This window comes from Cricetulus griseus, chromosome 8 (genome assembly GCF_003668045.3).
Source record: "Cricetulus griseus strain 17A/GY chromosome 8, alternate assembly CriGri-PICRH-1.0, whole genome shotgun sequence".
Lineage (NCBI taxonomy): Eukaryota > Metazoa > Chordata > Mammalia > Rodentia > Cricetidae > Cricetulus > Cricetulus griseus.
The window spans coordinates 55,744,631-55,888,809 of NC_048601.1; the positions used below are offsets into that span (position 1 = coordinate 55,744,631).

General features: G+C 44.9%; 2 protein-coding genes across 6 annotated transcripts in view; one reads left to right on the top strand and one right to left on the bottom strand.

Moving 5' to 3' along the window:
• The first annotated feature begins 18,335 nt into the window (after nucleotides 1-18,335).
• Nucleotides 18,336-116,184, top strand: Arhgap25 (Rho GTPase activating protein 25). 5 transcript variants are annotated; one of them, XM_027428725.2, is made up of 12 exons: nucleotides 36,314-39,278; nucleotides 39,868-42,663; nucleotides 73,245-73,444; nucleotides 79,206-79,293; nucleotides 83,207-83,323; nucleotides 98,778-98,985; nucleotides 104,575-104,707; nucleotides 106,678-106,751; nucleotides 108,069-108,190; nucleotides 108,932-109,128; nucleotides 111,989-112,521; nucleotides 115,460-116,184. In XM_027428725.2, the coding sequence occupies exons 2-12, from the start codon at nucleotides 42,603-42,605 to the stop codon at nucleotides 115,671-115,673; spliced, it is 1,947 nt and encodes a 648-aa protein (XP_027284526.1). In that variant the 5' UTR covers nucleotides 36,314-39,278; nucleotides 39,868-42,602; the 3' UTR covers nucleotides 115,674-116,184. The 5 variants fall into 5 exon arrangements, with proteins under 5 accessions (XP_027284528.1, XP_027284527.1, XP_027284526.1 ...); XM_027428727.2 differs by lacking the exons at nucleotides 36,314-39,278; nucleotides 39,868-42,663 and adding an exon at nucleotides 18,336-18,905; XM_027428726.2 differs by lacking the exons at nucleotides 36,314-39,278; nucleotides 39,868-42,663 and adding an exon at nucleotides 19,540-22,626.
• Nucleotides 116,185-144,063: 27,879 nt separating this feature from the next.
• The window catches only part of Bmp10 (bone morphogenetic protein 10), a 5,508-nt gene continuing 5,392 nt past the window's right edge, over nucleotides 144,064-144,179 (bottom strand). The window contains exon 2 of the mRNA XM_027428733.2: nucleotides 144,064-144,179. This exon is cut by the window's right edge and continues 822 nt beyond it. Within this exon, the coding sequence (XP_027284534.1) occupies nucleotides 144,064-144,179 (116 nt within the window).

Sequence of the window (144,179 nt, forward strand, 5' to 3'; positions counted from 1 at the left end):
TGATCACTCACTGTTCTGTGCCTGTCATTTCTCCCCAACCTCCCATCCTTTTCCAAGCTCTAGTATGATGGTCTTTGAGATAACATTGAGTAGCTTCTATGATCACAGGAACTGTGAGAGCAGTGCTGTCTCATGCTGCTCTTGCCAAGAGCTTCCCATCTCCATCAAGAGTTATGGCTGATTGATGTGCCTTCTTTGAGTCTGGGCTGATGGTGCCAAGAATGGTTTTCAGCATCTTGGGCCCATTTGATGTCTATGGGCCCATTTATGCCAGCCCTAGGAGTAAGCCCATGAGCAGGCCCAGTGTCTACATGTGCAGGGAAAATGAGGGACAGACTGAAGACTTGGTGCTGCATACAGATTCCCAGGGCTAACAGCTCAGACAGTGGGATTCTCAAAAACAAAACCAACCAACCAACCAAACAAAAAAATCAACTAGTGGTAAGCCCCCAAAGATGACACTCGTGACAGATATTTCTCTTATGTTCTCTAAATATTTTCAGTGTTCAAAGAGATATGCAGATGTCCTATGCAGAAAGGTATAGATGTGAATTTGCAAAATCATACCATTTCCATAACTAAGAGAAAAAAAAACACATGAATTCTTAAATCAAAGTCATTAAAACAGGTGATGTGGTGGGTACCACAGTGTACCCTGAAGCGTGAAACAAGGTCTATGTTCTCTGTGGACAAAGATGCTGTTGCACTCATGAGATGAGCCAATTTTAAATCTAACTTCTGTTCTTGAAAAACATGACTTTTTTTTTTTTTTGTTTTCGAGTCAGGGTTTCTCTGTGTAGCTTTGGAGCCTATCCTGGCACTCGCTCTGGAGACCAGGTTGGCCTCGAACTCACAGAGATCCACCTGCCTCTGCCTCCTGAGTGCTGGGATTAAAGGTGTGTGCCACCAACACCCGGCTAAAGCATGACCTTTTGTAGCCTGGTTGCAGAGAACAGTCCGGGTCTCCTTCCTAGAGTGTGAGAGTATCAGGTTCAAAAGTTGGATTCTACAGTTGTAGAAACTGATGTGCAGCAGGCAGATGAGATGGGGAAGCAGGGGGTGGGGTGGGGGAAGATGGGGCGCGAAGGATGGACACGATGGAGTTCAATGTCGTACAGTTGGACACTGTGAGAGCCTCAAGTTCCTGAAGCTGAGCCCAGCATTTTTCTATCACACAATTCCTTGGTTCAGGGTGTATAACATCTTAGAGAGGTGGGATTCTGTCCAAAAATCCTTGAGATGTCTATTCAACCTGCCTGGCTTTCTCTGGAGACCCTTAAGGAGTTTAACAGAGACATTCCTGGCTCCTCTGCAAGCCAAGTTTTAGCTCATTCAACTTCCTGGACCTCACAGCCAGCCACAGCGGCTCCAAGGCTCAGGGAGAATAGCTCAGAGCTGTTCCTGATGGCTCTATTTACCTAGCCTACCCTGAGGCCTCTAGGAATGCAACAGAACAGAACTTGGCTTCCCTTCCTTAAGATGCAGAATGAGCAGGATGCTATGCTTGCCTGAATGTCCGTACTGTCAGGATGCCAAAGTTTAGAAACTTCACAGAGCCAGCTCATGTCCTTCCCTGGGAGGCCAGGATGGATAACGTTTGTGAATGAGGCAGAATTTGAACTTGAAGATTAAAGCACAGAGAAACAAAGGAGAACACTGTGCCACAGGCCTAGGAACATTTTCTGCTCCCTGTGAGCAAAGGTTTTCCTCACAGCTTTGAAACTGTGGTCCCTTCAAGAAAGAAAATAGAACCTGAAAAACTTGTAAATATAGTTAAGGGCTATCACAGTCTCCTGCTTTCCCCCGATGGTGCTTTCAAAGGCTCGAGTGAGAGCCACTTCAGAATATGTTCAGGAGATGCCGTTGTTTCTGGAGTTTGTGTGACAGTCAATTTAAATTATGAATTGATTGTATTAATAAACACTGAGAAGACACACTGTGGTTTTTCTGTGACAGCTTCCTAGAGAGGATTAATTAAATAAAGAAGACTGTCTGGAATGTGGTTGCATCTTGGGGGCCTGGACTCAATGAGAAGGGGAAGCAGAGAGCCAGGTAAGCGCCAGCGCCCACCTCTTCCTGTCTTTCTGCCCACTGAGACTCAGTTTCATTTTCTAACTGCCACACACCTCTAGCTGCCCTACCTTCTTGACTACAGTGGGTTTCTACTCCCAGACTGTGAGGCAGAATAAAACCTTTCATTCTGAAACTGTGTTTGCTGTGTATTTAGTCACAGCACAAGCCAGGGGATGGACAGAGCCTAAAAACAGCTTATATTTTCATCATCTATCACATCTGTGTCCACTTCTATCTTATCGTTGTTTATCTAGTTACATTTGATGATTTGTCTTCTTTTCCATTCTCCCTAATAGAAATGTCAGTGCTCATGTGTTCATTATCTTGGAAGGTGTCTTAATTAGTGTTCTATTGCTGTGAAGAGACACCCCAGCCAAGGCAACTCTTAAAAAAGAAAGCATTTAATTGAGGCTTGCTTACAGTTTCAGAGTTAGTCCATTGTCATCACGGTGGGCATCACGGTGGGCATCACGGTGGCACACAGACAGCACACCAGCAACACAGCGCTGGAGAAGTAGCTGAGTTTTATATCTGGATCCAAAAGCAGCAGGAAGAGAAAGAGACACTGGGCCTGGCTTGGGCCTTTGAAACTTCAAAGCTCACCCTCCGGTGACATACTTCTTTCAACAAGACCACACTTCCTAATCTTTCTCAAGTAGTGCCACTCTCTGATGACCAAGCATTCAAGTATAGGAGCCTATCGGGGTCATTCTTATTCAAACCACCACAGAAGGATGAGTGGCCACGACAGGAAGCAGAGAGACTGGTTTGGAAGCACAATAACAAAAGAGATAGATGGAGTGGCTCTTGTGGAGTCTAACTTTTTGACATGGCTGCAGGATGGTACCACCCACAAATGTGTGGGCTCATTATATGCTATCCTGGGGTAAACATGAACCGTGAGCCTCAAGCAAGCCTAAGCAGGGAAGAAGGAAAGGGCTGTGGCTTTAAGTCTGGGTAACTGGAACTTCTGGGATGAGAGCTGATTTAGGAGGCATACAAAACATTATTTGATATATTGATTTGAGCTATTGATAAAATATTTAGACTGCAGTTACACCAAGTAGCTAGAAAGAACAGTTAGAACTCAGAGTAAATTGTAAGTTAGAGAGTTTTCATGAAGTTTTCACATTGTCAAATTAGACTCCTGGGTTAGAACATTCACAAATCATCAAGCTGATAATGTCTAATCTCAAGAAACCCAAAAGTGTTGATAAAGCAGGAGTCAGCTGGTACAATCCAAAGGCTCCCAGGTCTTCTCATATAAGACACAATCTTTGCTCAAAAAAAAAAAAAAAAAAAAAAAGCTGAGTAAATGTAAAAACATATGTAAGGTGGGAAACATCAGGTTTTTGAAATCTTTTAAAAAGTAGATTGTAGGGGAAGCTGTAGCCACGCCTCTTAGGGGCTGGCTACAAGAGTACCTGAGGGCTTGTGAGGGCGTGGTCAGAGTGAGTAGGGGGACTGCGTTTTCGGTTTCGGTTTCTCTTTGCTTCTTGCTGTACAGACTACCACCGGCTGGCTGGTTCGCTCTGTAAGTAAGGCTTTTCCCTATTAAATACCCTTATATTTCTACCTGACTCCATATTGGTAATTTCTTACTATAGTAGATCACCTTAGGAATTTACCTAAGATCTCAGTAACTTTTCTGCAAGAAGCAACTGAAGGGAGAGTGTTTTCTTTGTCTCAGGCTTTGAGGGGGTGGAGTCCATCATGGCAGGAAAGGCACAGTGACTGTGTGAAGCAGCTGGCCATACACACCGGAACTCAGGAAGCAGAGAGGTAAAAGCACACATTGGGATGGCTTTCTTCTTTTCCCCATTCCATTCAGTCTGAGACCCCAGTTCATGGTATGGTGCTTCCCACATTCAAGGCCTTCAGGGACACGACCAAAGGTGAGACTCACTAATGCTGGGGAGATCCGGGTCCTTAATCCAGTCAAATTGGCAACAGAAATCGACATCACAGTAAGTTATCCTGAGAGGGGCTATCTTGCTAAGAAAATTCCATAAGAGTCCTCTCTTATGTCGAACTATTAGAAAATTCCAGAAGACCCAGGGTCCCACAAGTTTCCAAGGAATTAAGACTGAACCACCTGCCTTTCCACCCAAACAGACTCCCTCTGACCATATCCATCCATCCCTGGATACACTTCTGTAGTGGTCCATTGTCTTGTTGTGATGAAACACCATGACCAAAGCCACTTGGGGAGGAAACGGCTTACTTGGCTTACACTTCCACATCTCTGTTCATCATCTACAGAAGTCAGGGCAGGAACTCAAACAGGGAAGAACCTGGAGTCAGGAGCTGGTGCAGAGGCCATGGAAGGGTGCTGCTTACTGGCTTGCTCCTCACGGCTTGCTTTGTTTTGTTTTGGTTTTTCAAGATAGGGTGTCTCTGTGTAGCCTTGGTTGTCCTAGAACTCACTCTTGTAGACCAGACTGGCCTTGAACTCACAGAGATCTGCCTGCCTCTGCTTCCCAAGTGCTGGGATTAAAGGTGTGAGCCACCAAAACCCAGAACCACACACAATGGGCTGGACCCTCTTCCATGAATCATGAATTAAAAAAATGCCCCATAGCAGATCTTGTGGAGGCATTTTCTCAATTGAGGCTCCCTCCTTTCAGATGACTGTAGCTTGTGTCGAGTTGACACAAAACTAGCTAGGAGAGCAACACAGTAGCTGCCTTAATACCTTCCTCCCTGTGTAATTAGAAAGAGTAGAAAGTTGTACAAATGCTTAATAACTGAGAAACCAAAGGAGATAGGGGAAACAGGAATGGGAAAGAATACTTTTTAAAAAAGTTTAGAATGACTGGGAAGTTAAGCTTCCTTCTACTATCCAGTGTTCTATTTTTCCTAGGTAAAAATAAATCAACTTTTATCTCATAGTAGACATAGGTTCCCTTGCTGTAAGGGTGATTACAAGTTATCTACCAGCAAAATCTAGGAGGAAACTTAGTAAAGTATTCCTTTCTTCCTTAAGAAGAAAGGAAACTGTTTAATCTTTTCTTTCCAGAGCTCTAGCAGCCTTCTCTGATAATTGAAATAAGGCTTGTCTTAGACTGTGAGGAGAAAATGAGCCAATTGTAATTCTGAGGCATCCATACCAACTCTGACCTGACGTCCTCAGACAGAAATTAACTTCCCTTTAGTTTAAGGTACTTTTGAAGGAGTTCTTTTTCCTAGTGGCTTCCCCTGGGGGAATTCTTTGACTGCCACCCAGAATAGCTGTTTCTGCTAGTTAGAGTGACATTTTGTCTTCCATGGGACCTTCCATTTGTATTCAACAAAAGTTATGTGGGCAAACCAGATGACTGGGATATCAGTATTCCCCAGGATGTGAGTGCCTCAATGAAAAACCAATCAGAAAATCTAATTTTACCAAGCCCATGAAGAAGACTTAAAAATAAAAATCCAAACCTGACTTCAAAGTGCATCTTATCATAGGCAAGTTCTTCTTTTCTCTATTTTTTGTGTGTGTGGTTTCATTTTATGTTTGCTTGTTTGCTTTAGTTTTGATTCAGTGTGGGTGCCATATTTACTGAGGTTTCCCTCCACCTGTAAGGTAGCAAGCAGGGAAGATGGATGCAACTGTGTTGTAAGTTTCCACACATCAATAATTAGAAAGGACACAAGCTGGCCGCTAAGATGGGGGCTCTGGATTCCAGATACCATTTCCACAGCTGCTTTTTGAGAGCTCACACCACTAAACTACAAACAGTGTGCTGAGCACAGGCTTGCAGAACCCAGGGTTAGGATTAGAACCGCTTCCTGTATGAGAGCTGTGCTTATGGTTCTCTGACTTTTTAATTTAGGAAGTAGCCAAGAACAGTCTCCCATGGATTTCTAACAAGAACAGTTTGGACATCAATAAATCTAAAATGGCCCAAAAAGTACATTTTATTTATGAATAGCAAAGGAGAAATAAGAAACAATAAAGGCTGTCTCATGCGGACATACACAGAAACTTCCAGAACCCTTGAATGAGAACAACCATTTGGGTTTCAGTGACATTCAGTACTTTTGAAATCATCAAGAGAAAAAAAGGTATCTAAAGACCTTCAAAATGGAGGCTTGCAAAACTAACCTCACTTCAGGTTAAAAGAGGCTACAAGAATGGTATATATTCAGATAAATGGCTTAAGGAATCAATCATTGTATACATGATAGTGTAAGACCCCAGGAAACTCAGGTCTCCAGAATCTTTTCCCAGGACCTCGGCCACCCCAATCACCATGCGGAGGCGGAAACTTGATGCAAACAGCAAGAGGCTTTAATGAAAGGTGGACGTTTGTACAAATGGGCTCTCTCAGCATGCAGGCTAGAGAGCAGCCCCGTCCCCCAGGCACAGGCGTTTTTAAAGGCAAAAACCACAAGCTTAGGGAGGGGCCTCGACTCTCTGTCAGTTGAGTTGAGTACACGTGACCAGAGTCATGGGTTCCTAGGAGGCCCTTTGTCTTGAGGAGAGGACTGGGAATCAGATGGCCTCCTGACCACCAGTTGTAAAACCTGCAGACCTCAGGATATGCTTATCTTGCCTGAGCAAATGGTAGCTATCTCTTTGTTTCATAGGGACCCTTAATTGTTAATTATTGACACATTGGCCAGTGGGGCAATCTGTGTCCTCCATGAGCCCCGCGGGGAGGGCGGCCATCTGGGAATTCTTGGTACCCAGTTATCTTATGGCCTTGTAAGCTGGTAAATTCCAGGCACTAAGTCATAGTAGTGGCCTTAATTTCTGGGTTAGGCTGCCCTACATTCAGTTTGGAGAGTTTCCTTATCTGGGCTATATTTCTTTGCTAATTTTTAAGTCTTTCAATAGCAAATCACAAAACCATGGAGGCCTACACTGTCTTCCTGCTTCACTTCCACGGTGAGCAGGCACTGCTACCCCAGGGGCAGAACTCTCACAGCTCCCTAAACCCATTCACATTCCATGAGTTATGGAGGCTTTCCAGAAAGGTCTAGGTTTCAAAGGTTTATTAACTGCCTCTGACCAGCAGCCCCGGTCTTCAGGCTACGTCAGCTGTGGGTTGTGACACTCCATGGGAGGCTCTTCCTCTAGAACCCCCTGACATCCTCCTTCCTCTAGGACCAGGTCACATACACTGGGCTTGGCAGGACCCCCACTTTCTTCCTCATCATCAGTAATTTAGTAGAGTCTCTTCAATCTGAGTATTGTCTGTCCTTTACCAGTGGAGCACATACAACCCCTCAGGGGATCTTGTGCCCAGGAAGCCCAAGGTCTCATGGAGCGTGAAATAGGAGGAGCTGACTCTAGTGCGTGACCTTGATAATGTGACCTTCAGTTAATGCTTGAGCAAATGTATATATAAATAATATATTACTAAATAGTAATATACTACTAAAAATCAGCGTCTGTTGTCTAGTATTTCTCACAGTCCATATGTGGGGTGGGGCACACAGTCTGACTAAGAAGTGAGGATTGCCTTGGGAAAACCACTCTCACTTGGTTTGAAGAATCAGCAGTCAGGTATTAGTGTCTTCTCCATGTGGGCATTCTATTCATGAACACACACACACACACACACACACACACACACACACACACACACACACTCACACACACACGTAAGTTACTCTTTACCTTGTGATGGATAAAACACTGGCCCTGGGATATGTAGTTCTTAAATCCAGGAACTGGTGAATGCTGTCTCATGTGGTCAGTATGCATTGGCGATCATGGAGTCTAGATATGGAAGTTTACCTAGTGAGCCCCTAACAGCATCAGAACTGTCCTGGCAAATGGAGGGTGAGTTATGTGTGATTTTAGGTGGCTGTGATGTGACTGTGCTGTCAGAGGCTGGAGGGATGTGTTTTGACGTTAGGGAAGGCACCACAAACAAGGCACCAGGTGCTCGAGGCCTCAGGCAAGCAGCTCCCCCTGCATAGCCTTCAGGGGGAGTCAGCTCTCTCTCCAGGGCACTGCAGAGTGGTGGCTTTGGACTTCGGACCTCCTACTAAGGACATTAAGCTCCCTCAGGCCTGTGGCTTTGGGAATCACTCTAAAAGGTCAAGTTTCTGAAGCCTCAGTTCTGCTTCTAGATTCGACTGATAGTTTGCTGCTCGATTTAGTCCCTCTCTGCTTTAGGCTAACAGTTGGACTCCAGTGGCTGGTCTTGCTCTGTTGTGCTGAGGAACCAGGGCCCTTCCTTGGGGCAAAGCATTTTTGGGGAGTGAGATGATTATTTGTGATGAGATGAGTTATTTGGATCACCACTGGATTTCCCCTTGTTCTTTTTACATCCCTCATTGTAGTGGAGATATTCCATAAGAGCCACAGTCTAATTGCTTTTCTCAGAAAACCCTCGTACATGGCATAAAAACACTCCTGTCCCCAGCTGTGGTCCCCAGGACTCAGACAGGCAGATCAGCTCTGGGACTTTTCTTCCTCAGAAGTGTTTTCCCTAAGCCCCTGGTCAGGAATCACTTTGCTGTGGGTGGTGGGTGTGTGGGGCTCATTTGTTGGCGAGCAGGCCTCTCCCTCCCTGTTGTCCTGGTGGGAGCATTGTGTTCAAGCAGACTTGGACTTGTTTACACACTCAGCTAAGATCAGTGCTCTCCTCCTGTGCTTGAGGATCTGCCAGGAGGGAGGGATCTGTGGGGCTCAGAGGGCTGTTAGCACACACTGCTCAGTCCAGACCTTATGCATGCCACTCTCCCCAGGGCTCAAGGGAGGAGCAAACAACATGAAACCCATTTCCTTCACTTTGCACAAACTGCTACTTTATTATCTTGTAGATTAAAACATTTAGAAGTTCTAGCCAAATGTTCAGTGCTCTTTGTATCATTATTGTTACCACCCAGTATTTCTCAATCATCAGTTCACAAACGTCTGTTTGGTGTTTGCTGTGTATTAGGGCATGCTGGGAATTCTGCAACCAACAAGGCAAAGCTGTTGTCTTCATGTAGTTCCATAAATCCAACCACCCACGGAAGAGAATGAGGTGAAGGGCTCCTAGCATGTGGCAATTGGAGAGAAGAGACTGAAAGGAACTGGGGGGTGGTTTGGAGTCCTGGACAACTTAGCTTCTTGGAGATGACAATGAAGAAACCAATCCTGCCAAGACCCTGGCAGTCTTTTCCAGTGTTGGAGCTTGCAAGAGCAAAGGCACAGAGGACCAAGGAGTCGAGGTAAGAAAGAACAAGGAGCTATGTGGTTAGAGCAAGGAAGGGATGGGTTGAGAATGTACTTACTGACCCACAGGCCTCAGGAAAGAGAATGGCTTCTCAAAATTTGAGGGTTGCTGTGGCTCTGAATTAGGGTTGGGCATTTGTGTTCAGTCCCTGCATTGACACTATGTGTTAGTTTAGGACAGCTCGCCAAGTGTATCAACCCCTGTGTCAACCATGGGGTGAGCTATGAAGCTCACACTCTGTTTCTGGAAAACTTCCATTCCTTTGAGCTTTTTACTGATGTTCCCAGAGCTGTGGTTTCTGTGTTTCATTAAGCATTCCACTTAATAACATTTCCTTGTCTTTTTTGATAAGTCACCTTTTAGCTTACACAGGAGAGTATTATACTTCTAGAAGTTTTCTTCTTTCTTAATGGTCATTATAGCTAACTAGTATGCTTTATTTAATTTATTGGCCACTATATTTTAGACTGTGTGCTGAATTATTTTATGTCAACCTGACACAAGCTAGAGTTATTTGAGGGGAGGAAACCATACTCTGGAGAACTGACAAGATTGGGCTGCAGTCAAACCTATAGAGAATTTTCTTAACTAGTGATTGATGGGGGAGGGCCCAGCCCATTGTGCATGGTGCCATCTCTGTGCTGATGGTCCTGTGTTCTATAAGAAAGCAGGCTGAACAAGCCATAAGAAGCAAGCCAGTAAGCAGCACCTCTCCACGGTCTCTGCATCAGCTCCTGCTTCCAGCTTCCCTCACTGTTTGAGTTCCTGTCCTAACTTCCTTCAGTGATAAATCACAGATGAGGAAGAATAAGCCAAATAAGCCCTTTCCTCCCCATCTTAGCTTTGGTCATGGTATTCATCCCAGTAATAGTAACCTAAACAGGGGCAGTTGAATGGTTACAAGCCAGATGGCCTACTTAGAAAAATAGCTTCTTTGCCTACAATTTGACTTTAGGAAAGTTCCTTTATAGCTGTGTGACAACTGCGTTCTCCGTCTTCATGGGAATGATAAAAGCATTAATTTCTGCAGACATGTGGCCCAGTCTTGTTATCCCGGCACAATGAAGGCTAAGGCAGGAGGACTGTGAATTAGAAGCCAACCTGTGCTACACAGTGAGATCTTGTCTCCAGCAAGCCAGTCAGCAAACAATACCTGCCTACCTCATTTTTGTTGTTGTTGTTGTTGTTTGTTTCCTAGGCAGGGTTTCTCTGTGTAGCCCTGGCTGTCCTAGAACTCACTCTGTATACCACGCTGACCTCAAACTCACAGAGATCCACATGCCTCTGCCTCCCTGAGTGCTGGGATTAAAGGCATGTGTCATCACCTCCCAGCTCTACCTTAGTCCTTTAACCTAAATGGTGTTTGTGAGGACTGGTTGTATAAACACACGCACAGTCCTCAGCACAGTGTCTGGTCCCAGGTATGCATAGTGAATGCAATTTTGCTCATCTTTTCTGTTTTCTTTGTCTTCTGTGGCAGTACATGCTTTTCTCAAATGCTGGGACTTCTTGAGGCAGCTGTGCTGTGGGTATGACTCTAGGGACCTTAGCTGGGCCAAATGCATTCTTCATGACATTCTCCATTAGTGCTCTCACCTGTGCTGGTCAGATGCCCAGAGAAGGTGTCCTCCTACCCTCTGCTCTCTCAGCCTTTAGTTCAAGAGCTTTTGTGTACCCGAACCCCCCCCCCCCCGTTTTACAGAGATGCTTCCTCCATCAAATATGTTTTATGTCCCAGATGGAGAATCCTTCAGCTTAATCCTTTCCACAAACCAGTCTTCTAGTTTTCTCCCAAAGTTAGAACAGGCATCTGGCTCATTAGAGATGGGGGATCTAGAGTCAATAATTTTTTAATAGGCTTTTCCATCTTCCAGTGTCTAGCCTCTTCTCTAGTGTTACTTCCAGGGATCCAGGACTTGACAGATGCTGGGAGCTTTGAGGTTTCCATGGTGCAAACACAACTTTTCATCTCTCTACACGGAGTGTTGAGATGTGGCTTTCCTGGACAGTTAAGCCTGTTTGGATTCCAAGTTGCAAACTTTTATTGCCAACTTAACTCTTTTGATTCCTTTGTTAAAAAGTCCCAGAACAGTGATTCTCATGAGTTTAGAAAGGATCAGAGACATATGTACCAACATGTCATGTCTATCTGGGGGATAGCCCTTTATTACATATTGGAGGTCTGGAGTCCACACCGATGGTGGGAGACAACACAGAGAAAAATAAGTTCCTCTGATTTGCGGCCAAATGTCTTCTCAAAACCTTTTCCTTAGCACAGGAGCCCTGGTGTAATAACCGTGGACATATTTTCTTCATTACCTCACTCTTGCCTCCAGAAGGGCCCCAGGGTCCCAGAAACTCATGAGATTGTGGCTCTGCCTTTCTCCCAGTCCTCACCTGTGAAGCTGCTGGCTGTACCTGCAAAACAACAAAACGTCTCATAGCAGCTAATCCCTGACGGGGGCTCCTCATTTTAATAAGTTAGTTTTCATAAATAGAGACAATTTCTCGTGATGCTTGGGTAACGTGATAGAAATTTCTACTCAAGAAAAGCATGAGCCACTGCTGGTATGTGGCTAACTGCAAGGGATTGGTTCTTCAAAGGTTATAAACTTCTCTTCAGCAACTGTTGCTGAGACACCTTGAGACCACATTCCACCCTTGCTCACTGGGGTATGTGAATACTCTTATTTACTTAACATTTCACTTAAAACACATTTCTACTGCTATCCATGGGGCTGGGACTTGAGCAGGCTAGGGGTGACAGGGGATGAAGAAAAGACAGACACACATACAGAAAAGCTGGGGTCAGGGGTCACGTGCTCTGATCCAGCTGCACCAACAACCTAGAACCTCAGTGCATTAATAATGTCAGTACAGTGGGGAGGAGTTGGCTACTCTCAGTAGGAGGATTTTAGGTGAGCAGTGTCAGGCTGTAAGCATAAGGAGGAGGAAGCTGTGGTTGCTAGATTTTGCACACATTATCAGCATTTGCACTTGGACCACACAAAGGCTTTGCCATCCCTCTGAGCCTGATCTGAGGGAAAGGCTTTGCCAATCGCTTATGGCTTCCAGGTCTTGGTCCTTGACTTGACAGTGCCTGTTTCAAACAATACATATTCACTCAGGGCTTCATTGACCACTTACACATCAGGGCTTCCTGGATTCCTACACATTTCCCTGAAAACTTCCAGGCCCACACACATATGACATGACCAGAAAGAGGTCTTAACTATTTCTTAATCTAAAGGCTCTATTTTCTAGGTAAAGGTGGTTTGAACCTAGAAATTTGCTTAAGGTTGCACAAATAATTATTAGGTTTTTTGTTTGTTTTGTTTTTTAGAAAAAAATTATCACCTTTCATGCCAGATTTTTAGGGTTCAAAGACACCAAGCCACACGTTCATTCCAAACACATTTGCCCCATGTCTACTCATCGGCAGATAGTGCTCTAAGCGCTGGAGACCCTGGGATGAATAATCACACAATCTTTGTCTTCATAGAGTTCATATTCTGGTTGAGATAGGAAGCTTTCTATCTTAAATAAAAGAATGAGTGTTTATATATGACTTCCAATGTACCTAAAGTAAACGAGAAAGCAGGTGGAATGCATAGGTACATGCTCATGCGTGTAAATACACACACATACATGCTCTAGAACATGAAGAAAAGGAACAAGGACTGGATGACATGGGATGACGGCTTTTTAAATGATTAGTTGAGAAAGTTGTCTCTGAAGAGGCGACATGTGAACAGACATCTTAATTTGAAGGTGAAACTGCTGATAATCTGGACTAGAGAAAATTTCATGTTGAAGAAACAGCAAAGAAGAGAGAGAGAGAGGAAGGGCCAGGGAAGTGGTGGAGGCTGAACAGAAAGGAACAACCAAATGATGGGGCAGAGACCAAAAGTCACAGAACCTTGATGGCCACTGAGGGATTGCAAGTGTTATTCTCAGTGTTTTAGAAGTGAGTGGGACATTTTTGAGTAAAAGAGTGACCAAAGCAAGCTGCCTTTAAAAATGTTCCCTCCTCCATAGTGTACAGAATGGACTGCAATAGGCAAGGATAAAGAGAGACCTATTATGAGAGGAGGTAATTATGTGAAGATAATAAGTATTTTAACAATATGAGGACACTATTATGAACAAGTGTGAGCCAATGTTCTAAAACGTTAAAATGTCCACCAACTGCAAAATACACATTCAAGTGACTTACCCAAGGAGACTACGTGCTAGCCCACAAAACAAGTTTTAATACATTTTAAAGATCTGAAATGATCTGGAATATATTCTCTGGAAAGTAATTACAAATGAATATCAATGTTAAAGTAATTCTCTGAAGTTTGGAGATTGAACAAGACATTTAAAAATGCCCTAAAGAGAACACCATGGAGAAAAGGACAGAAAGACTGGTTGGAGGACACAGAAGAGTCATAGGAAATTCTGTCTTTGGGATGTGACATTGTCAACATAATCATAAACACACAGCAGCTGTGACTACCCACACAGGACAGGAAAGCAAGAGGGGGGATAGCTTGGAAGAAGAAAGGGGTCTTTAGGAGTTGAGAAGGGTTACAAGGGTTAACAGAATGACTAAGTTCACGGTATATGGCATACATGTATGGGATCATCAAAATTAAATATAAAAAATTATAAAAATAAATAAAAATTACCAGTAAGTAAAATTACAACAGAAAATTTAAAATATTTTGAATTGGATGATAGTATATTGTGGAGTATGACAGAAGCATTTCTTAGAGGGAACTTATAGTCTTAAATTATTAATTTGTTTTCTACAAGGATGCTTGGAACCAGAGAGAAAATTAAATCTAATAACACAAACAAAAGGAAGCAAAGATGAGAATGGAAGTAAAAGAAATAAAAATAGATAAGAATGAGAAAAAATCAAATTAAAAGACTGATTTTTTAAAGGATTAAAAATTTTAGATGCTAAAAATTTCTTAGCAAGACAAATCAGTAAAAAGTGGGAAACAAAACAACCACAACCCTATAACTATGCATTTCCAGGGTGAGATAGGAGACTTCAGGAAAGACTCTACATAGAGTCTATACATTAAAAAAACACAAAGGGTGCTAATATAAACATTTTTTGCTAACTGAATTTGGAATTCAGATAAATGGACAAATTTCTGGGTATGTACAATTTATCAAGAATCACCCAAAAGAAAATGGAAAAAAATTTTAATAACTTCAGATCATTTAAAATTCAATTTTGCAATAAAAATTTCTGTCCTCTCTTAATACTTTTCCACCAAAAACAACAGCAGCAGCAGCTGTGGCAGTCCCCAAACTCTAGTCTGGTACTTTATAAGACACCAGTCTGGCAGAAATTGTACAGTTGAAGGAAATTACAGGCCAGTGCCCCTTGTTAATCCAGATGGAAAATGTAATAAAATGACAACCTGTAATTTATCTCAGGATTGCAAGGCTGGCACAGCACTCACAGATCAACCAACTCAGCTCAATGCATTAACAGAATAAATTATCAAACCTTATGATCAGCTAAATAAAACATCAATTATCGATTCAAATGTGGAGAAATTGCTGACAGAAGGAAGCATCCCCGACCTGAGGAAGGACATCTACATGAACACCCTTTCTCCTTACACCAGAGTCATGACCTGGTCATCTGTTCTGAGTTGTTTTATTCAATTTGCTAACAACCCCACTGGCTTCACTGAATCAGAACATTTTACAGAAGGCATCAAGAATGGGGGAAAAACCTATCATTTATATGGTGAAGTGAGTTTTGTGTGTAGAAATCTCAAGTAACCTATAAGCAACCTGTTAACAGTTAGCAATTCAATTTAGTGAGTTTGCAGATTATTAGTCAATCTGAACATAAAGCCAATTACTTAGGTACATCAAGAAGCAAGCAACTGGAAAGTATATATTTAAGTACTACTGTCTACAATAGCATTGAATTTCATTAAACACTTAGGAAGAAAAGTTGTGTGTCTGGCCACTCTTAGTAATTACAAAATTTTATAATCATTAAAGGGGGGGGTGAAATCTAACTAACTAACAACAATTTAAATAGGCCCAATCAATGAACTAGTCAACGTTCATGGGATTAGAAGACTTGCTTTTGTTAAGTATTACTCTTTCCACTTTTGTAAATTCAATTGTCACTTAAAATCCCAACAACTCTTTTCTATAGAAATTTTCATGTTTAGTCTCAAGATTTACTTCTATTGTGATTTTTACTTGTGTGTGTCTCCGTGTGGGTATGTCTACCTGAGCACAGGTGCCCGTGGCGCCCAGACCAGGGCATAGAAGTCCTTGGAGCTGGAGTTAGAAGGCAGTTGTGGGTTGTCTGATGTGGATGCGGGAAACTGAACCCAAGTCCTCTGCAAGAGCAGAACAAACTCTTAACCACTAAGCTGTCTCTCCAGCCCCTGCAGGCCCATTCTAAGATCCATGTGAATTGCTAAGGCTCTAGATATTGGGAGGATTAAAAAGGAAAAAGGGTTAAAACAAAGTTAGAAGACTCATGCCATGCTACTCCACTTCAAGCAGCACACCACCACACTAACGAATGCATGCTGGTGTTTGATGGAGAATGTACTGTGTATGTTTATCTTATTGATTGTTGAATAAAATACTGTTTGTCCAATGGCAGCAAGTTAGGAGTCAAAGAGGATTCTGGGAAATGTAGTAGAGAAGTGGTGTTCCAGGCAGGAAGTGACATAGCAAGGAGAAACAGGAAATGTACCTCCTTCCCCTGTGCCTCCTCCCGCTGCAGGATGTGAGCCATCGGCAAGGAGGGATGCCAGTAAGGCGTCTGATAAGATAAGTCTTATAAAATATATAGATTTATGATATTTAAGACTGAGCTAGCAGATGAGAAGTCCTAGCCATTGGTCAAGCAGCTTTGAACCTAATACAAGTTTCTGTGTATTCATTTGGGCCTAACTCAGGCGGGCGGCTGGCGTAAAGCACACACGTGGCGGCAGCTTTTGGCAGAAAAATTTATCATAACAGATGTTGGCATAGGATAGGCAACATAATTAAGGGAAGGGGTCTAGAATACACCTACTCAGGTCCATGTAGCCATTTCATTTTCAAAAAGGTATCAAAACAACTTAAAGTGTAAAAAGAGCTTTTTGTTTGTTTGCTCTTCAGCAAATGTTGCTGAAACAGCTGCATAGTCAACCAGCAAGAAGTGAATTTCAAATCTTCTCTCTATAGATTCAACAAAAATTATTGTAGATGAATCAAAGATTTAAAACATAGGCAAGAACTGCAAAGAAAATATCAGGGACTGTCTTCAGAACCTTGGGCACAAGAATCAAATCATCAGACAGAACATAAAAAAAAAAATACCAGTAAACATAATTTTGATATATTAGAACTCCCTGAAATTAAAGTTTTCTGCTCATAAGAGATACTGAGACAACAAAGAGAAAAGCCACAAATCAGGAGAAAATGTTTGTAAAATGTACTTCTGACAGGAATTTAAATCCAAATATTTTAATGATAATTAAAAATTAAAACCAAACAACAAGAAAACAAATAATCAAAGGAAAAACAACAAAAGACTTAGACATATCACAAGTGAAAAAATGGTACAGTCGAGCAGTGGTGACTCCCAGCACTCAGGAGGCAGAGGATCTCCGAGCTTCCTGGTCTACAGAGCGGGTTCCTAGGCAGCCAGGGTCACAACAGGGAAACCATGTCTGGAAAAAAAGAAAATATAGTATAAATAACTAATTTCATGGTGCATCTCAAGATCTTGGAGAAACAGAGTAAGCCAAACACAAAACAAGTGTAAGGTAAGAATAATAATAATACAGATCAAAACTAATGTAAGAGTCTAAAAGGACAATACATACAAAGTACAAAGGACTGCTGAGCTAATAAGTTGGGTTTTTGGAAAAGATTAACAAGATTGACATGCCCAGAAACAAGTTAGGAAAGAAAAGATCCAATAGAGTTAGAGTTGAAAAAGCTGGTATGATAGCAGATACCACTTAAATCAATGGATCATTAGGATATTTGGAAATCTTATACTTCAATAAATCAGAAACTCTAGAACTGTATAAAAATCTTAGACTCAGGTTTACCTTTAAAAATTGAACCAAGGAATATTTCTTAAACAGGTCAATGGAATAATAACAATTCCCCCAACAAAGAAAACTACAGGAATAGCTCCAGAAACCCGTCCATAAAATGAAAACAAAGAAATGCTCTCAAACCCATTCTCCAAAGCCAGTATTGCCCAAACCAGATGAGAATTGAATATGATCAGAACATACAGACCCATTTTTTTTATTTTTTTGCGATGCAAATTTTCTCTACAAAAACATTGCAAACTAAATTTAACAACACATTTAAAAAATCGAACCCCATGAACAGGTTGGTTTCATTCCAGGATGAATGACTGTTTCAATAAGTGCAAATCAATACATATAATACAGCAATGAGTCAAACCAAGGATGAAAATTACAGGGTCTGCTTAACAGAAGGAGAAAAAGTCATTTGAAGAAACAACAAACTTGTGCCAACCCCTGAAGAAACTGGCCCTGTAGGCTTGTATCTCAACATAATAAAAGCTCTATTCAACTCTTGAACCAGCAACGGGCTGAGGATACAGCCCTTGTGGTACTGACTACAGTGGGTTGAACTGAAGGACTTGCTCCAAAATCTGGAATGAGACCCAGAAAGACAAAAGTCAGCTTATCCCCATTAGAAGGTGCAATGATCTAGAGGAGACCAAAAGTGATGGGGGAAATACTTCTGTGTATGTTTATAAATAAAGTACTTGCTTGGCCAATGAGACAGCAGGTTAGGCTGGACTAGGAGTCAAAGAGGATTCTGGGAAATGTAGTAGAGACATGGTGTTCCAGACAGGAAGTGACATAGCAAGGAGACTCATATTTAAGAAGAGGAAAAAGGAAGTGTCGCTCTCTTTTCCCCTCGGCTCCTGTTCCAGCTGCACGATATGATTCACCAGCAAGGAGGGACGCCAAATAGGCGTCCGATAAGATAAGTCCCATAAAATATATAGATGTATGGTAATTGAGACTGAGCTAACAAATGAGAATCCTAGTCATTGGCCAAGCAGCTTTGTAACTAATACAAGTCTCTCTGTGTATTCATTTGGGCCTAACTCGGGCGGGCGGGCGGCTGGCATAAAGCTCGCACGTGGTGGTGGGGCTCAGGCGGCTTTTGGCAAAAAGATTTATCGTAACACAAAAGATGCCAGCAGACTTGAAAAATTCAGCAAAACAGGAGAACACAAAATCAACATAAAAAATAACAGAATAAGATGGCCAGATGGCCAGGAGTAACCCCTAAGGAAGGAAATGGAGACATTTATAGTAAAACATACACTAGATAAAAGACAGCGCCTTTAAAAAGGGTGCTGAGGATATTGGGAGTCCACATGTAAAAGAATGAAGCTAGATCCATATTTTTCAGCTTGCACAAAAATGCATTAAAAGTGGATCAAAGTCCTAATCACAACATCGGAAGTTAAAGCTGCAAGGGCAAACACTTCTAGGCAGAAGCTGAGACAATGGCTTTCTGAATAAGATTCCAACAGCGAAGGAAGTGACCTTCAGGGCTGACTAATTCGATTGTATTAAATTAAAAGGCAGGTCCAAAGAAACAATTACTGGAGTGGAGAGACAATCTTCAGAACAGGTGAAAATCTCATTCAGCTATTCAACTAGTATGGGATTGATACACTAAATACATAAAGAACTTTTCAAAAAAGTACACACACAAAACCCCACAAATAACCCAATCAATAAATCGAGAACTGAACTGAACAGACAGTTCTCACAAGAATAGAAATTACCAGAAGGTATAGGAATGATAAATATATGAAAGTCCTAATGGCTGTCATCAGGGAAACAAAACAGCAAATGCTGAGAAGAATGTGGGGAAAGAGGAATCATTAATACTGCTTGAGTGAATGTAAATTGGTGCAGTCATGATTAAAATTAGTATGGAGGCCTCAAAACAACTAACAATATTACTACCATATGGATCTGCTTTACCTTTGTTACCACAGTCCCAATGGAATCAAAGTTGGCAGATAACAGAGGTACTTGCCTATCCATGTCTTTCTGCACACTGTTCACTGGATGGAACCAGCCTACAGGCCCATCAGCATATGGCCAGACACAGAGAATGTGGACCAGATACTCAATGAGTGTCATCCAACCACAAAGAAGAACAAAATGTTTGCAGGAAAATGCATGGAACTGACTCAGAAAGATAGCTATCAAGTGTTTTCCCTCATATGTGGAATCCAGGCATCTATGGGTAGGGTCTGGGAGGAGGGGTGGGGAAAGTGGACTGACTATGATCGAAGTAAGTTGAATATAATATGAAAATGTCTCAGTGAAACAGTAAATATGTGCAAATACAGTGCTTACAAAGGGGAAAACATGAACAGCTAAGCTAGTATAACAAAAAGTTCTCAGCAAAGAAATGAAATGTAAAATATCAAGGAGATTCCAGTTCTCACAAATAGGAATGGTTAAGATTTAATGAAAACATTACCAAGACTGCTGGTTAAAAACACAAAATGTTGGGCTGACTCCACAAGATGAAGTCTTCTGCCATCCTTCTCTGTGTCTTTCTGTAGTTGTGATCTCCCAGAAGACATGCAGCATCTCACGTGACGCTTGCTGTGTCCTTTCCTTTCATCTTAGATCATCAACCCTTCTTGTGTTTCTGGAGCCCTAATCAATGCTATGTTGCATTGAGGCAGAGGAAGTTTGGTCACTTTCATGTGACACCCATATAAATGGCAAAAAATGAATTGGTTAGAAAATATTACATTGCTCATATATCCCAAAACAATTAAATTTTTAAATATTTGTGTGTGTGCATGCACACATGTGTGCATGTGTATATACATGTGAACTCTTGCCATTGCTTGTGTGTGGAGGTCAGACTATAGCTTGCTGGTGTCCTCATTTTCTACCTTGTGGGTCCTGGGGATTGAACTTAGATCATCAGGCTTGGTGGCAAGGCCCTCTTTCCCCTTTGCTGAACCATTGCGCTGGCCTGTCAAGCTGATTTTGAGCTGTTTTTTTCTTTTTAAACTTATTAATGGAGTGAGAAGAAATATCACAAATCCATTTACTGCTTAGCTACATGGCATAATGGAGATCAGAAACTCGAAGTGTGTTTTATGTGAAAGTTTATAGTCAAACCGCTGTTGTAGCTGCAGTTGAAATAGCATCAAGTTCTAAATAAGGGGAGGGGGAGTTCTTGTAAGGAAATATGTCTGCCATGAAAATAAAGAGCTTATCAATGACATTCACAGGAAGCCATTTCTAGCCAACAAGCTGTTTGCTTTGCATGCTGGGTTGCTACTGGGTGCAAATCTTGGGAATGTCAGATCATGAAAATTCTCTTATTCCATGTAACTCATGCTGTCCAGGAAGGCAAGGCATCTTGGAGAGCAGCCTCCTTCCTTTTCAGTTAAGGAGCACATTGGGGAGATTTGCCATTGAGGAAAGGCTCACACAGCTAGTTAAGATTTGGAAGACCCTGGTCTTGCAACTCATTGGTCTTTCTGTTTCTATAAGAGGAGAAATCGTGGTGTGCCTTATTGCCAAGGTCTGGGGTGGGGCAAAGTGTCAGTTTCAGGGAGAGTTGGTTCATTACAAAACCACCATCCCTCAGGAACCGTCCCTGTGCTCTCCTCCCTCCTGCACCAGCCATGGCCCCTTGTGCTGCTTTGGGTCAGGGAGGTGGAAAGGGGACTGGCTGAAATTCAGTTCAGCCAGGAGTCCACAGAAGCTGAAAGGAGATGCCAAAGGAGACACTCACAGCCGTAACCTTCTTAGTCAAGGGGTCTACACTCTTTGAAAACCTATGTGAGAGCTTGGGTCTGCAGCAGCTGATTTGGAATATTGCATTTAACGGTCTCTGGGCTGTTCCCCTGACTGCCATGGGACTATCATTTTACTGATTGATGAGTCAGGCAAACAGAAAGTGGTTTGGGCAATGAACAAATTCGGACAGGAAATAAGGTCACTACTCATGGCTCATGAGTTTCTCTCTAGTATGGCTTTTTTGGAAGTCCTTCATTGGATGATATTTTCACTTTGAGTGATGTAGCAGGGTTTCATGTAAACTGTATGACTGTGATGAGCTTTCAGCATGAGACATACATTCCAGCCAGATGAGAACAAAGCCTCAGTGGCTTTGTAATTTCTTCTGAGTCTCTATTTCCAGGTTGGAACCTGTCCTTAGTACTGAGAGTCTGGGGTAGTGCTGATTGCTGGTCAAGTGACATAATGTAACAGCTGGCAGGGCCTGTGGATGGGCTCCCAGGACTATGGCACTACCCTTAGGAAGCAAAATATAGTATACCTTCTGTGAACATATCATGACACACACACACACACACACACACACACACACACACACACACACACACTTCTGTTTCTTTCCACAGCATCAGAATTTAATAAATAACAATAAATCCACATGCTACATTGGTTTCATTGGCTGCAATTTTCTAAGTAGTCATGATTTCTTTTGGTGGGTAGCTGTTTATGGGTTCTGTCATTCCAATCTTAAATACTAATATTAACTCTAAGATCAAGTATTGCATGTAACACACTAGTCACATCTACATATGTGTGTATGTGTAGGTCACAGAATGGTTACAAAAGCTCAAAAAGGTCACAGCATTACATTGGGAGTTGAGGGTGGGAGAGGGATTGCTCCCAGAAAATAACTTCCAACTACATGGAATATACTGAGAGGATGTTTTGGATATTTCATGAAGGGTTAGAATGTAGATCCTTAAAAGATGAAACTTGAATTACTTTGAACTGCTTCTAGGAAATCAGGAGGCGTTATGTAGGGTGTGGGCCATGGAGTAGAGGTGTTCCCTAAGGGGTAGAAGCCTCGCCTCCAGAGAGAAGTGGTGCTTCTTCCAGCCAGCAGCCATACTGCTGTGGACTCCTGACTTCACCTCTCTCCATAGGAATGTCTAAGTACCTGCTTTCTTTTTAAAGATTTATTCAGATCTATTTTTGGGTGTTTTGGCTACACATATGTCTGTGCCCATGGAGATCAGAAGAGGGTGTTGGGTCCCTTGGAACTGGAGTTAGAGGTGGTTGTGAGTCCTCGTGTTGTTACTGGGAATCAATCCCTCCTGGTTGTGTTCCAGCAGCCTGTCAAACTGCTCCTCAGACAGAAGGAGAAAGTGTGAGAGAGGATATGAAATGACAGACGTGCTGTGGAGTGAATCTCCACACCTTCTGCTCAGCATACCAAACCCAGAAGGCAGTGCCGAGGCTGAATCCACCTCAACAGGACACAGTGTGCACCCTAAAAAAGAGTGATAGAGACTCACAGAAATGGTCAGGAGGCGACTTGGATTTCAAGGGTATGGAACTGAGGGTTGTAGATTAGTTTGCCTGTGTCCCCTGACAGTTAGTGTTGGGGTTCCATTAAAAAGCAGGTTTTTTGTTTTTGTTTTTTTTGTTTTTGTTTTTGTTTTTAAGTACACAGCTGCGAACAGAGATTAGAGTCCAATTAAGGACATGACTCAAGGAGATGACACCAGCACACAGGAGTACACCAAGGGATAAGGAACTGATGGCATCTGAAAGGCTTGTGAGGGGGACACCAGGAGGGCAGGAGGAGAGGCTAGTGAGGACAGGCAGTAGGAGAAGGTTGAATACCCACAGCCAGGGTCCTCACAGCATGGCTGTGTGGGAAGCCCTGGCACAGCCAATCGGCAAGTAAGCGACAATCTCTCTACTGTGAAGTCACACATTCAATAAGAACAACAACAATAAACTGAGATGATCAAATTCCATTCCTAAATTCCAATGACATGAATTAATAGGCACGCCCCTACGCCCCTTTAAAAAAGACTTAAAGGGCTAGAGAAATGGCTCGTGGTTAAGATCACTGACTGTTTTCCTAGAGGATCCAGATTAAATTTCCAGCACCCACATGGTGACTCCCAACTATCTGTGACTCCAGTTCCTGGAGATCCGATGTCATCTTCTGGCTTCCACAGGCACCAGACATACACATAGTGTGTACACACCCCTGCAGTAAAAAATACACATGAAGTAAAAAAAAATACAGATATATTTAGAAACTAGATATGAGAACCTGAGATTTTGTGATTGGTTACAGCATCCTAAAGTTAACTCTCATTTTCACCTTCTTAGTTTTAACTATTATCATCACTTAAAAGCGAAATTAGTTTTTCTTGTAAAAATTTCAAATTTTCTTTCTAGTTCCCCTAAATTACTTCCAAAAATAATTCCCTGGTTAAATCATTTGGCTTTACCTGTACTTGATATCGGACACGCATGCCTCCAGCATTTCAACTCTGGTGAGGAAGCCATATAAAATGAATTTAAATGTAGTGATTTCAACTGCACTTGAAGCATCTTGTACTGCTTAGCATTTTCTAAGATGCTTTGGGGAAAAGCATGGTTTTGATGTAAACTGTTATCAGAACAGGGAAAATGGGGTGGTGGTGGGGAGCGGTGCGGCCTTCTGAAAAGAGTTCAGATACATCTGGCCAGCTAGTGACCAGACCTGCTGGATGTGTGAGTTTAGGAGAGGGGTCTTCCTATTGGTGCTCAGTGCCCTGCAGGAGCAGGGGTGGGGGGATTTGTGGGGGTCAATGGGGGTTCCGACACATTTGGGTATTTCTAGTGAACTGGGGGGACTGTCTGAGACGAGCCTGCTGTAGGAAGGAATCATGGGAGGCTCAGCCTGTAAAAGGGTGTGCTTCCCCAGGGAAGTAGGAACAGAAAAAAACCACAATTGCTGTTGAAGAGCTCTCCCCTAGCTTAGATGCCCACATGACTGCAGAAAGGACAGCAGGACATTCTGTAGCCTCCAGTAATCCAGCTTGAGATCCCTCAGCTAGGAAGGCCCCATTCTTCGCTCTTCTGTGGAACACTGGCAGGCTCCCTTGTGTGTTGGAAGAGACCATGCCCTTGGTTTGCATTCACCCCCGGGAAAACATGTCTCCATTTCATCAGCTGGAGCTCTGGGGTCCCTGAGACTTTCCTATTTGCTGTGGGCCTGATTCTGGTGAGGCACCAAACCTGGAATCCCACAGAGAGCTCAGGTGGCTGGAAGTCCAGCAGAGGGAGCTAAGAAGCAAGAGTTTTCCTTCTGCCAAATAGTCTCAGCAGTTATGGATACAAACACAAAACAAAACAAAACAAAAACAAAACACAACACTTTTCTCTGCAGGGTTATAATTAGGAACAGATTTAAGTCAAGCTCAGAAGTACTGTGATTTGGTTAGTGCTCCTAAGATTCCTGTTATTTGATCGGTGCTCCTAAGAAGTCCTGTAATTTGGTTGGTGCTCCTGTGGCATGTCTGTCTCGCTTTGCCAGGTTCTCTTCCCTGTGGGTCAGGAAGACAAATTTGCGTCTGCCAGGTGATGGGGGACATTTGCCCTGCCTCATGTGCCTCCTTGGAGCAAAAAAATAGAATTCAATTGAACTTTGGATTATGAGGCTAAACTGCCAATGCATTTTTCACCATGCCCTCTCCCTAGTAAGTTAAAAAAATGGCTTTCTTTAAGATAATAGCTTTATGATTTCTGAGAGATGCTTCAGTATAAGCCCTGTGACAAGCTCGGCCATCAGATCTGTAGAGGAGGCAGATAATTACCCAGAATGCATTGAATGAGCTTGAGTTTATGTTTGTGCACAAATGGTCAAGCCAGTAATTGAGAAATGAAAAAAGAGAATTGGCCACAGAAAAGATGGAAAAATATTAATGTAACCAAGTATTGTGGCTGCAAAGAGAAAAATACTCTTTAAAAAGACATGGGCTTGAATTATTGTTTTTTAACGTTAGAAAAAAAGAAATCGAACAGAATACATTCAATTCCTGGCCGAATGGAATAATAATGATAGTTTTGTACTAATGGAGGGTCTACAGATCCATTTTGGGTATTAAGTGGATGATAACCAGAGCCTAATGGACCTAAGTAGCCTATGAATCAGTTGCTGTTCCTCAGATGGTAGGCAAATAATAACTATGGGGCAAATCTGCCTGAAAACAGCTATATAGTTTCTATTTGCTTATTGAGAACTCTTTCAATGGGTTACATTTAGCTTCCCTGGCTAGTTCTATTGGTGAACTCCAGCCCAGGAGCCCTCAGAGTTGTTCCCTCTGAGTACAAACTGAACTGTTGACCATCAGTGACTTCTAGGCCAGGTGAATTAGGACACAGAGGTGCATGCCCAACCCTGCAGGCTTCCAGACAGGGGCCTCTGCAGCAGATAGATGACAGGGCATTTCAGATCAGACTTTTCCTCAGTCGATGTGCGACCTCACCAGGCACACTTATATAAGATGCCACTTATATATCTTGCCATAGCTTGTCCCCTCTGCTACAGATGTATTAGATAACTAAGTCAACTAAGAAGGAAATTTCTTTCACTCTCTAGTAACTGGCGCATAAAAACCCAGACTTCTGCTATGTGTCCCATAGCATAGGGCCAGCCCAGTGTAGGCAGGGTTTCCTATGCCTCCTTGGTCTCCTGCTTCCTCTTGGGCTGTCTGGATCATGTCATACTTGAAACTTTGCTTCTTAGTTTCAACCACAACAAAATGACTAGAAACAGGCTGCAGCCTTTCTTGTTCCCCTCGAAGACACCCATGTTTCCCCCTTTGCCTCTCCACTCTTGGGGTAACAAGGGGGTCCAATGTCACTCTCTGCAGGTTATTCAGATCCTTCTCTATGCCTGGTATTGGCCTTCATGGTGGTTTTGGTGGCTTGGGGAGGAGTAGAGGTGAACTTTTCCCCTACACCTTCTTCAGATATTTTTCTAGTGGGGACAGGTGCCTTCCTAAAATAAATTTTGGTGCAAGTCTTAAGTCAATATTTTTTTCAATTGTTAGGAGTTTAACTATATTATTAGTGTCTTTGTAAGACACCCTGGCCTATAAAAGCTCCATTCATATCCTTGGTATTGATGTAAAGAAAAGAAGAAAGTAGAGAAAGTTCCTTAATAGGAAAACATGCTTCACAGAAGTATTTCTAATCAAGCAGATCAAAAACATCTCATCGGCTCGGATGGGCATTGCACGGTAGCAAGCAAAGCGTTTCTCTGCTTTCCTTCCTTTCCCACAGGGGGCCTTTTTTGAGCACTTCAGCTGTTCTGATAGTTAAACAACTTCCCTGACTGAGAGCAATGACTAAGCTCTGAGCACGAGAGCCGGAAGTGTATACCGCAGAGCATAACCTAAAGTCGGCCTCAGGAAGTCCAGGCTTTGAAACGAAGAGGGCGGGGCCTTTCACTGCTGGTCCTTCCCTCCTCAGATAGCCTCCTCAAACCAACACTGTCGGCACCACCTAAACTCTCTGGAGAATTGCCAATCCTCTTCCATGCCCCAGACGTAGCAGACCCAGTGGGTTGAAACCAGTAGAGCCAGGCTTTTGTTTTGGGTGCTGGGGATTACGCCAAGGGCCTTGGGCATGCTAGGTGAGAGTAGAGTGATTTCCCCGGGGGGGGGGGGGTTATGAGGTGTTCTCCAGTTTGAGAAGGACTGCTTTAAGACAGTCCCCTTCATCTTGCGAACCGCTCATTTCTCTTGCCAACACTTGGTTTCTGGGTGGGTAGGTGACCTTATTCTGGTCATTGAGGCTCTGTAGGATTGTTGTGGGGGCTTCTGGACAAATAGTTCTTGCTGTTGGAAGGGGTGGGTGGGGGGGAATAAGGCAAGGACTGCTCTGCCTCAGTCTAGCTGGTTTCCTGGGTGAGGACAGAACTGTTGTCTTCCTGCATCATGGGGGTTGTGGCTGGCTAGCATATTGAATCAGTCCAGCTGAAACGGCATCTGGGAGCCCCTAAAATTGGTGATGCTGTAGCCAAACCACTTGGGGGATTTCTTGTATTATATCTGTATGGTTAAGATAGTTGAGTTGGATTCATCACAAAGCTCTATGATAAAATTCTCTTCTGTAGCTCCATTGCCTCTGGGTATATAAGTAAGTGGCTGCTAAGACCTGAACTCTAACTCATTTACTAAACTTCATATTTTTACAGCCCAGGGCTCCTGCAGAACAGGACTGGGCTTCCACAAGTCCATATGATGTATCTCCACATAGACTCTTAGCAACTGAACAAGGCCACAGAATTTTTTGTTGTTGCAGAATTAGTTGTGTAGGATGGCTGTTGAGGTGTGGCAGACATACTTGCCCAGTCTAGATTGGTTTAACAGTAAATATATTCATATATTCACATAAATGAGTTGGGAGAGGCAGCTAGGAGAAAGAACACCCTCAGGTTCAGTCACTCATACCTCTCATTTCTGAGGCTAGGGCCATTTCCAACTCTTTCCATGCTGAAGACTTTTCTGAGCCATGTTTTGACCATTCTCCTTCGGCTGCCTTTCAACCCTCAGTGCAATTCCACCCCACTCCCCAATCACATACTCATCCTTTAAAAAAATGGTAGTAAAGCTTTTATCTCTTTAAAAAAACATATTAATCCCAGTGCCCCCTCCTCTCATCCCACTCCCCCTCTCAGCTTCCCCTAACCCCACTCCACATTTGCTCCTCAGAGAGGGTAAGGCCTCCCTCCCATGGGGAGTCAATCAAGTCTGTCCCATCACCACGTTGAGGCAGGACCAAGGCACCTCCCTCCTGAGTCTAGGCTGAGCAATGTCTCTCTCCATAGAACATGGGCTCCCAAAAGCCAGTTCATACATTAGGGATAGATCTTGATCCCACTGCCAGTGGCCCCACAAACTGCCCAAGGCACCCACTGTCATCTGCATTCAGGGCATCTAGTTTGGTTTCATGCAGGTTCTCCAGCTGTCAGTCCAGAGTCAGTGAGCGCCCACTAGCTCAGGTCAGCTGTTTCTGTGGGTTTCCCTATCCTGGTCTTGACCGCTTTGCTCTTATTATTGCTCCTCCCTCTCTTTGACTGGACACAGGGAACTTGGCTCAATGGTTAGTTGTGGATCTGTGCATCTGCTCCCATCGGTGACTGGATGAAGGTTCTATGATGACAATTATAGCAGTCCTCAATCTGATTACAAGGAAGGCCAGTTCAGGCACCCTCTCCACTGTTGCTTAGAGTTTTATCTGGGGTCATCCTTGTATATTCCTGGGAATTTCCCTAGCACCAGATTTCTTGATAAGCCCATAATGGCTCCCTCTACCAAGATATTTTTTTTTCCTTTCTCTCGCTCTCAGTCCTTCCCCCAGCTCGACCATCCTGTTCCCTCATGTTCACCTCCCCATCCCCTGAAGATGGAGGTTTCTGTCCACCTGGTCCTGCAGCCGTTTAGCCCCAAATAAATACACAAAGACCTATATTAATTTGTAAACTGTTTGGCCAATGGCTTAGGCTTCTATTAGCTAGCTATCTCTTAATCTATGTATTGCCACGAGACTGTGGCTTACTCTTAATCCAGCATGTTACTCCTTCAGCAGCATGGTGTCTCCTGGCTGCATCTCTCCTCTCCCCTGCCTTCTAGTCTGGTAGCCCCACCTATATTTCCTACCTTTCTCCTGGCCAATCGGTGTTGTATTCATCAACCAATAAGAGAGACATATATACAGAAGGACATTACCCATCAATCCCCCTTCCTTCCTCCCTTTGCCCTGTCACCCTCCCCTCCCTCTCATGTTCCTGATTTACTCAGGAGGTTTTGTCTGTTTCCCCTTCCTATGGGGATCCATGCATATCTCTCTTACGGTCCTCTTTGTTACCTTGCTTCTCTGGGGTTATGGGCTGTAGGCTGGTTATCCTTTGCTTTATGCCTAATATCCACTTATGAGTGAGTGCATACCATATTTGTCTTTCTGGGGCTGGGTTACGTCACTCAGAATGGGTTTTTCTAGTTCCATTCATTTGCTTGCAAATTTCAAGATGTCACTGTTTACTACCACTGAGTAGTACTCCATTGTGTAAATGTACCACATTTTCTTTATCCACTCTTTGGTTGAGGGGAATCTAGGTTGTTTCCAGGTTCTGGCTATTATGAATAGTGCTACTTTGACCATAGTTGAGCAAATGTCTTTGTGGTATCAATGTGCACATCCTTTGGGTATATGCCCAAAAATGGTTTTGCTGACCCTTGAGGTAGATTTATTCCTAATTTTCTGAGAAACCACCATACTGATTTCCAAAATGGTTGTACAAGTTTGCACTCCCACCAGCAATGGAGGAGTGTTCTTCTTACTCCACATCCTTTCCAGCATCAGTGTTTTTGATCTTATCTTAGCCATTCTGACAGATGTGAGATGGTATCTCAGAGTTGTTTTGGCTTGCATTTCCCTGATGGCTAAGGATGTTGAGCAATTCCTTAAATGTTTTTCAGCCATTTGAGTTTCTTCTGTTGAGAATTCTCTGTTTAGATCTGAACCCCATTTTTTAATTGGATTATTTGGTATTTTGGTGTTCAGTTTCTTGGGTTCTTTGTATATTTTGGAGATCAGACCTCTGTCAGATGTGGAGTTGGTGAAAATCTTTTCCCATTCTATAAGGAACCTTTTTGTTTTGTTGACTATGTCCTTTGCATCACCGAGGCTTCTCAGTTTTAGGAGGTCCCATTTATTATTTGTTGCTCTGAGTGTCTGTGCTACTGGTGTTATATTTAGGAAGTGGTTTCATTTGCCAATGCATTTAAGGCTACTTCCCACTTTCTCTTCTATGAGGTTCAGTGTGGTAGATTTATGTTGAAGTGCTTGGCTATAGGTATGGATCTATTTGCATTTTTCTGCATGTCTGCCTCCAGTTATGCCAGCATTGTTTGCTGAAGACGCTTTCTTTTTTCCATTGTACATACTAACCCTTTAAAGCCTTTGGTTCCTCTTTGCCTTTCTTTATCCCCATTTTGATGGGAACTGGGGAAATTAGAGACTGGAGTATGGTTTGCTAGCCAAGTTGCCCTAGTTTTTGCTTTTATTGAGATCCACAGCATTTCCTGCCCCTGGTGGCTCAGTTCAGAGGAAGGAAAGATGCCATCATGGACAAAGAACAGAGCCTCATTGAGTATACATGTTCTGTGAACAGATAATTATTAAAAATAATTGTTCTTAACTCTTGTATACCATTAAGAAACTTCAAGATAGACAAGGACACTTCAATGGGTCATGTGGATAAGGGAAGGATCCCAGACTCCCCTGTCTATAATGAGTGTCTTTCACCCCCTCCTTTGGAACTTGAGTGAATAATCTTCTCTCTTACACAACTCAGAAGGTGTGGAATGTGGATCTCTTTACTTTCACAATTTTATTTTAAAATTGAAGTTTTAGTTATCTGAAGTTTTAGACCGAGGAAGAACATATATGCAAGACATGTGAGTGGAGCATCAGACAAACCCTCACCATCTGATGGTATCTTTAGGTGGCACTTACACTGCTGAAACTGCCAAAGTCTCCAGGGCCATGCCAAATAGGCACATGCATTTTACCTTATAGCATCTTGGACCCAAACTTCCTTTAACCCAGTAAGATTTTGCCCCAGCCTCCTTTTCTCTTTGGTCATAGCTAAACAACACATGCACATCCTGCCCTCCCTCTACTCTATGGCATTCTGTGTGTTCAGCTGCATTTCTCTATGTATAACCCTCAGCGCTTCTATTGTAGTTCGATGTATGTTAATTTAAGTTCTCATGCTATGTGTAACCAAGGCCACCTCTATAATATAGACTCTATAGACTCATGATTTGGCCCAGAGCCAAAACATGGAGGATTTTATTAGTTCTACAACTGAGCTAATTCACTGCTTGCTTTTTGTGCTTCAGCCTCTTTCCCTGCAAAAGACCAGAGATTAATCACATCCTGAAAGACTTTGCATGTACACAGATCACATCACTGCCCCAGGGTGACAGCAATCACTTGGTCTTTCACAGTTTAACTTAAGAATCAGATATGCATTCTTATCATTTTCCACATACAAACTGCATCCAACAGGCATTGGCAGGAAAGATTTGGTTTTTTAAAAGTGTGAGTGAAAACTGAGACAGGTCTTTAAGTTCCTCCACATGTGGAGATTTTTTCTGACTTGTGTGTGGACCAACTTATTTTATAGTGATCTGCATTTCCTTGCTCTTTCTAGAGCCATTACCTTAGACTTCATTGAAAGAGTCCCATTTTCTTCTTTGCATTCGTGTTCACTGGCTTAAGAGATCTGGTTAATCATATAATTAGAATGCTGAGTAATTTATTTCACCCAGGGAAGCATTAGCTGGGGACCAGATACTACTAAGTTCATTTAGGTAATCCATGCAGTTCATCTGATGGGAATAGAAGCGAATAGCAAGCTACTAGCTGTGAGTACAGCCTGACATCTGTCTAAAAGCTCTACAGAGGAGAGCTGTGAACTTAAAGGAAAGATCTGATAGATGGAATCTCTTCAGTGCAGTTGGGGGGTCCCTCTGGAGCCTGGTTACTAATGTCTGGGCACCTAACACCATGCCATTTGGGACATAATGATTCATGGGTTGTACTCAGTTTTCTTGAAATGGAATTTTCATTATTAAACAAGAAGCCTCGTGGTTCAGATGCACAGAGAAGCATTGGCATAGGGTCTGGGCATCAGTTACTTTTCTGATGCTATGATAAAATGCCATGACCAACAGCAACTTAAGGAAGGTTTATTTTGGCTTATGGTTCTAGGAGGGTCAGAGTCCACAATGGCAAGGAAGGCCTGACAGCAGGTAGGAGTGGGAACAAGTTATATTTCATCTGCACACAGGAAACAGAGAGAACAAACTAGAAGTAGGTGGGTGGGGTGAAGTATGCATTCTCAAAGCCCTCTTCTCCCCACTTCCTCTAGTAAAACATCAAGTTCTAAAAATTCATAGCTGCATCCAACAGCGCCAAGAACTGGGGACCGAGTGAGTCTATAGAGGATGTTTCTTGTTCAAACATAGCTGAGAATTTCACTTCTCACTCTGTGGCTTCCTCCTTGATAGACTCACCAACTTTTGAGTTTGGCACAAGGCAAATATGTCATAAATAGAGGAAAAGAGTTTTGTTGGGAATTGCCATAGGACCCTTGAAGCAAGTCAGTCTTATAACATTGTATGAGCCTCTTCCTGCTGCTACAACAAAAATCACAAAAATTGAATGTCTCAGGCCACAGCTTTATTCTCTGGTAGGTTTGGAATTTGGATGTTCAAAATTAGTCTCACTAGGCTAAAGTGAGGTGTCACTGGGGGCTGATTTCCTCTGGAGAGCACGAGGGGAGATGTACTTCCTTACCATTGTCAGGGCTAGAGTCTGTACACTCCTTGCCTTCTTGCTCCTTCTTGGCATCAAGGGGACCTCTGCTCTGTCTCACGCCTCGTGCTTCCACAGTCAGACATCCCGCTTCCCTTTGGGATACTTAAAATTACAATCAGCACGCAGAGCATAATCCAGGGGAGTGTTGCCATCACAGGATCCTTGGATTACTCATGTCTGCAAGGCCCCCACCATGCTGTGAACTCATCATCATTATCAGTGTGTGTGTGTGTGTGTGTGTGTGTGTGTGTGTGTGTGTGTGATGTGTGTCTTTTCCTGGTTCCCGACAAACTCCTAAAATTCTCTGTGGAAGGTTATTTTGACCAGGTTAATTGAGATGAGAAGCTCTCCCCTGTGTGGACCGCACTATTTCCTGGGCTGGGAACATGAACTACATAAAAATGAAGAGGGCAGCATGGGAGTTGTTCCTAAGAGCTGTTTTGGTTTTTGAGACAGTGTCTTTTACTAGCCTGCAGCTCTTCAGGCAGGATTGACTGGCTGACCACTGAGCCCCAGAGATCTATCTGTCTCTGCCTCCCCAGGGCTGGGTCTGTAAGTGTACACCACTTCTCCTAGCTTTGCACATGGTTCTGGAGGGTTGGACTCCGGTTCTCATGCCTGTGTGGCAAGCACTGTATCAAATGACTTATCCTTGCAGCCCCTTCAAATTCTTTTGTGGATTAACAGCCTCACTGCTATTTTCCCCCTCTTGCTCAAGCACAACTATCTAGACCCACTCATGAAACTTCTTGGGAGCAATTTTAGCTAATGCAACTCAGGGTTCACAGAGGAAATAGTTGTGTTTCAAATGAAGATGAGCATGAGTTTCAATTTTATGGTTACTTCAAATTTCATAAGCAAAGCCTTTTGCATAATGGATAAACTGTGGTGGGATTCTTTTATCAAAATGACAAAAAAGCATTTTCTCTTTTTACCATCAAAGCTAACAATCACAAACTAATTCCTTTCCTTTCAGATTGTATTGCATATTGTATGTTTCAGGGATCAGGTTATTTATTTTTAGGGGTCCCTAAAACTTTCCAACAAATTACAGATTTCTGACCTGACCTATAAACAAATTGCACCTCTGTCCCACGTGGTTCTGCAAAGCAGGAGGAACAGTATCTGTAAGAGGGGAAAGGCAGCTGAGTGTCTGTGAAGCCAGTGCACTGTCCCTGCCAGCATGTGAAATTCCCTGCTCCTGCTCTCCCTCCCTCCCCCAGCAGGTCTGTCCTGTGTGTAGTTACTCAACTGGAACCTCAGAGTTTCATATCGGCTCTGGAATCAGCTGCTGCCACTTCCTGTTCTTCCAGCAGAGCTTGGCTGTGAATCTCATGACCTCAGGACAGCGAAGTTGGTGCTGAACAGTCCAGATTTGTCTCTGTAACATAGTTTTTGGGTTGGAGACATGGTTCATGAGCTGAGAGCATCTGCTGTTCTTGCAGAAGGCTAGGGTGCTGTTCCCAGAACCTACATGGTGACTTGCAACTGTCTGTAACTCTGGTTCTAGGGGCTCTCATTACCCTCTTCTGGCGTTTAAGGGCAGTGGACATGTGTGTGTAGGCAAAACACATACACACACACACAGACACAGACACAGACACACACAGACACAGACACACACACACACACACACACACACACACACACACACACACACACACGAACAAAATCTTAAACAAACAAAAACAACAACAAAAGCCAAAAACAAAAAGCAAAAACAAAACCCACAAAACATAGCTCTCCAGAGACTGAGGAGATAGCTTAGTTGGTCCACTGCTCATGTAGCAGCACAAGGCTCTGGGTTCAAGACTCAGCCCCACCTAAACTGGAACTGGTGCTGCACACCCGCAATCCCAGCACTTGTGAGGGTGAGGCAGGAGGATCAGAATTTCAGCATCACCTTCAACTACATAGGAAGTTCAAAGCCAACTTAGGCCACATGAGACCCTTCGTTAAAACAGAATTTCAGTTCTCCAAACATTGCACTGGATCTCCCCACCATGGAGCCCGAGGGAGACAGGGTTTCAGGCTTGCATTTCTGAAGCTCAGGTCTCTTTCCCGTCTCTGCCAGGGTTTGACTTTCACTTTCCTGACATTCCATATCCTCTTACCCTATAACTAAATCAAGTTGGGTATGTCATTGTCTGCACATGAGCTAGACCATTGGGCAGGCAAAGAGGGGAGCCTTAAACCACACCAGTGGTTTGTGGTCTAGAAGTAGCCACCGCCTGAGCACCTCAGCACTACAGCGCTTTGTGAACAGCCAGCGCCCTTCCTCTTTCCTATATATGTCCTTCTGCAGCTGGTTCAGGGTGGCTTTGGTGGGAAAAAGGAAGGGCAGACTGTATTCCTCCAGTTGGAGCAGAGATGGTACACTGTAGCTTGCTAGAGAGGAAGTCACATACAAGGGAGCTTGAAGGGATCTTCGTGATTCATAATTTTACCAATGGGTATTGTTTTCTTATCTACATTTAGAACCTGTTAATATGCCAGAGACTGTATTTAGTACTTTGCACTGAATATCTCACGTGACCCAAGGAGCACTAAGCCAGTGGTTCTCAACCTTCCTAATGCAATGACCCTTTAATACAGTTCCTCATGGTGTGGTGACCCCAACCATAAAATTACTTTTGTTGCTACTCATGACTGTAATTTTGCTATTGTTATGAATTATAAGGCAAATATCTGTGTTTTTGGATGGTCTTACATTACCCCCGTGAAAAGGCTGTTTGAGCCCCAAGAGGGTCATGACCCACGGGTTGAGAACCGCATGCAGTTCTATGAGCCAATCAATTCACTGTTGCACAAGAAAATAGTAAAGCTTAGAAAGGTTAGCCAGCATTCCTGTGCCATGAGGGACAGAAGCTGAGGGAAAAGGGTTGGAGTCCTAGAAGTCTGTTCTTGGACTCCTGGTCTCTGATTTCTCATTCTAGCTCAGGTTTCTAAACTCCCAACCTTTCCAGATCACCCGTGGGGTCAAGGGTGCTCAAGTACAACTTTGCAAAGCACTGTGCAAACATTATGAGGGCAGACATAACTCAGTGCAGACACCCTCAGCAGGCTAGCAGACAGAGAGGCCTTACTCTCCAAGCCAGGGAACGGAATTTTTGGTCTGGGCTTCACCAGAGGGACTCCAGCCATGATAGTTGTGTATTTCTTCTTGAGGGGGCAATGTCAATGCATGTTTACAAGCATTGTTGATGTCCCAGAAGGGATGAAGAATAAGTAGAAGATGCCCCGTGGAACCAATCACAATCCACAACTCTGCCAATCAGACTCCTTGTGGCTCTTGCAGTCATTTTATTGTGTTGATCTCAGCAGGGACTCTGCAGGTCTTTGTAGTCTGTGGTTTGGGTGTTCTATGATGGCTGATGCATCTAAAGCCTCCTTAGGTTTTTGTGATTCCAAATGCTTTTCTAATCCTTTGCTTCTCTTGGAACATAGCCTTGAATTCATAGATGAAAGGCAAGAATCCACAGATACAGGCTGGTTCTCTACCCCCCATGGTCCCAGCCCATTTAATGACTGGTACTATTTGTTGTACCAAGGTGTGCCACTGTGAAATGGATGTTGCCTGTCATGGTTTGAATGAAAATGGGTCCCACAGACTCATAGGGGGTATATAGCCTTGTTGGAGTAGGTGCTACCTTGTTGGAGAAAGTGTGTCACTGAGGACTGGCTTTGAGGTTTCAGATGCTCAAGCCAGGCACAATGTCACTCTGTCTTCCTGTTGCCTGATGATCTAGATGTAGAACTCTCAGCTACCTCTCCAGCATCATGTCTACCTGCATGCTACCATGCTTCCTCCCACGGCAATAATAGACTAAACCTCTGAAACTGTAAGCCAGCCCCAATTAAATATCTTCTCTCTATAAGATTTGTCATGGTCATGGTGTCTCTTCAGAACAATAGAAATCCTAACTAAGACATTGCCCAGCCAAGCACAGAGAAGGCAATGGTAGACCCACCAGAGTGAAAGATGACTGATAACAAGTCTTCCCATTTCTCTTTTCCAGACACATGGCTGGTTTCCCTATTGCCCTGGAATACAACAGTTCATACCCACCTCTTTAGAATACTCACTCCTTTGTTTGCCCTTTGCTGTGCCAGAAGGCTCATCCGAGTATGTACCTGTCTCATTTTCATTTTCTTCAGGTCTTTCCTGCAATGCTGTCGTATCAATGTAGACTTCATCACCCAGCTACTTAAAAATACCATCTTGCTTCCTTTCCCACCAATCTGACAAGACTCTCCTCCTCACCAGCACGTCTGCTCTCCTGCAGCACTCCCCACTGGCTAATACACCATACTCAGTTATTTGATTCATTACCTGTTACCTCTCACTACAACAAGCCTCCCGGAAGCATGAGGCTTTGATCCTCTTGCTGTTGGCTGTGTTCTCAGCACCCGGTGGGCACCTGTGGAACCACATGGGAAACATCACTTCATATTTGTGGTATGAATGAATCGCAGACAGCCCAATCCCATTGAGCCATTCCAAATTTTGAGGAAAAAAATTGCAGGTCAAAAGCTGTTGAATATTGGCAGTTTTGTGTAGCTTGGCCTAATACAATGAACCCATAAAAATTGGTTCAAGAGAGCTGTGCAGCAGGGGCATTTTCGTCATGTCAGAATGTCAAGATCTGTTTTTAATCTGGTATCAAATTATTCATTTAAATAGGCATGTCTTTCCCTAACCCTGTGGTCCACAGAGCAACCTTCTTCTAGAAGACTATCATATCAGAGGCAGAAATGCTAGTGTTGCCCTTCAGACCTCCACATATAGTTTTTCTTGGCTAAGAATTAGTTAGATAAACTAGAGTTTAATAGGCCACAAAACTGATCAGCCATTAGACCCAAAGCCAGGGAAATAGTGGCAATCAGTGATGAGACAGAAGATGGGTGGGGGGGGCAGGCTCTGTGGTAGAGCCGAGGAGTCTAATCCTGGTGGTCAGTGTTCAGAAGGCAGAGGTCTCCCTCTGCAACATGGTGAGTTTTTGTTCTTGTTTTCTGTTTTTTTTTTTTTTTCATATAGCCAAGGGAAAGGGAATAAAAACCTAGAACCTCCTACCTTAGAATCATAGCTTTCTTAAAGCCAGTCTGTTAAAATCCAAATGGAAAAAGCCTTGGTTTTGATGTTTCCAACGCAGTTCAGAAGACAAATGCTGTGCAGTCTGTAATTCAAGGTGGCCAGATCAGCTGTTAGCCCCCAACACACAGCCTTGGCTCTATAGTTATGACCCTCGATGTTCAAAGTCCCCACAACACAGGGGCTGCCTCTAGTCTCTGCAGGAGCTAGGAGTGAAATACAAACAAGCTGGGGCAATGCGTTGACATGTATGTGATCCTACTTTATTTGCCTCAGGCTACATTTGCTCACTTTTGGGGTGAGATGCAGACATGGAGCGTTCACCTTTTTCACATGTATCTTAAAGAAAACAGCAGTGCAGCGTGTTTACAGGGGCCCTTGGCCCCGCCTCCCAGGAGTGTGAGGGTTTGGCTACATTAGTGACCCACCAGGTCAGCTTGGCTGTTTCCGTCAGCTGTGGCTCTCCATGCAGTGTTCAAGTTGCTGTCAATCGTTAATAATGCGCCTGAACATAGGAGTGGTGATGCCTCTGTCATGATTGCCCTATCCTAATAGCTAGGGGTGGTTGCTAACTTTCATCATGCCTCATTCATAAACTAGACCTTACTGTAAGCTTGCATGTAGAGAATTAAAACACACCATATGAAGGAATTAATACTATCTGAAGTTTCAGGACTATGCAGGGGCATTATATTCTGTCAAGAGGAACCGCTATACTCACGAAACTTAAACAGCCATTTTTGTTATACTTCTTTAAAATGTCGTGGGAATCTGTAACCATAGTGAAAGGCATGGCATGTTTGAAGGTTTTGTTACCTTGTTGGGCATGGTGACCACTGCCTTTAATCCTGACACTTGGGAGACAGAGGAAGGTGGATCTCTGTGAGCTGGAAGCAGGCCTGGTCTATACAGTGAGCTCTAGGTCAGCCAAAGTTGCACAGTGAGGCCTTTCTACCCCTGCCTCTAAAAAAAAAAAAAGTAGTCTAGTTCCTCAGCAAATGCCTGAGGTCTCCCTGTGTGCTCTGGCTACCCGTTCCTCTCACCATTCGTGATTCTTCCCTGACTGCACATGGTGGGAGACACATTTTAATGGACACTGCGGTTCCTTTTGTAGACAATGTCATCCTTCCTGCCCCATTGCTTCCTTACTACTTTTGTGGTCTAATTTCCAGGGAAAGCTACCTTGGTCCCCAAGGAGACCTGGCCACCCCCGTCTCCACCGTCCCCTATGAGAGTACCACGTCTGTGCCTATAACGGCACCAGGTCGACAGTTCCTGACCCCTGACCCCACATCAAGCTTCATTCTTTTTGTGCACATCCCCTCTCTGTGGCAGTAACTGCCACCACCCCAGTCACCTCCAGTCACCCCCAGTCACTCCCAATCACCTGAGTCAGGGTCAGGACGTCTCCTCTTCTTGTGTAACAATCTCCAGGGTTCTCATTTCCATCATAGGCTCCCTGTGTTTTCCCTTCTTTCCTTGAGTGGACCTCTCTCCCTCACTCTTTCCCGTACTTGGGATGTTGAGTTCGATCTCCTCACTCTGCTGAGCTGAAGAAGACTCCTTGCTGATTCTCGGTTACCTGGAAGAAGTCAAAACTTCACCAAAGCCTTCTGGTCCTGCCTACAGCAGCCCCTCTAGCTCACTCCTTTCAGACTTCACAGACCCTCAGGAGCAAGCAGAGGGGAAGGAGTTCTTTCTCTACAGGTGCATTTGCTGTTCTAGAGTGCTTTTTAAAACGCTCAGTCCCTCTCCCCTCCACCTCCCTCCTTTTCTTTTCTTTCTTTCTTTTTTTTGTTTGTGAAGAAATCTATCTCCGTAGTGCAGGCTGCTCTTAAATTCAGGGCAGTCTGCCTACCTCAGCCTCAGTGCTCAGAATACAGGCGCGAACCGCCACAGCTGGTCCTTTTTGAAAGTTTCTCATCTCCCTTACACATTTGCCAAGTCAGAGTGAGAAAGATGCTTCAGGAAGCCTTCCCCCATTCTGTGGGTCCCACTCATGCCCCTCCCACATGAACTTTCTCAGTCCCTTGTACTTCCCCATCATATCCCTTCTCGTGTTATATTTAGCTGTTCACTCAACTGGCCTTCTCCTTCCTGTTAGCTGCATCTGGGATGTGGGAGAAGAGAGATGGAGGAGAGAGGCAGAGACCAAGCTGCTTGTTCATGATTTCCTCCAGCAAATGCTTAAGTTCTTAAGGAATGGTTAGGGCTAATGAACAAATGCACGGATGTTTGCTCTCACTATTGCTGGTGCTACTATTAACCAAGACATCTGGCTCTTCATCTTCTAAAGGTCAGAGAAGGTGCAGCAGCAGAGGCTATCCCCACTCAGAAGAAGCTGACACAGGCGTCTGCTTCTGTGGCTGCCATGAGCAGTGTCTCTGTGGCGGCTGCTTTTGCTGATTGACTTTCTGAGTGTGTACAGCGACTTCCCCATGGGTCATATGTTTTTCCAAGACTCACAGGAACTCACACCGAAGAGTCCAGGAAGTTCCCCATGTGCCTCGAAAATGCCTCCTCCAGAATTCCTAAGTTAAAGGTCCCAGGATTGAAACTTCAGATGTGAAGTTCCCTTTGGAGCTGCCTGGAATGGTGCTCAGGAGGACTGCCAGCTTTTTTAGGGCTGCATAAGGAACGGTGTGTGTTGGGTCAGGCAGGAAGCAGTGTAGATCTGGGACTCCAAAGTCCTCAAGAGCCAGAAGCAAAGTTAGGGAGCCCAGCACCCCTGTGGTCCTGGGTGGCCGCCAGGTAAGTGGGGTAGTCCCTTTCCTCCAAGTGCTATGTGTACTTCCTGTCCCAATGACTTTGCGCTTGTTCATGTGACTTGGGTAGGCCAGTGGAACATAAGCAGACAAGATGAGCACAGAGGCCTGAAATACATTTATTGGCTCATATACTCCTTTAGTTCCCAGTGAGAAGGACACACTCTGGGTCACCATTGTCAGTCCTTGGATATTGACTTTGGACTAGTCTGTGTTGCCTCTTGGAGATCTAAGCAAAGATGTACATAATTTGGAATTCAAAAGTGGCCTATTCTGAAAACACACAGAGGGGTTGTTATACATGTGGGGTAGCTAAAGTCTTAGGGTTGCCACGCTTGTCAAGATGATAAAGACGGAGAAGGAGTCCGATGATGGAATCATGATTTACAGACTAGAGACACAAGAAGGAATTAGAGAGGTGCCAGAAACAGAGCAAAAGGAAAGGAGACAGAAAAGCCAGCAACCACTGAAGGGCGGATAGAGAGGGCGTTCAGAGCTGTCCAAAGTATCAGCGGCCACTCATGTCCAGCTGGCTGGTAGGCCAGCAAGGTGAGGTAGAGACCTGGCCTGCCAGTTTAGTGACAGAAAAGCCATTGGTGTTCCTGAGAAGCCATTCTCTGGGGTCCCGGGGGCAAGAGCTTCAAAGGAGGAATCCAGGAAACAGGAAGAGGAGAGATAACAGCAAGTTCAACAGTCCTTATTAAAAAACAAATTCTCAAAATCAGGCTATGGCCAAAGGAGGACGGGCGTCAAGAGAGTTTCTTGAAGATGTAAAAAAAAGATGTTGTAAGGTTAATATTGATGAGAAGATCCAAGAGAAAGAAGGAAGAGGTGATGAAGTTGAGCTGGGGGAGAGGGGAGGTGGTTCATGTAACAGGGAGCCGGAAGCTGGCTCATCAGGAGAATCCATGTAAGAGATGAGGAAAATGCACTCAGCATTGTCCGGGGGACATGAAGTGAATGGGCCTGGATGTGTGGTGTGCATGCAGAGAGGCCCGTGTCGGCAGAAACCTGCACCGTAGCCCTGTGAAGTCCCTCTGTTAATTGCTGCATGTACAGAGGAAGGCCCTGAAACAGGAAACAGTCAAGGAACAGACCCGAAGTCGCACAGCAAGAAAATGGTAAAGCTAGGATTTGAACATAGCAGTTTGTTTCTTGGGCCTGGAAGCTTAGCTGCTATGTTAAGCTGACCCAGTTAGAGATGTAAAGGCCCACCACAAGCTGAGCTAGGCAGAATGAAGGTTGAATTTGTGTTTGTGGGGTGACTACTGTGTGCCAAAAATCTGAACCAGAGGCCTCTGCAACACCTCTACACCCACAGTCGTCAAGGGGCCCATTTTTCTGAAGAAGGAGGCCCAGGAAGATTCTTTCAGAGGGAAAGGAAATCCTGGGTTTTTAACTGTTGGTCTGCTTGTAAATACCACACCGTGTGCACAAAGTGGAAGAAGCAATGACCCTTTTTGTGGCCCTGCCTAGCTGGAACCAACTTACCAGCAGAGTGCATCCAAACTCTCCATGCATCAGGTGGAGGTCACTAGGAACCTTTATCCCAAGCAGGTAAGAGTTATGTGACCCTTACAACAACAAGAATTGGAAAGAAGGTAACCTGGGCAGAAAGCTGGCTGCCTGCCTGACCTATTTTAGAAGCTGATTGTTTGAGGCAAGGAAGAGGAGAGCACAGGAGTCAAGGCACATGGTAAGAGCCCTGGGATTCTCTTTCTTTTTAAATTAAAACCACAGCCTTATGTCACAAACATGCTCTAGCTTTGCAAAAAAAATATTTTCTAAAAGTCTTGTGAAGAAAGTGTGCTCATAACGCCACAATGCTGAACAGTCACCCACTTCCTCAAAACGCAAGGAAGCAGACAGTTAAAAAAAAAAAAAAAAAAAAAAGCAGTGGCTGTTGTTTATCACAACTTCGCTTCAGTGAGGCCTGAGATTCTTCCGAGCAGGGGCTCTGCTTCCCACAAGGCCAAGTGTCAACTGGGATATTTCTGGTAGAAATTGAACGCAAAGCAGGGTGCCAACCCCCGGGGGACTGTGGGTGGGATTAGGGGAGCTTGGGTGCCATCCTCAAGTGACAGATGGGTGGACCTTTCGTCTGAGGGAAAGGAAGAGGCACGTGGGCAGATCAGCCTGGCACGTAAGAGTGCCCCTGAAGCAATCACCCAGCAGAGAAGACAGACGAACCGAAGGGAAGATCAGAACAGCAAGAAGGGCACAGACTGTTACACACTGGCCGCTACTCACCCAAATCGAAAGCAACATGTCCCTCAAGTTGCCAAGGACCTGGGATTTCAACTTGAAAGCAGAGGCTGCAAAAATAGGTAAGGTCAGGGTCCAGGTCTTTTCCTCCGGGGGTGCTTTTGCTTGAGCACCCACTATTTGCATGCCGGGCTGTGGGAGCTCAGTTAATAAAAGCATAATACTGAGCTGGGCAGAAATTTGCATCCAGACTGATGTGCTGACTAAAGTTTAAATGTGCTGGGAGGGGGCTTTCCTGTCGGGAGATGGCGTTCGTGGATCAAGGGAACTTTGGTTTCTGGAGAGTTGTTTCTGGCTTGGAAAGTCATCTATCTGTTGAATGGCTTTCAGTAAGAGCACAGAGATTGGAGTATTTTGAAGTGATTCATCCATGTGTGAATTTAAGTGAGTGTCACGTTTGCGAGCCAAGGGGCCAACTAGGGGTTACTGTTAGTAAAAAGCAGACAGGAAGAACTAGGTGAGAGCATATAGACTTCTGAAGTATAAGGACAGTATTCTAGAAGAACAGAACGTGGGAGAGCTCAGGAGAGTTGAAAAAGACAGACTTTAGTTAGTTAGCAAGGATAATTCTGATTTGTTCTGCCCCTCAAATTCATACCATTTTCCTCTAATGAAAATGACAACACATTGGTTCGAATCTATTGCTTGTTATTATCTTTTTTGTTGTTCGTTTTTTGAGACAGGGTCTTGCTATGTAGTTCTAGTTGGCTGAAATTTGTTATAGAAATTCAAATTCACAGAGATCCCATCTGTTTTGCCTCAGTGCTGGGATTATTGACATGTTTTGTGTAACCTGATATTTCCTTTATTATTAAATTTTATTCTTAAATTGATGAAGAAATTGGTCTAAAAGTGATCAACTATGTTTTACACACACACACACACACACACACACACACACACACACACCATCTACATAGTGAGATAACTTCTTGATTCTAGACATTAGTGTTGAGGTCTTGCAACAGCTTGGAAGGATTTTGCTTGGAGGAAAGTTTAAGCTGAACGGTTCATGGTTGTTGGTGTATTAAAATAAGTGGTCCATTGAAAACTCACAGATGGGAAACAGGTCAGAAAAAGGCTTTGAACTTAAACTGAAAGTAACCAGAGGAGCCGTTTATCTTGGTGGAGACCACATCAACAAACAAAACTGGCATTGTGTGCTGAGGTCCATTTTGAGGAGCAGGCAAGAGCTCTGTCTTCTGTCCACATAAACATCTGTGTCTAATGTTCATTCTAAGTTACCCAAATCCAATTTTAAGGTAAAATGTCCATGACTCGGTCCCTGTGTAAATGTCCTACCTCTCTTGTGTAAAGGTATCCTGTTCCCTCACCATCCATGTTTCAGCTAAAAGTGGGAAGCCTGAGAGAATAATGCTAGATTTTTTTTTTTTCAGAGATACAGAAAATCACCACAAGGTTAGGCTGAGAGTGTTTTGTGATTTCTACCAGTGGTTCTTACAGGTCCCTGGATAGCTTGTGGTAGAGCAGCCTCTATTGCTGGCTAAAAACACAGACTCTCAGGGTCCACCGTGACTGTGCAGTCAGAGGGGACCTCAAGAAGGGATGCCAGGATCCTGCATTTTTGTGAACATCCACCTGGTGAGCTTTAGATTCCAGGTCTAAGTGCACAGGCTCAGGGTCACTGTGCAGGCAGCACTGAGCCTGCACCTGCAAGGCAAATAGGGTTTGTGACTGAGTGAAATCTGATCACCAGAAGACAATATTATTTAGTATTACTTAATACAAATAATAATAAGTACATAGTGTTTACAAGAGTCTTTGTTATTATCCATAGCATCCATGGTTTGTCACCATGTTGCAGATTGTCACATGAACTGGCATTCAGATCATAAATAGAGCCCTCTGAAGACAAAGTGCTTGACTCAGTTGCAAGATCTTCAGCCTCTTCTCCTATGAGCAGAGAGATTGTCAATGTTTATCTGTTTATCAATATGTCAGAGAAGCCACCTCCATAGGAAGGGCCGTGCCATTGGGAGTCCCCAAAGGGAAGTCAGGGACTGTGATTTTCTCTCCTGACTAGTATGATGGAGAAGGATTGGGGTTTGTCTGTCTGACCACTGCTGACATTTGTGCCTGGGTGATTCTCCTGCACATTGTAAGATGTTTAGCAACATCTCTGGCCAACAACCCTCTACAACCATCGACTGTACAACCAAAAATGTCTCCAGATGTTGCTAAATGTCCCCTGGGGAGAGGTGGCTGTAATATTTTCTCTAGACCAGTGTACCAAAGGGTTACAGTTATAAGGTCATGGGGATTTGCGCCCACACATCACACAGATCAATTTTTGGGAGGCTTTTTATTAAGATGTGACTTGAAGGGGATGGGAGAAAGTTTGAGAGCTCCAAGAAAGGCTCTCCATGGGAAAATACAAGAGGCAACCACTGTGGAGCCCGGCAGGGAGGCTGCTTTTCATTTTGGTTCCTCTAATCTTGAGTGCTGAACCAGGGTTGGAGGGAAAGTCAACACCTTTGAAACTGGGGCAGGATTCTGCAGCTATGCTGGTTCTCAGAGAATGGAGGGTACCCTCAGAGTAAGCAGCAGGACTGCAGGACAGCCCCATGATGGCCTGGCTGCTCCTGGTGCAGTGATGAGAGAACAAGAATGAGGCCACCTTATCTCCGACCCATCAGTTCTAATGGGGAAATGGAATTAGAAATAGAAGGGAAAGGCAGTGATCTGGACTCAGGGTGGGGCCAGGAGCACAATCTTCTTCCTGAGACATAGCGTCACCTACCATTGTAGTCCAGCCGTTGGAACCATGACACCTGTCACTGTGTTCACGTTCACACCTGTCCTTCTAATACATGTTTGGACCACCTCCTTTCTCCCTCCCTGTGTGTGCACATTAACGTATGTGCGTGTGGAGGTAAGAGAGCAACCTCAGCCATCATGCCTCTCGCCGGCCTGGAGTCTAAGCAGGCTCAGCTGACAGGTTAGTGAACCCCAGAGATGTGCCTGTCTCTGCTTCTCCAGTTCTGGGATTTCAAGCGCCAAACACAGATGGATACATAGATACACGGAAGTGTGTGGATAATAAAGACATTTATGAATTACCGGAAAGTAGGTGGACAGCACAAATAGTAACGCTTGGTCCATAATCATATGAAAATATATAATCTTATCAGTCAGGTGGTGCAAATGAGAAGCACTGTGGCACACTCATTTTCATTCACCAAATCAAATAAAAAAGATCTGGTAACTCCAAGTGTTGTCCATGGCATGGTGCAGGGAGGGCTCACAAGGCAAGCATACTGCCGTTGTGGAGAAGCTCCTCACCCGAGACCACATCCCAGAGAATCCCTGTGCACGTCAGCAGATTAAATGTGCAGGGGAGATCTACGTGTTCATCTGCAAGGGCATCCTTTAATGCTTGGTAGCATCTTTATAAGATAGACATGGCACAAGTGCGAATAATTACAGGCATGCACAAATGAAACTCAACAGCAACAACTTATTTTGGAATACCCAGAAGAGAGTGAAATCACATTAAGTTTAAAAAGGACATAGCAAAACTATCAAGGAAAACAGAATTGCATGATGTAAAATCCAGGGTTATTGCTCTTTTGGGAGAGAAAGGTACCAAATGTGTAGGTACCAAAGTTCCTATCTCAACAGTGTGCACATGTGTGGTTCTATGTCAAATGAACAACACATCCAGATTCACAGCAAACCATCAAATCATGCAGGGTTTGTTAATAATGGCTAACTATGGGAAAAGACTTTCTCAGTGAGATCCAGATAATAACATGTATAATAACATGGATGTTATTATCTGGTTGTTGTTTGTTGTTGTTGTTGTTGTTTTTTTTGGTTTTTCCACATAGGGTTTCTTTGTGTAGCTTTGGAGCCTATCCTGGCAATCGAACTGTAGACCAGGCTGGCCTCGAACTCCCAAAAATCCGCCTGCCTCTGCCTCCCAAGTGCTGGGATTAAAGGCGTGCGCCACCAACGCCCGGCTGGATGTGTTATTATCTTAAGGCTTAGACTAAACACTTAAATTAAGTGTTCTGCGTTAGGAACAGGTATCACTGTGTCATTAAAAATGCCCAAAGCTAGCACCCCTTCCCAAGTGCTTGACCAAGTGAATTGACCAAGGTCTTCACACAACACACGACCCTTTAACAGCTGGCTCCGAAGCTCTATGTTAGCTGAAGAGGCTTCACTAAGCCAAGACCTCACTTGCGCCTCCACAGATGTCTCTCCACACATCACAGATACCACAGGGTACACAGTATTTCTTGAACAAGCTCTGTCAGTCTGCAATTGCCAGGCCAGCCTGCTTGAGTTCACCTGGACACTGGAATGCTGCTACTTCCCAGTAAGGCCCACTGACGCCACACAGGTGACCCAAGATAGGCATGTTTGTGAACTCAGCGTTAGAGTTTTCTTTCCACTTAATTGTCAAGCTTAACAGATGTTGATCCAGACAGACCAGGCTGGATCTGGACCACAGCAGTCTATTTTCTGTGACTGATGCCACTGTGCTCCAGGTGCAGCTCCTTGTCCCCCAAAGCCAAAGATTACCATAGAGTCAGCAGAGCCATGGCTAGAAACATACCTTCCTTCACTGTCACCAAGAGGGTGCTCATTCCAAGTACTGTACCTGTCTTTCTGCAGAGGTTACATCATTGTCCCTTAGACCATTGTTGACTTTTTAGTTGTTAATGTTAAAAGGGAGACAGAGCCTTTGGGCCAACTGGGGAATGAAGGCTGGGTCTCCTGCAGTGGCAGCTGGGAGGGGATCAACTTTAGTGGTCAAGGGAAGAAACACCTATTTGCTGCCCACTCACACAGAGCACTCTCTGCAGACATTGGACAGTCTGCACTTCCTGCTAGATTAGGAGCTGAGTGGCAAGCTCAGTGGTTCTCAGAATCCAAGTCTCTTCAAATGAGTCGAGAGGCTCCGGCCTGGGCGTAACAACCCTCAGTAGCTCATAGAAGTGCTGCTGCTTTGTGTCCGTCTCACAGCGCCATTTACGAAACATCTTCAGAGTCCTGTGGGAGAATGCTATAGGGAATTCCAGGCAGCAGCACTTGGGAGGATTCAAGGATCTTCCAGGAAGGATAAGTTGGTGACAACAGTCCTTCCACACACAGGATGGCTTGAAAGAGAAAACTTTGCATGAGCTAACACCATTTGGGGCTATATAGGTAACACGAGATATGACATGGGAGGGCACAAAAATCCCCAGCTGTCGCCATAGCAACTGAGACCAACTGGCTCCAGGGGGGAGCAGGGAAATCATGGGCACCCCAGTAAAAATCAGGCTATTTAGGAGGGTCCCATCACAAAGGACAGCAGCAAAGCTTTGCACGAGCCCAGGAAGAACTTAGATAAGAAAGTCACACAAAGAAAAGAGAATTTGCCTGTCCGCCTTTCTTCATCAACATTTTGGTCTTTGAAAGAAAGGACTGTCATAGGATTAGCAGCCTGGTCTAAGCAGCTGGCCTATTTCTCAGGAACTCACTGGTAAGTAGAGGCAGACAGGGAAACAATTACAAGACTCTGCTGAGTATAGCAACACCGCTCACAGGGGACATCGCTGAGCCAGAAATCTGCTGCCACCATCTTCCTGTCCCACCATATCCTTCCATAAGAAACTGACGTTATTTCTTGAAGTTTCTCTGATCATGAACTTTTTTAGCTCAGGAATTTTTTTTGAAACTCCAGATGCACAGATATTTTAAATTGGTGGTATACAAACCAATATTTATTGGTAATGATTCATAAACAAATTTTCAAATAAGTCTGTGGCATGCATATAGTTTTACCACTTACTGAAAATGAGCACATTTACACACTAGTGAGAAGGATGCATTTGTTTATTTTTTGCACAGGGAGTTCAGTCTTGGCTGAATATTTGATATGGCAGAACACAGAGGATCGTCAAGGTTTTTCAGAGCGGATTAATATTTTGGTTTATAATTGCCAATGCTGAGAACACTACTTTACATAAGCATATAATATGAAATGTCATGGGGCTGGGAAGATGGCTAAGTGGTTAACCAAATTCTCTGCTCTTGCAGAAGACCCAGGTTCTGTTCCCAGCACCCACAAACAATTCATAACCATCTATAAGTGTAGTTCCAGGAGACCAGGTGCCTCTTCCGGCCTCTGCAGGCACTGCCCTAAAAAAGAGAAACCAAATCTTTATAAAAATAAAAGCAAGATGGCAAAAGTATGTTAGGGCCATTTCAGAAACAACTAGAAATTCTGTCCCAATTATGAGCCGACATTCACTAAATGATTTCTTTTAAATGCAACTCAAGTAAGCGGCTCAAACAATTTTTAAAACCAAACATTCTAACACAGTTCCACCCCAAAATATACTAACTTGATACTAACATGCTGAGGACGGAGAGTAGGAAAGTGGTTTTTAAATTGAAGCATTTTGCTACTATGAAATTGTTTTTGTATGTGTTGTAAAATCTCTGCAGTAATTCTGTGGTAATCTCGAGTCTGAGGCGGGGGCTCAGCAGTGTGTATCGCCTCTGTGTAATGGCAGGCACAGTGCGAAGTGTGCATGTATTCATGTGTGTTCAGCACCAAGACCGCAGTAAGATGCTGTGACATCGAGCAGGTGACAAACACCTCGCACTCATCGTTTGTTTGAGTCTGAATTCACTTTCTGGTCCTTGTAAATTCAGAAACCTTTTACTGCTGCCACATTTTCTACAGATTCTACATCAGTTACATGAACCTCCATAGGCCTTCAGCCCATAGTTTAAGAAGCTCCGACCATAGAGGTTTATAGTCTTCTGTGAGTCTCAGACTTCCCTTCAGTCCTATTTTAATTTTACCGTGTGGTCTCTCCCACATATTTTATATCGTTCCTCTTCGAGAACGGAACCAAACTAGAAGGGCTTGTGATCTAGCCCCATTACCCACCCTTCCTCCTACACGTCCCAAGCATATCACACCCACTGCAGACCAGCCGACTTCTTCACTCGCTCACTCTCTCTCCACTTGGGCCTCATCACCCTGTCCACTGGAAGTCAGCTAATCCCCGGAAAGAAGATATAATGGTCCTTTATGAACAATTTCAACAGAGAAGTTGACTCCTTTGAGATGAAATCTGTGGATGCTTCTGAACTTGAGTGACATAACTCAGGCCTGTCTGCTAACTGGTTGCTTTTACTGAAACAGTTTGTTCTTTCCTCTGTGGACCTACTAGTGAGGATGACCCCAGTTGCCTGGGATGACCCCAATTGTCTGGAAGAATTGGCATGGGCGTGGGATTGGCATAGGGTTGGACTGTCCGTTGAGGATTGATAGGCAGGGAGGAGGCCAGCAAGGCATGAGGTGTGGAAAGAGCATGGCCTGGACGATGCTGACAGTTGACGGCACATATCTAGGACACATATGCGTTATGAGAGAGGAATGAAGCCTTTCCTACACATCCATATGTAAAGTGCTCAGCAAACATCACATGCTTTGTGTATAGACAACCTCGTCTTTAACCTTGGATCAGACCAGCAGCCAGGCAGCAACTTGCAGAAGAAAGCCTGATGAGTGTGTTCTGGTGTTACACTCTCGGGCTTTATTTTTTACTACAAAACTTGGTGAAAGTTTCCCGGTTTGGAAGTAAGGACTCCGATATATCACGTCGTGTGAGAAAGCTGTCTGAGTCTCCAATGCCCAGAGATCACCCTGTGCACTCCCTCTGTCTGATAAGGCACCCACCAGGACCTACCATGTTCCCCCTTTCATCCTGGCTTCCAGGAAGCTGAGTCACACCAACTCCTACCCATGGATTAGCATATTTGCCTTGTTGGGCCTCAATGAGAAGTTGTGTTCTTTGAAAAGGATTGTCTGTGTGAACACGAATATCTCATAAACCCCTTTCTCTGAAGACAGCATATAAGCACCTGCAATGTGTCAGTACCCCTGCTCATATGTCCTGTAGGCAGAGCTCACATTTTTCAGTAGCAACTGAACATTGTCATCTATCTATGAGGAGTTCAAAGAGTATGTTCGTGGCGAGGACTATTTCTTGCAGTTTTGAGTGAAAGCACAGCTCCCGGGGAACACTCCTTCTGTCTTTACAATTCCACGAATCAGTGGCATCTTCCTTCATCCAGGCCAGTGATTTCATTCATTCACCTGCCCATTCATTCACTCACACCCATCTGGTCACTGCTGTGTGACAGGTGCTCTTCCAGGAGTGTTCTTGCCTCTCTCCGTGCATCTCCTGTGTGGAAAGCATGTCTCCCCCCCCCCCCCACCTTACTAAAGAAAGCCTTCCTTTAGCTCTGAGCCCATCTCAGTCTCCATAAGCTGAGTCCCATAAGCTCAGTCCCATAAGTGTCTGTGGGACTGACTGCTCTCCTCAGCCACTCCCAAGCATGCCTAGCCAGAGCTTGTTTCTAGATGAGTCCAGGTGTCTGGCTGCTGGATTCTGGCCCTGGTAACCAGTCATTTCTGCACTTCCTTACACAGTAATTGCAAGTTACCGTGATGTCATAAATTCCTGTCACTTCCAGTCTGTCACCTCCACCTGTCACCTCGGCCTGAGTGCCCTGTGTTCCCCTGAAATCCACTTTTCTTTTCTTTTCTTTTCTTTTCTTTTCTTTTCTTTTCTTTTCTTTTCTTTCTCTTCTTCTTCTTCTTCTTCTTCTTCTTCTTCTTCTTCTTCTTCTTCTTCTTCTCCTCCTCCTCCTCCTCCTCCTCCTCCTCTCCTCCTCCTCCTCCTCCTCCTCCTCCTCCTCCTTCCCCTTCACCCTGAGCAAGTCCCCTCTTCTATCAGCTATCTCAGTTTCCCTGGACTCCGGGGTGGGGAGTGGGAGTTCAAGGTGAATTTCCCACAAGGTCATGGCATATGGGGGTGAAATGGAAGTGGGAAGACATTTTAAATCAGGAATAATTCCTCTGTTTAGGATCCGGGAGTCCCTCCAGATTCTTTGCTCAGCCCATCTGAAACTGTTCCTCTAGCCTCTTCCATTTGCTTTTAAGAAACCTTTCCGTCTGCTCGAGTGTTGGAAGCTACTTCTGTCACCGTGTTGCAGACTCTTCCAGAATCACACAAAATCCCCACCCTTATGAATCCTACATCCAGCTCCTAAGTTTGTCGTTCTGGTTTGGGTGTCCTTCCAACTCTGCCTCTCCATTCCCATTGCCATGGCTACCGCCACCCTCCTCCTGCTGGGAAGTCTAATCAAATTGCCCTGGTGGGATCAGTTCCCCAGGAAGTTGCTCCAGTTTGACTATTTTTCTTTATCTTGGGTGATACTTATTTTTGGGTGTCTGTTATGTGCTGGGCACTCCACTCAGCTCAGGACTCTTGGAGATAAAAAGATTAAGATTCTGACACTTTCTAGAAGATGGCTGCTGTAAAGAGTGGTTTCTGGTCGTGACAGGGATGCTACACATACGAACTTACGGTGGTGTGACTGCATAGGCAAGATCCCATCAGCCACAGTCCCAGCCTCGATTGGGGTGGGACTCATGAGGTCCCACCGCTGCCTGAGGGGCTGATGGCTGCTGAGGGAAGGAAAGCCGTTTACTTCATGTCTCTATGTGCCAATAGGACAGTCTGACACTCGTGCACACTCTGGCAGCACTAAGTGGACTCAATGGATTTAAAAAACAAAACATGAATCTGGAAGTAAAAGTGGTGTTAAGAGAGAGTACGGGAAAGGAGGGGAGGGTGGGCTTGATCAGAGCATACTAAATTTCCCAAAGAATTCATTTTGCTCAAAATACTCCAACAGTATCTTTTATCCGAGGGAAGAGTCCAACCCCGCCAGAAAGCATCAGACATAGCATGGAAGCGTGATTGTCATTCATTACAACATTTAAAGAGCCAGCACAGTTAGTTTTTAAGGCCCTAGTGTTGATGCATTCTTATTTACAGCCAGTAGAGGGCGCCCACAGACAATGTTCTGTCCATTGTTACAGAGACACGTCATCTGTTTTCCGTATACTTCCACAGAAAGCCTTGGATTTCTCCGAACAGCATAAAGCTCCCTCAAGCTTCACCCTTCTATGACCTGAAATGCTCAGCATGATTGAATGGAAAACATAACTGTCCGTCTTCTCAAGTTAGAAGTAGGCTTCCAGATTAAAATATTTCTTGAATGGGAAGAAAAAGGTCTTGATTTGGGAAGCTATTCCTAGCATAGAGAGGGGGTTGGGATTGGATTTGAGATTAGAGTCCTTGAAGACACATTCACGTGGGTTGGATTACAGTATCAACCCTTTGCCGCTCCTGACTTCTGACATCATTCATCGGTGTCTGAAGGGAGACACTCTGCAGCTTTGGCTATTAGGCAAAGCCTCCTCTAGCAGGGACATCTCTGCCATCTCTGACCTCACCTCAGTGACCTCCACATCCTGTACACTGCTTACCTCTTCTACCCACCCTCTGATGTCACCCCTTGCCACTCTGAACATCCTGGAGAAAATCTAACCATTGGGCTATCTGGCTCTACTTCAGGCTTATGACCATCACCCTAGGTGGGTACTCACAGAACCGCTGAGACCCTGACTGAACTCTTTGCTACGGTTGCAAAATATCTGTGACCAGTAGTGATAAACTGTTGAGATTTGCATCTCACAGCACCGGAGGCCAGGGAGTCCAATGCCACGGTTTTAGCGTGGTTGGTGCTGGTGAAAAGGTATTGCCTGGAGACAGCACTACCACTGGTGTGATGGGACATGGCTGAAGGAAGCCACACACTGTGACTTACGGGGCAGAGGTGCAGAAGAGGGCAAGCCCACTTCCTCAAAACATTTTGTAAGGGCTCTGGGTCAGTCAGCTGTTTGCGGAAGAGTCAAAATGTCCAAGAAGGTATTTGAAGGAAAAAAAATACTTATTTCACCTGCTGTCCTTAACATCACCTAGACTGTGCCCTGCCTACCTCTGGGTCCCACAAGACTGTGCTTGACAGATGCCCAGGAACAAAGACGGGTTTTCATGGGTCTTGCAGTGTTGTTCTGTGTTTCTTAGAATATGGGGAAGCATTGGCAGTTTGGACTTCTGGGCCGAAGAGTCCATGCATGTGTGTGATCCTCACCGTGAGAAATGGAGCGGGGGTCAGAAGAGGAGGGACGTGGGCTTTAATGCAGGGGCCTCCATTTACATTCTTGTATCCACAGCCTCTTGAATGTCAGCCATGGAAGTGTTCACTTCTCAAGCAGCCTAATTAAACATTGGCTCATGCCACCCCACTAGAAGGTTCTCTCACCGTCACTCCCAGTCCATACCTTTGCTTAGCCACCATACCTCTGTCCTCATCTCACTCCACTGATGCCGCCAGATGTTCACCTTGAAATGGGCTTTTCAATACTCAGGTGTTTCAAGCAGCACTGGCTGTGTCATTCATGGGGAAACGTTGGGGTTCTTGTCCAGAAACCATTAAGAGCTACAAGATGGCAGCTGAGCATCAAGCCAAGTGCAGGACCTTCATCAGGGCAGGACCCACGTGACCTCACAGGCTGTGTGTCTGTGAAGCTGGCCTTGACCAGGATGTAGTGCATCAGGCTTGCTACTCATCCAGCACCACTAGCTAGGTGGCGTCGGTCCTCCCTGTGGCTTTAGCCTCCGGCTGCCTTCTATCGTTTGCTGCATCTCTCTTGTGGACTCTGCACAGCTCAGTCCTCTGCTCGGATGCCCCAGCCGCTTCTCTCCCCCAGCTTGGCTACCACAGGGTTCTGAATTCTCTTCCCATCCACTTTACTTGGCTTTAGTGACAAAAGTTTAGTCTGAGGCTCTACTATCACACAGGTGCTGTAGCCAAACACCTGGAGTCAGCTTCCTTCTTCTTCTCTCCCACCTCACACAGAATCCATCAGGTGAAGGGCTGGGCTCACCAACCTGTGTCTCTGGTCTGACCCCCTCCATTGTCCTTGACACTGGGAACCCTAGCATTTCTCACCTCTTCTGCCACAGCAGTTTGCTCATCATTCTCCCTCCTCCCACCCTCTCCAGCCTCCCTCCTCCCACTCTCTTCAGTCTCCCTCCTCCCACTTTCACCAATCTCCCTCCTTCCACTCTCTAGTCTCTCTCCTCCTACTCTCTTCCTTCTCCCCCCTCCTACTCTCTTCAGTCATCTCCCTCCTCCCACTCTCTTCAGTCTCCCTCCTCCCACTCTCTCTAGTCTCTCTCCTCCTACTCTCTTCCTTCTCCCCCCTCCTACTCTCTTCAGTCATCTCCCTCCTCCCACTCTCTTCAGTCTCCCTCCTCCCACTCTTGTTCCATGCCACATTTTCCACACCGGGTATAACTCAGCAGTTCTTAAGAAGAATCAAATCATGCCATTTGTTCCTTCAATACTTAGAATTAAATTAAAAATCAGGGTCTCCATCTGTAGGCTAGGCTTGCCCCTACCAATCCAGCAGTGAGGGCTCTGGTGTTGTTGTCTGTGCCCAGACACAGACTTCCAGTTCTGGAAGAGTTCTGCTTGGGGGTAATATCAAGGTTGAGCCTCTGTTCTCCTTGAAATGCCCTTTCTGAGATTTTACTGTGGCCTCTCCACTACTCGTTCTGCTTTAGTGAAAGCACATCTTTACAAAGAGCCTTTGCACACTGTCTGATGAGCTCCAGCGTCTCAGCATGCCACTATCTCAGTGTCTTCCTCACAATGTGACTTCGAGTCTGAAATCATCTCACTTGTTTGCACAACTGCACTGTAAGTTCCCCAAAGTCAGGGCTTTGTCTATTTCATTTACTCTCAGATCCCCCAGGAATCAGGATACCCCATCCCATGGTGGCTTCCACGGAAAATGCTGTGGGATAGCTAGGCTTTTTCTGACTTCTTTCCTCATGGGACATTAAAATAAAATGAGACCAAAGCACATTTATTTTTTGTTATCTTGAATTGCTGTTCTTATTGGAAACAGAACAGTGGCTTGATGTAGAGCTTTCTCTGACATTTTTAGAGAAAGAGGCAGACTTGTAGTTTTGGGAGATAATTTGGACACTTCGAGGGGGTGGTGACCGAGCCTGTAGATATTTGCAGTCCTAGTGTCTCCACGGCTGGCTAAGATTGCAAGGAATACTTCCTGCTCCATCATCAGAACAGAGTGTGAGCAAGAATTCCTCCACTTGAGACCCCGGGGTTGGGTCCATGGGTGTTCTTTTCACCTGCCTTCCCTCCCCTGCTCATCTGTAACTGGGCATTGATTTTCTTCTTTACTATCTAGGATGCAGCCAACTCAGGAACTGAAGAACAATTTTAAACTGAAGGCTAGGGGTAAGATGAACAATGTAGCTTAGTTTTCCTCAGAGAAAAATCAGTCCACACTCACTACTGAGGATGAGAAAAGTGACTCCTGGGAACTACAAACACGGATGCTGTAGAGCAGTACTGCAATAGTTAGGGCTAGTTAGTATAAGTGAGCAGCTGAGAGGGGGAGCAAGGGCGAGCCAGGGAGAGGAAGATGGGGGGCAGTGAGCAGAGCAGGGAGAGAAACTCAGTATGTGGAGGGGTGAAAAAGCAGACCAAGAGGGAAGGAAGAGGGAAAGGGAAGGCTGTGATGTGGGCAGAGGGAGGTGTCTCTGTGTGGTTTTTCTATTTTTTTTTGAGGACCCCACTTAAAACCCTGCAAATTTCAGCTTGAAAAGACCAGTATCCAGGTGGAGTCTATCAACTACATATCTAAAATAATTTCATTGCCTGTCCATTATGGATAGCATGGCTGCTACTCTAGATACTACACTAGGACTTCATTCCACCTTCTTGTGGAGAGGCTGGGAAACTAACCGGGGACTCCCTTGCAGCTCAGATTTACTTGTACTGATTAAACTAGCTAGATAAGCTCAGTTAAGGGAAGGTGTCTTCCTGTGGTTCCACCATCGCTGCTGTGGATACTGCTGGTGAGCCAAGCAAGATGTCTCGAAATTTCCTAGCAGCTAAGCTTCAGTTCCAGCATAGCTTTCAAAGGCCTGCCTCTTGGGACTTCTTTGTGCTCATCAAGCCCTACTTACTAAAGGCTCCACAGCCTTCCAAATGGCAGCATATCTTGGGACTGCGCATTCAAACATCAGCCTGTCAGGACATCTTCCATCCTTGGTTGTTCCAGGTACTGCCTCTGTGGAGGTCTCCTTCTTGTCCCATTAGTAACGAAGATCGCTTCGCACAGTGCCAGCTTCGCAGTGTGGGACCCACGAAGGGTCTCATATTCTCTTGCACTGTCTTGTAGCCGCCCATCATTTCCAAACAAGGGGCTCTGTGTTTTCATTTTATAGCAAATCCTCCTGATATTCTTCCATGTTCTTCTGGAAGCCAGGTCGTCTTTGAGCCTGCTCTTGACCTTACGGTCTCTTCCTAGTCCAGTTAGTGCACTATGGCTCTTATGAATTCTGAGTCCTACTTGTGTCTTTCTCTGCTCCCTTCTCTCAACCTTATGACAGGTGGACCACACTGCTAGCCTCCTGGCCACCTCTAGTCTATAGTGTTTACCCAATCCCCTCCCCTGTGAGAGCCTGTTATGTATTAACACTTTCATGGTTCAGTGCAATCACCCCAGGCACCAGCAAATCAAACAGCAGTGACAGCTTTAGGCTTGAGGGATGAACACCCCCCTGGTTAGCTGCTTTGCAAATTGGGCTGCACTGGGAGTCTCTGGTAAATTTCCACACCAGAGGTGCCAAACGAAGTGACCCTGGGTAGGAGCTAGAAACTTGAGATTTTAGGTTTTTAAATTAATTGTGTGTGTGTGTGTGTGTTGTGTGTGTGTGTGTGTGTGTGTGTGTGTGTGTGTGTGTGTAAATTGTGCCACCATGTGAGGCAAGCCAGCGCAGAGCTTTCAGGAGTCAGATCTCTCTAGTCTAGGGACTGAAGTCTGGTGGTCAGACTCTTACAGTAAGCATTTTTATCTACTGGGCCATCTCACCAGACCTGGAAACTCAGACTTTCCTCAGCTCAAGGGATCAAACATGCAGCGAAGCTTGAGGTTTGCTGCTGTTGGTGAGGCACAGGCAGCCTCAGCACCACGTAGTGTTTATGCTGACTGGAGGGGGACCTGGAGCAGGAACTGAAATCACCTTACTTCATTGTAGCGATTTTGACTTTTGAAATCTCTTCTTTTCTATCAATGGATATTCCACTAATGGGTTGCTTGTATTCTAGAATAAAGTTTGAGTGATATGCACTGCTCATGAGGTAACAATAACAGAGTTCTGTTAAAACCAAAGGTGATGGGTTCTTTCTCTGTGTGTGGAAGGGTATGAAGGGATAATAGAGACTGAGCCATGTGTCAACAGGTCCAGGGAAAGGAGGAGGCTGCACCCCCTTTCCCTCCCTGGCACTTGGGTCACCTGTCATAGGGCCTCTAAGAACTGTAATGCAGACTCCAGACCATGTGTCTCATTTGCAACTCTTTTGTTGTTTCTCACTTGTACTGGGAGGGGGCTGCACCATGACCATGGGGATTAAGACATGTTTGTCCTCAGTTTTCCAGAGATGCCAGAGGGTTTGCTCAGACACTGGGTGGTCAGGGCCGCTAGCTTTTTTTTTTTTTTTTTTTTTTTTTTTTTTTTTCTGAGTTTGTCTGGTTTTCTCACTCCTAACACAAGCTTCAGGGTCAAGGACACTGGATGGAGATGAACAGGGTGGGAGGGACCAGGGACCTCCAGTGTATAAAGCTGGAAAGTGGCACTCAGGGCAAAACGGAAAGGCAGAGGGTAGTCAGTGTGAATAAACACAGCTAAGAGCCACACTGGCATTCAGTACTGCCTAAGAAGGCAAGTACTGCCCCCTAGTGGGCAACAGTTTTCCCTTCCTTTTCTTACATAGGACCTGCTAGCTTCCCCTCAAGTTCCAAATGATGTCAGAGTAGCTTAGATGATCACTATATAACATTGATATCAAAGCCAACAATCAAGATTTTTCCCTTTGTGCCCATGGGCTGGTTTCAGCTAATGGCGCCCCCCAGAGGTTGTATAACAAATGCATGTGAACACGCATACTCCCAATGAGGTCTGTAACCTCACATAGGCTAAAAACACTGCCATACGTTACTACGTGCAAAGAAAGTCCTTCCCTTTAAGAACTCTTGTGACAGTTGGTCCAGATATTACAAGATAGACAAGTGGCTCCTACCTCTCATCTAGGATGTTTTCTGGATGTTGTACGTAAAGGGATGCAGAAGAAACGACCAGGCTGGCAGGAAAGCACGACACAGGTTGGCTAGCTTGGTCTTGTTTTCTAAGCCCAAACCACATGGGCTGGACCAATGCAAGTGACAACTGTTCGAAGCTCCTAGGGCTGCTTTTGCTGCTCCAGTGCAGGTTTCTGCAAAGCCACTGCTGGTGGCCATGATGAACTGATGCTGACAGGGGGGCCACCAGGTGGCAGCAAAGCCCAGAGTGATGTGACTGTTGTTGATAGACTTACTCTCTAGCCTGTGCAGGTGGCCAGCGGCCTCTTCTTTAGTTAAGACACTATGGTAATATAGATTTCATTTTTCATTTGTTGTTGTTTTTCTCTTTCTCACAGTTGACGGGGAGGGCGTGTACGGCTCTTGCGGTCACATATTTGCTCCTTATAAAAGGTGGCAGAAAAAAAATCACTCTCTATACCCTCAGGCCTAGAAGAGAGACACTGGGGTTGTTCCTGACTGACAGAGATTAATGCATAAAGTACTATAAATACCCACCTGGAGACTTTCTGTGAGCATGATGCTTCATTTCTTAGGTAAACGTTGGCGAGGGCGACGACTGATGATTCTGAGTTTAACTCCATAAGACACTTGTGAGCTGTTTGCCAAAGTGGCAGGGTCAGGTCCTGTCTGACCAGTCTCCTAAGGAGAGTGCCTGCTGCTCCTTGCTTGCCAGTCTGTCTTTAAACGTTACCGTATCCATCCTATGTTGCCATCCCGCTGTGGTTTTATTTTACATTCTCCTAATGACAAAGACATATAGCAGCTTTTCATCTGACAAAGTATCACCTCAAATAGTGACACTTTTTAAAATTGGCCTGTTTTCTCAGTGATGAGTTTTGAGAACTCCTCCCTCCCCGTTCTCCCCCTCCTCTCTCTCCTCTCCCCTTCCTACTCCCTTCTCTTCTTCCTCCCCTGCTTTTTTTTGAAGAATATTTTATTGATTGTGCTCTAAGAAGGCAGCAGAACAGGAAGTAAGTGTAATATCATCAGCAGTCAAGAGTCTGCAAAGTACATATTCTAGATTCAAGTCTTTAGTCAGCTGTGTGACTGGAGGTGCTTCCTCCCACTCTGTTACCTGCTTTTCAATCTCAGTGCTTATCAAAGAATGAAGAGTGTTGATTCTGGTGGAATATAATGTCAACTTCTTCCTATGTGGACTATGGTTTTGATGTTGGGCGTTGGTCTTGATCATCTCAGCCTAGGATACTCCGGGAGTAACAAATACATTCCATAAATATGAGGGACTCTGAGTCCTTCCTGCGGTGGCTTATAAACAGTTTTTCCATGTTTTCTTCCCTAGTACTGCCCACAAGAACACACCACAATTAGACACAACAAATATGGGTTTCCTGTGTCTGAACGCAAAGCCCTCCTTTCCCAGGCCTCCCAAAGATCATAAAGGCAGCATTTTCCAAACTATCTTTATCACTCAGATGAACTTGATGGAAGATTGGGATAACTGATGCAAATTTTGTGGCAGAACACTCTGTATAGCGCCCTGCATCCTCTGGAAGCTCATGCCTCAAATGCTTCTACTCAAATGACGGAACTCAGTCACATATCCACTGGCATTTCCCACCGAAGGCAGTGCACTGCCTGTTTGTATTTGTGTTGTGGGAATAAAGGTGCAGCTACCCTTGGAGGCTTTTCCTGAATCTAAGTGCAACTCCCTCTTACTTCCCTTGGATCTGATTTTAAGTCAGTCCCTTTCACAGCTGGTGTGAGAAGGGAATGCTAAGGAATAGAAGCAGAGAGGATGCTGGCTGAGCTAAGATGTCAAAGGAAGAAAAGATTGATTCATTCAGAAGCACACGAAACAGTTGCTTTTTCCTTCATTTTATTTTCAATTCATGTTTATTTACTGGAGCCATCAAGATGGCTCCTTAGTACAAGCACTTACCACGTAAGCCTGATGGCTTGAGTTTGGTCCCCACCCAGAATCCACAGTGGAAGGAGAGAGCGGTTGTCCTCTGCCCTCCAGTTATATGCATATGCACCGTGACCTGCGCACACATGCTCACACTTATGTATGTGCACAAACACAGAAGCCAGACGCCCAATAATAGTAAATAAAAATGAAACATTTGCTGTTTTTAAAAATATATTCCAAGTTAGTTTGTTATAAATTATACCTAAACTATTTTATTTTTGAAAAATCTCTATTTCTTGGCTAGATTTAGTTAAATGAAACTATTCCCTAAAACATAGCCCAAGAAGGATTTTGGGACAATGATGGAAGCACTAGAAATCTGTATTCTTGCTGTGGCATCAACCTTGCAGAATCCACCTAGTGCTATTGTTTTGGAACTCCGAGTCTCATGGAGGCTTCAGTTTTCCAGGAGGTTTGGGTGCTGACTTGTGTTTACATAAGTAGTCACCCGTGTCTCATTACCAGCCTGTGCCAGCAACTCTGAATGCATTCCCTGAGCAGCTTGCTGGATCCAGGGTAGACAAAGAGATTAAGTCACTAGATGTAGGGATCATAAATGTACAGACGGAAAACCCTGGAGAGGGGGACAATCTAATTTCCACAGTCACGTTATTGTTTCCTTCCTTCCTTCCTTCCTTCCTTCCTTCCTTCCTTCTTTCCTTCCTTCCTTCTCTCTCTATTTCTTCCTCCTCTCTCCCTTCCCTTTTCTCTCTCCCTTCATTGATTTCTTTCCTCCCTCCCTGTCTCCCTCCCATCTTTATTTTTACCGGAAAAGAAATCACAAATTATATAAAAGAAACATGAAAGTATGTTTCATTTAAAGGGGAAAAATAGATCAGCAGGAATTGTCTGTGAAATGAGATAGAAAGTGTAAAAGAAAATTAAAAGAAATGCTGAAGCTGAAAATGATTATAAATGAAATGAAAATCCTACTAGAGGGTTTCAAAACCAGACACGAGGAGGAAGAAAACAGCATCTACAAACTCAAGGGTGGGCAGTGGAAAATAGCAAGTTTGAGCAACATGGACCAGATGAAAGAAAAGTACTCAGAACCTAAGGGATCTGTAGGACATGAGGCAACAGAGCAACTACTCATCATGAAAGTCCCAGGGGAAGAGAGAAAGGGGAAGAGGGGATGTCTGAAGAAATAATAACCAAAAACTTCCCACACTTGATGAAAGACATGAATAGAAAGATCCAAGAAGCTGAGTTAATTACAAGTGTGAGGAACTTGGAGCCCTGAAAGAGGCATTACAGCCAAATTTTCAGAAAAGAATGATAGAGAGAAATTTAAAAGCAGATGGGAGAAGTGACTGATAACCTACAAAGGATTCTCAATAAGACTGTGAGAAATTCCTCATCAGAAGTTTTACAAACCAAGAAGCAGTGATCTGATATATCCAACCTTTTAGAAGAAGTCCTCTAGACTTCTGTTGACCAAAAATGTAAGTATTCAGCAAAATTACCCTTCAGTGATGCTCATTCAACTCAGATAAAGGTGCCTTCTACCGGATGACTAGAGTTCAATCCTTCTACCTACATGGTAGAAATAAAGACCTGACCCCTTGTGGTGATTTGAAAGAAAATGACCCCCAAAGTGAGGTGCCATCTTGTTGGAGGAAGTGTGTCACTGAGGGGGTGAGCTTTTGAGATCTTTTTCTTAAGCTCCACTCAGTGTGACAGTTTGGGCCATTAAATGCAATTCCAATTGTAATCAACATAAAATTGCTAAATAACACATGCAAGAGAATATGAGAAATTTAAATCTTTTGCTGTAAGAATTTAATTAGATAGTAATACAGAAAATGAGGAACCAAATGCTATAAGCAATGTGAAGAATGAATAGCAAATGTACATAATTAAGCCCATAATCATCAATGATTACTCTGAATTTAAATGACAAAATAGAGATTTTTCTGAATGGAGAAGAAAACATGACCCAACTATATGCTGTCTACAAGATGTTCACTGTGTATACAAAAACATAGTAGACTAAAAGTGAAAACTTTAGGATACCTTCCCTGCAAATGCTAACTGAAAGAAAGAAAGGAAAACTACACTCCCAGCAACCAAAATGCACTGGACCTGTAGCAGGGGCTGTAGAAAATACTTAAGTTACTGAAATAAAAAAAAATGGAATTGGAGACATTGTTACCTATTCCACAGACACAGAAATAATATAAGTTAGTACATTGGACAGTTACATACCAGCAACTTGATAACTAGAACCAATGGAAGAAAACCCCAGATATGCCACACTACCAAGAGTCAACCAGGAAGAACTAAGGAATTGGAATAAACCTCCTATTATGATTGAGACTGAATCAGTGATCACAATCCCGAAAAAGCAAAGACTTGGTAATTCACCAGAGACCTCATCAAATCTTTATGTTTTAGAATTTATTTTATTTTATATTTTATGTGAAAATAAATACATTTATTTTGCCTGCATACATGTCTGTGCACCTGGTAACCTTGGAAGTCAGAAGAGGACATCAAATCCACTGGAACTGGAGTAATACATAGTTGTGAGCCACCAGGTGGCTGCTGGGAAGAGTAGCCAGTGCTTTTAACCACTGAGGCATTTTCCAGTCCCTCCATCCAAATTTTAAAAATGACTGACACTAACTGTTCTCTTTTCCAAAATATTTAAGAGAAAGGAAAACTTCCCAGATTGGTTTACAAGCTAGCATCACTCTGAAGTCAAAGCCAGCCAAAAATACTACAAGAAAACAACAAACTATTATCTTTTCTAGTATTGTTGTAAAAGTTCCCAGCAAAGCACAATCACACTGCACCCCACAATATCAAAGGCCATGCATTGTCACCACGATCGAATTCATTACTGTAACTCCAGGATGACTCAGCCTTAAAATGTCAATTAATATGACAGAAGGAAGGAAAAATACAATTAAAATGCTGTGACTGTAGGAGTGCCCCAACACACCAGGACACATGTTCTGCAACACCCAAGAACAGAGTCTTCCATCCTTGATTTTGACTCTCAGTCAGGCTGCTGTTGACTATATCCCAGACAAGTTCAGTCTTTTGAGAACACTGAGCTCTTTGAAAGTTGTCTTACCTTTGATGAAATAAACCAGTTATTTAAGCATCCCTGCATTCATAGGATATTTTACACATTTGGCACAGACAAATGACAAAATAGGCAAAGCTGTCTAACTTGGTGGACTTTATTAAAGTATTTAACTCTAGAAACTGCGTGGGAATCACTCTTCCTTACTCGTAGGACTATTTTTGTTCTTCCCTGTTTCCATTGTATTTTGTGTGCAGTAGCTTCCCTCCCTCCCTCCCTTCCTCTCTCTCTCTCTCTCTCTCTCTCTCTCTCTCTCTCTCTCTCCTTTCCCCCTCCTTTCTCCCTCTTTCTCCCTTTCTTCCCACCTGCAACTTCAGATTTTGTTTCACTCTTTCCAGATTTTCTTTTGATTGCTGCTGAGACAGCCTTGGGCATTTCAATGGCAGTTTGCAAAGGAGAGCTGTCCTTGGAGGTCAGAGACTTCAATGCCAGCACTAGGGATGTTGTCCCTTCTTGATTTCCCCCTTGGGCCATCTGTGCTTGAGCATAGTGACTGTGCAGGAGGTGCTCTTCATACCAGCAGCCCCAGCAGCTCAGTGCTCCCACTCATTACAGAAGCTCCAGTAGCTCAGTGCTCCCACTCATTACAGAAGCTCCAGCAGCTCAGTGCTCCCACTCATTACAGAAGCTCCAGCAGCTCAGTGCTCCCACTCATTACAGAAGCTCCAGCCCCTCAGTGCTCCCACTCATTACCAGCAGCTCCAGCAGCTCAGTGCTCTGGTTCATTATCCGACAGAGCTGTTGGTGGGCAGATCCATGTGAAGGAAAAGTGACCTGTTTAATGTGACGTCTGGGTAGCCTTGCTGATTCAAGGATGAGTAGTAACGATCAGGCCTGGAAATGCTGACTTGGAGAAATAGCCACGATGAAGCTCACAGCAATATGGCTGATTGCTGTGGGAGGAGGAGAGCAGAGTGTGCCCCCCATACACTCCTGTATATACCATCTCTGAAATTCAGTGTTTATTGAGGTTGTCACCTTTGAATCTATCACTTTGTTTCGTCTTTGCTGAGGTGTTTTAAAGCAAGTTCCACACACAATATAAGCATTTGCTTAATGCTAAAGTAAACATCTTTAAACAAATGGATATTTTATTTCCTAACCACATTGTTTTGACCATGCATAACAACGCTAATCAATATCTTAGGCCATCAGCCTTCTGGTCATACATAAGTTAGTTTAATTTCTAATGAGGTATGGGATCCTCTCATCAGGCTGTGTCATTGGCCATCAAACCAAGGGTTGTTCACGCACTGGGGAGGGTTCAAGGTAGAAATTATTCTTCCCCAAGTCCAGTGGTAGCCCCAGGAGCCAACTAGAGCAATGTCTGAGGAAGGGCAAATGCCTGTGGCCCCCAAGACTCAGGTCTTGATAGGTCTGGAATATTGTTTTCCTGGAAAGACTCTGCCTGTGGAAAGATTGGGCCCTCCTATGTAAAAAGTGCAGAGACTTCAAGCACCCTAACACACTATTTATTTATGAATGTTAGTGGATAATAAAGTAAAAAAACAAAACAAAACAAAACAAAAAAACCCCTTACCTAAAATGGCTGGTTGTGGTGCTGGGGGAAGGGGATAACTCTTAACTCTTGTCACTGGGTAGCTCATGGTTCTACTTATCCCGCAGTCCCACAGATGTGCAGCATTCTTCCTCACATCCACACCCAGGGAAGCAGGAAACTTCTAGACAGCCAGAGCCATAGCTGCCTTGTCTTCGAGGGTTCACTTGTCACCCATTACCAAATCTCCCCTTGTGTCTGCACAGAGGAAGAGGCAGTGCTCAGTAGGAAGTGCTCATGACTCTGCAAGGCTTCTTGTTATTACACTTGGTTTCCTGTTATGCAGAGAGAGATACAGAAAGAGAGAGAGAGAGAGAGAGAGAGAGAGAGAGAGAGAGAGAGAGAGAGAGCTGTAGCAACTAATGGAGGCACACAGACACCAGGAGAAGTAATGGCACTCTACAGTCTTAAGAAACACAAAAGCCCCAAAATGTAGGCACCACAAGGATGTCCTGAAAGATACCCTAGACTAGGAGAATTGTCCTGAAGGCAGGAAAACTTTTGAGGCTGACACTGGTTCCTAGCTTGGGTATACACACACACACACTCACACACACACACACACACACACACACACACACACACACACACACTCTCACACACACACTCTCACACACACACACACTCACACACACTCTCTCTCTCTCCCTCTCTCTCTCTCTCTCTCTCTCTCTCTCTCTCACACACACACACACACACACACACACTCACATCTTCTCTCTGTCAGTACCCCTCTTGTTACTCCTGAGGCAATATCCCTGCCTTTTCTGTCAGAGATCATCGTTGTCTCTACCATAATCCTTTCCAAGGAGGGCTCTGCTCTTTGCAGTTGTCATGGTCACCCAACTAACATGAAAGACATCATCACAGGTAGAAAGCGAAATGCCCTCCAGAACCGGACAGCAAAAGCAAGCATTCAAGGAAGAATTCTGGGCGTTCATGGCCTGGGGTGGAGCTGGGCTATCTCAGCACTCTCCTTCCCACTGCACACCCACACGAGGCTTCAATTAGCATAAGGCTTTTCCCATGAGCTTGGGCAGTGAGCTGGTGAGACCAGCGGGATTGCCTAATATGTCCATCTTCCTGTTGATGTCAACAAAGCCTGGGTGGCTTTGAGGTTTCAGTGCCATTTCTCTGTGTTTTTTCAAGGCCCGTTGAGTGTCACATATGACACACTGGGCAGAAGCAGAAACTGTTTATATGCAATGCTTGAGGCAGCTTGGGTGGGGGCCAGGGGGTGTCCTTGGCTTGAGTCTGTCACCCAAAGTTCACATATTGGGAATTTAGTCTACAGTGCAGCAGTGTTTAAAGGTGGAGCCTCACAAGAAGTGATTATGTCACATAGACTCTCCTTCTGAATGGAGAGATGCCATTATCTGGGGAATAGGCTGTTGCAGAAGGACTCCAACCAGCTCTTCCACGCCTGTTCCTTCCTCTAGCCCTCTCACCATGGGACATTGTAGCTCAAAGGCTGGCGCCATGTGTGGCCTTCAGAATTGGAAGGAAATTACTCAGCTCCCAGTGTTCTGTTAAGTAGCAGAGACTAACCAAGACCAGGAGCTTCCTGTGGTTGGTCCTCATGCTTTGCTCCTGCCCAGTCATGGTTGTCTCTGTCCTCAGCACACTTTCTTTTTTTTTTTTTTTTTTTTTTTTTTTTTTGGTTTTTCAAGACAGGGTTTCTCTGTGTAGCTTTGGAGCCTATCCTGGCACTTGCTCTGGAGACCAAGCTGGCCTCGAACTCACAGAGATCTGCCTGCCTCTGTCTCTCGAGTGCTGGGATTAAAGGTGTGCGTCACCAATGCCCGGCCCTCAGCACACTTTCTTACTTTGATTTGTAATGTGGGCAGTTTTCTTCACCACAGGATGCCACTCCTTTCTGGTCTTGTTGCCTGAGCATGGTTAGTTGGCTTTAAAATCAGGTTTCCAGAAGCCAGAGGTAATTACTTCAGCTCTCTGATCTTCAGACCCTTGTCTTGAAAATGGAGGTCGTGTTTAGGTACTGCCTAAGGAAGAGCGGGTGTGGGAATGGCAATTATGGAGACTATGGAGGACTGCGCCAGAGCAGGTGCTTGGGAGGACGTGGTACGTGTTAAGTAACTGGCAGTTCATTATTACTGGAGTAAGCATCAGTCCTTGTACTGGGGCAGTGAACATACCTAGATGTCCCACAAATAGGAAGATTTGCCATTGTTTGTTACAAATATGAATTCCCTTGATGACAATCAAGGGATGTCAGCGCAGCCTCTTCTAGGCTATATGTCTCTCTCACCATGTAACACTCTCACTGCGTGGCACTCTTACCGCGTGGCACTCACGCGTGACCTGAGGGAAGCTGTGCATTCTCCTCTCGTATGACAGATTGTATCCATAGCCTCCAGTGATGGCTGGTCCCCTTTGTGCCAGCTGCTGCTGTGTGCAGCCCTGTTGACTTGTGAAGATCCACCACTTCATTTTTCTGATGTGAGGTTTTCATGTTGGTTAACTTTTTCCTTCTAGCTTCTCTTGACCCAGACCCTTAACTGCCAAAACCCAGAACTCTGTGGTGGTTGGAAGCTAAGCATTCTTGTTGTCTAACTCCACCCCCACCCCACACACAGATTGCTCCTGTAAATGGGTCTTGAGGCTCTGAGGGCTTCTTGATGCAGGGAGGAACATGGTCTAGGATCTGACACTGACCTGCTGCCTGTCAAGGGCTCAACAGTGTGGGCTGTATGAGCAGAGGGAAGGCTAGCTTTCCTGAGCCTCACAGACACTCCTGGCTCCTCCTTGTTCATTCTGTACTTGGCCTGTCCATCCACTCTTCAGTTGCATCTCAGTGTGTCCTTTCCTACTAGCATCATCCTAATCCAGACCCACCTGTCACATCCGGGATACTGTGCGGTGTCCTGGTAGCCTTCTACTTCCACCTCTCTGCCTCTCTTATCCCTTACTCGTCTGAGTCTGTCGTCTCATTTGACATTAAATCAACTACGTATTTACAATAATCATGTTCACAACTCTAGCCTCTTTTCAATTCTTGGTTTGTTATTTTGTTTGTTTGTTTGGGTTTCTCAAAGTCACAGAGATCTGCCTCTCAAGTGCTGGTCAATTCTTGTGTTTTAAAGGTAGGAGCTAGCTGAGATACGCCCATTCTCATTGTGGGTTAATCACCCACAGAGTGCCCCTGACACTTACAGTCTCACAAGAAACATGCCATTGAGTAGACTGAGACTCGGCCATGGCCACTGTTACAGAAGCTGTGTACCCCTCTCCCTCCTCCTGCCTGTTCTCCACTGGGATCCAGGATCCAGGATGGGCAAGGACAAGCACAGAAGCAGCATCCTTGTCCTCTTACACTGCTAGCAGAGAGGGAGACAGGGCAAGAAAACTACCAGGCGAGGTAACAAATGCTGCACTACGTATGTGCCCCTGGTGAAGAGGGGGCAGGGTTAAAAAACTGCCAAGTTTAGCTGTTGGGTCATGGAGGCATGGCCTGATGTGAGTCTCAAAGGGTGAGCAAGAACTTCTTTTTCTTTTCTTTTCTTTTCTTTTCTTTTTTTGTATTTGATGTACCAACTCTTTATTTTATTTTGTTAGTTCAAATTAGGAACAAGCTTGCTTCAGATGTCAATCCCTTCTCCCTCTCCCTCCCCCCCCAACATCCCACCTGCCCCTAGCCATCCCCCCTCCACTCCCCAGGCAGGGTAAGGCCCTCAAAAGGGGCAAGAACTTCTTAAGAGGAAATTCATGCAATGATGACACTACCCTGACCTTGGATGTGTAGGAAGAACAGAAAATGTGTAGAAAGCCACAAAGACCCCAGGTTCATGGGCAGGGTGTTTACATTTGATCCTCTAGGAGAGGTGTTGAGGCTCCTGGGAGATTTGTGGTCAGGAGACAAACATAGTCTGTGCCTAAGAAGGGTCACAGCATCAGCAATCTCGTCTGTACTGACTGCAGGAGCCGTAGCCTATTAGGTCAGTCATAGAGACAGTCATAGAATGCCAGTTATCAAGGCCAGTGAAAGTGGGCAGGCTGGGGTATTTTGTGAATACAAGACAGGAATGGTAGATGGTGTGAAGTGGGGTGGGGTAAGTTTGACTACCAGTGAGTGAACTTAAGAATTTCCCTGGTGCCTGTAAGCAGCCGGGTGATGGGTCTGCAACTCAATAGAGCAGAATGGAGGGGCATGGAAGGAATTCTCCTCCCCTTTCTAGTCCATTCAGACCGGTTTTCATGGTGATGCAAGATCACTGTGAGAAAACGACTGTTTCTCCCAGCTTTCCATCCTGGTGAACCTCCTCCCCACACCCACAGGCCCCTAAAGCAGAGCCTTGACCCCTAAAGCAGGGCGACAGGAGAGCACATAGTAGAGATACTTAGAAGGTGGGCCCTAGGAAAGTTTGTGGTTATTTTTCAGGTCAGTGGGTCAGCAGATGGGAGACGAAGAGGAAGTGACAGTGTTTCCGAGGCAACTTCTCTGCTCATACTTCCTTCTTTAATTTTCTCTTGTTCCAACTGGGGGCAAAAATAAGCTAACTTCTGTGCAGAAATAAAACCCTGGGTACGCCGTGCATCTTCTATATCTCATCTCTCACTGCAGATGAAAATTCAGCATGGACAATCAAATTGCAGAACATACTTATTTTTTTTATGGTCCCTCCCATGCCCCCGGCCTCATTCAGTAACATGAAATGGGTCCCTTTTCCCTTTCAGAAGAAAGTTGTAGCCTCACTTTACACCTAAGGTCACTTCTCTGGGCCTACTAGTCCATTGGCTACTGTGTACTTGAAATATGGCTGATGAAAATGTATTTTTACTTAATCCTATTTATTAATGCATTTAACTGCCTGCAGCCACTTACACTGATTGCTGTATCGTCTAGCACAGTGCAAGCTGGGGACTTGGTCTTCTTCTCTCTACTAGAATGAGGGTGGCCTCATTGAAACTGTCACCCTGCTCTTTCAGGGAATTCTACAAACACCGAGTATCTGTGTTCTCACTCTCCTTCCCTTGTCCCCTGGAGCCTGCTCTGAAGCCCATGCCTACCTCGTTCATACCTCCTCCCTGAGGGGCACACTTGCCATGGGTGTGAAGACCAGCTAACAGCAAAGCTTGTCACCATGGCCATGTTCACTACAAGGAATTAACCATTGACAATAGCAGATCACCTCCAAAGAGGGGCTGTTCAAAGAAGTAATGAAGAATTTTAGTCAGAGCCAAGGCCCACCAGGCTGCTTCCTCATACTGGTACCATCCATAAGAGGCCTGCCTGATGACCAGGACTGGGGGCTAAGACAGGGCAGGGAGCTCCTCTGCTCAGTTGCTGGCTCACCATGCCCCAAGCTGTCACTGTCTCCCAGTACTGGGATTGACTTCCGGCTTGTCACACATCCTCCCTGCCTTTCCTAGGCCATTCTTCAGGGCACAGATGTTTTTAAGGGTGATCATTTGGGGCTTGGTTATTGTTTTTCACCCTAAAGAATCATGAAATTCCTCCAGAACTAAGTATACAAGAATGCACTAGCACTGGGTTTCATGTTAATCAAACCCTCCAATCTACAGCACCTTCACCTTTTTGGGTTCTCCTGATTCCTGTCTCATTTCTGGATGCTTCTGAGATCTTCCACGTCTTTTGCCTCTAGAAGTGATCCTAATAAGGTCTGTGGGGTTCTGGGAGTGGCTCAAGAGAGCTAAGTCCTCACAGACACCGTATGGCCTTTGCCTGATTTTTTCTCTTTCCATGTTGGTTCCATTTGGTCCTATGGAGGCTCCTCATTACTCTGCTGCAAGAAAGGGATCCTCTTCCATATCTGATGTTACTTTAGATGGGCAGCCACGAGTTGCACTGGAACGGCCTTACACTGAGGCCATTACAGCAGGAGAGAATGCCCATCGCTGCCCTCTTCCATCCTCTTCAAAACGTTTGTGTGTGAATGACTTTCACTTTGGTCCATGTGTGCCTTCTTCCTGGTATAGATGAGTCTTTTCAAGATACACTCCTACATAGATAGACACAATGCTGCACAGAGTCTCCAGTCTTTCACCCAGGTCCACTCCTTCTCATTACTCCATGACCAGAACCTGTTCATCATCTGTACCACCCAGGTGGTTCTTTTGATCAGCTCCAGAGAAAGACTCTGGGAATGAGCAGATAGCTGGGAAGAAAGATTGGAAGGAAAGTTTTTTGTTGTTGTTAGGGTGTCAAGACACACTGATACAAAGCAATCTCTTTACAAACCAAATGGGCATCGAGCTGAAAAGTTATCTTCCACAGCCACTGACTGTATGCTCTCCTGTGTTGATGACTTTCCAGTGGAAGGCTCAATCAAACATGTGTTGCAACTCCTCCAGTTCCCTAGTGGGAGTAAAGGGATGAAGCTGTAGCGCAAGTGTCTTCTAGGAGCTCAGAGTGATCGCAGGGTTGAAGGGGGCAGAGTCCTGTGCACTCTGCACTGTAGCACTCTGCTTTATTCAGGTGATACAGTCAGCGGAGCAAAGACTGCCGTTCTGTGTAAAGTTCTGGTGTTTAGAAGGATGCTGAGAATGTGAATAAAGGCCGAGAGCCATGGGACCAGGGGAGATAGGTGAGCAGGAATCAAATGCAACAGGGAGAAGCCAGCAGTTAAATGCACTAAAGACAGGAATGGGTGAAATCAGGAGGGCTGAGCCTGAAGTGAGAGAGAAGCCGAGGATGCTCTTAAAGATATTCTCCGTCCGTATAGTTAGATGTAGTCACCATTGACAAAAAATAAGAGTGACATATACTTAACTAAAGGCATGCTAAAGGGTTTCTGGGTGTTGTTTGTTTAATTTTCACAATTCCACATCCAAAGGACTATCAACAACCCAGTTTAGCTAGTACAGACACCGGGGCTTGGAGAAATCTCAGCTAAAAACTAGGAAAGGACAGTTCTCTAGTCAGGTAAGGAAAAATGATGAGAATAGACTTGATAACTCGGCCATACTGTTGATGTCTCAATGCTAACTAAAGGGGAAATGAGCTAGAGACGTGCTTCAGCAGTAGTGCCCAGCACAGACACGGGTGTGGGCAAGTCTAGAACAGCAGCATAAGGACAGGCTCCAAGGAGCAGAGGCTGACTGTAAGGTCACTGCGGGTTGGCTAGAGAAGAAAAGAGGCAGGTGTTAGAAGAAAGGGTTGGCTGGAAGCCCGCAGGGTGGGTGGGTCACTTTGGTGGTACAGGAAGGAAGGAAGGAGATAGTTGTTCTGGGTGGGAGTCACCATGGAGGCACAGATGAAGACCCGATCAAATGACAGGCAGAACTCTGTAGGAAGCCAAAAGCCAATGGTAGCCTGCAGTGGGTGGAGGGGTCTGGCTTCATGTCCCACTTCTGCTTCTGTTAGTGGTGACATTCTGACCAGAAGCTTAAGACCAAGGTATCAACCAAAGCCCCCGGCCCAGCAAAGTGATGTAAACACAGTGGGCAGATGACCAGAGGGCACATGATGACACTTGGCCAGAAACTTGAGGAGATGCCAAGTCCTTGGGTGCTGGCGTGGGGATACAGTCTGTTGGAGAGACTGTGAGGGGCTGTGGGGTCCAAGCTACAGGCTGGCTCCTCAGAGGGTCCATGGAGGAAAAGCAGGCAGCTTCTGGTGGTCTGTGCAGCCGTGTGGACACAGAGCAGGGCATTATTTTGTCCTCTGTCAGACACTACTCCCACGCAGGAAAAGGAAGCACCTTCTGTCAGATGCTGTGGCCACTTCCTCTTCAGAGGCCCCAGCCAATCTCCGCTTTGCAGCTCGCAGGGCCGGAGGCAGCTGGACTGCAGGCACTGGTTGGTTTGGGCTCTTTTTAGGGGTAGGGCCCAGCTCCTCTCTGGGGTGTGTGTGGGGGGACAACAGGGCTTCCTCTCAGCCCCCCGCCCCCCACCCCACTCCCTGCTTCAAGTCCCTCAGTCAGACTGCCTGTCTGTTCTTCTCTATAGCTCGGTCAAGGAGTGTGATGACTGGGGAGCAGATGGCGGCTTTTCACCCACCAACCACCCCCAACCCCCTGGAAAGGCCAATTAAGATGGGCTGGCTGAAGAAACAGAGGTCCATCGTGAAAAACTGGCAGCAGCGGTACTTCGTGCTCAGAGCTCAGCACCTCTACTATTACAAGGACGAAGAGGACTCAAAGGCACAGGTACCTGCTGGGTGTGTGTCCTTGCTTCAGGCCCAGAGGAGCTGGGCAGGGGCTCACTGGCTGCTTTCACTCCTATAGGCCTCCTCAGTGGGGCCAGATACCTCCACCTGGGTGGTGCTGTTGCCTTGCCATAGATTTTCTCTGTGTGTCACACTCAGGAGTGTGAAGGCAGCAGAAATGTCCCCACTAGCACAGCAGGGTTCCTAGCGCACCCCAAGTCCAGTCCCACACTATAATGGTGACACTGAGATGGCAACCCATCTTGGTATCTCAGGGGAACTGATTTGGGGGCTTGTTGCTGTTGCTGGCCAATAAATAGGTATTGAACAGCTATTGTGTTTAACGCCTAATACATTCATGCGTAAACACTCTCACACCCTTTAACCATTGTAGACACGTGATTAAAGTAGATCAGTGATTAAAGCAGGGGAAAGAGGACAAGTGCAGACTGACTTCACACAGGTGGTGGCAATGCTAGGGAGAGAGGGTTTCTAGGGGCATCTCTGGGACAAGAGCCTCCTGGGCGAGGGAGCGGCCACACACAGACTAGAGGAGCATGTGTGACCTGGGTAGGAAGCACCAGGGGTTCCGGGTAGCAGGAACAGAACCAGTGCTGAGAACTAGAGGGGAAGAGGTCAGAGAAGTGAGGGCCGGGCTGTAGGTTTAGGGGGCAGGCTATGAGTGTCACGGCAGGATTCTGAACTGGGAGGTAGTCTGTAGCTTGCTGTACACGGATGGTTCTGTGCATCCTAAAGCAGACTGGAGCTTGAGTCAGGAGCACAGGTAGTATAGATAGTGGTTGGGGTGCTAGGAGAGAGATTTGGGCTGAAGGTCAGTGGTCAGAGTCAGGGTATTGAGAGCAGAGGGACAGCATCGCACTTGAGGGTGAGGCTATGTCTTCAAAACGGCTTATCCTCATCGTCAGGTCTGTGTCTTCTCCCTGTCCCCTCTATTCTGACGCTCACAGTGGGGAGTGAGAGTGTGACAAGCCACCATTAGCCATGACTATGGGATCTCGAGTATCAACTGAGGTCTCTAGCACCCAAGACTGCAGCATATCTGATGAGGGAAGCAGGGTGAAGGGCTTTACTAGAACGTGTTAGAGAAAATTCTACAAAAATTAGGAAGGCAAAGATAAGATATGTATAGATTTGGGGGTGGCTAAGTAGGTGAACGGACAAGCAGATGGGTGGAACCAAAATGAAACAGCCACCGGGACTCCGCCTCGCCAGGCTTTTTCGGACATCTGTGTGTGGTGACTGGACTTCCTGTTCTTTATAAACAACACAGACCTTGTCAAGTCTAGCAAATACGGGACAAGATCACGGTGGCTGGTGCATCAGACTAATGTGAGAACCCTCTGGGAGGCAATGCCGCTTCGGCCACCCCAAGCCCACCGAAAGGTCCGCTGGGTAGTGGCTGTCTTGGTGAAATGTGGGAAGGGGGTGGTGCCTCCCACGGAGTACTGAGCTCTTTTTCCTGGGACTGCAATTATCTGCACCTTTTCTGGATCCCCTTCTTTGTTTAAAATGAGGCAGTGCTGCCTGGCCTGTGCTTGTCACATGATCTAATAATAAAAAGCACACGTGAAAACCTGCTTTGTAAAAACAAACTAGTGACAAGGGTAGCATAGTCATGCGTGATTCCTGGCTTCTTCCCTGTGTGAGAAGCTCACCTCATGGTTTCTCGTGATTAAATTGACCAGAGATGAGTAGGCAATTATGTCCTAAGTCCGCAAGGACAGTTTATTACAAAATCTGTGAATATGGTAATCAGACCAAGAGGCCAAGTGAGGAAACAGCACAACCCCTACCAAGTGGCTGCAAAAAAAAAAAAAAAAAAAAAAAAAAAAAAAAAAAAAAAAAAAAAAAAGGCTGCTGCTAAAACAACACACTCATTTCAGGTCTAAAAAACACAGATTGTTTGTAGGGATAGAATGGTTATTCCTGTTTTTTTTTTTTTTTCTTTTTTAGTTTTTCGAGACAGGGTTTCCCTGTGTAGTTTTGGAGCCTATCCTGGCACTCATTCTGTAGACCAGGCTGGCCTCGAACTCACGGAGATCCACCTGCCTCTGTCTCTCCAGTGCTGGGATTAAAGGCGTGCACCACCAATGCCTGGCCAATTCCTTGTTAAGGATCTATTTTTACTGTGTGTTGCTTTGCATATTTGATTATAAAAGCTCTAATTGTGCACAGTAGGAAATTTAGATCATCAGAAAAACACAAATACAAAATTATTCACAATTCCCTTCAAGAAATAGCTGTCTAAATCCAGCATTCCCTGTCCACAGATACTTAGAAAGTTTTCCCAAAGTGTGAAATAGGGATATCGTTTAATAAAGGTGACAATATGTCACAAATATTATTCCTTTAGTGTTGAATATTATTCTACAATACACTCAATAATCATGGCAAATAATAGATTGTATAAATGTTATGAAATTTAAGGTACTTTGTTGTTGTTGCTTCAAGACAGGGTTGCTCTATGTATCCCTGGATGTCCTGGAACTCTTTCTGTAAACCAGGCTGGCCTTGGACTCAACAGAGTTCCATCTGCCTCTGCCTCCCAAGTGCTGGGATTAAAGGCATGTGCCACTACTGCCTGGCAAACGTTCTAAATTAAAAAAATTCTTACTGTTGGAAATATAACTGATGGTCACATTATTATCTCAAACCACAGATTGGTGGGTGTTCTGCAATCTCTGTGCAATCTCCATCATTTCATTCAAATAAACATCATTTTTATTCAGTGTTCTACTAGCTACACTATCATTTGTAACACTTTGGGCATTCCTGGAACTATCTAGAAAATGAACTGAAGTTATAGTTACAGGTTAGGTTCTTGAAAACAAGTAATACTCTATTTCCACATTCCAGAATGTAAGTAAAGACTTAAATGGGAAACACCCATTTGCAAAAATGCAGAAGAAACAGCAGCTGTCTGCATGGGCAGAGGGGAGCTGTTTTTTTTTTTTTAAAGCAACAAGGATGGCTTATTTCAAAATTAAAAATCAGTGCATGAAAAGACTTTAATCAATGGGAAGCTCTATGTGCGTATTTAGTAAACAAATGTTCTTAATATTTCAAGTATTCTTCCAAAACTGTAAGAAAAATTCAAACAAATCAGTAGAAAAAAAATGACCAAATTTACCAAAGAAATGCAATGCCCAATAGACGTCTATTAAAACTTTGATCTCGGTAGTAATCAGTGTTATACAACGGTCATTGATGATCCACCATGTCCTCTTGCTAACACAGGGAAAGTGTTCTAGATGGTGGCAGGTGAAGCTAGGAAACAGGGACTGCACACAGCTGGTGGAAATGTGTGGCACCCACACATTATAGAAAACCTGTGTCCCAAATGCCCCAGTGCTGGAATTTAGCCTAACAGGCCTGTCAGTGGTATGCTAGTAAATGTATAACAACGGACTCCCTGATGGCAAAATTTGTGTAGAACTTGCCAGTTTCTGTGGTGTAAATATTCGTTTCATGATTGATTCAAAGTACCACATGAGGGCTGGAGAGGCTGCCCAGCAGTGAAGAGTACTGGCTGCTCTACCAGAGGACTCAAGTTCGATTCCCAGAACATATGTGGTGGCTCATAACTGTCTGTAACTCCAAGCCCTCTTATGCTTACACAAGCACCAGGTATGTAAGTGGTACACAGCCATACATTCAGGATAAACACCCATACACATAGAATAAAATTATAATTTAAAAAAACCAAAGTGCCACATGGTGTCACTGAAAACAGAGTTGAGAAGATTTGCAATAGCACAGTGTTACATAAAATTTCTACTACAGGGATAAATCACACCACAGGCCTAATAGAAAGAACAGGAAATGACAAGCTTGGGGAAACATTGTCTCTTTCTTTTCTTGCTTTTTAATTATGCAGGGGGCGAGGAGGAGGTATGTGCACATGAGTGCAGGAGTCCAAGGAGGCCCCCGAGGTTTCAGGTTTCCTGGAGCTGAAGTTATGGGCCACTGTGCTGGGGACCAAAATTGTGTCCTTTAGAAGAGAAGTAGCCACTCTTAACTGCTGAGCCACTTCAGGCCTGCATTATTTCTTTGAACACGAAATCATTTACCATATACTCATGTAGTGTAAGTTTTAGGGATGGCTGTGCTTAGTACCTGGCACACACAGCTTCTGAATGTGTCCCCATCTGCACTCTGGCTTTGCCCCATCTCCACCCAGAATCCATCCAGGACAACTGGCACAGCTAGTGACAGGGCCCTTCTTCCTCTTCACTGTGCCACCTTTATCTTCTGGGGTGTCTTCCTCTGACCACCCTCCTGGATGTTTATGATGTCCAAGGGTCTCCCTGCACAGTAGGAGGGAGGATCTGCGGGTACTGTGGATGCCCAGTGTGAATGACTTGAATTCTGTTGCTTCTCTGAGACAGGTCTGTAAGTCTGGTTAGGAAATCCTGACCAGGAATTCTGATTCTCGCTGTCCAGTGTTCAAGTCATCATTTCCTGTTTAGTGTGACTTGTGGTCTTAGGCCAGCTAATCAGCCTCTTGAAGCCTTGTTTCCTCACCTCTCCAGCCAGGAGAACAGTCTTTCTTATGAATTCCATTTGGAGCAGTGAGCAGGGTTTGGCACCTGGCAGTTGCTCAACAGATTATACATATATGTAGTAACACTAGTACTTTGTCCTTACAATTTGGTGATGAAGTGGTTTGGGGTATCAAGTGACAGTTCAGAGAGGTACTCTGAGAGTGACTTCCCTTCCTGGTGGCATTCCTTCCTGTATAAAAACGACATGGCTTTTTCCTCTGGAGCCGCACTAATTCAAACTAGCACAGCAGCCATGTGACATAAGGATTGTGTGGTGAGACAGGTGGTCTCCCGACAGTGAGGACCTGCAGGTGACAGCACCGAAGACTGCAGAGGGATTGATTGCAGAGCTCTACTTTATGGACAGGAAGCTTTTCCTCCTCCTGCCATCTATCTACCTCTTCCCACATCCCTGCCTCCTCCTCTCCCTCCCCCCTCCTCCCTCACACTTCTCTCCCTCCATTTTTTCCTTTTTTGATTTTTTCTTTTTTTGGTTGTTCAAGACAGGGTTTCTCTATGTAGCTTTGGAGCCTATCCTGGCACTCGCTCTGTAGACCAGGCTGGCCTCGAACTCACAGAGATCCACCTGCCCTTGCCTCCCAAGTGCCGGGATTAAAGGCCCAGCCCCCTCCCTCCATCTTGACTTACTTCCTTCTGATTCTTTCTTTTTTTCTCTCAGACATCTTTATTCCTAGACCTCAGGAAGCTTTCTTCTTCCAGGCTTCTGATACTATTTTAGAAATGTCTTAAGCTTCTAATCCTTCACACTTTCACTGCTGCTAGTTTTGTTTAGACTGTTTGGAATAATGACAACTTAGGACCCAATATCCAACCTTGACATGTATATAATTAGGAATAACTAAGTCTAGAGAAATCAGCTTTGTCATTGAGCTCCCAATATAATCTCTTCTGAGTGGTGGGAGTGACAGTCCTTGCCACTCAGGGGCTGTGAGGATCTAATGAACTGCCGTGTGGGAAAGCCCAGTGCGATGCTGAAACATTGTGTGCAATCTGGGTAGAGGTGACTTGGCTCTCTGACAAGGTATCTCCAGTCAGGCCCTTGCCCTGCTTCTCCTAGGCGCTCTGCTTGTCCTCCTTACTCCACTGTTAGCATCTCATTGGTTTTCCTGAATCAGCTGCTTCCCAGGTGAGAAATTGCTGATTGCACAAAAAACCCCACAACCTTTGATCTTTCAGGGCTGCATGTATCTGCCGGGCAGTACAGTCAAAGAACTCGCCACAAACCCCGAAGAAGCTGGGAAATTTGTCTTCGAAGTTATTCCAGGTAGGTAGCCTGCATTTCCACCCCACACCTAGAAGTCAAGGCAATGGTCCATCATTCAACCAAGCTATGAACTCTTCATATAGTTAGCGAGCACATCTAGGTGACTGACTGACTAGCATCAAGGGCATAAGGGACACCCATGACAAGTGGTGCTCAGTTGGTGCAATCCCATGAGCATTTCAGGAGTGCCTGGAGCCAGGAATTGTAGCATGAAGCTCTGGAACGTCACTGTGAAGTCATCATCCATGTTCCCTCACCCAGATTGCAGAATACTACCGTGGCATGACTATACATTGAGCTGTGTGACTCTGCCACTTGAATGGGTTGCAGTGGTAGAATGCCAGTGGTCCTATATGTTCCAACAGGACCTAATGGAAAAAAATGGAATTCTCTTTTGAGAACTTTAAACGTGCCAGCTGCCGCATGACACCTGAGTGTGTATGGTCTGTGTGCTGGAAGGTGCCTGTTCTCCATGAAGAGTATATTAGGAACTAAGGGGAATTTCGCATATACCCTATGCATCTGCCACCTTGGGGATGAATTGCCCTCCCCAATGTCTCCTGCCCTGCCCAGCCAGGAATGTTAGTATTGTATGCTGTCTGCTTTGCGACAGCCCTGATACCCAGTAAAGAAGGTCACAAGACCACTCTGTCTTGCTCACATAGGCAGCCATGTACAAAGGGCCATGGGTGGAGGAGGAAGCATGAGCCGACCTACCCACACCCAAATCCTGACCACACCTCTCACAGTACAGTGGCCCCTCTAATTTCTCCCTGATGTTTCTGATTTGTCTGTAATGAGGACAATGATGACAGTGAGGATTACATGGAGATGTCTGGGTAAAACATGTGGTATGGTGCCTGGTATACAGTAAGTGCCGTGCAAATGTTTGGCATTGGGAACACCTGACAGGAATTATGATGCAGAGAAAACTCCTAATGTCGGCTGACGATTTCCACCAAAGAAAAGGACAATTGAATTTGGGTGATTTTCATGGGTTCTCGCTGGTATTCTAATCTGGAGATCTAGCCCCCTTCCCCCACCATTCCAGTTGCTCCTCCCCATCTAGGAAAGCTCCATTGATTTCTTTCCTGAGTTGTGATTTCTTTAGGATCTCTCTCTCGATGCAACCCCTGGAATACAACCACCCACAACAGTGTTCCCCAGTGTCTGCATTTTCTACTCAGAAAGTTCCATGGAAAACTCCCTGAAAGTGCATTATGGGTTTCTCCATAAACCACCACTCTAGAAGATTGCTCTTTGGGAGGGAAGGGAAGAGGCTGTCCTTATCACTATGTGTACATGTACGTGTACGTCTATGTCTATGTCTATGTCTATGTCTATGTCTATGTCTATGTCTATGTCCATGTCTATGTCTATGTCTATGTATATGTATATATCCTCCTGCTGCAGTTCCTGGATGCTCACCCTGCCTGGCTCTTCCCACTCTCTCCCTCCTCCTTCCCTCTGCCTACTCTGTTCTATCATTCAGTCTCTGTCTTTCCCTGTCTATCTCATTGTCTGTCTCTGTCTCTTCCTGTCACAGAGTATTCTACTTCCACATAAGTGATCATATAGTTTAATCCTAAATTCAGAACCTATGTTCCTGCTGCTATTTCCAAGGCTCTACCCAGCCTATACTAAGCTACATAAAATTTTCAGTTCACCTCTTTGTGAACTGAAGAAGGTCATTTTGCCATTAGAAACAGGATTCCCAATCAAGGGCCTCTCTCTTTGGTGCCCAGGTTCAGGGGTGTGCAGTAGTATGTACTTATAATTATGCCTTTAACTTACAGCAGGCAACTGTTGAGGAGGGCATCCCTCTCTGTCCAACCTTTAGCTTGAGAACACGTGTGGAGTTCTCGTTCTGTTGTGTAACATTTCATTCAGAGTTCATTCATAGCATTTTAGGAGATGCTGTCCTTCATCCAACAGCAAATATGTTGAGCATCTGCTAACAGCTAGTGCTGTCATAGGGCTGGTGGTCAAAGAACAGAGATGGCCACCTGCAACTTACAGTCCAGTCTCACACCAAAGCTGTAGGGTAGCACAGGTGAACTGTATACTCTTCCTGATGGGCCAAAGCAAAGAGAGAACACATTCTGACTGTGGGGGTTGGAAGTAGTTGCTTTGTCATTGATAGTGCAGCAGGCAGAAATTGTGTCACTGAGAACATGGAATTGAGGTCAACTTATGAAGATGGCAACTGAGAATGTTAAGTGTTCAGCTGGAGAAAGCATTTCACAGGACAGGGATGGCCAGGGCAATGTCCCCAAGGCTCCATATGTCAGAGAATTCCAAGTGGACCAATGTGGTCGGGATGAAAAGATTACAGGAATAGGGGAATTCGATAGGCACTTCTTGGCAATTATGAGAAATTGAACGTCTATGCCAGAAGCATCAAAAGCCACTGGGAAGTCCTAAGTGCAGAGACGTGATATGGCTTATGCTTAAAATTCATGTGATTTGAGAGTAAAATGTAAGCCATAGGGATGAGGACAGAGCAGCGATGGATATCAGGGAGGAGACTTGTGCATTAAGGCCATTCAGAAGTAGCAACTGAAGGAAGTGTTTCCCAGTGGGGCTTCTTACAGCAGAACCGAAGGAGTTCCTGGAGCCAGTAAACCAAGATGTATTTTGATGGTACAGCAGACTGAAGTGTGTTCTTGGCAGAGAAGGACAGCAGATAGATTCTGTCCAGCAGGGTGCCCATAGGGATGAGGAGAGCAGCAGCCTTGCCTGGTGTTTGGTTGGGAAGAGAGCTGGCATCTCTGGGCTTTAGTCCTAAAAACTGTAAGCTGATAGTATCACAACTCCCCACTCCATCTCAAAGGGCCCTGTGGTTACTCAGGTAGTTTTTAGTTCTTTCCCGAGCACATTTTCCTTCCCGTTTTACTCCTGGAGATACCCACAAGAAAGGCCTTTAGGGAAAAGAGACAATGGCAAGATGGGTTTAGAATCAGCTCATCCCAAACTGCATTAGAAGGCTTGGTGATGCTAAGTCCAGGGGGCCAGAACCATAGGTGTTAGAAAGCTGGTTTCTGCAGGGAAATCCAGGGCTGGGCCCCTAGGACAGTTGGAATGGGCTCTCTCAGATGACTTGGCGTTGTGGGAAGAGGGGGCTTCAACAGTGTCCAGTGATTGAAGGGAATATTATTATTTTTGTCCCTTCTAACAGCTTTCCAAAGAAAGAAAATTCTCTATCTGCAGATTTCTGCCTGCAAGGAGGTGTAGGAGGATGTTAGGTTCCTTTCTCTTCCTCTCTTCTTTTTTTGCCGCTTCTCCTCATTTTTTTGTCCCTTCCTGTGTCACCTGTCCTCCTTGTCTTTTCCACCATCTTTTGCTCACTGACACATTTAAGCTTTACTCAGTTTAAAGTGAGAATGGTAAACGAGGCTCCATATGCCCCTTAACCAAGTGTTGGAAACCCACCATCTGCAGGCTCTGTGTGATCCCAGCATCCTGTGTCAGGAGACACCAGTTCTATGATAAAGGCACTTTAGTACCCATTATCCCTTTTGCCTGGGGCTTTTGTCCCTTCCAGATCTCTACAGCTGAGCTCAGGCTGTTTTGGGAAGCACCTGCTGTGGGTGTGGAGACTAGAAGTCTCCCTGAATGCTGAGCTGAACCCTGCAGGCACTCTTCCTGTCAGTAGCAAATGGCTTCTGACCTCTGTGGGAACGGCTGTCTGCCAAAGCCCGGGCAACCGTGAGCCCTGTATTCAGTGATTTGTCAATAGAAATATGCCATTGGCTAAAGCCATAAGAGTGGACTGAGATCCGCGGCCACCGAGCAAGGTTAAACAACATTGTTACTTGACTCTCAGGGCTTCACTGAACTAAGAAACCAGGCTCACCCCTGGCTGTGGCTCCTCCCACTCTACGACCTCTCCATGTGCTATTCTTTCCTCTAGCCTCATGTGACCAGAACCGCATGGGACAAGACTCCTACATTCTCATGGCCAGCTCCCAGGTAGAGATGGAGGAGTGGGTTAAGTTCCTCAGGAGAGTTGCTGGCACGCCCTCTGGAGGTAAGGACGGGAACAAACATTTCTGAGCAAGCCTCTTGGGAGGAGGAGGAAGCAGGCTTCAGATGCCATCTCTGTTTGTGCAGTGTTCAGGGGAGAGGATCAGAGAAGCCACTGGCATGGCCAGGTCCTCCGCTGAGTGTGGGGGAAAGAGGCTTCTGGGTATCTCGGCATCCTCCTAGCTCACCTCAAAGAGCCAACTCCAGATCAAATAGAGTCATAGTGAGTTCTTTGCCTTGGGAAGCAAAGGAGTGTGACACCCCAAAGTAGGGCCTTCTCCACTTTGGCTAAAGTACTGTCTCTGAGATGAAGAGGTTGGCTAGCTGATCTGAGTTCCCGGTAGCCTTAACTCTTACTCTGCCATGAGCATGCCCGTTATGGATCTGAGAAGTCTAAGGACAAGATGTACAGCCAAAGCTGGTCAGCACAGAAGGACAGCTGCCCCCCAGGGGGGTCCTCTGCGAGGTCCTATGGATGTGTGGTCCATTCTGAAGCAGCCCTTTCTAGGGTATACAGAGCATTTGAGGCCTGGGCATCCTGGAGATGTTTTCACTCTTGGGCAACAGCCTGACTACAAAAACAAACAAGCAAAACAAACAACAAAAACCTGATGCAAAATATATATGAGACCAACAGATTGCATTTATCACGTTTTCTTAATTTTATAAAAACATAAAGTAACTCAAAAGGGTAAGTTCACAAAAATCCATTTTCTGATATTTTAGAAAAATGAACTACTTGTGTTGACTCCAGGAAAACTATAAACACGGGATTAATTATTGATGTTGTCTCTTATTTTAGAACTCATTTGTGGTAGTGTTCATGGTTAAATATTGATTCGATTTCCCAACAGTTTCTTTCAGAAATTATAGGAATACCAAAATAATTTTACATAAAATTGAAAAGAGTTACTTTAGTGCTTCTTTGTTGCAACTGGGGTTGTGTGTACATATATTTTTTTTTCTGAAAGATAAATGTAGAATGTATGAAATTTTATATGCTTTATAACTTAGTTATTCCATGTTATTATAAAATCTTTTTAAAAGTTCATTTGTTATTTCTGCATGCATGCATGTGTGCATGTGTGTGTGTGTGTGTGTGTGTGTGTGTACTTGTGCGTGTGCACATACATGAATGTGGTGTTTGTGGAGGTCAGAAAACTGTGTCAGATCTCCTGGAGCCATAGCTACAGGCAGTGGTCTGCCTATAGATGCTAGATCCACACTCCAATCCTCTGCAAAGAGAGATGCCCTCTTAACAGCTCAACCATCTCTCTAGTCCCTATCATAGAATCTTATTGAGTTATCCCAAAGATTGTTTTGATACAGAATAGAAATGACACCCAATGATGTTAAGTAGCAGAAAGGGTTGCTGGGCAGAGGCACTGAGGACAGGGACTGCCATGGGACCACAGGGAGCTGGAATTCTATCAGTTTCTCCAGGGCCATGCCTTCACCCACTGACTTTTCTTTGCACACCTGCCTTGTTTCTATCTAGCCAGCATTCCCTCATGCCCACACTTGTCCCACACTTATTCCTATGCCAGCCAACTTTTCTGTGCCTCTCCTGCCAGCACTAGCTCAGCCTCCGCAGCTCCATTGTTAACTCTGGAGAAAGAAACTTCACCTGGCTCAGCTGAGGTCAGGATTCCATCTGGGGACTTGGGTCCTGTGACCTACCAGGAGGAGCCTGGAGAAAGAAGCCACCAGAATAGGAATGTCTCTGCCAAGGCTGTCATTAACATCTACACCAATGCACAGAAAGCTCTATGACCCCATTGGCTGTTTCCCAAGTCGTAAACACAAGCTTTGTTATGGCATCTGTGCCAAGAAGGATTTATTTATTTATTTATTTATTTATTTATTTATTTATTTATTTATTACATATGAAGGCTTGATCCTGTGCTGTTTCCCCCTGGAATGTCTTCACCATGACCTTCCTTAAGCCCTGGACTGCAAGATCAAGAGCCTGCTGAGACATCCTTTTCCCAGTGAAGGGCTTTGGTCGTTGGCAAGGGTCATGGGTGTTACCTAACTTTGCATCTGCTCTGTCTGGAATTTATCTCTGTGCTCTCACTGGTGCCTTCTGCCAGCCTGGATAAGACTTGCCATGTGAGCTGCTGCACTCTGTCCCCATACTCATCGAGCCCCCAGACACCATCCTGAGGAGAAAGCTGAGTTTTAGTCCTGGGGGTTGGGGGAGCACTATGGGCTTCTTTGGGGAACAGTGTTAGCTATGATGACTACTCATTGGACCTGTGTAGCAGTGTCACAGAGTAAAGTAAGGGAAACCAACCCTTGGTGTCATTTACCGAGAATGAAGAGTTCCAATCTCTCCTCTCATACAACAGCAGCCCTCTCTATTTATTGAACAACATAGCAAATACCGAATCAAAAAGGAACAAAGAGCTCCTGTCTTGATCAGTCTTTTCTAGGAGTCTTGCAGGGAGAAAAATGTTTTTAAGGCCCTGCTGACCCAGAGCAGCACATGAAGGCATGGCTGGACAGCATCAGTCTACCTGCATGTGCTTTTCATCCTTTTTGTTGGGACGTTGCCTTGAAGTCCTTGCTGCTTTTAGCAAATGATCTTCAGTCTAATAACCACATCTTACATGCATATTCGTTGTTATGAGGCGGGGCATGACTGAGCCTTGGAGGAGAAATAGGTAGCATGGGACCCCAGGAGTCCAAAGAACAGTAAGATGGATTGGGTTGTTTTTCTTAGAAGTCAGTCTCCACAGACTGGGGACGCGGTCTGTAAGCAGAATGAGTACGTAGTCTAAGTTATCTCAAAGTACAGTATTAACTTGGTTACAGGTGAGGGGAAAGTTTGATTCGTAAAGGCAAGTATCACAGCACTTCCTAGAAAAGTCATTTCATAGACCAAACATGGATTGCAGGCAACAGAGCTTCATTACGTCGCTCATCGATTCTTCCCATGTTAAATGAGGGAACTTCAGACTTGAAAGAGTAGATGGCCACCCCCAGGAGACTATCTGGAGAGGGCCAGGGCCAGAGCCAGGACTCTTTGTATAGTGCTGTCAACGAACTGTCATTGGCTCACAGGATGCACTCCCCAAACTGTGACATCACCAAGACACATTGCCATCTCATTCCAACCCTGCGGCAACTGCATTCTCCATGTATAGCCCGACCACTTCTCATTACCTCCACTCCTCCAATTAGTCAAAAAGAATCCTTCCTGCTCAAAGCCACTGCTGAGCTTGTATATCTGCCCTCTAACAGACGTGCTGATGTCATCTGTCAGAGTGAGCCTGATGACTGTCACATCAACCCCACCCCCAATCTTCCCCACTCTTCCCTTCTCAAAGTAAAAGCTGAAAGTTTTATACTGATTAACAATGCACAATGTTCCCTTAATTACCTTTGACTTTGTTTTCTAGACCTTCTTCCAAGCCCATTCCACTCCAGTATGACCAGCCTTCTCAAACACCAAGGGCATGCCCCTGCCTCAGGGCTCTCTGTTTAGAATCCTTTGCATGGCTTGGTTACTTGTTTGTTTGTTTTTCTTCAGAGTTTTGCTTAAAGATCACCTCATCAATTCCCCTCCTGGTCATTCTGCTTAACATTTGGTAGCTTTCTTCATCTTCTCCAGCCCTCCTTATTCATCTGTTCTTCATTTTTCTCTCCAGCATGTAACCCCTTTCTAACACAATAAATATTTTTTGTTTATTACATAGTCCCCTCATCACTGGGATAAAATCTTCAATTTACATGGCAGGAATTGGTTTTCTCTGTGTATCCCAGGATGGAAACTGTACCTGGCTTGTTAAATGGACTGGCTAAGGAAGAACCCTCCACAGCAGAGTCACTCTGGGTCACTCTCCCAGGCTGTTCTTGCCATTGGCTGATGCCCAGCCAAGAAAAGACTCACTGAAGTGAGTTTCTTCTTCTGGAATTATTTCCCTTGGAGCATGTCAACAGCAAGCCTTGCTGAAGTTCTTTTTGATCCAAAGACATTGTTAGAAAATCCAGAGAAGTATGGAAACTAGCCAGAATGATAGCTGGACCATGAAGAGCTTGCCTTCCATAAGAGGGTGTTCTCTGACACCTGTAACCTGCCTGAGTGTCAACGTTAAATGAGAGAAGACATTCTGGGCAGAACTGACTCCTACTCCTGCTCCTGTCACTGAAGAGGTGGCCTCTAGATCTCCTGGCTTCTCAGATGTCCCTCTTTTCTGACAGGCTCTGAATGGGCCTCATATCTCCTTGGGGAGAAGTTGCTTGGTGTCTTTTCAGCAGGCCAGCTGTTTACAGAGGACTAGCAGGGTAGACAGGCTGTAGCATCCCTGGATGTTGGGGATGTGATCCCAAAATCTTGCCAAGTGAAGCAGGAAAAGAGAACAGAGGCAATCAACTTCTAATAGCTTATTCCAGGCCTCAATTCCAGTGTGTGTGTGTGTGTGTGTGTGTGTGTGTGTGTGTGTGTGTGTGTGTGTGTGTGTGTGTGTGTGTGTGCCTGTATTCACCGGACTCCTCTCCTCTAAGCATGGAGACCACACCCTCAAGTCTTCATGGCGGAATCTGCCTTCTGTCCCCTGGGAACAGGCCGCCCAGGCTGCAGATGGCGTCTCTGCTGACTGCTTTCCCTTGCCCTCTGGGCACTTGCTCATTGGCTCCTGGATACAGGAGTTCTGTGTTTAGTTTCATCCTTCTTTCTGATGCTCCAGTTAGAAGGTAGGTTTCAGTTCCTTTGTTTAGGTTTCTTTGTGTAATTGCCAACACAAGGCTTATGTCATGTAAATATTGACTTACTATAAGCCTCAAGGAGTTTTCCTCTGGTCTTTTATTTCTTTATACCCTTCAGAACATGATTTCACAATCCATAGCACAGTGCAGCTTGTGGGATGTGCCATCCTTTATTTCTGTGTGACCCCATCTTTCTTTCTAAATGAAGCCTGATAGCTTTATCTATTTCTACTAACTCCCTCATCTCCCCTTCCTCCAGCTCCTAAATATAAGACAGACATGTATTTATTCATTTACTCTACAACTCCCTGTTGATCACATGCCAGCACTAGGGAGAAAGACCCACTGATCCTCCCCATGGAGGAGGAGGAGGAAATTACTCTCTCAAGGAACACACAGTCTACTAAAAGACACTAAGGTTAACATTTAAAAACCAAGGGATAATATACAATGATAATTTTGAAAAACAATATGAAGGCCGGGTGTGATCGCTCATACCTATAATTCCAGCACCTAGGGCCTGAGGTAGTAGGATCACTGTGAGTTTGAAGCAGGCCTGGGCTATAGAGTGAGTTCTAAGACAGACTGGGATAGAATGAGAACCTGCTTTAGAAGATAAAAATGAAGAAAAATGCTAGAAGCAAATTTATCTTTGTGAAGGAGACTGAGGCAGGCTTCCCTGAACTAGAAATGACTCACCGAACTCCAACTAGGCAGGGGAGGTGAACAGTCAGAGAAGCAGGAAAAGGAATGGTGTTTATATCAAAAGTAACAGCAGCTGCAAAAGTCTTGAGATAGAAAGGTGAGTGTATGGTGGGGGTCGGGGTGGGGTGAGGGTAGGTGGTAGCGGTAGAGACAGCTGGCGATGGCACTGGTTACTAGGACCAACAGGCATTCATTCAAGGTTCAAGCAAGAAGGTGGTAAAGTCAGATTATATTTAAAAGATCATTCTAGTTGCTGTATGCATCATAGCCTGGGCTGGAGGCCCAGAGAGAAGGCAGTAGACCAGAAATGCAACTGGAGCTGTCATCCAGGCAAGAGTGGATGGGTGGCAGCTTGTACAGGAGTGGGGCAGTGGAGCTGGGAGAATCAAACAGGTTTGCACAGCCTTCTAGAGGTGGCACTGCCAGGACATGAGTGTGAATTCCAGTGGAGGGAGAAGGTAGTCAAAGATGAGTCCTGACTCATGGCTGGGGAAGGGACACTTGGTTGGCAGTGTGACACTGCTCCAGGCCTTCCTGGCAATTCTCTCTTTGACTGTATTGCTGTGATGGTCTCGAGGATGCACAGGGTCAGTTGCAAGAGTCCGTTCCATCTTCTCAATGGGGGCGGGAGCTGGGGGGGCGGGGTGGTGTCGCTGGCTCGATTCACCCAACAGCCTACCTCTGAGATCATTGTCTCAGAAGACCCTGACTGAGCCATGTGTGTCTCTGAAAGCCTTTCCAGGAGACGGTGGGCTGGCTTCATAAAGGCTAAGTGGCATTCTGTGTTCCTGCCAGACAGCTTGATATATGGTGCAATGCTGGTAAACGCTTGCGTGTGGGGTTTTCTTTCTTTTAATCCACCCCTGAGCTGTCCCCTGAATGGCGGCTGACAATTAGCTGCTAAGTAAAAGGAGGCACTTATTTTTATTGTGTTCTGACAGCTTTATGTTTACTCTCTGAAAGGCAAGGGAGCTTCTGGTGTGTAAAGGTGAGTAGGGAAAGTGTTGGGAAAGGGCCGGGCAGGTGCAGACACATCCCCAGGGTTCCGCCCAGGAGTCAGAACCTGAGCAGCCTTTGCAAGCATGTGCTGATCTGGAAGCCAGAGAGGACAGTTAGCTCTCGCAGTGCAGGAAGAGAGTCCAGACTGGCTCCTCCAAGGCAGAGCGCTCCGCAGTCATGCCTCACGTCCCCAGGATGCCGCACTGGGAAATGGGTTGTGGCTTTTCCACCCTGGCGCTCCTCTTTTGCTGGGACTTCAGGAAGAGAGCCCCCAAGCTCCGAAAGAAAGGTATTTCTTTCCTGTTTTATCACTCTTCCACGGTAGGACACTTTTCTCGGCTGCTCTTTGCTCTTGTGTCAGGATAGGGTGTGCAGCTGAAACTGAGCCCTGGGAAACGGTGAAGCTGGCACAGACACTGTGCTGGGGGCTGGCTCGGGGGAGGGGTCCAGAGAAGTTGAGTAGTGACAGAGGAGGGACAGGATAGAGGGGGAGGTCACAGCTGATCTAACCATTTCCACCCCCTGAACCACTCAGGGCCCTGGGGTTTTGTAGCCACTCTGGGAGAAGTCTCTCGGGCTGAGGGTGGAAGATGGATGGACAGGGAGCAGAAGGGGCGGCTCTGTTATCTGTGAGAAGGAGATGCTGCGCTGTCGTGGGGCTACCAGGACAAGGCATCTTCTGTTCAAAGGGTTTGGTCTGAGGACTGGGGTAAACGGAAGTAAGGTGTGAGAAAGGTAGGATGGCATAGTTGGCACTGGAGCACTGTGGGAGAAACACCCGGAGGACCCTCCCTGGTCGTGGACGATGTCCTAAATATTATTACAGTGACTTTGGTGGGTGCTGTGGTATAAAACCCAAGACTTCATGGATGATAGGCAAATGATCTGAGCTATATTCCCATCCCTTAAAAAAAGCTCTCTCTCTCTCTCTCTCTCTCTCTCTCTCTCTCTCTCTCTCTCTCTGTGTGTGTGTGTGTGTGTGTGTGTGTGTGTATGTGTGTGTGTGCACACGTGCATGCATTAAGTGTGTGCACATACATTGAGTGTGTGCACACGCACACAGAGGCCAGAGATCAACCTTGGTTTTTGAGATGTGGTCTCTCACAAACAAGCCTGGGACTCAGGTAGACTAGGCTGGTGACCAGTGAGTCCTGAGATCTGACAGTCTTCACCTCATTTCGACTAAAATGATGATCAGGTCCCGGCACTGGCATCTGCATAGCAAACACTCCCTCCCCCTGCCCACTGAGCTTTCTTCCCAGTTCCCTTTTTTATTTTTAAAGATAGTAGTCTGACTTCTCATTGGCTTTAATAAAAACAGATTAAACTGCTGCACAGAGGGTCCCAGAAAAAAGTATGGTGTTAGGCAAATTTCTAACCTGAGTCTAGCTTCTCAGTTTCCAGCTTTGGATTAGCCCAAGTAAACCAGTCAATTTGAACACTAAAAGATTAGCCAGACCAAAGCCTATACAGTTTAATGAACTGATATACAGTTAGAACTGGCATTCATCAATTGAGAATTTCCTAATCTGAACCCAGCTTATTTTGGTTTGTGATATTTTTAATTGCAAGTTTTTAATAATAAAGTTTTTTGTTTTAAAATAAACCAGTCAATTGCTGTGAAGATCACATTGCATTTAGCAATTATACAATTTACATTGCATATAATGGTTATAATTAATAGGTTGAATTTTATAACTGTTAAGATGGAAGTGCTTTTTCTAATTGCTTGGCTCAGAGTGACAATGAGCTCTGGTGAATGAATTGATTGGACTTCACATTGCTGCCAAGAGCAGAACTATGGAGACCAGGTGCCCTGAAGGAGCAGGCACAGCCTAGGCAGGCCAGAGCAACACCTACCTCACTGTCCTCTTCCTTAACTGGCCTTTCCAGGTTTTGTTCTTAGCCTGCCTCTCTTCTGGTCCCCATATTCAAGCTTTTCCGTGTGTACCTAGAAGCAAAGATAAAGACAAGGGCTGGGTGGTGGTGGCACATGCCTTTAATCCCAGCACTCAGAAGGCAGAGGCAGGCAGATCTCTGTGAGTTCAAGGCTAGCCTGGTATACAAAGTGAACTGCAGGACAGCCAGGGCTGTTATACAGAGAAACGCTGTTCCCCTAAACAAAAAATAAACAAAGACAAGGACCCCCCAGAGTGAGACCAGAACAGTTGGACAGTTGGTGCAGTTCAGTGTGTGTGTGTGTGTGTGTGTGTGTGTGTGTGTGTGTGTGTGTGTTGGGGGTGGGTGTTACACTCTGGGGTCTGCTTTGGATGCCACACTCCTATGGTCTGCGATGAGGAATGATCAAACTGGCCCTCGTGTCCTTAGGGCATATGATGAGTTCTCCATAGAGGGAATGGCTTTGGCTGAGTTCTAAGCTACAGATCTGAAGTTTGGAGGAAGTGAGCAGGGACAGGGAAGAGGGTGCCCGGAACAAACTAATGTTTGGGGGTCAGGGAGACAGGAAGCAGCATTGGAGGAAGGTGAGCATAGACAATGAGGAACCCAGAGAGGGTAGTTCCAGGAACCACCAGGAAGTGTTACGAGATGGGGGATGTGACCTACTATGCCCCAAGCTGCTGACTGAACAGCGGAGGTGAGCCCTAGAAATCTGAGCCCACAATGACAAAATGAGAAGACCACCGGTCTCCCTGACAAGAGGGAGTTTGGAGAAATGCTGAGCAGAGGGAAGTGGGGAAGGGAGACAGCAGGTGGGACGCTCCTGAGGTCTAAGGAGATAAAAATAGGTGAACCAGACGGGCTGTCTGTCTCTGAGGCGCTCACAACCCATGGAAGAGTGCTGCTTAAATAAATCATCACAAAATACATAAGACGTGATAAAAGAAGGGCTGAATGCTGAAAGCTGGGGATTCAGAGACAGCTCCGTCCCCTCCCCAAGTCTTCTAAATGCAGGAAGACTGGGTATCTAGGGGCATAAGAGGAAGCGAATCAGCTTTCAAGTTTTTAAGTGCAAGCCTACTTTTTATTCTGACACGATCTAAAGCTTCCAAGATCCTGAAGATGATTTGCTGAACGATTTTGTGCATTCTGCAGAAGAAGACACTGGGAGAATCACTGTTCTGTGTGTCCTGACGGAAATAGGGAGGGAGAGGGGGGAGGGGAGGGAGCTGTAGTGGTTACTGGTTTTTAGGTGCCACCTAAATGTTCGAAGACATATAAAGGAGGCATGGGGGACCATCAGGATAAGAATGGAGGTTTTGTAGGCAATGGAGAGGAATTGAAAGAAAGACAACACAACACTATCAGTGTTTGGAGAAGATCAGCAGACACAGAATCACCCAGAGTCCAAAGTAGGATTTGGCCACTGCGACAGCATCAGAAATAACCAATAAGTTTGAATGCAAGAGGCGAGCGACAGAAACTAAGCTATGATGGGTTGAGAGGTTGGGAACTGAAAAAATTCAATGGGCTGTGAGGCAGGAAATGCCTTCGGAAGTAGACACATGTTTTGTGAGTACAATGTCAATTAAGAAAAGCTAAGAATTGCTGCTTTGCAGAACTGAGGTAAAGGATTATTCTGTATAAATTGGCAAAGGTGTAGATGCTCTTGGCTCTTCATATCCAGAGGGAAAATGTTACCACACAAAGTGTAAGAGGTGGAAAGAATGGAGCTGGTGGGTTCAGAAAGCAGCAAGTGGGAGGAAGAACAGGCCTCTTCTTCCTCTGAGAGAGGAAGACTCTGTTGAGGAGGAGGGTGAAGAGGCAGGGCCTGGGCAGCCAGCTTTGGTTACCTGTTCCCTCCTGAAGGAGTCACCTGACCTGAGGAAGCCGGGAGGAGAGCAGACAGTGAGCACAAAGGTGGAGAGCTCAAGAGCAGTGAAGATTGAGAGCCAAGGTCTCCCGAAGCCTGCAATGGCACAGTTCTAGGATGAGGCACCAGCCCTGTGTAATATGCCCTCGTAGTTCTCAGTGGCCTGACAAAGTCAGACCTGACAGGGTAGGGTTGTTGGAGGAGAAAGTAATATTGAGAAATGGATTTCCTGGTAAGAACAGCACAGGGACTGCTGAGTGTGGCAAAAAGGGTGCAGACTGGGACTTCGAGGAAGACAGAAATCAGACTTCTCTTGGCTTTCAGTGTACTTGGGCTATTTGTCCCATCTGGATCTACAATCCATGCCTCAGAAGACATCTGTCTTTCCCTCTGACAGTGGCTCTCTGTACCTCTCAGAGTAAATTTCCCAGTGTGTCATGACAGTCTGTGTTTTAAGTCATATCATTTCCACCATGATCTTCTGGCACGGTGGAAATACCCATCCAGCTCCTTCATAGCAAACAGAAGCCCAGTTCTGTGTGGTCTCGATCACTCTCATTGTCTTGGCATTTTTTGTGTGGTCCATTCATTTTCATAATGGGAAGTTGGCTAATTGGAGGCAACGACAAGGTCTTTGTGCTCCTTGTCATTCCACAAGGAATGCTGCTGGCTCGAGTCAGACACCTGATGACTGCTACAGAGGAAATTGGATTAATTTATGTGATGACTGCTAGTGTTCCAACTAAAGAAATGCCAGAATAACCATGAGTTTTAGAAAATACTTGTTTAAAGATATTAACCTAGTAAGTAATTCAGTAAAATCTGTTGCTCATTCTCCTTGTGCCTGGTTCACTGGGGGAAGAAAAGAGACCTCATCTGTGTTTCCTAACCATGGGAAGTTATGGTGACATTCCCAGACATGGACACATAATTCATAATAGCTCTATGTGAGGGGGATGGAATGAGCAGAGAGGAAGAAGGGCACACGCAGTGGGGATGTATTTTCTCTACCTGAGAACAAGAAGGCCTGGCAGAGATGATGGTGTTGAAAAAGTCCCAGTACAGACAAAGAGAATCCCAGGAGGCAGGGAAGGGGGCAGGTGTGGGAGGAGAAGAGTGTTTGAGGACAGAAACTGGGGAGCATTATGTTTTGGGAGCATCAGAGTGAGGTACCTTTGAATACAAGTTAGTGGGTCATACAAAAATGGTAGGTGGATTTCAGGCCAGTACTGAGACACACTAAAGCCAAACAGGCAATGTCTGGACAGATTCAGGATCAGAGCCAATACCCTCTGCCAGGAGGGAGGAGCCATCAGGCATTGAGGGCTAGTTGAAGAACTGAGGAAGAGATTATGACCTCAAACGCAGGGCAGTGGTGTTCTGACAGACCAGTGGGTTTGAGAAGTAAGTACCAGAGAGTTTTGAAAATGCCAAATACTGGATGGAGCAGAGGCCAGGAGGACATGAGAATTCAGGAGTCCAATACCGTTCTTCACAGGCAGAATCCATATTAACCAATATCTGAATAGAGAACAGCCAGAGAGTCATGGGAGAACCAAGAGACTGCAAAGGGCCGGCTTCTAGGACAGAGTCCAGGTGTGGACAGAACTGCAGCTATCACCCTCTGAACCTGAAGGGTACATAGGAGCCTTGGGGCTTGTGGGAAGAACAGGTGGGCAGTGGCTGTCTTCATTGAGATCTAATCAGGCTCAGGGGTGGGGAAATAACAGAGCTGGGTGCTGACAGAGCCAAGGTAGAGCTGGCCCACGCTTGCTTTGCTGGAGGCTGTGTAATTTGGAAAAAATAGTTTTGTAAAGCAATTTGCATACCATTGGGTCAAACCACTTGACCCTGTATAGTTCAACATGCAGAAAGTTGCCTCAAGAAAATGGCTCAAAAGCATAAAAGAGCTGTGCTCATCTATCCAAACACTAACTAATTAATCTAACAATAACCAAATGTTATGCCTTCGTATGTGGACATTCCAGTGAACATGTTCACCACGGCTGAGCTTTGGAAAGTAGAGGAAGCACTCTGAATTCTACCAGAGGCCTTAATGGCTAAACTCTGTATGAGAAAACCCGGTGATGGGCTCTTGTACTTCGATGCTCCATGCCACCACCAGAATTCAGTTCTTGATTTTTCTGTGTCACCTTTAAAGAATTTAGAATGATATTAAACAAGGCCTGAAGACAAATCATTTGAATTTCCCCAGGCTGTCCATTTGGGGCTGTTTCTGTCAGTCCCATTCTGAGCATTCCCCCACCCCACCAGTTTTTACATATCCAAGATAACACTCAGCGTCTGCTGAGCCCCATGTGCCAGGAAACTTGTCAGGTACTCTGCTAAGCATTGCTCATTCATTTCTTTTTGACAGAAGTCCCGAGGTGACAACCTGGTCACAGTCACTTCACAGTCAATCACACTGAGCCTTGGAGGCATTAGTAAACTTGCTAGATCAGTAGCTGGGGCAGGGCACATTCAGAAGCCATGCCTGGCCCTGAGGCCCTGGGATGCAGTGGGCTGTCTGTCATAATGTAATGGAAATAAACTGCTTTCTCAGTGAGAAACACACTTAGAGATGAAGGAAAGCTCTTTATTAGTGCTTGGCTGTCTGGGGCTAATGGCCAGTGAAGAGTCGACTCCCCAGTACAAGGTTTCATTAGCTTCCATGCAACTCAGGTTATGCATTTTACATACGCTGCCATCCCTACATCTCTCTTAGGTCCAGGCCCCAGGTTCCATTTCAATAGCTTAAACAGAGTCAGGAGACTGCAAGTCTGCCTGCTTAGGCAGGTAGGAGATTTACACAGCAAATATGTTACATATTGCCAGAATTATTTTAAGCATGCCACTGTTCTCTTTCAAATAGTTGCTAGCCAGGGCCATCTTGCCATCTGGCAGGATTATGTCTTTCCTGATAAGAGCACAGGGGGTTTAATGGCAGCACATGACTTAATGATAGTGGCCCTGCGCTGCCCCCCTTGTGCTGCCCCTTAGAGGTATGTCTTTATAGTGGGAGTGGAGTCTGTCTTCATCACTGTTCTGTTGCTGTCAAAAGAACATGGCAGCTCTTACAAGAGAAAGCATGTAATTGGGGCTGGCTTATAGTTTCAGAAGTTGAGTCTATTATCATCAAGGTGGGGAGCATGGCAGCGTGCAGGCAGACACGGTGCTGGAGAAGGAGTTCTACATCTGGATCTGCAGGCAGCAGGGCCTGGCTTGGGCTTTGGAAACCTCAAAGCCCACCCTCAGTGACACACTTCCTCCAACAAGGCCACATCTCCTAATCCTTTCAAATAGTGCACTCCCTAGTGACCAAACATTCAAATCTATGAGCCTGTGGAGCCATTCTCTTTCAAACTGCCACATAGCCTAATGACTGGCCAACCCCAGTAAATACGCATTTACATCCTTGCACCTTAAATTTCTCTTATCTCTAACAGGCTGGTTAGCATGCTACTTATTTGGGGGCGGGGTGTCTTAGAGGCAGTGCTCCTATACCTATTTTACTTGTCTGATTTAATGTTTACTAAGCAAATCTATCAGTAAGTCCTTTATAATACCAATTATATCACTTTGAGTTTCTTCTGCATCAATAATACTCCATCCAAGAGCTATAAACTAACAAAATCCCCAGTGCCAGCCAGGCATAAAAAATCTCCTGTTGAGCTGTTGGCCAGGGCAGTAGAAGAGACTCCCCAAAGATAGGTTACTGCGGTTGTCCTTAGTTTCCTCCCAGAATGTGAATGTAAAACCCTATTGCTGAAGACACCACATGCACTAGACATAAGACTTAGATGAACCGAGCTGGCACTGACTTGGAAGCTCTTCCCTGAGGACCAGCTGTCTTAGCAGCAAAAGGTGTTACACAACCTGCCAAAGGAGAAAAGTAATCAATAGTCCTGCCCAACTGTAAAGCCACAGCAATGAGATGGCAAGATATCCCCAAGGGTGCAATCATGGCACTTATATTTTGGGGGCAACCAACAACTGTCTAATTGGATTGAAGACCTGCTCAATAGGAAGGAATTCATGCCTGATAATATAAAGCTCGCCAACTACTCATGGCTGGTGAGGTATTGGACCCTAGAGGAAAACATATTACTTCCATTTCCACACCAGTATAATTCCTAACTGCATTCTAATACTTACCATTATATCCACAGATGATTGTGGTTCTCACCCCTCATCAAAGAACTTCTTTTGGCAGCAGTTGGAGATCATTATAGAAGTTCACATCTGGTCCAAAATTCAGAGAACAACTGACATGTGGTGCCCAACCCCAAATAATACATCGAAAACACAAACATGAAAGAGGGGGTGGGCAAAAGACTGTAGGAGCTGGGATGCCAGAACCTCTGCTGGGAGGTAGTGTCCGCTGTGTATGACCGGGAGTATATATCCATGCACGTTCAAAACTGTGGTCAAATAAGCATGACCTGAACAATGGCAATGCCACTTGACATGCCAGTGTTGATACAGGAAATCTTACCCCTAGATGAAGAGCTACAGGCCATCAATGGCTTCTGAGAGAGAGAGAGAGAGAGAGAGAGAGAGAGAGAGAGAGAGAGAGAGAATTAGTCTATCCCAGGGACAAGTCCCTCTGATAGATTATGCAATCCCAAGTGGGCAGCCCTAAACAAATACATAGAGCAAAACTAAATGCACTGAATGGATTTAGCAGTGTGTGTGTGTGTGTGTGTGTGTGTGTGTGTGTGTGTGTGTACTTGTGCACATGCATGTGTATATAAAACAATAATTAGAGCAGAAGAGATGATGAATTTGAGGGAGTAGCAGGGCACATGGGAAGAGCTGGACGTGGAAGAGCGAGGGACATAAATGATGTAAATACAATATTCACGTATGAAATTCTCAAAAATTATATTAAAAATGAACAATATGTTTAAAGAAAGAAGGAACTGGAGAGATTCCTTAGTGGTTAGGAACACTGAGTACTCTTCCAGAGGAACTGGTTTTGATTGGATTCCCAGGGACAATACAGCGGCTTACAACCACTTGTAACTTGGGTCCCAGGGGAATCTAATGCTCTCATTGGCCTCCAAGGGCACTCATGCATGTGGTACACAGACATACATACAAGCAAAACACCCATGTGTAAAATAATAATAATAATAATAATAATAATAATAATAATAACAACAACAACAATAATAATAGTTTTAAAAAGAGAAGAAATGTGCAAAGCCTCTGACTACCCATTGACTCAATGTTCAGAATAACTCAGGGGCCCCACATTTCTTCTTCTCAGCGGTGTTCGGCCAGCGCCTGGATGAGACTGTGGCCTATGAGCAGAAGTTCGGCCCTCACCTGGTGCCCATCCTGGTGGAGAAGTGTGCAGAGTTCATCCTGGAGCATGGTGTGAGTGAAGAGGGCATCTTCCGCCTGCCTGGGCAGGACAACTTAGTGAAGCAGCTGAGAGATGCTTTCGATGCGGGGGAACGGCCTTCTTTTGACAGGTATGCTGTCCTTACCCGCACTGTCCCATCTACCTCTACCCTGCCCAGATGACGGACAGAGGACCCAGTGGAGCCAGGAGCCTTCAAAGGCTTCAAAAGCCCTGGATCACAATAGGAAGAGGAGTTCTGTTCAACACCCTGGGCTTTGGGACCTGGGCACAGTTAGGAGAGTGTGCAGACAATTTATACGACACACTATGTTCTGGGCAGATTCAGGGGATGCTTAGGAAGGACATGAGGGAAGGGGAGATACGGAGCTTCGGGGAAAAGCTGAGGCTTAGCCTAGGAACACTCAGCACCCCCATCATGCAGATGAGAAGCATGAAGAGTGTAAACATGTGGGAGAGGACCGCCCCCTCTGTGTCCACAGGGACCAGCAGTCTTCTCCAGCATCCCAGGAGTGGCCACAACTAGTAATTCTCCTAAGTCTCCAAGACCACAATACTGTGTGATTCTAAACTCAGCTCTGAGTCATCTGGAGCCATGCCCCACCATGGTAGCCTGGTATTCGCTCTTATCCTCACCAAAGGTTTTCCAGCCCTACACGAGGCACATTTGGTGTGGTGACAATTCCTGCAGTCAGTTTCTCTTGCTCTCCAGGCACCCAACATGGATGTCCTTCTCTACTATGCAGCTGGTGCAGCCCCACCACACACTGCATGCCCAGCTGGTGCAGCTCCAATACACACTGCATGCTTAGCAGGTCCAGGCCCACATTCACACTGCACACTCTGTTGACTGTGCAGTACCTGACTGCCTGCGTGCACTTGTCCTGCTGGCTTAAGACGGATCACTCTTACCAAGTCAGCAGCTCAGCAAACAGGATTTGGTACAATGGGCCTGAACACTCCCCAGTTTACACATGTTGAAATCCCCTAGAGTTATTTAGGATGGAGGGGAAGTTAAGAAGGTCTGAGTCATTCTTATGCAGAAGTCTCCTCGTTCTTCCCCTTCAGCCCCTTCTGTCCACCGTGCAGTTGTTTTTCCTCCAAAGCATCTCTGAGGCCCATAGGTTTCTCCCTATGCCTACTCTGCCACGGTCTTAGTTTGGCCCACAATATGACTCTCTCTTCCACCCTTAGCAGTCTATAGGCTAATTTACCCATGTGGTTTAGACAAGCAGCAGTATAGTTTCCACTGGAACCACAGCAAGTTATGGGCCCTTTGAACAGCACAATCATAGTTCATAAGCAGGCGTCTGTTCAAGAATGCTCACCTTCATTGTATTCAATTTTCTTTTTCATTTTGAAATTATGTTTGGGTTGATCAAAAGATATAATTGGTTTATTGCTTAAAGAGTAAAGTCAGGATGCCAAAGGAAAGGACAGAGGTTATTATGGGATTTGCCAAATAACCCCTTGGATGCCAGTTTGAGTTCTGCCAGGTCAGTGTCCGGAGTGGCGCTGTAGTCTTTGATTCCCATGAAATTCGGGAGCCCAGAAGGAGGAGGAAAGCTGCCCCCTCACATACATGCAATCACACACAATGCACACACACACATACACAATCTCACACACACACACACACACACACACACACACACACACACACACACACACACACATAATTTTCTCACACCCACACAGAGGGGAGAGAGAGAGAGAGAGAGGAGAGAGAGAGAGAGAGAGAGAGAGAGAGAGTCATTCCAGGGCCATCTCCTGGGTCCACATGCCCCTTGAGTGGACAAACCTTGTTTGGAGAAGAATATAGGATTTCTTTTTTTGTTCTTGTCATTTAGCTAACTTCCAACATGTTTAGGGCCAAGGCTAAGAGTGTGTCCCAGCACCTATAGGTGACCATGGCTTAGCACCTCACAGGCTTTTGCCACAGGCACAGCTGTGGAGTAAGCTACACCTCTCCTATAGTTACAGCTTTTCTGAACCCTGAACATATTTTTTTCTTTTGGGAGACCGGCCTCCAGAGACAGGAGAAGCAGGAGAGAGAAGCAAGGAAAGAGTGGGAGAGAGAGGAAAGAGGGGGAGGGGGAGAGGAGCCGACAGAGAGGGGGAGGGAAAGAAAGAGAGCGGAACATAATTTTTACCAGTCAGTTACAGGAGTTGGAAGGTCAAGAAGGCCCTTCCTGGCACCTCCAACCTTCCTGGGGCCAGTGGGTGGTCCCTAGTTCTTTCACAAAGTCATACCCTTATTTCTGTCAGATCATCTGCTACTTTTTCACCTGAACAAAAGAAACACGGGTCTCTTGCTTGATGAGATTCTCACCAAATAGAGAAAAACAAATATAAAGCCTCCTGTATGGCTAGGGCAGGTGGCTCAGTGGCTAAGGAAGAAGAAAAGATGAGGGTGGGGGTTCAGATCCAAGAAGAAAAGATGAGGGTGGGGGTTCAGATCCCCACCAGTGAATGGCAGGGCACGGTGGCCTGTCTATAATCCAGTCCTCCAGAAGCAGGGACAGGAGACCACCCTGAGCTATCCGGATAGCTAGACTAGCCAATCTTTGAGCTTTTGTGTTCATGTGAAGGACCTTGCCTCACTACATAAGGTGGGAAGAAATCAAGGCAGGCCCCCATGTCAACATCTGTCCCCCACAGAAACATGCACGCACATGTATATGTACCCACACACATGTAAACATGCATAAATACACACATCACACACATACACATGCAAAAACTGTTTTAAAAGTCACTGTACTGGTTTTTACTGGACATGGATGCCTCCTGGTCATAACATTGATGTCCCTCCCATCCCTGAGCCCCTCTGTGAGAATGGACAGTTGTACTGCATGGTGCACAGGAGAGCTCCAAGGCAACCTGGCAAGGCCACCTAAGAGGGGTCAGAGCTCAGAACTGACAAAGAAAGTTATTTAATATTGATTCTTTAGTTTGGAGGGACAGTCAACTCAAGAGAAGGAAGTGATCCTGGAGACTCAGACCATGAGGGTGACCCCCAAGTCATCACTAATACAGTGGGGATGACATTATGCCCTCAATACATAGAAATCGGTGCAAGTTCTATTGTGTTCGTGCTAGAACTGACAAGTAGAGATAACAGTATTTAGATAGAGGGAGCCTGACATGGTCTGGTGGAACTAGAGAAGTCCTTGAGAAAATGACATTGATGATGAGACCTAATAAACCAAAATAAGAAGTTGGTCAGGCTAATCTCAGGCACCATCAGCATTATCCTTGTCAAAATTAAGAGTTTCTAAGAATATAATATAATATAATCTCTTTGAATAACCCCTATTGTATTGGTTATAACACTCTTCTTCTTCTTCTTCTTCTTCTTCTTCTTCTTCTTCTTCTTCTTCTTCTTCTTCTTCTTCTTCTTCTTCTTCTTCTTCTTCTTCTTCTTCCTTCTTTTGAGACAGGGTTTCTTTGTGTAGCCCTGGCTGTCCTGGAACTCACTCTGTAGACCAGGCTGGCCTCGAAGTCACAGAGATCCTCCTGCCTCTGCCTTCTGAGTGCTGGTCTTAAAGGTGTATGCCACCACTGTCCTTCCTTTCTATTTATAACTTTGGTTATCTTTGCTGTCTTAGTTTCTTGTGATAAAACTGCTCTTTTTAAAGCTGTAGTTTCTTTTTACAGGTCTGTTTTTCCCCCTTATCACTGATGCTATTTTTCTCACTGAAAATTTCCCCTCTCTGTTCATTCTATGGGTGTGTTTTGTGTGTTGGGGCCATGCCATCAGTGGATAGGATGGAGAGGATGGGGCTGGTGGGGGGGGGAGGCTGGGGAAGGCAGTGACTATCTGAAGTCAGGTGTAGAAGGAGAAGGGATGTGAGCGATTCATTTGAGATGATGGTTGGGACACGGGATCTTCACTATGTATAGGGTAGAAGAGAGGCCACAAACAAGCCGAGTAACTTGACACAGGGTCATTTCGGATAATTCTTCTGTATATTGCCAGGCCATGGTTCTTTTGTCACCTTCTTGGGTTCCTCTCATCACGTTTTCACCAAAAGTGCTTTCCCTGGATGCATTTTTCCCAGGGGTATTTTTAGACAGTGACTCAATAGGGTAGGATGTTTTTAAATATCTATGTTAAGGGAACATCCCTGGTCCAAATTCCCTGCCTTGGATTGCAGATGGTATCCTATGCAGCTGTGTTCTCCATCAGAGGTAGCAAGTTCACAGGCTTCAGAGGCAGGGGGAGGGTGTAATGGGCTGAAGGGGTAGGAATGGGGGGTGGTTTGGTGGGTGGGGGTGGTGTGGAAGTCAAAGCCAGAAATTGCCAACTAAGAACAGAAAAAGAAAAGAAAAGAAACACACACATGTTCATGAGTCAAGTTCTGGTATTATTGTTTGCATTCCCTCAAATGTCTCAATGACAGGCCACACAGTACTTCCCATGTAGCTTAGGAGTGGAGCAACCTATACCACCTGGGTTTATGAACATCGTTCCATGATTTTCATACATAGACCAAATTCCCCAATAGCACATTTCTCAGAACATACCCCTTATTAAGTAACACACTGTTATGTGATAGGTTCAGATTTAGTTTCCTTTTTAGCAGAAAAAATGCAACCACTGTGATTCAGGGGCCAACAGACTTCCCAGGCTGGGTCATGCATTACACTCTTAGGCTCTTCAGGGCATTGTCAGCATCTGTGTTCTCTCACAGTAAGGAAGCAGTGACAGTTTGCAAGTGAACAAGCAGGGTTGTGTTCCTCTACAACCTATTTCATTGATAGTGTAACTTTGAGTGCATATAATTTTCACATAATGAGATAGACAGCTTTGGCTCCCCCCCCCAAGCACTTAAAAAATAATCGTTTTCAGCCAGCAGGCTATAAAAATGCAGCTTACAAGCCAGATCTGCCTCCCGAGTTGAGACAACATTTGTTAGAAACATCAGAAGCTGAACCACAGAGCCTTGCCTTGACACTCATCCGAATGTCACAGACCCTCACGGGGGGGACTGGTGTTCCCTCTCTAGGCTTACACACCTGCACTTTTCAGATCTCCCCCACCGCACAATTACACCTTAAGAGTTTCTATCTCTCTCAAGCTGTCCCTTTCTACACTTGTGACCTACTGAGTCCCGGGCTTCTCCCATGTCAGCACCTACCACGATGTTTAGTAACATCTAAGTGTTATGGCCTGATGGAATAGATATTCCCTCAGGTTTACTACCGAAATAATAAAAAGAATGAAAAAAAGCAAGATAAACGTAAGCTTCCTCGTTGGTATGATCAAACGAACTATTGATGAAATATATGACTGTTTTGAGCACTCAGAGCTGTTTTGAATATTCTGGGAGTAAAGGAGAACAATGGGCCAAGGATATAAAGGAGTTCACACATGCAGAAGATGAGAGACTAATTAGACATCGCTAATTGTGAGGTACTAAGTGGTCCGAAGAAATAAGAAAGCAGAAAAAGATCAAAATAATTAAAGAGCATTTAATGAAAAAGTGAACCTTGATGTTACCTTTGAGGCAGCTACGTAGAAACAGAGGAAGTGGCTGGAGTTGTTCCCGGAGCTGGTATCTGGGTCTGGGACTTTCCCAGACTCTGGTCCTTTGTAACTTGTCCCTCTGTGGTTCATGCTTTGACTTGGTGGCACTTTAGGGTAAGTGAGAGGCCTCTGGGTTCTGCTCTCTAAGTGCAGCTTGTTTTCTTTCAGGGACACAGATGTGCACACAGTGGCCTCCCTATTAAAGCTCTACCTCCGAGACCTCCCAGAGCCCGTGGTTCCCTGGAGCCAGTATGAAGGCTTCCTGCTCTGCGGGCAGCTCATGAATGCCGATGAGGCAAAGGTTGGTGTCTCTCTGGGTTGATTGTCCTACTTAGTAGTGACAGTGAGTCATGGGGGCCATACCCCTTAGTAAGATTGTCACATTGGAGCTTCAGAAGCAGTGCCAGGTCCAATGGTGCCATTCTCATTGGCAAAACAGTACAAAAAACCTGGATTTGACTTTCATTCTTTCATTCGGCCAATTATGCACTATTAGTTGCTGCCACAGTTGTGTGGCAAGATGCCAACAAAAGCAACATAAGGAAGGATGGGTTTATTTGGGCTCCGTTTCAAGATACATTGTATGGTGGCAGAGAAGGCGTGACGGCAGGGAAATTGGAGCTGGTCACACTGCGTCCAGTCAGGGTGCAGGCAGAGATGAATGTCCACGCTCAGCTTGCTTTCCCCTTTTTACCAAAACTCCAGACTCACAGTCAGGGTGGGCCTTCCCTCCTCCACTAGAGCTCTCTGGACACACTCTTGCAGATGTACACAGAAGTCTGGCTCCATTGGTCATTCTACAGCCACCTCGTACATAGTCTGTGAGGCTCAGTATATTTACTTAAAGCAATAGGATTTCTGTGGTGATGTAACCTCTAGTCACATGTGATAGCATGTCCACAAAATATGGCTAATATACCAGAAGAGCCACATTCTTAATTTTAATTAAAGTGAGTAGCAACATGTGACAATTGGCACATATGTTGGGCAGCACAAACTTAGACAATGCTCTTGTCAGCTTTTCCTGGGATTGTTTGGAGGACCAAGGCATGAGAAACTAACTAGTAACTTCAAGATTTTTTTTTTTTTTGAATTGGGTAGTTCCCTATTTTTCAGTATCTGTGATATAGTCTGAGTCTCAGGATATCCAGGGCAGTGAGAAAACAGACTTCCCTGTCTGGACTGCTGGTGGGGAGCCATGATTATGAAGAGCCTGGCACAAAGGAGCATTTTACATCTCAAAGCAAGGATAGAAAGAGGACTTTGATGATGCAGCCAACGTGTAGCTGTTTTTCAAGAAAAAATAAGGCCTCACAGTCTACCTGAGTTGTGGGTGTTGTAGGGGAGAGAGAGGATATGAAAGCCCTTGATTTACAGGGGCATTTCAGATCTCCTTTGTGAATGATATAAAATAAAACTTGAAAAACACCTAAAAAGAGTCATGCTAGATGCCATCCCACACATCATCAGAGGGTGCTCACAGGCTCGGTGGGTAGCTGCAGCTGGCAAGAGCAATGAGCCCATCCTTTCTCTCCCTGGCACAGGCTGTCTGTGAATGGCCACCTCTGACATCTATAGCTATGGTAGAACTTGAACCGCCCAATCCCAGTGTGTGCCTTCCAGCTCAGCCAGTCTGGCCTACATCCCAGAAGTTCTCAGCAAGACCATGGGGCTTTAAAGTCACCACAGAAGAATCCCTTTCTCATCGCTTTTGCAGTCACTCTGAGATATTAGATTGTGGTTTGATTGTTTTTTGGATCATTACACTGCATTCATTGAGCAAGCCATCATGAATGTGAGTTTTCAGGTAGTCTGTTCTTACAGATACTCAAGGTCAGGAGTGGGTGGGCGACATTATTACTAACAGACTTTTTAAATGCGTGGTAGAAAAAAATATAGCAGCTGGGAATGTAGCTCAGTTGGTAGTCTGCTTGCCTAGCATGTATAGAGCCCCGGGTTTCATCCTCAGCCTGGCACACTCTGGGTAAGGCAGCACACACTTGTAATCTCAGCACTCCTGGATGCAGGAGGCTCAGAAGTTCAAGGTCATTATTGGCTACATAGGGAGTTCAAGACCAGTCTGGGCTTCAATTCATAGTTTATGAATTCCCAGAATTTTAATTTCAAAATATTTTAATTCGAAGACCTGTGTGGGAACAGGAGTGACAAGCAAAGTGTTTTTCCTGCACAGACACACCAGCTATGTCCCTACGTTCATTGCTAATGATCCGGCAGCAGGATTGCTTACTAGTGTCAAAACTCTCTTCCCAGGCTCAGCAGGAGTTGGTGAAGCAACTTTCCATTCTTCCTCGTGACAACTACAGTCTCCTGAGCTACATTTGCAGGTGAGTCTCCCATGTGGAATCACAGTCTCCAGACACAGCAGAAAGGAACCCTAGTTAGTAGAGGAAGCCATTTCTCTCAGATCATAGATTCTGGTGCAGAACTGTAGGTCAACTCCATTCACGCAGCACTGAGCGGGCGTTCGTTCTTTCTGCATGAGATCATCGGGGATCCCTAAGAACCTGCACACAGAGTGAACATATTCCTTCCTTCTGACCTGCCCCAGAGCATGCAAGAGAACAAAACGAGCACCCTGAAGACATTCATTCTAGGCCACCATTTATATTTTCTGAAGCCCTTTCTGAGGATCTACTGGGTGAGGTGCTTGCAGGTGGACCAGCCCAGATCTGCTGTGCTGGGCATCTTCACCCCATACATACCTCAATTTTGTCTTTGATTTTTCAAAAATAAAAAACACTGTGATACAATTTCTAAATTATAAAGATGTTTCTGACTTAATCTGGAAACCACAAAGATAGAACAACTGTAAATAAGAATCAAAACTAGATGCAACCCCCTGTCTAGTGACATCTCCTCTTGAGTGTTTTCTCTTCTCATGAATCTTATCTTATATCCGTGTAACTATGGAGGAATGCTTTAGATCCAACTGAAAAGTGTGGCCTTTATCATAAAATAAATTATCCCATAATATGTCATTTTTCATCATGTGAATATATAATTTTTTATTTTTCAAATTTGAAGTTTTATGGTATTTCAGTCTAACCACTTTCCAATGTTTTGCTTGTTTGTTTGTTTTTTAAATCCAGAATTCCCTTACTGATGTGCTAAGTCATTTTGTTTTTTCCAACCATCTGAGGATTTCAGGCCTCTGATGGGTGGAAGTATAGTGGAACTTGCTGGTTAAGCACCGGGCACCTGCTGAGAGAGAGATACCCCACTCTCCAGTCAGAGGATGAGTGTGAGGAGGCACTATGGATTCCCCCGCCATCTCTGAGACCTCCTCACTGACACATTTTTTTCTCTTTAGAGACATGGATGGGGTGGATACTGAGAAGCGAATGGTAAAAGCAAAACACTGAAGCTGTTGAAACATCTGAGTCCTTCTAGTCACCTCTTCTTCCCAAACAACCTCTGCTGTGAGATTTTCCACCTCCAGCCCACACCTCCCCTGGCTCCTCACCCCTCCTTAGTCTGTGAAGTTCCAGATTCCAGTTAAACTCTTGCAGGCAGAGCCAGTTCACTCCATTCCTGAAACAGGGGAAAGAGCTAGGATTCAACAAGTGTACCGTTGGGTTCAGGGATTGCTCTCTCCTGGCCACTTCCTGTTGTCTAAGGCGGGGTTTCCTGGCTGCCCACAGATTTTTGCATGAAATCCAGCTGAACTGTGCCGTCAACAAGATGAGCGTGGACAACCTGGCCACTGTGATTGGAGTGAACCTCATCAGGTCAAAGGTGGAGGACCCAGCTGTGATCATGAGAGGTACATAGGCCGATCCTCCTATGGAGAGGCGCCCAGGACGTGACAGGGAGAACACTGCCCCCTAGTGTCAGTGTCTTGCTTTGCAGCTTACCAAGCTTGCCACTTGCCATCTCTTCTGACTGGTATTAACAGGAATTATATCTCCTGCCCAGTGGACACACAGCACATTAGTCTAACCTCAAACCAATTCACTGGTATTTCCCAGTCTTTTGCATGACTTTAAAATACCCTTAGCCAAGAAGGGCAAACAGGGTTTTGTTTTATAAGCCTGTTTACAAAAAGGCTGCTGTAAAGCTAGGCTGAAAAGTTTTCCAAGGTTGTGTCTTGGCTTGATCAAAAGTCCTGGCCAGGCGGACTCGTGTCTGCCATGAACGTGGCAAGGAAGTGTTCCTGACACACATTGGCTTGGGGTGCAATAAGAGGACAGACGTCACATTGAAGACCATAGCAGGAAAGAAAGTTGCCTGTTCTCTTGACTGGTAAAACCTGATTCAGGCAATATAGGTGGAAAATGTCCTCAACAGCTCTTTGTTCACCCTTCCCCTAATATGTCTTTATTTTAGTACATCTTCTCACCAAAAATATTCTACTCCAAATAATTAAGAAGGGTCTCATGAAGTGCAAATGAGGCCTGTGGTTTTCTGGCTAGTGTGGGAGCACCCTCACGGAGCGTGGCAACCCTGGAGCGCTTCCAGGCTCCTGTTCTATGGACCAGCACTACAAGTCTCTTATTTCCTTCAGGGACTCCTCAGATCCAAAGAGTGATGACCATGATGATCAGAGACCACGAAGTCCTCTTCCCCAAGTCTAAGGATGCGCCACTGTCACCCCCTGTCCAGAAAAATGATGCTAAGAAGGCTCCAGTGCCCCGGAGCTCTGTAGGATGGGATGCCACAGAAGACCCACCACTCTCCAGGACAGACAGCTTCAATAACACGGTAAGACACCTGCTGCCCCACCAGACTCTTCCTTCAGCCTGGTCATTCTGAGGCAGTGACAGATGAGCTGGAACAGATCCATCAGAATACATTGGGAAAACCTGGGGCTAGTGACGTGTGTGAAAATTGTCTGAAGGCTGGGTCTTGGGACCGTTCCTGAAATCTTCTCTAAGACAAAATCCCAGGAAGTTCAACAGAAAAAATAAACGCAGCATTGCATGTTTAAGAGCTGCTGAACATTCCGAGGGCAAGTCCAGAGGGGGTGATGATTCTGAACGTGGTTCCTTCCTCAGAGCAGGGGATGTGTTCGTGTAGTCATCCTCATTCCCTGATAAGCTGTCTCAGCAGTGTCAGCCCCCGGCCTGGACAGAAGGCTCAGAGCTCACGTTCTCAGTGTTGCCAAACTATGTAGTCTCCAAAATATAGACTATTAGAGGGTGACACTGACAAAGGTCAAATATTTTCATGTATTTATAGGAACAGATGTTTTTAAAAAAGGATATGGAGACTTTTTATAGCAGCTTCTTTTTTTTATTTTAAATATGTGGCCAAGTAAAAAAAAAAAAAAAACAAATTTCTAGTTGTCCAAGAAAGCCACCTATGATGTTGTTAAAGATGAGAGAGAGAGAAAAAAAACCAATAAATTGTTGTGGTTGGAGGTTTTGTGTTTTGTTTTGTTGAATCACCTTCCTAACATTCTAAAGCTAATTACAATTCAAAGCGATGCAGGTTTTGTTAGTAAACCCCGCCCCCCCCCAGTCCTTGACAGCCATGGCTCTGCTCCATTACAGTGGCCCTGTAATGACAGGACAACCGCTGTGCTGAGAAGGTAATTGGGTCAGCTCTGGAACTCTGCACATTCACTGTAGCTGAGGATCTGAGGCCAGAGAGGTTGATCAAGGTGGCAACTCTAGAGCAGGGCATCATGCCCGAGGTCCTAGTGCTACTGCTGGAGCAGGGGATTGGCTAGAAAGTACCTCAGCCCCTGACTTTCCCATCTGAGATGGGACTCTTTTTTTCTCTCTCTTTCTTTTCAATTTGATTTTACATACAACCACGTGGTCCAAAAACACCAAATCCTAATAAGTTAGCATCTGAGAAGTTCTGCTCCATGCCTGTGTTTGTTCTTACATGATTGCTGTGAGAAAATACCTGGTAAGAGCTCCTTAGGAAAGTAAAGGTTCAGTTAGCTTACTGTGGCTGGACATTACAGTCCACAAAGGCAGAGAAGCCATGGCAGCCAGGGCTTGGTGCAGCTGGCCACAGTGTATTCACAGTCAGGAGCAAAGAGATGAACTCTGGTGCTCAGCTCCCAATCTCCTTTTTCTTCAGTCCAGGATGCGAGGCCCTGTGATGGTTCTGCCGGCAGCTGAGGTGGGTCTTCCCGCCCCTGTTAATTTACTCTGTTTCTCACAGGCATGCTCCGAGAGGATCGTCTCTGTGGTGATTCTAGAGTATGGCATTGACCATCACACTTCCCTCCTCACTCTCTTCAGTCCTTCCTTTATGCAAATATAAGAAGATGTAAACAGAGACTGTTTTCTTATCTCTCCCTTTTGCACAAAATTATATTTTTTAAATATTCTGTATCTCACATTTTAAAACTTACCAATATTATCCTAGAGACAATAGCACATATTGGTATAGATAGCTACCAACATGACCTTATTTTTTGGCAACTATTTGATGTTCCATTCATTGGCTACACTGTGATCCCCTCCCCAGACCTGGAATGAACAGGTCAGTTCTGCACCACAAACAGGGCTGACGTAAATCATCCTGCCCACACTTTGATTTGTATGCAGACAGATACAATTCTGGGATAAATTCTCAGAAATGGGAGTAGTGAGCAAGAAGATAAATATATTTAGACATGTAATTTTCATAAATGTTACTAGCATCTGTGACATTTTATACTTTCACAGCAGTACATGAGAAGATCTGTCTTTCACCAAGTGTGCTGTCACTTTTAGGGACGTCCCTATCTCATAAAGAACTGATAATTTAGTAATTTCAACCCGAGTTTCTCCTATTATTATGAAAAGAGGCTAAACATCCTTTTATTAAAGTGTCATGGTCAGTTCATTTTTTTCCTTTGTGAACTATTTGTTTTTTTTTTGTTCTTTAAATATTTATTTATTTTATATGTATGTATGTGTGCTTGCTTGAATGTATGAGCACCGACTGCATGCAGGAGCCTGCAGAGGCCAGAAGGGGGCATCAGACCCTGGGAACTGGAGTTACAGGTGGTTGTGAGCTGCTTGTGGGTGCCAGAAACTAAAGGGTCATCTGCAAGAGCACATGCTGCTAAACGCTGAGCCATCTCTCCAGCACAAACTAACTATTCCTGAAGTTCTTCCCATTTCTTCTTGGTCGTTGATACTTTCCTTTTCAATCTACATAAGCTCAGGGCTATGGCCAGCAGGAGTCCATCACCATCTGTGACGTGCATCATAAAGCCATTGCCAGCTTGCTGTTTGGCTTTTCACTGAGTGGACGGCTGCATGTCTGCTTTGCTTTGTTCTTCATTTTGGAGGTAGTGGAAACACACTTAGTGGAGTTCATTGAGCTTCACTTACGGGTCTTGGGCTTTGAGTCACAACTGGCAAAACCTCCTAAGTTCATGGAAGGATCCTAGCTTAGGATTTTCACACCAACGGAGCAAATGATTTTAGTTCACACTTCCTCTTCAGAGTTTGAATGAGTCCCTTAACCATCATATCACTGAGGTGATCCACTAAGGGTGTCACAGGTGTGTGACTGGGAAAAATCTTCCAGGTCTCTAACCCTTATCTTGGGGGCATGGCACACAGAAAGGAAAAAAAAAAACTTATATAATATCCATGGCTATTTTTTCCAGGCAAGTAGTCCTGATGCCACCAGTCCTACAGGACCACAACCAAGTGACCAGCATCAGGAGGACAGTGGGAAAGCCCCCAGGGAAAACCCAGGAGACTGGAAGGTGCAATCTCGGAAAAGGACTCAAACGCTCCCTAACCGGAAGTGTTTCCTGACGTCAGCATTCCAAGGCACCAGTAGCAGCAAACTGGAAATCTTTAAAAACGAGTTCTGGTCTTCATCTTCAGAGGCTAAGACAGGGGAAGGGCACAGGAGAACTGTGTCTCAAGACTTGCGCCACCTTTCCAATGACCAGCGGACTTCTACCTATGATAACGTCCCTGCCCCACTAGGGCCCCCAGGGAGTCCAGCAGGTGTACTCTCTCCTCCTGCCTGTGACTCCAAGAGAGACGTTCTTGGCAGCAGGGACTCTGAAATGGAATCTGGAAGCAAGAGCTCTGGAGAGGATGACCTTGACTCTTTGCAGAGGATGGTCCAGCATCTACAAAAGGAGATAGAAACCCAGAAGCACATGTATGAGGAACAGATTAAAAAGTAAGTCCTGTGAGGAGGGCCACTGAGTACACCTGGCTTCTGGGTTTAGAAGGAAGTATATATTTCCTCCACCTTCTAAAATGTCACAGCATATAGTATTTCAGGGGACAGAGCAATCAGTAGCAACAAAACCTAATAAAGGAAAGGGTAAAGGGAGAAGGATTAGATAGGAAAACTCTACCCTGCTGAATAGATCCATGGCAACTTAAAAATGAGACCCAAGTAGACTTAAGGGTGAATATGTTTAGCTGAGTTGAGGAAACTTTCATAATACCTCATATTAATGTATGTTTTCAGGGCTGACCATCTGGTATTGGATGACAATTGGCGTGCTCTTCTCCTGGGGAAGACTATTTCTCCCCTCTCAGCATCCCTCAGTTGCCTGTTGTTCTTTTTGTAGGTGTGAAGCCTATGGGCCCTTCCCCATTCTCTTTGGCTTGCCTGTGTTTGGGTAGTCATGTTGGTGAGGCTTATGGGTTTAGCTTCTGAGTGCTTGGAGACGTAATCAGAAAACAATCCTCTGGCTCTTATAATCTGTCCACTCCTCCTTCTCCAGTGTTCCCTGAACCTTAGGTGTGGGAATGTTTTGTAGATGTATCCACTAGGAGCAGAATCCATAACTCTGCATTTTGATTCGTTGTGGTTTTATGTAATGGTCTTTGTTGCAAAGAGAGAAGTTTCCTTGATGAGGGGCCAAGACTACACTTATCTGTGGGTGTAAGGATAGATTAGATAGTTGTTAGGGATTACGCTGGTTTAGTAAAGTGGTGGTTGTAGGTTCTATTCCAAGATCCACAACTTCGCTAATCCTGAAGTTAGCTGGGTTTCTGTACCAGGCATGGTTTCCCTGTTGTTGAATGGGTCTTAAGGCTCCTTAGCGGCTGGTTACCACCAACAAATGAATGCCATTACTACATCCTTAAGGTTGTCAATCCATGCTGGTCATTGTTGTGGTTTGTTCCTCGTTCTTCTCCCTTGGCAATTCTTTCTCAGAGAGGCAACTTTAGTCCAACTTGCCCCACAGGAACACCTGTCATAATGAGACTAATGGGCTTTCATATTTATGGATACTTCTATTAAGATTTAGATACCAGAAAGAAAGGCTATTGTAAGTCTCCATCAATTAATTGTTCCATACAGAGGATTGGCTCTCAAGCAAAACATGTCCTTTGTGTGAGAACATGAAATCAAACACTAGACTTATAAGACTTCTGTGATACCTTATCATGGAGCAGATCAGTCCCAGAAAAGGCTCTTATTGTGCCCTAGCCTGAATTGCAGAGCAGGAAAGGACCGACGACCATAGAGATGTCTGGTCCTCCAAATACAGCAGTCTCTGAGAGGCAGGACAATTAGCAGCATGACAGTGCCTTCTAATTGAATCCACATAGGGGTGCCCCATTTATCAGAACATTCAGGAGCCCCAGAAGTATCAAAGTATTCTTGAAGGCCACACAGTTGATTTTTGTGCAGTTGGGTTTGAACCTCGAACCCAGGTCAGTCTGGCTCTCAAGTCCTGTTGATTCTACTCTCTACTGCAATCAGTGTCAAGATCCAGCACAGCATCTCACTCATGTTCTCCCCGAGCCAGAAGAGAATGGGAAGCTGGGAAAGAAGACTGAATTTGGAATGCCAGGGTCTAAAGAAATGAGAAAAATTACTGTAGGAAGAGAAAGACAAAGGGGCAGGCAAGGCTCTGAGGGGAGTGTTCCACATAGAGACAGCGGCAGCTCTTGAACACAGAACCTGAGACATGGGCTTAGATGACAACTTATGTCTGCAGATGAGCACAGGCAGGCTACTCAGGGAAGATGGGGAATAGCACTCACAGAATGAGCTTGGGAGGAGGGAGCACTCACAGAATGAGCTTGGGAGGAGGGAGCACTCACAGAATCACCTTGGGAGGAGGGAACACTCACAGAATGAGCTTGGGAGGAGGGAGCACTCGCAATCACCTTGGGAGGAGGGAGCACTCACAGAATCACCTTGGGAGGAGGGAGCACTCACAGAATCACCTTGGGAGGAGGGAACACTCGCAGAATGAGCTTGGGAGGAGGGAGCACTTGCAGAATGAGCTTGGATTGAAGGAGGAGCACTCACAGAATCACCTTGGGATGAAGGAGGAGCACTCACAGAATGAGCTTGGGGAGGAGAGAGGCAGCACCCAATGGATGAAATTGTGAAGCAGATTCCAACCACGCAACCTGTGTTTCACCCATAGATCAGAAATTTCCTCGTTATGCTTAAATAATGGACTGTGTCCACTCATTCCTAAGGTTTGGTTCCACATAGCTTGGCAGGACACCTGGGCTGTAGTAGAATTTTAGCCAGTAGCAACGAATGTCATGGGAATCTAGGAAGCCCATAGTTCATCCACCTGGAGCAGGATTTAAAATTGCAGTGGGACCCCAGGGTCCCTAGCTCCCACAGTGTGTTTCTCTTTGCTTTACCCAATCTTGATCCTAGGGGGTTCTTTGCTAGGAAAGGTTCTGGCCCAGGCTGTCCACTGAAGCAAGGTAAAGAGCTACCATGCACACAGAGATGTTGTGGATCTAGAATGTGGAGCATCCGTAACCTTAGCTGAACTAGCCAAACACGGGGGCTGCAAGACAGAAACACAGCTCTGTTACAGGTGGCCCCTTCCTTCAAATAGTTTGTCTGGTTAAAGATAGGACATGATACATAAAGTGACATGAAACACAACAACAGGAGAGGTGTCACTGGGGTGTTAAGTGAGGCCCTGAAGTGCCTTGGGAATTCAGGTCTTCTCCTGGAACAAAGGACATACTGTATGAGGCAGTAGCTAGATTGGCACTTCACCAATGGGCATTGAATGTCTCAGAGAGGCAAATGAACAAAAGCTTGTGAATGCAGGTGAAGGCTGTGAAGGAAAGGCTTCAGAATTAACACTCTGGCGTTCCTTTGATTTGCCTTGCAGCCTGGAGAAGGAGAACTATGATGTCTGGGCTAAGGTGGTGAGGCTCAATGAAGAGCTGGAGACAGAGAAGAAGAAGTTCGCAGCCCTGGAAATCAGCCTTCGAAATGTGGAGCGCTCCCGGGAGGACGTTGAGAGGAGGAACAAGGTATTGGAAGAAGAAGTCAAGGAGTTTGTGAAGTCAATGAAGAAGCCAGAGACAAAGACCGAGGCTTGAGGTTCTGGGATGTGTGGCAGGGACGGTCAACTCCATTTCAGTTCTCCATGCTCCTGATGACTGGGAAGCAGAGTCACCTCCTAAGATGGACCAGATATCTGAGGGGAGCGCTACAGTGCTCAGCAAACAAACAGAAGATGGTGTGTGGGAGCACAGCAGGGCACTTGTGACCATACTCAAGGGACTGTGGGAAGAGCGAACTGGGATCTTCCAGTGTATGACCAGGTCCAAAGGAGACATTTAAGGTGTGTGGCATCTCAGGACCCAGGCCAGAGCTAGGCCAAGGCCTCAGGTCTTTGTTTTCTATGTGGCTAACCTGCCTGGTCAGATGACTGGTTAGCTCTGAGACATGCGCAGAACATGACGCTTAACTCTCAAGTACGAACTCAATGAGGACTCTCTGGGGAGGCTGGGCTGTTGGAACCAGAATCATAACAATGAGGTGTATTTATGAAAACAAAATTGGGGAGAAATTTATGTTCAAATAAACAAAAAGGAAAACAAAAAGTGAGCAAGGATATTGACAATCTATCAAACACTTTCATAAGAATTAGTAAAGGTGGCTGGAGAATTAGCTCAGTGGCTAAGAGCACTGACTGCTCTTCTAGAGGACTCAGCACCCACACAGTGGCTCAAAACTATCTGTAACTCCAGTTCCAGGGGATCTGTCACCCTCTTCTGGCCTGAGGGCACCAGGCATGCACATGTACATTCATACAAGCCAAACACCCATACACATAAAATACATAACTAAATATAAAGGTGGATAAATAAAACAGTAACAATAACAACAAAAAGAAAAGAATTAGGAACGGACACCTCTTGGTTGAAGCAGGTGAGTCTCTCTCACAGTACATGGCTGTGTGAGCAGAACTTATGCTGGGCTACCCTCCAATGGCCCAAACTATGTCTGGAAAGCCTAAGAGCAGAGGGTTCTCACTGTGGGGTGACCTGAGGAGTATGGATCTGTATATCAAATTGTCAAGATTATTCATTTATATTATTATTACTATTATTATTTTACTTCACCAAAATGAAAATGAGTTTACTCTTTAGAGAGGCATCTGGCATTATTCTCTGTATGTTTTCTTAACCATGGCTAACACTGCCTGCCTTTGGCTATGGTTAGTTGTTCAAAGTGTAAAAAGTTAAGATAGGAGAGTTCTACCACCCCCAATGCCCTGATGGAGGGCGTATGTGGAGAGCATCATATTTGAGACCTGCTTGCAGAAGACAGGGAAGAGGGTGTTAGGGCATTTCTAAGATCAGTAAGGGCTTATGATGGGCCTTGGTGGGTAACAGCACCTACTTACAGACTTGATCCACTTGAAAGAGATCCCTGGTACCTATATGCTGGAAGGAAAGACCCAATTCCCCAAAGTTGCCTCTGACCTCCACATGTTCATGTGCCTGCGCGCGCGCGCACACACACACACACACACACACACACACAGATACATGCAGATAAACACACAGGCACACACACAGATACACACACCAACACCAGATATACACAGACACACACACACACATATGCACAGACATACACATAGATAGGCACACAGACACACATATAGACACAAGACACACACACACACACACACACACACACACACACACACACACACACACTAAAGTAAGAAGAGCAGTATAACATTTGGCTTCTTAGGAACTACTCATTTATAAATTGTAGAGTCACAGGAGTGGTGCCATGTACCGGGCATCGATTTGAATCGATGAGTGCCTGAAGTTGCCTCTGCCAGCACACGTCCTCTTTGTGTGCTGACCGAGTGGAGCATGAAAGTGAGCAGCATCACAATTCCACGGGGGCTATTTTTCTGCAAATACAGTCGGGGGGTCCCTGGAGTCTGTTTGAGGATCTGCAGTATAGGAGATTGGGTTTGGCAGCCTGCAGTCAGGATGGGTGGAAGTACTGTGTTTGAACTCTACCCTCTTATGGCCTAGCAATGCCCTCTTTTCCCACTGGTGTTGAGACAATGGAAGAGCAACGTCAGAAGAACAGGGCACGTGAAAGAGGGCCAAGGACTCACATGTTAGTACTGTCAGGTGTAGGAGTCCTGTCTGCATACAGTACAGAATTATAGCCAATCCTTGTCTCCACCCACAACCCCGCTTTCCCTTGCCCCCTCTTGCATCATGTGCTTAAGCATCCTAGCTCTGCCCTCTGCCTAGCTAGGCTTCCTCTCCCTCACAGTACCGAGCCTGGCACACATCAGTGCATGTTTGTCCTAAGTGTAAGGCAGATGTGGTACCTTCTTTGAAAGGTTACAGACTGGGCGGGACAATTTGTGCCAGGTTTTGTCTGGAACAATCTCCTCCTGGCAGAGATTTTGGGTGGGCTGGGGCAGACCAAGTGTGGCATTGCTAGCACTAAGTCTGCAACATGGGATGTAAGCAATAAACTGACTTTGTTGTTTGATGAACTTCCTTAAGCTCCGCTCAGGGAACCAAGATTCAGGAGACAGCTAGAGACTGATAAGGGAGGAGGACAAAGAGCACAGAGCCTCAGCAAGTGCTGGCCAGGCTCCACAGGTTCATGGGAAGATGCCTGAGTACTCACATTGGGTAAATGTCTGCATTCCACCACTTCCTGTGCAGATACTGGCGAGGACCAGGCCACGTGCTCACTAGGAAGTCAGGGAACACTTGGATGTTAATACTGCAAGTGAAGTATGTGGCCTTTAAATGCATCACATAAGGAAAGGCATTGCCCAGGATAGAGCTCCAGCTCCGCCCATTCCAGGTTGGCATCTACCTGCAGCAGAGAGACAGTTGGGTCCTATGGCTTAGATTCCCAGAGCAGCAGATCCAAAATGTAGTGTGTATGGCAGGTGAGTGTAACTGTGGGTTCCCAGTCAGGAAAACTCAGAATCACAGATTAACTCCTTAGTGATCTAATCCAGCCTGTCCGTTCCATGGACAGGAAAACCAAGGACAGGAGACACAAGCTACCTCACCAGTATTTTCAAAGCAATGAACAAGAAAATTAAGGGCCTACAACCTACAGTTCAGAGATTCTTGACATCTTTCCAGGGGTTCCTTTTCTCTAAACCTCAGTGATGGACTGAAACCCACTGATGTCAGATGCCAAGAACTTGCAGAATACAATGGTGGCCTCAGCTCATGGTCACAGCTGAGACCTACTGACTATGGAGCTGTTCTTGTCACTTCCTTCACATCACCAATGCTGTTCTATGACAGCAGCCCTTAGTGTCAGCCACACACTAGAGTCACTTATGGTCTTTGACAAACATTCTGCTGTTGGGCGCACTGGGTAAAGGCCAGTAATTCCAGCAACAGAATCAGAAGATAAAGGCCCGCTAGAACAACAGATGAGTTCAAGTCTAGCATAGGCAACTTACTCAAAACCTGTCTTAAAAGGAAAGATATAAAAAGAGAGCTGGGGATTCCCTGGGTGGCTGTTGCTTTCTGTATTAGTCAGGATTCTCTGGAGTCACAGATCTTATAGAATGAATCTCTCTTCATATATAGAAAGGGTTTTTATTAGGATGACTTATAGGCTGCAGTCTAAGTCAACAACGGCTGGCTATCAATGGAAAGTCCAGTAGTTTCTCAGTCTACAAGGCTAGATGTCTCAGCTGGTCTTCAGTCTATGCTGGAATCCCAAAGAAGTAGGCTTTAATGCCAGTGAAGGAATGGATTTTCTAGCAAGGCAAGGGCAAATAGGCATGGAGCAAATCCATGTCCTGTATATATAGGCTACCAGCAGAAGGCATAGTCCAGATTAGAGGTGGGTCTTCCCATCTCAAGATCTGGATTAAAGGTGTTTTCTGACTTCACAGGTCAGAAGTAAACCTTCCTAATTCAAATAAAGCAAAATTGCCTCACAAGTGCACCCTTCATTTTGGAGGTTTAGTTAATTCCAGATGTAGTCAAGCTGACAACCAAGAATAACCACCACACTTTCCTAGCATACAAGATGCCCTGCATTCAATCCTGTATACCAGCAACACAACAAAACAAAAATCTGATTCTCAGCTATTGCTCCATTTCCACTGAACCAGAATATTTGGGTGGGTGGGTGTGGGTGGGGAGGGCTGGTGGTGGGCCTAAAGAACTGGCTACTTCTAAAATTCCCAGTTGGTTTTAATTTGTATTTGTAACCAGGACTGGTGAACACGTTTGTAAACTGCTAAGTGTGGGGTGGGTCATGACTGATGATAATATTAAATAGTTCCTCCCTTCTCCTGTCCCCAGTCCACACATATCTGTTTTCTGATCTTTCTTACATGATGGTTTTTGTATTAGTAATTTAATAAATCCCATATATATATACAGATATATATATATATATATATATTCATTTTATAATTTCTATTACTTCAGAGAACCCTAATACAGAAAGTAAAATTTGTAAGGATAAGAGATGCCTAAGAGACAAAGTGGGGATTTATTGTATGTGCACTTCACAGATGGTGAAATCCAACCCCAAAGGCATTAAAAAAATTCAGTACTAATTTAGTCATTGGCAAATGTGGGGATTCTGAGACTCCACTGACAACGGGGTTGTTCAATTTGCTTTGAAATTTGAGTCAATACATCAGCAAAGAAGGTGAGCACTTGTGGTTGGATGTAGAGTCCTGGGGGTAGCTTGATTACAGCCACCCTTTAAGAACCACATTAGAGCAAGAATCCCTGTTGGCAGTCTTGGAATACCCATCATAAGAGCATTGTTACTGGGGGACAGCCTGTAATCATTACCACATTTATGTTAGCATCTTCTGAGCAAAGTGTGACAATTCTTATTACCAACTTGATAGGACATAGATTTACCCAGGACACAAACTTCTGGGCTTGTCTGTGAAGGAGTTTCTATGTTGGGGCGAGGTGGGAAGAACCACCGTACACGTGGAGGCCTGGACTGAGTACAAAGGAGAAAGTGAGCTGAGGATGAGGGTTCATCTCTCACTGCTTCCTGGTTGCAATGTGAACAGCTGCCTCACGTCACCACCACAACTTTTCCATGACAGTGAACGACACCCTCAAACTATGAGTCAAAATACACCCTCCTTTCCTTCTGTCAAAACAGTAAGAAAAATACTCCAAACAGAAAGGTCAGACTGTAGTAGGGTGGAAGAGCCCATTTGCCTCAAGCACATCCAAGAATTGGTGGAAGCTGTGACCCTGACTTCCTTTCTATCCTCTGTTGCCCCATTGTTGATGTCCTCTGTGTCCTACAGAGATTCACCATGCTAAACTTATCCAGGTTCTTACTTGGCAACTGTCCCAACATCTTAACAATGACTGCCATTAACAAGCAGTAGGCACTGTGCTCTCCAGCAGGCTTGGTGCAGAGCATTTTATACATTGGTCTCCCTCAGCTCTCAGATTTTATATATACACAGACACAGACACAGACACAGACACAGACACAGACACAGACAGACAGACAGACACACACACACACACACACACACACAGAGTCTATTTCAACACAGCAGGGCTAGGCATTAAAGACACATGTCTAATTTGTTGAGAGATGTATTGACCATGCTCTTACGCAGAATACACCAAGGCTATCTTTTAGAGTTTAGAAAGATGGCTCAGTAGATAAAGTGCTTGCTGTGCCAGCATGAGGACCAAGTTTGACTCCTCTAAATCCAGTTTTAAAAAATCTGGGAATGATGGCACATGCTGGGGAGGCAGAGACAGGAGGATCCCTGGAGATGCCATTTGAAGTCTGTATAACTATCATTAAGATTCTCAGAAAAACTTGAACCATGGGGTGGATGTTTTCCAGGATCAATAACAAAGAACCATAGCAGGGGTGGCTTGAGCAGCAGAAATTTCTTTAGTTATAGTGTTAGAGGCTAGAAGCTCGATCAATAAAGGCGTGGGAGGGGATGTTTCTTCCAATGCCTCCTTCCACAACTGAAAGGCGGCTTCTCATTGTGTGTCTCCTTGTGCGTCTGTGTCTATGTGTCTGTGTGTCTGTCTGTGTCCTGATCTCGTCCTGTAACGACACCAGGCACATTTGGACTAACTCTGTCCCCAGGAGCTCATTTCATTATAATCACCTAAAGTCCCCAGTTCTAAATATGGTCACATTCTGAGTTATTGGAAGGTAGGGGCTCCTCAGTCGAGACCCCACTGGGAATTAGGATTCATAACAGTAGCAAAATTACAGTTAAGATGTAGAAACGAAAATAATCCTATGGTTGGGGGTATGGTTCCGCAACATGAGGAAGTGCATTAAAGGGTTGCAGCATTAGGAAGGCTGAGCACTGCTGCCCTAGAGTTTAGCGCCTTTGTTAGTGCCACCACTGAGCGCCCCCACTGCTCACAATCTCCACAAGACTGCAAATGCTCTCATATCCGAATGGCTGGAGCCATACCCCTTTTCATTTGCTTGCTTTTCAGTTTTTGCCCCAGGAGGTAAGCTCAGAACTCCCAACCCTTGCCAAGCCACCCATAGATACCATAAGAAGGGCCCTGGATTATAGTCAGAAAAGCTGGCTTCTTACTGTTTTATTACATATTTTTATCTATTTTATTATGCAACTATTTAAAACTGTCTCTAATAACACTTTATTAGTTTTGTGTGCTATGTGATTCAGGAACCCTGAAGACCTGGTCCCATGCTAACACAGCTGATCCCATGACAGGTCGATGGGGAGGTGGCCACTAGCACATTCTATATTTCTATAAAGTTGTTGCTCTGGGCTATAGTTTTGTTCCCAAAGGGTCTGTCGTAGGTCAGTGGGCATAGGGCTCTTGCCTTGACTCCAGAGTGGATCTGCAGCTCACACCCAAGGAAGGCCCAGCAGTCTCCTCCTTCATGTGGCAAAGAGGAAAACGTCATCCTGAAAGGCAGAAAGAAGGGCAGAAAGCACTCTGTGCAATCCCTTCACTTCACACCTCCCAGCCCTTCTCACATCTCCCTGATGGCAGAAGAGTGGGCAGAAGAGTGGGAGAACCAGGAACAGGGGTGGCTGTGGGGAAAGGAAGAGACATATGCCTGTGTGTTTATGCAAAGTGGTATGAAAAGAATCACTTGACTTTAAATTTCTGCCCTGGACCTGAGTCTTTGAAGGTTGACAATGAAGAGATTTTCATAAAGGCCTAAGGGTAGCCATTGTTCCATAAAAATCCACAGAAATGACCAATATTTGTATCTATCCCCATAGTTTCTTAAGCTAAAAACTACCACTAGTACCACGCTGCCACTAGAAGGAGCCCTTTGCCCATGCTGCAAACTGGCTACAGCCTGGAGTCCAGAGCCAGGCTATCTATCTGGTCCTTCTGGATCAGAGGTCAGGAGGTCAGTGACAACTCCCTGGTAATGTGAGCTCTGGGAGTCCTGTGACATGACTGCTAGTTTGGCATGAGGCTCCTGAAGCCGCTGCTCACCTTTCCTTCCTTAAGCATCATAGGTTTGAAGAATAGGGATGCAGACATGTTTAATAGTAAGATTATCTTACTAATGTTGGTCGCATCTGCTCACCTATTAAGACCTATGAGACACAGGATGTGTCTGTCATGTCACTGCATTAGACCCAATACTTTAAAGAATTCTAGACACATGGAAATTAATGGTTCTGGAGATTTCCAAACTGTGTGCCAAAGCAAACTTACAGGGGCATAGTGCTAGCTTACATTATATTTTTAAATTTTACGTTGTTAGTGTTATGTGTTTGCGTGCATGAATGTGAAGTGAGCATATGTGCCACAGAGCACATGTGGAGGTCAAAGGTCAGCCTCCCGTTGTCAGTTCACTCCTTCCACAGTGGGATCAGAAGAGCGAGTTCAGGTCATTATGCATGCATGGCACTGAGCCATCTCACCAGCTCTATATCTTACTCTTCTGAGGGAAATATAGCGACCTTTGGCGCCCGCAGAAGCTCAGAACAGTCTGCCAGCTGTAGGTTCTTATAGCTTGGGTATGAGGTCATCTGCCTTCCTTCCAGTCACAGGAAGCAAACACTACACATAAAGCAAGATGGACAGAAAACAAGAGCAGCAATGCTTAGTCTAGTTTCCAGGTCTGAGAAATCACACAGGATGCAACAAGAGCTCACAGCCTATTAGTGATTGTGATTATTTACAGACAGGATTCCAAAAGCATTGTTTTTCTTTCAATTTATATGTGTCCTTTAAACAGCCTCTAAGTTACTGAGGACTAAGTTACCAAAGTGTACATGCTTCCAGATCAGCTGTGCCGGGACAGAGACCTGTACAGGATGGTGATACAGACACGAAAAGGATCCCCTGGTGCTGATGTGGGGGCTTCTGGGAGAGGGTGATGCCGGAGAGCTAATACTGTATGTAGAAGGTGATGGGACCTCTCAGAGGAATCGGAGCAGAGGTGATGAGGTGCACCAAGCAGAGCCATCAATCATTTCAGGGACACCGCTGCTCCCGGCATATGGAACCAGGTCACAGAGGGCTAAAAGAAGACTAGACATCCAGGTGGCAGAGGTAGACACTAACTGTCCTGAGCTCGCCTCACAGCCTCGAACAGGTGCATGCCCTTAAATCTAGCACCAGTGTTTAACATGTTTTCCCTTGGGTAGACTGATGTATCTCTCTATTAAGAACTTTTTAAGTGAACCTTGTATGTCTCACTGGTGACATCCGTCTCTCATCTGCTTCTTCCTCTGACTCTGCTGTCTCATGTTTTGATTCCACTCCACACTGCAGTGGGTAGAAGAGTTACAGAGTCAGGCGGGGATCTCAGAGGCCAGGCGATTACTCTGGATGGCGTTGTTAAACAGAAACTCCTGGGCTTTATTATAACGTGACTTACTGCGCCCTGGACAGTGCAGTATTGGAGACAGTGTGAAGAGATCCATCTCTATAAGACAGAAGTCCCTGTCTTGCTTCCAGACTTAGGGGTACCCCCTAGGGATAACACTTTTTTTTTTAAAAGACAGGATCTCATCTATCCAAGGCTGACCTTGAACTCACTAGGTAACTGAAGTTGACCTTGAACTCCTGATCCTCTTGCCTTCACCTCTGGAGTGCTGTTATTACAGGTGTGCACCACCACACCTGGTTTAATGTGGTGCTGGGACTGAACTTGGGAATTCCTGCATGTTAGGTAGCTGCTCCCTCAGCTACTCCCTCAGCTACAAGCTCAGCCTTACCCTCAGCTACACCCTCAGCTACTCCCTCAGCTACTCCCTCAGCTACACCCTCAGCTACACCCTCAGTTACACCCTCAGTTTACCCTCAGCTACACCCTCAGTTACACCTTCAGCTACAACCCCAGTTACACCCTCAGCTACAACCTCAGCTACTCCCTCAGTTACACCCTCAGCTACACCATCAGTTACTCCCTCAGTTACACCCTCAGCTACTCCCTCAGCTACTCCCTCAGTTATACCCTCAGTTACACCCTCAGCTACTCCCTCAGCTACTCCCTCAGTTACTCCCTCAGCTACACCCTCAGCTACTCCCTCAGTTACTCCCTCAGCTACTCCCTCAGTTACACCCTCAGTTACTCCCTCAGTTACTCCCTCAGCTACTCCCTCAGTTACACCCTCAGTTACTCCCTCAGTTACTCCCTCAGTTACTCCCTCAGCTACTCCCTCAGTTACACCCTCAGTTACACCCTCAGCTACTCCCTCAGTTACACCCTCAGCTACACCCTCAGCTACACCCTCAGTTTACCCTCAGCTACACCCTCAGTTACACCTTCAGCTACAACCCCAGTTACACCCTCAGCTACTCCCTCAGTTACACCCTCAGCTACTCCCTCAGTTACACCCTCAGCTACACCCCCAGTTACTCCCTCAGTTACACCTTCAGCTACACCCCCAGTTACTCCCTCAGTTACACCCTCAGTTACACCCTCAGTTACACACTCAGCTGCACCCCCTGTCTTTCTTAGCTTCAGTTTCTTCTTTTTCCAAGTTGAATGAGGCTGTGCTTTATTACATGCATAATTCCAAATCTGTGCTAAGTGAAGATGTATAAAACAATGGCAACCTAGGTTTAAGCCGCACAGAGAAAGGGCTGGACAATCCCATTAACCTTTCTGCTAATGTCCACTCCATTGCCTTGGACATGATTGTTTCCATTTCTTATAATTTGCATAGCACTTACTTGTCAAAGTGCTTTCCATTCATTGTCTCAGTTTATCCTCACAACAACCCTGTGAGATAGGTAGGGCAATTTACACTATCCCCATTTTGCAGATGGGAACACTGAGGCAACACTGAGCTGTTAAGATCTTGAGGCTAGTTAGTAGAAGCATAGGTAATGCAAACCAGGTCACCTAACTCCTCAATCCATGTTTTCCTTTTTACACCATGTCACTCACTATACATGACCAGGGAGCAGAACAAAGTGAGCACTAAGCCACAGCTTTGGATCGGGCTGTATCTATAAGCAGGTGAGGCTAATTAGCTTCAGTTTCTTAATTCTCCATCACTGGTCTCAAAAATCCTTTGCTCAGCCTCCACCTCAGAGTCGGTAAGTTTGTGAGTTTACTCTTGGTTCCTTTGCCTTGCCATGGGGATGAACTAAATTGAGATCTCTTAGCAGAGAAGCGCCAATAAACAGGAATCTGTTTTACCCACTTCATAAAGCTGTCATGAGGATTAAGCAAGGTGTCACCCTTGGAGCGCTGCCTGGCACTTACTAAGAACTTAGTAAGTGTTAGATACTATTTTTTATTTTTATCTTAATCATTTTTATTCTGCCTCATCACCCCTTGCTGTGGTGGCACGGTCACTGTGTAACCCTTTGTGTTCTCTCTGGGATATGCATGCCACACTCCATACAGTGCAGAGAAGGGCATCTTATTTTTTTCTCAGAAACCACAGGGGCTTTTGAGTGCTACAAATGGATAAGTGCCCCAAGGCATGAAAACATAAAGGATTTGCAATACCATTTAATGAAATGGGCCACACAGATGACCGCCGATGCACTGGAGGTATTGGGGGACAGTCTCGGGGTCACAGTCTGTAGACTCTGAACTACAGAACACCTGCTTGGATCACTTGACTTACTCCATAGTAGTTGGGGAGAATAAAGAAGGCAGGAAGTAATGGAAATTCTGCCATAAGAGTGCCACCAGCTGTGGGACTTTGGCGAGGCACTAGGAACATTAATTAGGCAGCTTGAGAAGCTTAGTGTGTATCTGGGAAGACAGACATGGGTCTAGTGTGTGGAGTGTTATAGTGGGCGGGTGCAGGGGAGCGTGTACCTGAAGACTGACCCAGCCTGGGGGTTCAGAGAGTCTGTGTCCATGGAAATAGCAAAGATTGTACAGGTCTGGAATTCCTCACTCACCCAAAGTAAAAATACACTGGACACTGGATATCAGAAGAAGGGTTTCCCAATGAGACACCTTGACCTACCTAATGCCAGCAACTTCTTTGAGGCCACTCCCTAGTTTTAGTGCCAGCATAATTATCCCAGATACTCTCACTGATGTCATTCTAATGGCAGCAGAATCCTTTGCAGGATAACTTTTTTTGAGGAAATGTCATATTTTATTCTTTAATAGCCATTTACTTATCCATTGAACAAAAGTTATTGGATCCTATTGTCCCAACACCGTGCTGGGTGTGCAGTGGCGTATGCTAGCTGTCTACAGTATCGGCTTTAGGGCAAAACTGAAGGTTTAAGGGAATGCTCCAAGTGAACCCTGTGACTTGCTTCACAGGGAACATGTAGGCTCTGACTTCAGTCGTTAGCTCACGCTTTGGCAGTTCCCAGCCAGCACACTGAGAAAATACTTCCTGGTCTCAGAGATCCAATAAGCCTCTTGAAACTAGATGGATTCCGAAGCCACTTGTAGGACATCTGCAAACTCACAGGGTGAGAAAATATCCTAAAATCGCCCAGCGGACACCCATAACCCTCTTAAACGGGTCATGGTAGAGTCTTGAGGAAAAACGTCAAGCGCCGAGACAACTGAGGAAGAGGAGTGAGAGACGAAGATCAGGAAGTCCACTGAGAATGTGTGTTCAGACTCAGGCAGACTGTTGAAGCCTTGCTGTGACATCACTTCCCTTCCTCTGTGCAGTGCTAAAGGACTAGCCACTACTGCCCCATTTTCTCTCTCAGGATGCCAGTTAGCAGCAAGCCACGCCCACAATGCACCCAGAGGTGGCACCGTGCCTCCTACCTCCCCGCCACTCTTTCCTTCCATGATCTGAAAGTAAAGTGTCTCTGGACACTAAGATGGAGGTGTCTACAAGGAACAGAGGGGGACTATGACCCAAACTTGCTTTCTGGAGGATAAGAAGGAAGCGGCGACTTTAGGGACAACATCATTCTTCCAGGATACACTCCCACGTTTTGTCTAACACTTATCTTGGGAGTTCTCTCACAGATATAAACTGCTTTTCCATAGCTGAAAACAAGATAACAGACAAACAATGGGGGGGGGGGCGGAGATCTATTTGACTCATGGTTTATCGGGTCTTTGTGGTTTTTTGGTTCCATGTGTTTGACCCAAACATTGTGGTGACAGGAACACATAGCAGATAATAGTTGTTCACATCAACAGAGAGTGACAAGAAATGGCCCAGCGGTCATTGGAAAGATGACAATAGCAGAAATTTCACTTGGGTTCTCTTTCTATGGGACTTCTATGGGACTGCCAAAGAAGACCATTTCAAACCAAGCTGCTCCCCTCCAGGGTGCCTTCTCTTAGGAACTGGAAAATGTCTTCGATGTCACTTGAAGTGTTCAGAAGGAGCTCCCTGAGAACGCTGCTGAAACCCCCAAGGTTGTCTGATGAATCTTGTCCATTAAAACCAACCATCAAGTTAGAGCTATCACTAGTTCAGTGGCGTAGAACACCTGCCTAGCAAACATGAAGCCCTGGTTCCATCCCCAACACTGCAGGAAGCAGATGTGCTGCCACACGCCTATTATCTCAGCACTTGGGAGATGGCGGCCAGAGTTCCCAAGTTCAAGGTCATCTTCAGCTCTATAGTGAGTTTGAGGTCAGCCTGGTCTACACAAGACCTTTCAAAAACAGATAAATAAATGTATGATAAAGTCAGCTTCCAGCTAAGTCCTTTCCTGTGGGGAAAAGAATAAAAATATGTGGACATAAAGTGGAGGCAGCCAGAGGAGGGAGCCGGCTTCCAGCATTAGCGCTGCCGTGAGGTGGCTACTGTGGTCCCTCAGTACTGGCACACACTTCCATCGAGGATTATCACCGTTAATCCTCACAATTGCCCGTGAGGCTGACACTTGTGTTATTTTGACAAGTAGAACAGCTAGGTCCCTTCACTTAGTTTTGTACCTCAGAACAGGAAACAGCAAAATGAACCAAGGCAGTGTGGCCATCTATATGGTTCCTAAAGCTTGGGGACCGGTGGTGACTCTTGCTCTTCCTCTCCATCCCTCTAGCAAGATGAGCTCTGTAAGGCTATGGGCAAAATACTGTCATTTACTAAAAGTTTCAAGAATCATCAGTTTGTAAACCCATGGCCAAGAGATTGAGGGTTATTTCCTCTCCTTTTCCCTTCTCAATCCCGCTTCTAGTTTGCTACTTCCCATGAGGTCACAAACGACTGTCCACATCAAGTATATCTAGGGATACCAACAACACCTAGATAGATAAACACAGAGAAAACAGAAGAAATACAAAATGCACTCTACAAAGTGAGACATTGTTATTTTCCCAACTTCAATGTCATCGTCTTCAGAACTATGCAATGATATAAAATGTGGATTGGTTGCTAGGTTACAAGGAAAGACAATATCACTTTCCCACGTTTCCCTCATGGGTTCTGGGCTTGTCCCACAGTGGATGGTGGGGGTTGGGTGGGTGTTACTTGTCAAAGGAGACTTAGGAAATTGAAAACCAGACAACCTGCACGACCTTTCCTCATGGCGTCTTTGTCAGTCTCAAATGCCAACCCTGTTCCTGTATGTAAATGTAAGGTTCAAGTTGAAAACATCTGTTTAAGGGTTGGAAGCCAAACTACAGAGAAATGCAGAGTCTCTGCAGGACTGCTTAGCTCAGTGCGCAGCCTGCAACTGCACCAGACCCTCTTTTACCAAGAAAGGGCTCTTTTGTCATATGGGAAGAGCCACAGATTCACATTTAATTTTGTTTCAAATGCTAGGACATCATTTGCTTTTATCACTTTCATTCTCTCACAGATTCGGCAGTGGAATGTTCCAGACGTCACATGACATGTGATGATACATCAATATTTAGACTGCCTATAAGCAGACCATTATGCAAGTGTCAAATACTTGCTGTTTTGGAATCACACCCCAGTGAAGTAGTACAAAGGGATAATGAGGCTTTATTGTAACAAATGCCAAGAATGCATCCGTGTAGCTAGCATTTGAGGAGCTGTTGTTCACTAAGTTTCTGTCTATCATTGAAGACTATATGAAGTTAACTAAGCAGGCCACTAAAATATTCCCTTTTGTCAACTGAAAATTTATACAAAGCCAAATTTTCTTCATATACTGTATTCAAAATAACTGACTGTGGCATGCTGGCTGCTGTAGCAGCTGGGAAAGAGGAACTGTCTCCCAGCCAGACCCTATGAGATTTGCCCAATTGTGAAGCAATGCGGAGCCTGTCTTCATAGCAACTTTTTTTTTTTTACGTATTTTATGTTTCCAAACTGAGTTATTTATATGTATGTGCAGTTAATTGGTTAATATGGATTAACAAGTATACCGAGGGGAGGGAGAGGGAGAAGGGATTGACATCTGAAGCAAGTTTGTTCCTAATTTGAACTAATAAAATAAAAAAAACCTTTTCAGCTCCTGGCATAATAAATATCAAAGGAAATACTCCTCATAAATGTAAGTGTTTAAGATGAGTAACTGAGTTTTTAAAGAGTTAAAAGAATCATGAGAATAAAGTGCTTAAGAACTTCCTGCCCTATGTTATATGTCCTTGATTGAGTGATTTTCCTTGTGTGACCAGAAATCTACTTCGAACATTCTTCCCCAGAGTAAAGTGAGGGGAAGAGAGAAGGGCTAGAGGGAGGAGGGATGGGAGAAATGATGTCATTATGTTTTAATTTTAAAAAAATCAGAAAAAGAAAAGAAGACTTTTCCTCAGATAATTCCAATACACAAACTAGGTCAAAAACCATGGAATTGGTGTGCGTGGTTAAAGGAAGCCCCACCCACGTTAGGGGTAGGAGCTGTGCGAGGATAAAGGGTCTCAGCACGCTTATTAGGGGCTTCAAGGATGCTGTGAGTAGCACATTGATGGGAATCACAGACAAAAATGCCTAGAATGGGGTGGGGGTGTCAGGAAAAACCCACTCAGTGCCTGATTGTCAGCAAAGAATCAAACAGAGGTATAAACTATAACAATGGAAGGGATGCATGTTCACCACAGCCATCACAGATCCTGTAAGCAAATCAGCTGGTAGATGTGTTTCCTCAATGTGCTGGCTAGTCTTGCATCAACTTGACACGACACAAGCTAGAGTTATCTGAAGAGAGGGAACTTCAATTGAGAAAATGCCCCTATAAGATCCAGCTATAAGACAGTTTTTTACTTAGTGATTGATGGGTGAGGGCCCAGCCAATGGTGAGTGGTGCCATTCCTGGGCTGGTGTTCCTGGGTTTCAAGATGTTCAAGCCAGGCCTAGTGTCTCTTTCTCTTCCTGCCAGTTGCCAATTTGGACTTAGAACTCTCAGCTACCTCTCCAGCACCATGTTTGCTGTTTGCCACCACACTTCCTGCCACGATGATAATGTACTAAACCTCTGAACAGTAAGCAAGCCTCAGCTAAATGTTCTCCTTTGTAAGAGATGTTGTAGTCATGCTGTCTCTTCACAGCAATAGAAACCCAAACCAAGATATAGCTCCTCAAAACACTGAAAATAAAAATACTGTGCGATCCATCGATTCACTTCTGGATATATATTCAAAAGAATTGGAAGCAGGGTCTTAAAGACATATTTGTAAACTCATGTTTATAGCACCATGACTTATGATAACTAAAATGTGGAAGTAACTCAAGTGTCCATCAGAAGATGATTGGGTAGTAGACAGTGAAGTATACAAATGAGTTTGGGATTCTGACATGCTGGGAACTACACGGATGAACTTTGAAGACATTACCAGAAGCAAAACCCTGTGTGCTCACATTCTAAACAGGGCTGGAGAGAGCGCTCTATTAGTAGAGTCCTTGCTGTGCAAGCATGAGGATCTGAGTTCAGATCCCCACACTCCACATGTCTGTAAACCCTGCCCTGAGGGAGAGGGAAGGGAGCAGGAAGATCCCAGATGCCAGTTTATACAAGTTAATAAGATTCTGGCTCTGTGATCGATCTGCCTCAAGTAACAAGGTCTCGAGAAATCAAGGGGAAACATCCAACCTCTATCTTTGTCTCCACGTGCAAGCACACATGTGCACACATACACCACACACACACACACACACACACACACACACACACACACAAACACACACGAGAGAGAGAGAGAGAGAGAGAGAGACAGAGACAGAGAGACAGACAGAGACAGAGAGAGAGAGAGAGAGAGAGAGAGAGAGAGAGAGAGAGAGAGAGAGAGCATAAGTGTCAGGAAGTAGAATGGTGGGTTACAGTACAGCAATGGGGTAAAGCAGAGCCTGAAGAGATACCATCTAATGAACATATCATTTCTGTTTCACAAGGTAAGTAAAGTTATTGAGGACAGTGGTGATGGTTTCTCTTTATGATTATATTTAACATCATTGGCTGCACACCTACAAATGATTAGGATAGCAAATTCAACCAGGTGTGCTTTATCATAGCTTAAAAGCTGGGCAAAGAAGAAACCATGCAGTTTGATATAGAACATCAAAATTAAGAGGTTAGTGTGAACAGCTGAGGTAAGTCAGCAAGGAGGGGGCTCTCCCAGTGCTCATCCCAGGCCTGGATGGAAAGGAAGACTTGGAATTCAAACTGAGCTCTCAAATTTGTACTCTTATCCATCGCAGAATTCTACTTTCTGGAATCAGACTGAAAATGTCTCAACTTTTAAATCTTCTATTCCTACTTCAGATCTTGGCATTTGGCTGAGTTGCATACCCGAGCTCTCTGGGGGCCACAGCCTCAGGCTTTCTCACTTCTGTTGTCTGCCTGGCTCCTGGGGTTGCCTATTCTGACAGCCCATAGAGCCCTGGATCCTTTGATGGTCTAAGAAGGGGTAAAAGCTGTATGGATGGCAGGAAGGCAACAGTGCAGTGTCAGAGCAGCAGAGAAGAGCCCAGTGTGACAAGAGGACCTCACATTGGTCTGACGTTGTCACTGAGGAGCAGGAGTTTATAGTAAGAAATTACCAGTACGGAGTCAGGTAGAAATATAAGGGTATTTAATAGGGAAAAGCCTTACTTACAGAGCGAACCAGCCAGCCGGTGGTAGTCTGTACCGCAAGAAGCAAAGAGAAACCGAAACCGAAAACTCAATCCCCCTACTCACTCTGACCACGCCCTCACAAGCCCTCAGGTACTCTTGTAGCCAGCCCCTAAGAAGGCGTGGCTACAGCTTCCCCTACAATTCCCCTTTTAGTCTAAAAGAGGATTAAAACTTAAGAAGATAACTATCTATTTTAACTAAACCCTAAAGTCATAAACAATAGGAAGCTATTTATAACTAGGTATATACACTATCCTAACTGACAACAATGGGGAAAGGGGGCATAGCATTTTCTAAGTTACTTTCTGTTGAAATGGGACGATGATAGTCATGTGGGGTCCTGTGGAAAGAAAATGTTAGTATCCAGTCCATGTTAGATGGGATTTACTTGATTGAAGATCTCGCTTGAAATCTTCAACTTGATTGAAGTTAGTACCCGAACCTCTGGCCAGAGTGTCAGTTGAAATGGAGCAAGTTGGATCCAGTGCAGTCGAGGAGATGTGGCCCATTTTCTTTCCAGGGTGTCCAGGGATTGCTGTTAGGCAGGTCTTTATTGGCTGTGTGGGACTCAAACATAAACAGTTAGCAGAGAAATGTTTGTTTGTGTATGTACACATGCTAGGGAATGTAACCATGAGAGCATAACAATTATGAAAGGGTGTACACCTTGAGAGAAAGATCCAAGAAAAGACAAAGACAGTCCCCAAATTCTTTTTTTATTCTGTATTACATCAATTGGCTTCTTGATACAATACAGAAACACTAAAGCTTAGTTAAATAATGTGCTTGGATTTTAGAGGAGGAAAGCCAAATCCACCTCTAAATCCAGCATTGGTTTAATTGAATAGGGACTAGGAAATAAAGAGAAATAGAGTTTTTTGAGAGACAGCTGTAAAGTTTACCGTATGGCACATTCCTTCTATTTGATGGTTATAGCTACCTTTTCTTTTTAAGTATCTACCCATGTAGTGTCTTTTGCCTTCTGAAGATGAGTTTTCCTGTGAAGATAAAAGCAAAACACTTCCCTTTTCTTTGGGAGGCTTTTATTTAGTTTATGAGATATACCTTAGTAGAATACCTGTCATTTGTCCTCGTTGAGAGGTTTTTCCTTTTTCAGTCGAATCTTGATCAACTTTGATGGTATCCAAAGTTTTTCTTCTCCTGTAGAAACCAATGTAAAACCCCTACCCCAACATAATATATGTCCTGGTTTCCATGTAGAGGTTAGTACATCTTTGAAGTATACTGGCTGATTGAGTTTAGTAGTTTTTTTCGTAGTCTAGTGTCTTTTTGTAGCTGTTTGTCCTTTTTTATTGGCATTAAGAAAGTTTAGTGTTAATAAAGTATTATGTAACCTATGTTTGGGGGGTTTAGTCTTTTAAGCTTGTTTGTTGAGCATCTCTTTAAGTGTTTTATTAGATCTCTCAACCACTGTTTGTCCTGTAGGATTGTGTGGTATACCAGTAACATGCTTTATGTTATAATATTTGAAAAATTGTTCCAATTTTGTAGAGACATATGTTGGAGCATTGTCAGTTTTTATTTGTGTAGGTATACCCATAACTGCCATCATCTCTAGCAGGTGTATAATAACAGAATCAGCTTTTTCAGAGTTAAGAGCAGTAGCCCATTGGAACCCTGAGAATGTGTCTATGGTATGATGCACATATTTTAAATTTCCAAACTCTGTAAAGTGAAAGACATCCATCTGTCAAACCTCATTTTTCCGAATGCCCTTAGGATTACAACCTGCTGGCAATGGAGTTTGATTATAAAAGGAACAAGTAGGACAGTTTTTTACTATCTCCTTTGCTTGTTGTCAAGTGATAGAGAAGTCCTTTTTTAAACCTTTGTTATTTACATGATGTTTCTTATGAAATTCTGAGGCTTTTAGCACACTTCCAATTAATAAACGATCAATCTCATCATTGCCTTGTGCTAGTGGGCCAGGCAGACCCGTATGGGATCTGATATGTGTAATATACATAGGATTACTTCTGTTTCTGATAGTTTCCTGTAATTGTAAAAACAGAGAAGTTAATTCTGTATTATCAGGAACAAATTCTGTAGTCTCAATATGTAACACGACTCTCTCTGTATACTGAGAATCAGTAACTATATTAAGAGGTTCTGTAAAATCCTTAAGTACTATGAGAATTGCATCTAGTTCCACCGTCCAACCATTAGTTTTAAGAGTCTGTGTAATATTCAAAGTGAGAACTTTGATGCATTTGAGTCAGCTACAAGTCGCTGATTAATTGCATCTAATTGGTAATACTGGAACTTTGGAGTAATCATATTTCCATCAATGCCTTATTTTGCTATAACTTGGATGGCCTTGAAACCCTGGTTACAATGCACCCACTGTATCTGCCCTATAGAAATCTGTTCCTCTGTTGCTGGCTTTTCATATCCAGGCCCCATTTGTCAAGCTAGTCAAGTGGAGCCACTTCCTCAAGTGTCAGCTCTGGATCCAAAAACATCCATCAGAGATAAGAAGTTGTCATGGCGAACCACAACAAACCAAAGGTGGCAGATCATGGGACTGGGTTACTGTAGGTACTGGGGGACACACAGTCTTCCGTCTTTGCTTTCTCTGCACACAGCTTTTCAACACCATGTCCTGGGCTGTCTCAAAAGCACTGTGCCTTTCGCTTTGCAGCTCCTCAAGCACATGGCATCCAGCTACACTGTGTGGCTCCTACTTAGAACAATAATATATGGCTAGATTCATGTATTAATACCTGGCATTTGTTCAAGCATGTTTATTAAAGTTTGGAAAAGCTCAAAATGCAGTACATAGAATCTGGGGTTCTTTGTTTTAGTTCTCGTAAAAAATATAAGGTATCGGGCAGATGTCAGAGTAAAACTTCACTGAAACATGTTGTTTGCATGACGCTGAGTCCTCATCTTAGATGCTAAGAAATCTAGTGTTAGCACTGATACTTCTACTCATTGGTAAGATAACTTCAGATAAGTTACATTTATTATTGTTGTTGTTAGGTAGTTCCAAAAGGAAGAAAAATATATATGGATTTAAAATATACAAAGTGGGGGGGGGCTGCAAGAGTCTATGTCTTTGGTTTGAATGTATAAGATATTTTGAGTTACTAAGTATTTAAAAACTAAAAATGACTTGACTTAAGGAAATCGGTTGTGCTACTAGAAAGCATTTTCCATGCCCACAAATATTCCGTAAAAGCTGATTTTAGTGACTGTTAGTTCACATCTGATATATCTTAATTTACTGAGCTGACTGTTAAAATGGGGCTGGGTGGGGGATGGGCTGTCCATCAGGTCCGATGTAGTGAGAGCTGCTTCAGAGGAGAGGTCCTGGAGTGTGTCCCTTGTGTTTGAGAACAGAAGAGACACGAAGGATGTAAGTCGAAGTCCAAACCAGGAAATCCGGGGTCAGAAGAAGTCTGTGACCTTCACTGGTGGGAAAATGGTGGGACCTTAGGTCACTCTGTAAGCTCAGTCATAGCAACAAACTTACATGTGACCAACTTGTCTGATGCATTCATTTGAGAATTTAGCCCCATCCTGTCAGCAGGAGGCAGGGTCGCCATCTCTCCCTTGAGTCTGAATTGGTTAGTGACTCACATTTGCCCAGAGGGATGTTGAAAGAGGGATGCTGCACATTTGAGGGCAGAACAAGCACTCTGGGAGCATTTTGGTGAGAGAAAACGGAGACCTGCAAAGCTCTGTCCCAGGTGCCCTTGCCTTGGTGGTATCCCTGCCACCATCAGACCAAGGACATCTCAAAACTGAATCAACCCAGTTGTCATCATCTAAAGAGCTTCCTGGGTGTGGCTTGTCACATGGCAACAGTAGCAATAATGAGATACTCTTAGAGTCAAGATTTGGACATCAGTGCACAAGAATCTGGGCGGGTCATTTCAGGGGTCAACAACCGGCCCTCGGGTCACAGGCCTGCAAGTTTCCAAACAATTCACTAAGAAGACAGAGGCTCAGATGACGCTAGGAAATGACCTGACAAAGTGTTAGGAATTCCTGTGGTTTGTCAAGTTGCGATTGAGCAGGTGCAGTTCTTCAGCCATGAGCCCTGACTGCAGGTCCCTGACAGCCCCTTCAGGGATGCATAAGCAAACCTCTTTCCCATCCTGTAACCTACTGAGCCATCATGCACAGGCTGCCAGATTCCACAAACAAAAACGTGCAATTAAGTCTGAACTTGAGGTAAACACCAAAGACTTTTAGAGTAAGAACGCCTTGTACAATATTTGAGAACTGTTTATAGTAAAATCATACTATTTATCTTAGGTTTAAGTTTCACTAACCAGCCTGTGGAACTGATGTCTGACCTCATACTGAGTCAAGAAGGGGGCCCTGGGAGCTAGAACATTATGCTTTGAGTCCATCTCTAAACCTCACAGGCTTTTGCAATTGTATTTTTGCAAAACCTTCAAAAAAGAAAGAAGGAAAAACATAAAACATACGATGGCTACAGTAAAAAACATAACAGAATCAGGTCTCATGTAAATATTATGTTAATTAAAACAGATGGAGCATAAACAAAATAACTTTGGGGGCTGGTTTCTGTTCTGCCTGGATTTCTTAATTTAGTAACTCAGTTTCCATCTTGTTAGCGCCCTTTCCTTATCAAACATTGAACCGGGTGCAAGGAAGTTTAAATTCCCAGGGATGGAGAGTGTTCTCTAAACACTTGGAACAGATGGTCTCTTGCCTGAAAAGCATGCTTCCTTTCGGGGAATGGAGGGTTGAACTTGACTATTTCAGGAAAACGTCTTGTGGTTCATTTTTAGACATCAGGTTTTCCACACTGAAGAATGCTTACTTCCCCCATCCGATCCTTCTGCCCAGTTTGCCCACAGGGCAGAGATCCCATGTGTATACAGACACCTCCCAACATCACAGCAAACAGAGAGACACCTAGTCCAACTCCGGTGCAGCTTCTCACCTCAGAGAAATTGCAATTGCCGTATAGATTTGTAAGATGAATGTCCATTTGAGAGGGTGTAATTGATAAAGTCAGACATACCACCAGGCAGCTGAGAACTAACAACAACAAAACGTCCTCTCTGCCCCTCTAGAACGTTCTCAGTTTCACTCCGCATACGAGGTGCTGCCAGGGCTCTTTAATCTCTTTTAACGTCTCACGGTTCCTCTGTCTTGGTTTGCCTTTTCTTTTTACCTTTATCTTTAAACACAACTGTGTGTTTTGCCAAATGTTTTTCACGTGGGTCTTCTGGTGTTTCCTCATCATTCATCGGCCTGTTATACATTTAGGCAACAATGCTAATTAGAAGTTGGACTTGCCAAAAACATCCCCGGGCCTCTGCTTGTGAAATTGCTCGGCCAAGTCTTGATGCATTTTATGCCTCTTAACCAGAAAATCTCAACTTCAGCTAAGGGGTCTAAATTGTTGTCAGACTCTAAGAGTCTCATTTCATAGTAAAACTAGGTTGTGTGTCTATGCATTTCCCAGCTTTCTTGGGGTGGATGAGATACTGGAGGGCAAGAGAAGGCAGGAGCTGTTCTTTAAGCCCACAGTTGAGGAGACAGAGTCCAAGATAATCACATAATCCATTTATAACCACCAAGCTAACAAGCTCTCACCTCCAAATATACCCCTTATTTACAAAGAGCCTCTTCGGTGCAAAAGCGGGCTCTTGTCCATGTGACCAGAGTCACATGCTGGAGTCCCATATCTTTTTCTCTCAACACCACAAAGATCAGTTCATACAAGTTCAATCCATAATTTTCTCACCCTTTATTATATGCTACCGCCTAAAATTAGTTGCCCCTCTGCTCTGCCCAGTGCATCCCAGTTGCCTCAGTTAAAAAAAAAAAAAAAGCCATGCAGAATGAAGTAGCCAATCAGAGTGGCCTTGCCCATGTCAGACCACATGTGGAGAAAAGCTCCAGGCCTCACACCCTGAGCAGCATCTATAAATGGAATTATTTACAGAAGAATGGATAGGCTGCTAAAGAATTCAAAGCTGTGTCATGAGGATGGCTTCCCTAGCACCTTAGTCCAGGCCTGGCCTAAGTCCTTGAGAAGGACCCTGCTCTCTGCCCTCCAGGACTGAACTCCGCCTCACCTTGTCAGTGCTCATCCGAGGACAAGGGCTGTGCTCCCTGTCACACATGCTGGAGTCCTGCCAGCCAGGATGCTGGAGTCCACTCCGGAGAGGCAGAAGAAGGTCGGAAGGGAGGAAGCATGTTCTTCCATAGGCTGTCTCCCTGCCCTTCAAGTCCTGCATGCTGCCATGGGAATGAACTTCCTTCCAGAACACGCACAATTCGTCTGCATGCTTCCATGCATAGCAGGGAGACACACACCTCACATGCTCAGATGCTCCCTGTGTATTTCCCGGGGCTCTAAAGACCTCTGTGCTTCCCTAGTGACTTTCACACAAAGTGACCCAAACTACCTGTTAAACTGAGCACAGAACAGCAGTAGAGTTCCCTAAGAAGTCAGGACACCCATCTTTAACTAACCTTTGCAGAGAATCTAGGTGTATCTGCATGTCTGTATAGAGTAGGACACACTAGGCAGCTATACACATCCCCCTTTAAACTTGATATCATGTGACCTTCAGTAATGAAAGGTCAATCAAATTTAACCTGAATACTTTCCAAACTAATTGCTCTTTAATATAATGCAATCAGGATTCAAAGAAACAGCTTTCAGTTATTAGCAAAGAGGGGCCAGCCAATTCATTTTCCTCATCTGTTGCTAGCATTCCTGGAGTTTACAAGAATCATGTTTGATGAGAAGAACCAGCAAAATCAGGAGTTCAGTGCGGCTTATTGTCCCTTCAAATAGTTTTCCACTAATTAAGCAAGAAGTTTTATCCCATCTGGGTATACTGTGATGTGGAAGTACAAAAAGAGGAGGGTAGAAAAGAGAGCGAGATTGCATCTTAAAAAAATAAACTGCCAAAGGTTATTGTCAAAATAATTTTTCATTTTATTTAACAGGATGACTCTAATATACACATTTGCTTAATGAACAGAGTGTAAAATATTTATTTCCATCTTCCTTTTGGTCTAGCTGCTAGTAAATCTGAACATGAATGATGAACTTGCTTTACCTTAAGAACATGGCTGTGCTTAGCTGATTTCGTGTGTCTAGGGATCAACTAATTTCCTGGATGCCCCCAAGCCTGCTGGGCGAGAGCTAGCAGCAAGCCCCACACCGCAATTAGGCCAGTAGCTCACAAACACCAGTGTGCAAGTGAGATAGAAATGAATTGATCACCGCAAATGGTCATTCTCCAAGAGGTGTGTCCCTTCGTGGAAACATCCTCTTTGTGCTGGTGTGGTGCAGGTTTAGCTCTCCCCCTTTTACTAAATGAGTAAAATCAAATGTCTTTGGGAACAAGAAGACACACAGAAAACCAGTGTTCCTTTTCCACCACACATGAACTAACAGAGCTGTGGAGGGTTAAGTGGGCCAGTGCGGGGTTCAGTGACTGAAAGGGATCTACACTGCGCTGCAAATAAATGACAAAAGATTTTGCCTAAACACTGCTGCACCTTATGAATTTGGTAAAATTTGAGATATAAATTCCTTCATACGAACATATCTTTCACTGGAAGAATATAAATTACAAAAAGATGATAATACTCTAGTAATTTTTAAAAAGTATTTCATCATTAAGTTTCCAGACTGAATGCTTCACACTGGAAAAGGGCAGGATGCTGGAAGGTCAACTTGGATTAATCACTACATTAATGCCCTTGGGTTTTTTGGTACAATTGTGTGTCTGAGTTGGCAGTTCAGGGAGGCAATGGATATTTTTAGAGAAAAGGGCCCTATTTTGGGGGGTCCAATTAAATGCCATTTCCATTGACAGAGTAATAATTATTTGCTTATGGCTGACCAGGTTTCTCTCTCATGATGAAGTGCCCAGGTTGACTTAGGGGAAGGCATACCATTTACTGACAAAATGTGTTTGGAAAGATCTGTACTTCAGTTTAAACTCTGCTATTTACAAATCAGCAGATACAGAGAGAGACTCACAACTTGCCCACAAGACACAAACACACAAAGCTATGGCCGGATCCCTTAAAATAAGTTTGATGCAAAAAGCAGAAGCCAACACACATATATTTCTATTCTAATTGAGCTACACTCTGGACAGGGTACACTATGGGCTTCAGGGAAAGCTATTCTTTCAAGAGGATGTCTCACACACACAAAAATAAAATATTCAGTATTCTACACTATATTACAAAAATAAATATAATAATAAATAGTAAGAAGCCTTGAAACTTTTACATGGTCATGCTGATGTTGGGATGCCCAAGTGCCCCTGCTAGAGTTTCCCTCAAGAGTCATTAGGTTTATCAGCTTTTGCCATTAAAGCGTAAGAAACAAAAATAAAACAAGACTGGTATGGGCTGGCCATAGTGGACGATTTGTCATTACAGCAATGTATCCCTAAGTTTTAATTTCCTGATAACCTACCCATTCTGTGGCTTCAGGTTAAGGCAATGGAGTAGACGGACTGCAGGCAGCTGCTGGGAGAAGGGAGAAGAATCCTATGTATAGCTTTTGTCATTTCACTTTTTGATAAGGCAGCAAAATTCATAACAGTAATGAAAACAGCAACACTTGAATGTCCAATATGTGACTATTCAACCTTTCTACAAGACGACCATCATGAAAAATATAGATCATATTTGCACTCTAGTAAATGGAGCAACATGTGAGACACGCAGACAGCCTCAACTGTCACCTCCTTTCAACAGCTCAACTAAGTCTCTTGAGGAGCTGGCTGAGTGAGCAGCAGAGAGCATGGTGGGATACAAGAGCTGTCACCTCTCATATCAGATGTTAATGTCAGTGTTGTTCTATGGCCAGAAAGCATGCACTTCCCCAGATCTGGCTGTCATGTTTCCCTGGAGTTTGCAAGTCATTTGGCATCACACGACACATCTAAACTATTGAAATTACAGAGCTGAGCTTCTATCTACCCTAGACTGGTTGTGGAGCCATGACTAGAACCTAAGAAGAAACTATTCCTGCCAAACTGAGATTTCATTATATGTCTATGATAGTGTCCTTGAGAAAGAAGGACAGGCAGTACCGTGGAGTATGAGTATATGTGGTGTACCATGGAGTATGAAGGCTGTACCATTTCCTCAGGGGATGCTGGCATGGCTATCCAATGCCAGCTATATGTATACAGATTTGTGCATGTGCTCAAACACATGGTGTTACAAAGAGGCTATGTGGATTCTTTTTAGTTGAATATCCATCTTAGCCAACTCAATATCCTCCCTGTGTTCCTACTTATGATCAAAATATTCCCCTTTCAGGGCAGCAACAACTCTGAGATTTGCATTTTGACCAGCTAGATATATGGAGTTGAAGTTCAAATTCAGAAAATACCTTTCCTTGACAGAACAATCTGAATATATAACCAATAAGAAGTTTATGGAAAGGAAGCTAATAGCTGGCTCGAAATTAATATCTATAACCAATAGGGTAGGGTTGGGCAATGTACTATAAGCCATATTCCTGCTTCTGATGTGAATCACTGTGTCACCCATCTGCTGATGCTGGGGTGACTTAGGATCTTCCAGCTCTAGCTCCTCCTGTATAGAGTCCAGGAGTCTAACAGGAAGCTTTAGGACTGGAGCCAGGGTCTCAGTGTCCTTACAACCCACCAGATGATGGACAATAATTTCAAAATGCAAGGAGGGCAGAGTGGGAAGAATGGAAATGCTACGGGGTTCCTTACAAGACCAAGGCTGATTTCAAAGTTTAAGGTCAACATTTGAGTCACCTGCTTATGAGTCTACTAATTCATGGGTTTGGATATATTTGCTCAGACTCTAGTCTTCTTCTATTCTGTATTCTTCACAAAAATCATAGCATAAGGGATATAGCTAAATTCAGATCAAGTTAAATTTCAAGAATAAGTCTAGAAGTCAAATCACTAACTGATTTCACACTGAGTGAAAATGTTTTCAAGTGCTTCCTCCCAGCCCAGGTCATGGGTGATGAAGGGAGAGAAAAGCAAGAAAACAAGAGGCAGGATGGGCAGGAAGTTAAACAAAGGGAAGAAGGTGAAAGAAAGCAGAGGTGGCCAGCAAGAGAGGGAAGTCAGAAAATGAAGACTATTTTCAGTAGAGTCTATCAAATAGCTCCCTCCAGATAGTCCTCTTAGTCTTGGATAATTTTATTTTTGTTCAAAAAGATTTAACTATCACATTAGAATTGTGATTATTTTACCATCACACCTGAGGGCAGCATCTGTGCCCCCCCTACCTCTAAGGCTCTCTACAGTAGCAAAGGCTGGCACATGTGACCTTGCCTCCTGTTAACTGAGGGGGAGTCGGTCCTGGCATCCTCCACCCCCGTCTTTCTTGACCAGGCACTGTCCTCTGGAGTATATGGCCCAGGGGCCCTTTCTTTGCAAGTGCATCTCTGGGACCATTGCCTGTCAGGGCCATTTGCTTTGTGTATCTGACAACCCCACCCACCTCTTGAACCTGCAGTCTGCTCATCCAGCCTGCTGCTCTGAACCATGGCAGATACAACTACATTCACATTCCCAGAACTTTTGGAAGATATGCTTCTCTAGATGGTTAAACTCGTGATATGAACTTTCGTACCCCAAATCCCATATCCTATAATAAGACTTCCTGGAGGAAGCCACTCACATATATCAGTATAGTCTGACTCTGTTGGACAAAAAGATTTCCATAAGTCCATGTGCACCTGCACAAACATGCACAAATATCTATGTGTTGACACTATTTCCCTTTAGGGGCTGGTCTTTCCAAACTGACATAGAGGATAATTGGTACAGGCCTGTGTTTTGTTGTTAGAGATGGTATCACTGGGAAATGAGAGTCCAAAGAAGAAAAATGGAAGGGACTGGATTATATAGCAAAATATGCATTTTCTACAGCACACTGACCTGTCCACTTCCCTACGGTGGCAACCTCTATTATCTGTACACCTTCATTAAATAGTTTCATTAAATAAAACACAAAATATACACATTTGCAGTTATTAAATAAGCCATGGGACTCCTATCCTATCCTATCTACAGCCACATTCAGACACAGCCATTCCTTCGTATTTAAACTTGTAGGTGACAACACCTTTATCTAAATAGAGAATGGAGATAGGATCCAGCTTCGTGGGCACACAGCAGG

Excerpts from the sequence above, each read along its gene's own strand:
- Arhgap25 (XM_027428725.2), top strand. The coding sequence starts at position 42,603 with ATGTCCCTCAAGTTGCCAAGGACCTGGGATTTCAACTTGAAAGCAGAG. Across the intron at positions 73,445-79,205 it reads AAGAGGACTCAAAGGCACAG|GGCTGCATGTATCTGCCGGG; the intron begins GTACCTGCTGGG and ends TTGATCTTTCAG. Across the intron at positions 108,191-108,931 it reads CCCAGCTGTGATCATGAGAG|GGACTCCTCAGATCCAAAGA; the intron begins GTACATAGGCCG and ends TATTTCCTTCAG.